A 140,914-nucleotide genomic window follows, 5' to 3' on the forward strand; every position below is an offset into this window, starting at 1 on the left:
TGGGAAATAGATGGAGAAACAGTGGAAACAGTGGCAGACTTTATTTTTGGGGCTCCAAAATAACTGCAGATGGTGATTGCAGCCATGAAATTAAAAGACGCTTACTCCTTGGAAGGAAAGTTATGACCAACCTAGATAGCATATTCAAAAGCAGAGACATTGCTTTGCCAACAAAGGTCCGTCTAGCCAAGGCTATGGTTTTTCCTGTGGTCATGTGTGGATGTGAGAGTTGGACTGTGAAGAAGGCTGAGCGCCAAAGAATTGATGCTTTTGAACTGTGGTGTTGGAGAAGACTCTTGAGAGTCCCTTGGACTGCAAGGAGATCCAACCAGTCCATTCTGAAGGAAATCAGCCCTGGGATTTCTTTGGAAGGAATGATGCTAAAGCTGAAACTCCAGTACTTTGGCCACCTCATGAGAAGAGTTGACTCATTGGAAAAGACTCTGATGCTGGGAGGGATTGGGGTCAGGAGGAGAAGGGGACGACAGAGGATGACATGGCTGGATGGCATCACTGACTCGATGGATATGAGTCTAAGTGAGCTCCGGGAGTTGGTGATGGACAGGGAGGCTTGGCGTGCTGCGATTCATGGGGTCACAAAGAGTCGGACACGACTGAGTGACTGAACTGAACTGAACTGAACTGAACATATAGCAAACTCACATAGTGCTGAGTGAAAGAGGTAACCTGAAAAAGGACAAGTACAATGTGATACCACCTATATAAAGTTTAGAAGCATGCAAAACATTTCATGCTGTATGCTGCTTAAGGATAAGTAACTATGGAAGAATTGTTAAGAGCATGAATGGAAATTATAGCACCAGGTTAGAACAGTAATTAACACCAGTGAATGGAACTGGTGAGAAGTATAAGGGGGCTATATATATGTCCATGATACACTTTTTTTTAAAAGATTTATTTATTTATTCATTTTAATCTGTTGACCATGGGGGGTCTTTGTTGCTGCATGCGGGCTTTCTCTAGTTGCAGCCAGCAGAGGCTACTCTTCATGCCGGAGCCCAGGCTTCCCATTGCAGTGGCTTCTCTTGTTGCGGAGCACAGGCTGTAGGCTCGCGGGTTTCAGTAGCTGCAGCCTGTGGCCTGCAGGCTCTAGGATATGGACTCAGTAGTCGGTTGCTCCACGGCATGTGGGATCTTCCTGAACCAGGAATCAAACTGGTGTCCCTTGCATTACAAGGCGGATTCTTAGCCAGTGGACCACCAGGGAAGCACTATAATGCACTTTTACTTAAAAAACAAAACAAAACAAAACTGAAATAAACATAGCCAAAGTTGACAACGTTGGATGGTGAGTTCTTGGGTATTTATCATATCTTTGTCTATTTCAAACATAGTGTTTGAAATACTTTATTATAATAAAAAAAAGAAGATAACAGTTGCTCACCTAATAATAGACCCTTTGATAACCTCCTGCTTTCAGCAGCCCTGCATCCTCACTTGACCAGTTCTCCTCCATCGTTACTCTTATCCAGCCGTGTTTTTCTTGCTGCTGCTAAGTCGCTTCAGTCGTGTCCGACTCTGTGCGACCCCATAGACGGCAGCCCACCAGGCTCCCCCGTCCCTAGGATTCTCCAGGCAAGAACACTGGAGTGGGTTGCCAGTTCCCTCTCCAATTCATGAAAGTGAAAAGTGAAAGTGAAGTCACTCAGTCATGTCTGACTCTTGGCGACCCCATGGACTGCAGCCCACCAGGCCCCTCCGTCCGTGGGATTTTCCAGGCAAGAGGACTGGAGTGGGGTGCCATCGCCTTCTCTGGTTTTTCTTGTCAAACTAGAACCCAAATGCAGATAACTCCCCAATCCAGCCCAGATACCTTCTCTTACCCAACTTCTTGTCAGAGGTCTCCGCAGCGATGTTTCTCAGACCCTAACCCTCAATATGGCCAGAAGTACCCCCAAAAGGACATGTTGAAAGGAGATACTCAGATCTCTTGTGGAAACTTTTGAATGCTGATGATAAATAAAAAGATCTTGCAAGCTTTTTAACAGCAGAAGGGTTTTCTGCAAATAAAAGCCAACCTGACAGCAGGCTTTTCATCTGCACGTGAGATGTTAGGAAACAGCTGTCAGGAGCAAGGGGACTCCTGTCCACAGGGCACCGAAGAGAACTTTAAAACAGTTTTGAGTAAAAAGGAACAAGGAGAAAAAATTTACCATTTATGTAAATTAAGAACACATATACAAAACAGCCCTGCATATTTTTCATGGATCCATAAATATTCAATAACAGATAACAAATATATGAGGGAAAAGTTTATTAGGGGAGCAGGAGGACTGGCAAGAGGATGAGGACAAAGAGGGAAAGCCAGGCGGATGGCGGTGGCCAAGAAGAGGCAGGAAACATTACCTCAATCCTCTGCTCCTGAGGTCCAAAATGCGAAAACATCATTGAAAAAGAAATTGAAGTTGCTCAGTCGTGTCCAACTCTGTGGGACCCCATGGACTGTAGTCTACCAGGCTCCTCGGTCCATGGACTTTTCCAGGCAAGAGTACTGGAGCGGGTTGCCCTTTCCTTCTCCAGGGGATCTTCCCAACCCAGGGATCGAACCCAGGTCTCCCGCACATCAGGTAGACACATTACCGTCTGAGCCACCAGGAATTCAGGCAATGGATTAAACAATGAGGGGTGTGGGGGTGTGTGTGCGCGCGCTTAGCTGTACCTGACTCTTTGTGACCTCCTGGACTGTAGCCCGCCAGGCTCCTCTGTCCATGAGATTTTCCAGGCAAGAGTACTGGAGTGGGTTGCCATGCCTTCCTCCAACTCCCCTACATTCACAACATGTGTGTGTGCAAGCCTCTGCTCCACCCCAGGAACTGTATCTGTATTACTTGTTTTAGATTTACTAAATCCAAACAAACTGGATGGACTGTATTTGGTGAAGCTAAACCATCAGTTACGCTCATTCATTCATGGATTTACTCATGTAGCAAATATTTGTGGGCTGAACATTCTGTACCAGGCTCAGTTCTAGGCACCAAGGGAAAAATCAGTAAGCAAAGCAAATTTGAAAAATCTCTGCTGTTTAGGGGGCTTACATTATTGTTGAGAGACATAACAAAAATAAATAAATAAGGAAAATATATATTTACTAGAAAGTAATAAGCACTTATGGTTTCCCAGATGGGGCAGTGGTAAAGTGCCAGTGCAGGAGATGCAAGAGAAGGTTTGATCCCTGGACCAGGAAGAGCCCCTGGAGTAGGAAATGGCAACCCACTCCACTATTCTTGCCTGGAAAATTCCATGAACAGAGGAGCCTGGTGGACTTTGTATGGGGTTGCAAAGAGTCAGACACAAATGAGTGTCTGAGCAAACACACACACATAAGCACTACGGAGAAAAATTAAGCCCTACAGGGAAATAAGGACCATAGGACAAGGCCAAGAAAGTCAGGTCAGGGAAGGCCTCATGAAGAAGGTAACTTTGCAGCAAGGACCAAAAGAAGGTGAGGGGCTGAGCCATGTGCACAGCTGCAGGACAAACAGGAGGAGGGAATAGCAAGTGCAAAGGCCCTGAGGTAGGAGTGTATTTGGTCAAGGGAAGGCCAGAAGGCCAGTGTGTCTGGAGCAGAGTGAGACGGGGGACAGTAGTGGATGAGGCTAGAGAAATGAGAGGAGTGGAGGACCTTGTCAGTCCCCACCTGGGGTGACTCGGGGAGTCCATGGAGTTGACAGATTCTTTACTGCTAAGCTACCTGGGCTCTGCAAATTATGCAGCTGTCTGGCTTGCGATCAGATAGTGGCTGGGACTGGACCATTCAGGATAGCTTTATTCACAAATCTAGCATCTTGACTGGGAGGCTGGGACTCTCTCATTCTCTCTGCATGATTAGCTTGGGCTTCCTCACGTAGAAGCTGGATCCCAAGAGCGGGCACCCAAATGGCAAAGGGAAAACTTCAGAGTCCTGCCTCAGAGGTTACACAGTGTCACTTTCTTCATATTCTACTGACGAAAGCAAAGTCACAGGGCTAACCCAGATCCAGGAAGAGGGGATGAGGAAATGGCAAGGCCTCTTTGCAACAGAGCACGTGGGGAAGAAGCCTTCTTTGAACACATACCCTCCCATTCCATGTTTGTGGCCTCTGGGCCCACAGGATGTGCCTGCAGCTTTTGCTGCTGCCTTCTCCCTACCTCTGCCACACCTCCCAGCCGAAGCCAGTTGAATTGGTTTGTCTCAAGTAGGGTAGGGGGTCTATTTCGTCCACTTAAACTTCGAGAATGACTAGAGGCCTGGCCTTGGCCACAGAGGCTGTGAACTATGTTGATCACTTAACCAAGTAAGGTGGTGAGGAAAGGGCAGGCTGAGCAAACAGGTGCAGTAAGCTGGGGCCATGGCTCCACCCCCTTCCCCTGACAATAGGAATGAGGAGTGCAAAGCATGTATAGAGCCTTGTCATTCAAGGAATAGTCCCCAGACTAGCCCCACCATGTAGGAGTGCGTTGGAAGTGAAGAATCTAAGCACCCAGCCCAGACCCACTCTGAGGTGGGTCTGCAGTTTAACTAGACTCCGGGGTGATGTGTAAGCACACTAAGGTTTGAGAAGCTGGTAGACTCTAGAACAGAGTTTCTCACCTTGGCCCACAGTGGACTCACTCGGGAAAGTTTTACAAGTCTCAGTGCCCTGGGCGCACCCCAGGCCAACCAGATCAGCATCTCAGGGTGGGAACCTGGCCTTAGAATACTTCGTTCCTCACTAGGCCCTTCCCCTGCTGAGTGAGGAAGCCAGGCTCCACATCCTTCCTGGCTTAGGACTCCTCACTGGGCAAGCCCCGCATGGCTCCCCTCAGGAGAGCTGGGAGCCGGGGCAGAGTTTCCAGGGGCGTCCAACCCTCCCTCTGCTTATCAGGAGCTTGTAGACACTAGTTTTCCCAGAGCACTCTCTGGACCCTGGGGGAAGTGCTCCCACATCCCACTCCTACCCCTTCGTTTGAAGTCAGGACCCCACGGGGCAGCTCTCCATGCAAGTGTGAACAGCAAACAAGTCAGTCTGAACACAAATAAGGCTACTTCCTAACAGGAATCTCAGTTCAGTGCTGAACAAACAGGCAGCCAGAGCGCCCCCCACCCCGACCCCTAGACCTCCAGCTGGTGGCAGGGCCCAGCCTCTGCTCCTGGCCTGGACGTGAGGTTTCCCAGGACTCCAGCGCTCCTTTCCACCCAGTTCTCTCCCCAGTCCTGGACTCGGCCTCCCCGGCCTTAGTAGGCGATGGCAAAGGCTTGCTGTCAACCCCAGAAGCTCACTTGTGGAAGAGCCTTAAAACAGCTACAAGGGCACAAGGGAAGGTCTGGGCGGGTATGAGGGCCTGAGACAAGTCTGCCCTCTTTTCCGTGCCCAACACCCTTCACGTCTGCCTGTGACTCACACGCCCACCACCACCACCAAAATGATGTCCTCTGTTTCCCTTTCTTCTGAGCACAGAAACTGCTTTCTAAGTCTTTCTTTCATCTTCTCCCCCTCCAACTCCACCTGCTTACAAGACACTTGGAGAGGTCACACACATGATAACCCAACTCCTCTTGGGTTTTTCCATTTCATCAACACCCCTGAGTTTCTGGACCCTCGGACCAGGTTTGAACATGGTGATGCAGAGACGGGCTCAGCCTGACTGGCAGTGACTTTTTTTAAAAGACCCAATCCCTTTGTTCGCCCCTTCTAGTGGTGTTGGAAGTTCAGTCAGTTATGAGCAGTTGAAACAAGCTGGTCTTTTAAAGGCTTTACTCTGTCTCACACACACACTCTTCTACCATAACATCATCCTGCAGTCACCCCCAAAGGGAAAAAAAGAATCCTTCCCTTTTGAAGGGGCTTCCCTGGTGGCTCAGAGGTTAAAGCGTCTGCCTGCAATGTGGGAGACCTGGGTTCGATCCCTGGTTCAGGAAGATCCCCTGGAGAAGGAAAAGGCAACCCACTCCAGTATTCTTGCCTGGAGAATCCCATGGACGGAGCTGTAGTCCATGGGGTCGCAAAGAGTCGGACACGACTGAACGACTTCACTTTCCTTTTCGAAGGACTATGAAGCAGAGAGGAGAAATTAATTAATTCAATTAAATTCAATTTCAGGACTTCCCTCGTGGTCCAGGCGTTAAGAATCCGCCTCCCAGTGCAGGGGACACAGGTTAGATCCCTGGTCTGGGAAGATTCCACATACTGTGGGGCATCTAAGCCCATGCGCCACAATTACTGAGTCCGTGCTCTGCAACTACTGAAGCTCACAAGCCTAGAGCCTGCACTCCACGTCGGGAGAAACCACCGCAGTGAAGACTAGCCTCTGCTCATTGCAACTAGAGAAAGCCTGCACACAGCAACAAAGATCTAGCACAGCCATAAATAAAGTTTAAAAAAAATTAATTACAGCCATTCAAGTTGACACTTCATTGTGGAATTTAGAGTCAGATGGACCTGTGTTTGAATTCTTATAGTTCACTAACTAAAACAAATCTTAGCTCTTCAAGATCCAGTTTCCCCATCTGTAAAATGTAAATGACAGAAAAACCATGGAGATGAATAGGATACACACCTTACACAGGGCCTGTGGTATACATGGGGGTTTGGTAGAGGACCATCCCTCTTCCTTATTCCTTTCTTTAGAAGCTGGAGGGATAAAGGAGAAATAGAATTCAGTTCAGCAAATATGTGGTAGGCGTGGCTGGTGGGTAAAATGACAAAGAAGCTGCTGACCGGGTCTGGGTTGTCATGAGGGCATGGTGTACAGTGAGCTGGAAACTGAATCCTGGACCGAGTTTTGCCTTTTGCACAAATCTCTCCCCAGTTAGCGGGCTGGACTCAGTGTCCTTCTTTTCAGTACAAAAGAGGGCTTTGACTAGCTGGTTGTGAAGATCTCCACAGCTCAGTTGAGGTACTTTAGACCTCAGTTCTAAAGTACTCTCAGTGGGTAGAAAATACACCAGTTCCCTGAATGAGAGCTGTTTGCCCTGGTACTCACACTTCCCCTCTGCTCACTGCTTCTTCCCTCTGCCTTCGCCCATCCCTAAACCGAGGAGTCCACATGGGTCCATACTAGCTAGCCCTTCTCTCTTCTCTCAAAGCACTTTCTTTCTGCATAATCTCCCCATCTTCTTGCCTTGGCAGGCTTTCCTCTCTTTGGAAGCATCCGCAGAAGAAAGCCTCCTCCGAGGAGACTTCCCAGATCTTTGAAGCTGTAACTAATCTCTGTCCTTCGTACTCACATGGAACCTGCACTTTCAGTTTGCCAGTTGCATTGCTTGGCTTGACAGTTGTATCACTTCGTGGTGGCTCTCCCCTACCATGAGACTGTGAGTTCCCAGTGGGAACAAACGGTAGTCCTCATTTCTTTGTAGCCCTCATAAACCCAGCACATAAAATAGGTCTCAAGCAAATAGATGTTTGTTGACTTCAGTCTAATTAAAGAGCGTAGAATTTCAGAGAAAGTCTTCAAAGCAACATGCATAAGAAAAAGCTAGGAGACAGTAGGTAACTGCAAAGTGTGTTAGCAATGTGCGCCTCCTCTGTGTCGCTGTGCGTTCCTGGGAGAGAAGAGCAAACAACTTGTTTGCTCTTGGCCTGTCAGGTGCAAGGGGGTGCAGGGGGGCAGAGGAGCAGGGAAGCAGGTGTCGGGGGGAGCTGAGGCAGCTGGGCAGGAGGTGTGGGGCTTCCCTCGAGGTAGCCCTCAGGCTCTCTCTTCCTGTAGGCTGGGCTGGACTTGAGCCCTGATATGTGTGGGCCCTGCATCTCCGCTGCAATGACATTCATATTCCCCCGTTATCTCCCTTCTTCTGAGTGAAAAAGTCTCCCTTTGAAAAGATGAAAGAGAAAAAGAGATGGAGAAAGAATCTACCATAGAGAAGGTGGGGAAAGAAAAAAGGGACAAAGATTTTCAAGGGTGCTGGAGGAAAGGGCAGCTAAGGGGCCTCCCAACATGCCTGTTCCAACTTCCTCAGTCCCCAGTGGCCCTGGGGTCCTGACTAAGGCTCAGAATATTGGTGTGTACTGCGAGGCTTCTTCCCTCAATCCCGAGAAAGAAACTAGTTCTCTACTGCAGTGGAGTGTTCTGCTGCTGCTGCTGCTAGTCACTTCAGTCGTGTTCAACTCTTTGCAACCCTATGGGCTGTAGCCCACCAGGCTCCTCTGTCCATGGGATTCTCCAGGCAAGAATACTGGAGTGGGTTGCCATGCCCTCCTCCAGGGGGATCTTCCCAATCCAGGTATTCAACCTGCCTCGCTTACATCTCCTACATCAGCAGACAGGTTCTTTGCCAAATAATGGACACTAGCATAACATTTTGTTAAATTTGAACAAACTCTTTACTTTAGTTAATAATATTGTATCACATGTTCATTTGCTGTTTCTTTTACAGCATAGTATTTCTTTATATTCTCAGAATTGGATTAGAAGTTTCAAGCTTCATTCCAAAATTTTTTTAAATCATTAAGATAAAATTTCTAGATTTTAGCAATAACACTAGTTGCCAAAATGCATGCAATTATTATATTAAATTTTTGAGTGAATATAAATTAGAAATCTAGCATTTTATTCATACTAAGTCAAACAAGTGGAATCAAAATGTTATACATTTTTAAGCTGGGCAAAAATTAATGTTTTCTAAAATATATATTATGTTATAATATATAATTATATATTAAACATGTTTTCTAAAATATATATATTCTATTATACAGGAGGCAGTGATCAAGACCGTCCCCAAGAAAAAGAAATGTAAAAAGGCAAAATGGTTATCTAAGGAGGATTTATAAATAGCTGAGAAAATAAGAGAAGCTAAAGGCAAAGGAGAAAAGGAAAGATATACCCATTTGAACGCAGAGTTCCAAAAAATAGCAAGGAGAGATAAGAAAGCCTTCTTCAGTGACCAGAGCAAAAAAATAGAGGAAAACAATAGAATGGGAAAGACTAGAGATCTCTTCAAGAAAGTCAGAGATACCAAGGGAACATTTTATGCAAAGATGGGCACAATAAAGGACAGAAATGGTATGGACCTAACAGAAGCAGAAGATATTAAGAAAAGGCAGCAAGAATACACAGAACTATACAAAAAAGATCTTCATGACCCAGATAATCACAATGGTGTGATCACTCACCTAGAGCCAGACATCCTGGAGTGCAAAGTCAAGTGGGCCTTAGGACAGCATCACTATGAATAAAGTTAGTAGAGGTGATAGAATTCCAGCTGAGCTATTTCAAGTCCTAAAAGATGATGTTGCTAAAGTGCTGCACTCAGTATGCCAGCAAATTTGGAAAACTCAGCAGTGGCCACAGGACTGGAAAAGGTCAGTTTTCATTCCAATCCCAAAGAAAAGCAATGCCAAAGAATGCTCAAACTACCGCACAATTCCAATCATCTTACATGCTAGCAAAGTAATGCCCCAAATTCTCCAAGCGAGTTTTCAATAATACGTGAACCAAGGACTTCCAGATGTTCAAGCTGGATTTAGCAAAGGCAGAGGAACCAGAGATCAAGTTGCCAACGTCCATCAGATCATCAAAAAAGCAAGAGAGTTCCAGAAAAACATCTACTTCTTTATTGACTACACCAAAGCCTTTGACTGTGTGGATCACAACAAATTATGGAAAATTCTTCAAGAGATGGGAATACCAGACTACCTTACCTGCCTCCTGAAAAATCTGTATGCAGGTCAAGAAGCAACAGTTAGAACCAGACATGGAACAACGGACTGGCTCCAAATTAGGAAAGGAGTACATCAAGGTTGTATATTGTCACCCTGTTTATTTAACTTATATGCAGAGTACATCATGAGAAATGCTGGGCTGGATGAAGCACAAGCTAGAATCAAGATTGCCAGGAAAAATATCAATAACCTCAGATATGCAGATGACACCACCCTTATGACAGAAAGTGAAGAAGAACTAAAGAGCCTCTTGATGAAAGTGAAAGAAGAGAGTGAAAAAAATTGGCTTAAAGCTCAACATTCAGAAAACGAAGATCATGGCATCTGGTCCCATCACTTCATGGCAAATAGATGGGGAAACAGTGGAAACAGTGGCTGACTTTATTTTGGGGGGCTCCAAAATCACTGCAGATGGCGATTGCAGCCATGAAGTTAAAAGACACTTACTCCTTGGAAGGAAAGTTATGACCAACCTAGACAGCATATTAAAAAGCAGAGACATTACTTTGCCAACAAAGGTCCACCTAGTCAAGGCTATGGTTTTCCCAGTAATCATGTACAGATGTGAGAATTGGACTATAAAGAAAGCTGAGCACCGAAGAATTGATGCTTTTGAACTGTGGTGTTGGAGAAGACTCTTGAGAGTACCTTGGACTGCAAAGAGGTCCAACCAGTCCATCATAAAGGAGATCAGTCCTGAGTGTTCATTGGAAGGACTGATGTTGAACCTGAAACCCCAATATTTTGGCCACCTAATGAGAAGAGCTAACTCATTTGAAAAGACCCTGATGCTGGGAAAGATTGAAGGCAGGAGGAGAAGGGGACAACAGAGGATGAGATGGTTGGATGGCATCGCCGACTCAATGGACATGAGTTTGAGTAAAGTCCATGAGTTGATGATGGACAGGGAGTCCTGGCGTGCTGCAGTCTATGGGGTCACAAAGAGTCGGACATGACAGAGCGACTGAACTGAACTGAACTGAACTGAACTGAAAACTCAACATTCAAAAAGCTAAGATCATGGCATCCAGTCCCATCACTTCATGCCAAATAGATGGGGAAACATTGGAAACAGTGACAGGCCTTATTTTCTTGGGCTCCAAAATCAACTTCAGATGGTTTCTGCAGCCATGAAATTAAAAGATGCTTGCTCCTTGGAGGAAAAGCTATGACAAACCTAGACAGCATATTAAAAAGCAGAGAAGTTACTTTGCTGACAAAGGTCTGTCTAGTCAAAACCATGGTTTTTCCAATAGTCATGTATGGATATGAGCGCTGGGGCCTTAAAGAAAGCTGAGCACCAGAGAATTGATACTTTTGACCTGTGATGTTGGAGAAGACTCTTGAGAGTCCCTTGGATTGCAAGGAGATCCAACCGGTCAATCCCAAAGGAAATCAGTCCTGACTATTCTTTGGAAGGACTGATGCTGAAGCTGAAGCTCCAATACTTTGGCCACCTGATGCGAAAAACTGACTCCTTGGTAAAGACCTTGATGTTGGGAAAGATTGAAAGCAAGAGGAGAAGGGGATGACAGAGGATGAGATGGTTGGATGGCATTATGGACATGAGTTTGAATAAGCTCCAGGAGTTGGTGCTGGACAGGGAAGCCTGGTGTGCTGCAATCCATGGAGTCACAAAGAGTTGGACATGACTGAGCCATTGAACTGAACTGATATTATACACATTATTTATATATATATGTATACGAAAGTTTTTCTGCTATGCTTGATAAAGGCTTGAGAAAGAACAGCAACAAAAAGGAGATGGAGAAATTGGAAAACAAACTAAGTGAAATAGGAGCATTGAATATAAAATAGGAAAAGTGAAACAAACTAGATAAAAGTAGAAGATCATCTTACAGTCCGGTTATTTTTAAACATGGCTGCTCATTAAAAACACATCTGCAGCTTTGGAGAAAGAAAGCAACATCTGAACGTTTGTATGTTTCAAAAATTCTGAGAAAATTCTGAAATGTATCTGAATTTTTAAAAGTGATTATTGGTTCTTCTCTTAAATGGTAGTTTTAGTGATATAGAATTCTATTATTTTCTATTGACCAATCAAGATAGAGTGATATTAAGTGAATAATAGTTACATAATCAAAATAGTAGAAGACATTTATCAGTTTTCACAATCAATAGCCAGACAAAAGGTAAAAGATAACTACAATTGCAAGCTATAATGGAAACATGATTAGCCTAACAATATCAAATAATAACATACAATCTGGGGGGTTAAGTAGAGTAACCCATCGGTAAGTGGAAGTGCGTACCTGTACATGTTTTCATCCAACTAGCCAGTTTACATCTTTCGGTTGGTGCATTTAATCCATTTACCTTTACAGTAATTATCAATATGTATGATCCTACTATCATTTTAATTGTTTTGGGTTTATTTTGTGTAGGTCTTTTCCTTCTCTTGTGTTTCCTGCCTAGAGAAGTTCCTTTAGCATTTGTTGTAAAGCTGGTTTGGTGGTGCTGAATTCTCTTAACTTTTGCTTGTCTGGAAAGCTTTTGATTTCTCTGTCAAATCTGAATGAGAGTCTTGCTGGGTAGAGTATTCTCAATTAAGTTCTTCCCTTTCATCACTTTAAATATATCATGCCATTCCCTTCTGGCTTGTAGAGTTTCTGTTGAGAAATGAACTGATAACCTTGTAGGAGTTCCCTTGTATATTGTCATTTTTCCCTTGTTGTTTTTAATACTTTATCTTTGTCTTTAATTTTCATCAGTTTGATTACTATGTGTGTTGGTGTGTTCCTCCTTGGGTTTATCCTGCCTGGGACTCTGCACTTCCTGGACATGATTGACTATATCTTTCCCATGTTAGGGAAGTTTTTAGCTATTACCTCTTCAAATATTTTCTCAGGTCCTTTCTCTCTCTCTTCTCCTTCTGGGACCCCTACAATGCAAATGTTGGTGCGTTTAATGTTGTCCTAGAGGTTTCTTAGGCTGTCTTCCTTTCTTTTCATTCTTTTTTTCTATTCTGCTCTGTGACAGTGATTTCCACCATTCTGTCCTCCAGGTCACTTATCTGTTCTTCTGCCTCAGTTATTCTGCTACTGATTCCTTCTAGTGCATTCTTCGTCTCTGCTTGTTTGCTCTTTAGTTCCTGTAGGTCTTTGGTAAACATTTCTTGCATCTTCTCAATCTTTGCCTCCATTCTTTTTCTGAGACCCTGAATTATCTTCACTATCATTATTCTGAATCATTTTCCTGGAAGGTTGCCTATCTCCACCTCATTTAGTTGTTTTTCTGGAGTTTTATCTTTTCCATTCATCTGGGACATAACTTTGTGCTTTTTCATGCTGATTAACTCTCTGTAACGTGGTTTTTGTTTTAGTCGCTACAGGACTATGTTTTTGTTTTTGTTTTTTTTTTTGCTTCTTCTGTCTACCCTGTGATGGAGGAGGCTAAGAGGCTTATATAAGCCTCATAAGCCACTTCTGTTAAAATTAGGAAGTTGATTGTGAGGGAGTAGGACCATGAAATTTAGGATGGAGACATGTACTGACAGATTCCAGTGAACCTGGGGACCTTGAGTGCCTAAGTTCTGTTGAACCTCTTTTTTCAGTGGCAATGACCCTTCCACCCAGTAAGGAATCTTTCTTGTCTGTGGGGCCTGTAATGGCCCTCTCTGAAATAGTGGTCTTGATTTTTCTCAGGATCTACCTCCACTGCTCATAGGCTCAAGTCCAGACAGACTTTAAAGGGTGAAATACAAAGCATGACCCATGAGAAGGTGTGATAAACACCAAAATAATTGCATGACTTTGTCAATTTACATCCACAGAAACCTAGGGAAATGTATAGAGCTTGAGCGTTTCCAACCATTTGTTCAGTTGGTTGATTGAAATCTGGAAGTTAGAAGGTCAAAACTTCTTTGGTATACAGTAGAAGAAAATATTCAAAGGTTAAGGAAGATTGGAATGCTACAGTATATTTATCAAATGAGACTTATTTACCTACCACCTAAAAACGTGCTCCAGAAAGTCCAGAAAACACTCCTTTCATCAAATCTGTGAAAAGCACATTCACAGGAGAGCTCTGATATCTTTGAAGAGGTCTATGGTGGCTATTCTCTGTTGACCAAAAATGATGGAGGAATTTACAACATTCGTCTGGTTCCCCAAATTCAGTGGAGATGATGGAATCTCACATTAGCAGGGACCAAGTGATGGTGCTTAATTTCCAAAGACAAAGTAGGTATAGTCACTATAATGGACTCATGGAAAACTGCGGCCCTGGTGGGAGGGATGGAGGTCGTGCATGGGCTTAGTAATGGATTCCCATTCACCAACACCGGTCTGGCTACAGCCACTGCTGGGTGCCCAACCTGCCGAGAGCAGAAGCCAACACTGAGTTCCCAGTTTGGAGATCAATCGGCCACCTGCTGGCAGGTTGTTTACATAGGAAGGACCAGGGCTTTGTTCTCACTGGAATATTCAGTAACTGACATGGATTTTCCCTTTCCTGCCCACAATGCTTCTGCCAAAACCACCATCTATGAACATAAAGGATGCCTTACCCATATGGCATTCCACATAACATTACTTCTGGCCGAAGAATTTCTTTTATAGCAAATGAAGAGCAGCAATGGGCTCAGGCTCGTGGAATCCACTAGTCTTGCCCTGTTCCCCAGCAGTCTAAAGTAACTTGGCCTGAGTACAGTAGAATAGGTTTTTGAAGACTCAGTTATGGTGCCAGCTGGGTGGCAACACCTTGAGGGCTTGGGCAATGCCCTTCAGGATGCAGGGTATGCTCTAAATGAGCAACTGACATATGGTGTTCTTTCTCCCAAAGCAAGGATTCATGGGTCAGGAAGCTGAACATAGAGATGAGATAACACACAGAACTTCTCTAGCAGAATTATTGCTTTCTGTCTCTGAAACTTTGGTCTCTGCTATTTAGAGTATTAGTTCCCCAAAGAGAAATATTTTCTCAGGAGACACTGAACTGTAAATTGAGACTGGCCCTGGCTACTTCCGGCTTCTCTTGCCAGTGAATCAACAGGCAAAGAAGGTTATTGTATTGCCTGGGGTGGTTGTTCCTGACATTCAAGGGTGGGGGATGGGGAGTATCTTAAAATCCATAAAACTTAAAACCCATAACAAAACTACTACAAACTAATACAAGAAGGAGTGCTATTGGCACATACCAGCAACAAAGGTCACCCCATCAGGCAGGGAATATGAAATGGGGAGAGGAAGAGTATTTATAAATACCAGCTAAAACAGGACAACCTGTTGCAGGAATAAGGACAAAATTTTTCTTATTTTAATGTAAATACTTTTGTCTTTTAACCAAAATTTTCCTTCCCTTCCAATTCCTCTACCGTATAAATGAATTTTTAACATTAATTGTTACAGGATGTAATGGGTAGTGTGACTTAGCTAGAAGAGAAGTGAACATCACCAAACTACGAAAACTATGAACCTGTCACTGCAGATGGTGATTGCAGCCATGAAATTAAAAGACGCTTACTCCTTGGAAGGAAAGTTATGACCAACCTAGATAGCATATTCAAAAGCAGAAACATTACTTTGCCGACTAAGGTCCATCTAGCCAAGGCTATGGTTTTTCCTGTGGTCATGTATGGATGTGAGAGTTGGACTGTGAAGAAGGCTGAGCGCCGAAGAATTGATGCTTTTGAACTGTGGTGTTGGAGAAGACTCTTGAGAGTCCCTTGGACTGCAAGGAAATCCAACCAGTCCATTCTGAAGGAGATCAGCCCTGGGATTTCTTTGGAAGGAATGATGCTAAAGCTGAAACTCCAGTACTTTGGCCACCTCATGCGAAGAGTTGAGTCACTGGAAAAGACTCTGATGCTGGGAGGGATTGGGGGCAGGAGGAGAAGGGGATGACAGAGGATGAGATGGCTGGATGGCATCACAGACTCGATGGACATGAGTTTGAGTGAACTCCGGGAGCTGGTGATGGACAGGGAGGCCTGGTGTGCTGCGATTCATGGGGTCACAAAGAGTCAGACACGACTGAGCGACTGAACTGAACTGTAGACTTTATATCCTCTTTTGGCAGGGGAGAGTTAGAAATGAACCTTTCCCACATGGATACCCAATTGATATGACATATTTTCACTGTATAGAAATAGGTATATCATGTTAAGCAGAAACACAGTTTTGCTGTCATTTGCTTTCAACCTTTGAGTGAAGTGAAGTCACTCAGTCGTGTCCGACTCTTTGCGACCCCATGGACTGTAGCCTATCAGGCTCATCCGTCCATGGGATTTTCCAGGCAAGAGTGCTGGAGTGGATTTCCATTTCCTTCTCCAGGGGATCTTCCCGACCCAGGAATTGAACTCAGGTCTCCTGCATTGCAGGCAGATGCTTTACCATCTGAGCCACCAGGGAAGCTATTTGAAAGTTAAGTCTGGTGAAAACAAGTATTTATGGATGCCCAGTTGACAAAGGGTGGACAATGATGGCTTTGTACTTTGTCACCTTGGCTAAGCTGGAATCATACTTTCAAGAATTCCCTTTCCTCTATGGTTCTGAGGTAGGATTGGCCACAGGAGAAATTTCCATGAAAGGTAGAAGTGAAGTAGCTAAGTTTATACTTGGAAGGTCACTGTATGGTCAGGTGTTATTGCAGCTCAGGCATAGAGCTGTGGACCTGTTGGTTCACTTTACTGGTGTAAGTCAGGAGCTGAGTCTGCAGCTTTTAGGTCTCATTGGATCTCCTTCAGCTTCTTCAACTCCTAGGTACAATTTTAGCTCTGAGATGAAAGACACCAGATTCAGCTATCGATCTCTTACATCACAGAAGCTGGAGGCTTCAAGATAGTGAAAGAAGTGAGTTTCAGTTTCTTCTTGTGAGTTTCAGCTCTTCCTCGAAGGTTCCAGTGATTCCATTCCTCTGCACTTCATGTCCACCTTCATTCCTCACTGCCTACCCTACCTACTTGAAGTCTCAGTACTAGATGCAGGAGCAATATCTGCCCATGAACTGTTTAACTAGTTCCTATAGTTATATAACGGAGAAGGCGATGGCACCCCACTCCAGTACTCTTGCCTGAAAAAATCCCATGGACGGAGGAGCTGGTAGGCTGCAGTCCATGGGGTCTCCACATCACCCCTAGTGGGTTAGATTTTCTAATCAAATCCTGTTAGCTCTGTGGGTTGTAAATATCTTCTCTCATTTTGTGATTTGTCTTTTTATCTTTGTTTATGGTGTCTTTTATTGTACAGAGTTCTACGTTTGAATGTTTTAAACATTTATTGTGTTTCTTGTATTTAAGGAATTACTTCTTACCCTGAGGTCATAAAACTATGCCTTTTTGAAAACAAGAAATCTCCTTTTTTCTTTTCCTATATTTATAACAAAGGTCCATATCATCAAAGCTATTGTTTTTCCAGTAGTCATGTATGGATGTGAGAGTTGGACTATAAAGAAGGCTGAGCACTGAAGAACAGATGCTTTTGAACTGTGGTGTTGGAGAAGACTCTTGAGAGTCCCTTGGACTGCAAGGAGATCAAACCAGTCAATCCTAAAAGAAATTAATCCTGAATATTCATTGGAAGGACTGATGTTGAAACTGAAGCTCTAATACTCTGGCCACCTGATGCAAAAAACTGACTCATTAGAAAAGACCTTGATGCTGGGAAAGATTTAAAGCACAAGGAGAAGGGAACAACAGAGGATGAGATGGTTGGATGGCATCACCAACTCAACAGACATGAGTTTGAGCAAAGCTCCAGGAGATGTTGCAGGACAGAGAAACCTAGTATGCTGCCATCCATGGGGCTGCAAGGAGTAAGACATGACTGAGTGACTGAACAACAACAAAAATGATAAATAGACACTACCACATTGGATATACATGTCTTATTCTTGACTTTAATTAGGGCTGCTTCTGAAGTTTCATTTTTAAATATAATTCTTGCTGTAGGTTTTAAATGACCATCCTTTACCTTTAGTTCAGTAAAGTGTATAATTTTTAAATGAATGAGTGTTGAATTTTATAAATTTTTTTCTGTGTCTATTAAGATCATTATATTTTTCTTCAATCTAGTTTTGTAGACTACTACTTTGATATCTACCTTTTCACTCTGAAGTTTACTAAAAATGTTATTTTTTAAATGATTGTAGAATGTTATTAAATATTCTTCTGCATCTATTTAAAGTATCACATTTTTTTCTTTATTTTGTAAATATGGTGTATACCTTAATAGATTTTATGATGTTTTCTTACACTCCCAGGACAAACCCTACTTAATCATGATTATTATTATATAAACTGCCAAATTTGATTTGCTAACATTTTATTTAACAATTCAGCACCTTAGGATCATAAGAATAATTGGTTTAAAATTTTTTTGTCTCACAGTATATTATTTTCTGGTTTGGACATCAAGGTTATGCTAGCCTCAAAAGTGATTTGGGTAGCTTGCCCTTTTTCAACTGTGAAACAGTATAAAACCAGGATTTCTTAAACTGTTGGGACTGGATTTGGGAGGTTGAAGGAAAAATGATTTGTAAAATTTTGATTACCAATTGAACAGTTAGTGGCATATTGTTTTCTATTTTTTCTAAAGTCAATTTTAAAAATTTACATATTTCTGGAAGATGTTCTGTTTTATATAATGTTTCAAATGTATTGACAATTCATGATAATCTCTAACAAAAAGATGATCTCTATTTCTAGCTTTGTTCTGCCATCATTTCCAATAATTCTTATTTTGTCTTTTCTCTTTTTACTCTTGATCAATTTTGATAGTGTTTTGTTTATTCTATTTTCTTTTTCAAAGAAGCATTTTGGATTTTATTGGTTTTCTCAACTGTACCATTGTTTTATATGCTGCTGCTGCTAAGTCCGACTCTGTGCAACCCCATAGACGGCAGCCCACCAGGCTCCCCAGTCCCTGGGATTCTCTAGGCAAGAACACTGGAGTGGGTTGCCATTTCCTTCTCCAATGCATGAAAGTGAAAAGTGAAAGTGAAGTAACTCAGTCGTGTCCGACTCTTAGCGACCCCATGGACTGCAGCCCACCAGGCTCCTCCGTCCGTGGGATTTTCCAGGCAAGAGTACTGGAGTGGGGTGCCATTGCCTCTATCTGCCCACTATATGTTCTATGAATTGGCATTTAGATCTAAAGACTTAATCAAATTCATTTTTGACGTTTTTTTGACAAGAAAACTTCATACATAAAGTTGCATACCTTCACCAGTAGGCACATAACTTCTAGTTGTTTTTCTGATTGTGATGTTAGAGGCCACTGATGATTCTTGCCATTATGATTAATGCTGATTTCTGTCCCACCACTTTAGTTGTCTAAAAAAAAATTTTTTTCTAGTAAATTCTTCAGACAGATTCGGGGAACAATATTTTCTCTCTTTCTCTTTTTAGCTCTTCACAAAAACATCTTAAGAAGTTAGGAAAGCTATCCTGGCCTTTTCTCCTGTTCTGGAATAAACACTCATCTCACTTAAACATAGGCCAAGAGTTCTGTCTTTTATGTTGCAATGTGACTGCTTCTCTATCTGGACTTTTTTCTGCTATCTTTTTTTGTATTTTCTATTTAGCATTCTTTTTAAAATTTCTGTTTGACACCTTTCCTACCTCCTAGAGAACTGATAAAATTTTCCATATACATCCTGCCCCCCTTTTAAAAACCCTTTACTGGTTTGGAAGATATGCATTGCATTTCTATTCTTTTAGTCTTTGCCCTTAAGTAGTTAATATACATTCTTAACTATTATTTTTGTCTACTAATACGTAAAATTAGCCAATATCTTATATTTTTCTCCTGAACAGGACAATGACATTTAGAGGCCCATTGCATAATGCATTCAATCTTATTTTGCTGTATGAAGCTTTAGCTTTTTTTAATTAAAAAAGATTCTTTTTAACAATAAACAGTTGCTAGTTAATCATCTTCTATATTTTTCTTATAACTGTACCTCTTGGGTTTTTTCCCTTGCTGAACTACTCTTTAAATAGGTTTCTCAAGGAATGGCCTTTGGGTTGCAAACTTTCTTGGCCTTTGTGTGTCTGAAAATGTTTTCATTTTTACCTCTCTCTTGAATGATAGTTTCAATGGACATAAATTTTATGTAGGCAGTTAGTGTCTCTCAGTACTTTAAAGAGACTACCTCATTGGTTTTTTTCCCATTTCTTAAAAAATTGTGATAAAATGTGCAAAGAATTACCATCTTAACCAATTGTAAGTGTGCATTTAGTAGTATTAAGCACCTTTACATTGTTCTATAACCATCACAACCATCCATCCCCATAATTCTTTTCATCTTGCATACTGAAACTCTATACCCACTAAATAATAAATTCCTGTAGTCCCCTCCACCTAGTCCCCAGCAACCACCATTATATTTTCTGCCTTTATGATTTTGACTACTCTACCTTATGTAAGTGGAATCATACAGTATCTGTTTTATTGTGATAGGCTTACTACTTAGCACGAGGTCCTCAAGTTTCATCCATATTGCCGAACTTTCTCTCACTGAAGAGATATGGCCAAAATGGTGGAGTAGGAAGACCTGAGCTCACCTCCTGTCACCAGCACACGAAATTCACAACTACTTACAGAGCAACTATCTATGAGGACAACCTGAAGGCCAGCAGAAAAGATTTTTCTACAATAAAGATATAAAACCTGGAGAAGGAAATGGCAACCCACTCCAGTACTCTTGCCTGGAGAATCCCATGGACAGAGGAGCCTGGCAGGCTACAGTCTGTGGGGTCGCAAGAGTCGGACACAACTTAGCGACTAAACCACCACTACCAAAGATATAAAGAAGGACCCGCAAGACAGGTAGGAGGGGCAGAGACCTGGTATGGTCAAGACCCCCATCCCTGGATAGGAAATGCCAAAACAGGAGGCTAATCACAACAGTAGAGGTTCTTCCCAAGAAGTGAGGGGTCTGAGCCCAACATTGAGGCCCCCAGGCTGGGGGTTCTGTACCAGAAGAGGAGCCCCAGAACATCTGGCTTTGAAGCTTTGCATATGGGAGAGCCAGCAACAGTAGAAAACAGAGACACTGTTCTTAGAGGGCACACCAAAATATTATATAGTCTGAGATCCAACACAATGGCAATAATTTGCATGAGTGTGGGTCAGACCTACTTTCTGATCCTGGGAAAACCTCCCAGAGAAGCAGGAAGCAACTGGTAGTCCCTTCTGCTGCTGCTGCTAAGTCGCTTCAGTCGTGTCCGACTCTGTGCGATCCCGGAGATGGCAACCACCAGGCTCCGCCGTCCCTGTAGTCCCTTAGGGGCAGCCATTTGGGGGAGGTTGTTCTACCAGGACACTGGCGTTGCCAAGTACAATTTTGGAATCCCCCTCTAGTTTATAATGCTAGGAGCAGGTCAGAACCAGTTCCAAGACCCCCCAGGGCTGAGCAGCCATACATGCAAGGACCCAGCCCTGCCTGAAAAAGGGCTCAGCACCAGCCTTCCCAGCCCCCACAGCCAGGCACTCCAGGACCTGGTTCCACCTACCAGTGGCCACCAACCACTGCCCAAGGTAGGACCTAGCAGCCAACTGGTCTGCGGGCCAACCCCGCTTACAAGCATGCCCATGGTAGTCAGCCTCACCACAACAGAAAGGCCCATGAAGCCTGCTTAGGAGGCACCCTTACAGAGGGGAGTGTATCACTGAGCCCCACAGGATGTCGCCTGCATAAGATCACTTCTCCAAGATCAGGAAATGTAACCAACCTACCTAACACATAGAAATAAACATGGAGAAGTAGGAAAATGAGGAGATAGAAGAATATGTTGCAAACAAAGAAGCCACACAAAACTCCAGAAGAAGAACCAAGTGAAGTCTACTTATCTCCAGATAAGCAATCTACCCAATAAAGAGTTCAAGGTACTGATCATAAAAGATGCTCAACAAACTGAGGAAAAGAGTAGATGAACCATGGGAAGTTTAATAAGGCATCAAAAATTTATAAAGAAGGATGAAAGAGATTTGAAGATAATTACTGAAGTGAAATTGTTACAGGTCATCAAGCTAAGAATTTTGAGTTGAGGGGGAATAATTCTGGATTATCTGGATGGACCCAGTGTAATCACAAGGGTCCTTATAAGTAGAAAGCGAGGGCTTCCCTAGTAAAGAATCCACCTGCCAATGCAGGAGTCACAGGTTCCACACTTGGTCCAGGAAGATCCTACATGCTGCCCCAAGTCCACATGCCACAGCTAAAGAGCCTGTGCTCTAGAGCCCACAAGCCGCAGCTACTGACGGCCACGTGCCCTGGAGCCCACGATCTGCAATGAGAGATGCCACCGCAGCTCGAGGGTAGCCCCTGCTCCCCGCAACTAGAGACAAGCCCGCACAGCAACAAAGACCCACACAGCCACAAAAAACAGAACGCAAGCAAGAATGTCAGAAAAAGGGAGGGAGATTTAAAGAGGTTATGCTCCTGCGTTTGAAGGAGAAAGAGGCTAGCTAAGAACAAAGACATACTAGCAGCCTCTAGAAGCTTGAGAAAAGCAAGAGGACAGATTAAATAAGAAATGACTAGCAAGGAAACAGATTCTTCCCTTGGAGATTCCAGAGGCGAGACAACCCTGTCAACATCTTGAATTAGTCCTAAGAGATCCAGTTTTTACTTCTGACAACTAGAACTATAATATAATAAATCTGTGCTGCCTTATACCAAAAAAAAGAAGAAGGAATTGACAGTAGATTAGATGATACAGAGAAACACTGAATTAGAAAACAGAGTAATGGAAATCACCCAAATTGAACAGAAAAAAAATTTTAATGAGGACAGTTTAAGAGACTTCTGGAACAATATCAAACATGCTAATATTCACATTCCAGAGGCCCAGAAGGAAAAGAGAGAGAAGAGGGGAGGCACAAAGAACTTACTCAAAGAATTAATAAGTGAAAACTTCCCTAACCTGGGAAAAGAAGCACATGCAGGTTCAAAAATCACAGAGTCCCAAATAAGATGAACCCAAAGAAGTCCACACCAAGACACGCTGCAATTAAAATGGCAAAAATGAAGGATATTCTATTATATTTAGACATAAATATAATTAGCTATAAATATAAAGGTATTTAAAAGCAGCAAGAGAAAAGCATTAGTTACATACACTTATGACTCACACAAAAAGAAAGAAATTCAAATATAACACTAAAGATAGTCATCAAATCAAAAGGGATGAGAGCAAAAGAAAAAGGAACAAAGAAGAACTACAAAACAACCAGAAAACAATTAAAATGGCAATAAGGGCAAATCTATCAATAATCACAAAAGAATATCTTCATGGCTTCAGATAGGCAAAAAGGTTTCTCTTGAAGGACACAAAAGCAGATTGTTAAGCTTTATTACAATTAGTTATCTTGTTCATTAAAAGAAAATATTAAAAGAACGAGAAGGCAGGCCACAGAGTGGAAGAAGATATTAATGTTTGCATCTATATATACTGTAATAAAAGGCTTAATCCCAAATATCTATCTCTATCCATACCTACTCTTACAAATTAATAAGAAAAAGATAGTAGCCCAGTGGAAAAATAAGGAAACCACTGGAACAGGGGCTTCACACAAAAGGGGATATCCAAATGGCTGATATGCAAAAGCTCAACCTAAAGAGTTTTCAGGGCAATAAACGTAAATTAAAATACATTTTTCTGACCACACCAGAAGCCAACATGAAGACAGGCACTATCTTCATTCTGCTGGCTTTCATCGAGAGCAAAAGACCTGGGCTCGGAAGTCTCCTGTCAAAGAACGACAGAGACCTGATTCTGCCCAGAGGTGCCCAAAGGAACTCCGGGAGCTTGTACTGAAATGTGCTCAGGAGATGATTCCTGTCCCAGGGGGATGAAATGCTGCAGCAATGGGTGTGGTCATTCCTGCCTGTCTTCCAAAAGGGTGGCTCTGGTGGCCACAGGAAAGTGGGACAGAAGGCTTATTGGGCATGCCTGGAGACCAGCCCCAGAAGACTTCTCACAAATCCATGAATTTGATGCTTGTCATAACTACAAGACTTTTACATCCATTCCCGACTTGTTTCTATACCTGGAATTGTAGCCCTGGAAGATGAAGATCTAAAATGATGGGATGACTGCTTTCTAAAGAGCCTGTGTGGAAACTAAACTAAATCTGTAGCATTAAAAAAAAAAAAAAAAAAAAAAAAGGTCACATAGCTAGGGGATTTGAACCTAGGCAGTCTGTTAACCTTTCTTGCTCTATTTACTCATACGTAAACTAGGGATATTAATGTCTATATACTCATGAACTTACAGTTTGAAGAGAAATAAGTCAAACAATAGAAAACAGATAACAATGCAATGTACTGAAATACAGTGAATTATGTTTGGAAAACCCAGACCTAGAGACACAGTGACCATACTTTTTATCTAAAAATCAGCACAGACTTAACAAAGTTTTCATACATCTTCTATTTTACAAGTTTTTTCTTGTTCTTTGTCAACTCCCCCTGATTCCAGGGTGCATGCTGTTATTGTAAATAGCTTCTCTCCTCCCCACAATAGCTACCATATAGCTAAAAACTCAATCTCATTCAGCTCTTGTAAGAATCTCATTAGGTAAGTATTATTTTCTCACTTAACAGATCATTCCCATTTTGTATGAAAATGAGGCTTAGAGTAAATAGACCACTTATCTGAAGTTACAGTTCAGTGACAAAGCTGGGATTTGAGGCCAGGTTTGTCCAACTCCAAAATCCACATTTTCCATCATCTTACTTCATGGTTCCCCAACCACCTAAGTTGCTATCATTGTAGGCCCCCCCAAAACAGTGTCTGTATCCCTCCTCATAAGGCCTGCTTTTGGTACTTTAGCACTGCAGTCTGGGTGGTCCTGGGGGTAGGGTCAACACAGACTCTACCTCTTGGAGGAAAAGCTCCTCAAAAAGAAACACACTGAGGGGGACTTCCCTGATGGTCCAGTGGCTAAGACTGGAGCTTGAATGCCGGAAACAGGAGTTCCATCCCTTGTCGGGGAACTAGACCCAGCGCAGCCAATTTTTTTTTTAAAGAAAGAAACATGTTGAGAAATGAAATAGTATATGTAAGATTTGAAAGTTATGGCGTCCAGAACTTTCCAGCTCCAGTGGATCTGACCTCACCAGAAGAGAGAGTCCTTCCCACCCAGGCCCTTCCCTGGCGCTCTCATTGCTGCACCCTCATTTCTGACCCTGCATTCTCTGCCACAGCACAGGAGACCTAGACCTGGGGTCAGATGGAACACCTGTTCTTCGTTTTTCCCACAATCTCATGTTGCAGACTGCCTGGGGTGGGGGCGGCCTGGGGGTGTTGTTCAGAAGGCAGAGCCAGTATTTGCTCAAGTGGGAAGTGGGAAGGGACAGGAACCCAGCAAGATTTCCTCCAGCCCTTACTTAGCAGAGCAGACAGGGCATATTGGTGTTCCAAAGAGCTAACATCTATGGACAATGCCACTGAACCGCGCCTCGACCTGCTAGAGTGGTTTCGATGTTAGGCATTGATTTGAGGAGGCAGAATACGATGGGAGCCTGGAAGGCAGGAATTCCTCCCAGTGCCACAATCACTGCATAGTGCTCAGTGGCCAATTCTAAATGATTTACGTGCATTAACTCTTGTGTGACTACACAGCAACTCCATGAGGTACCTACTATTAGTATCCATTTTACAGAGGAAGACTTTGAAACAGTCTTACCCGAGGACATTGGTAAACACCGATTATCCAACTGTAAAAGGGAGATGCATATGCCTGCCTTACACCTTACATAAGGCAGGTTTTGTAGGACACCAACTCCCATGCATTTGTAATAAATTCGTATTTATAACCCTTCCTTTTTTTTTGGATACTGGAAAGATTTTTCCAGTGGGGCTTAAGTAATGCGTGAGTGCAGAAAGTCCCTGGAAAGACACCAAAGAAATCGATAACTACAGCGGTGTCTCCAGGCAGGAAAAGGTGGGAATTTTACTTTTCAGTGTTTAAACAAAGTATTTCAATTATTATATATTTTTATTTTTTTATTTAAGGGCTTGCACAGTCATAGGTGAATGTGGCCAGTGAGCCGATGAGCCAAAACCTAAAGTTTCGGCACTACAGGGTGGCTTGCCTGGGGTCACCAGCAAGCTACAGTGAGTTTAGGGTCCTTTTCCCTACTGCACAGGATGGGGATATTTTTTACGAGGAAGGAGGTAGGGCGCTAAGGCGCCCGGGGCTTTGGAACGTCGCGGGGGTCCTGCCCGCGGGAGGTGGCGCCCACCTGGGCGATGGGAAGGAAAGGCCCGGCCAGCCCGGCCCCGCCCTGTCCAATTTAAGAGCCGCGGGAGACAGCTGTGACCGTTCCTGGCCGACAAGGCTCGCTCCCTTATTTAAAGCAGGTGTCCTCCCGCGCCTCCCGCGCTGCCCACAGCCCAGAGGCCCCAGCTCCCCTTCTTGGGCCCTTCCGAGCAAGGGCCGCGCCATGCCCAGCCCCGGGCCGCGGGACTGCCGGCCGCTCCCTCTTTCGGGCGCCGGGGTCCAGCCCCAGCGCTCCAGCCGCTCTCCAGGGCCCGCGTCCCCCGCCCTGCCGCCTGGCTCTGCAAATCCAGGCCCACCCCGCGCGCCCGGACGCCTCGCGTCCTCCTTTTCCGTTGAGGCCATCCTGGCCAGACCTGACCCCCGCGCGCCTACCACCTCCCCGCTGTCAGTCTCCGCTGGCGCCCACGGGGCCCTCTGGAACGTGCCCTCCAGGCCTCCCGCCCAGGCTCTGCCCGGGGCGTGCCCGCCGACGTGGCTGCCCGCCTGCCTGAGCGCGGGGCTGCACCAGCCGCGCCCCCAGCCCCCTGCGCTGCGGCCCCTCGCCCCCCACTTCTGCGGCCTCCAGGGTCTCAGCGTCACAGGTACGAGGGAGCGGACGGCCGCCACGGTGGGCACAGAATAGAGGAGAAGTCCCCAAGTTTGAGAGCCACGCGTGGTTGGAGTGGATGTCAAGTTTATGACTCTTGACCCTGCAGGTGATACCGGGAGGTGAGAGGGCCCCAGACCGGGTGGGAGACTATCCGGCCCGCTGCTGAGGTGGGAAAAGGTGTGTGTCGCGGGGTGGGTGGGTACGTGTGCAGAGAGGAAGGTGAGGCAGGCCGAGAGCGGCTCGGACAACCAGGATCGGCGCAGGGCTGCAGGCACCCTGGCCCCTCCCTGGACTAGGGAGTGGGAGAGGCCCTTGCTCCCTGCCACACCTGCTTTACACAACGCTTGGTGGAGCAGGCTTTTCCCCAGTGCGGCCAGCTCAGCCGGAGAAGCAGCTGCTACTGGTACCCCTCAGCGAGAGGGAGGAGCCGTTGGGTGTTAGCCGACAGGGTTACAGCCTCCACTGCTCACCTCTGTGTGAGCTTGGCTTCTGCACTTTACTGCTCTAAGCCAGGTTCCTTCAGCTCTTAGAATGGTTCCCTGGGGCTCTGGGCCCTGGAGCACAGTCACTTAAATCCCCATGAGAATTTAGCCACTGGGGTAATTTTCTCCTTTAGTATTAACATCCACCTATATGAGCTTTTACCATTTTTGGCTATCTGGTTCATGCATCCCCATGGCTCCCATGAGGGAAACAAGAGCAAATTTAGTGCAAGCCTTATCAACCCAAACCACGATCCTGGTAAGACAGTTTTTCTTGGGTTCCCCCCACCCTGTGTCTCCTCACCTCCCTTCAGCTGGGCATTCCTCCCACCCATGTGGGAGAGAAACCCTGGTCTCCCAAACACTATCCAAATTCTTTCTACATAATGAGAGCCACCTCTGGTGGCTCAGATGGCGAAGAATCTGCCTGCTATTGGGAGATGCCGGTTCGATCCCTGAATTGGGACAAATCCCCTGGAGAAGAGCATGGCAACACACTCCAGTATTCTTGCCTGAAGAATTCCATGGACAGAGGAGCCTGGTGGGTTACAGACCACAGGGTTGCAAAGAGTTGGACGTGACTGAGCGATTAACACTTTCACTTTCATGAGAGCCACAGCCCTCACTCCAAGCCACCTTTTTCTAACGTCCCCACACACCTGAGGTCTGAATTATAACTTTCTACTCTGTATTACTGTTGTCTCGTTTTCAAGTTAGTTTTTTACATATACATATTGATTGATTGATTTGGCTGTGCTAGGTCTTAGTTGAGGCATGTGGGATATTTCAGTTTCAGCATGGAATCTAGTTCCCTGACCAGAGATTGAACCCAGACCCTCTGCACCGGGAGCACCAAGTCTGAGCTACTGGACCAGCAGGGAAACACCTCGCTGGTTTTTGCATGGGCATTGCAGCCACACAATCAAACTTCAAAATGTTAACTATAAAGTTACAGTATGGAGAAGAGTTTACCGTTCCTTTCCCCTAGCCACCTGGTTCTCCCCACCCCACAGGCAGCCAGACACCAGTTTCTTTATTCTTCCAGTGCATTTTATACTATTTAATACTTGGACACACGTGTGTGTTAAACGCTTAGTGGTGTCTGACTCTTTGTGACCCCATGGACTGTAGCCCTCCAGGCTCCTCTGTCCATGGAATTCTCCAGGCAAGAATACTGGAGTGGGTTGCCATGTCCTTCTCCAATGGATCTTCCCTACCCAGGGATGGAACCTGGGCATCTGCATTGCAGGCAGATTCTTTACCGTCCGAGCTCACACACATGTGTACTTGTGAAAATACATGCATATATATATACACACACACATGCATTCTTCTAACCACCCCCCCATACTAGACACACTGCTCTGCACCTTACTCCTTTTATTTGACCATGTATCAGAGATTTTTCTTCCTAAGTCCACACAGAGCTTCTGCATGCCACAGAACGGTCCATTGCAAGAATATACCATATTTTAAATCTAGGTCCATTGATGATTTCTTATATTTTGCTATTAATGCTTATGTAAGCCAGCTGGGCCCAGTGGCTGGGGTCTTAGGCAGCCAGACCTCACTCCCTTCACTGGGGCAGTTTTGTCTGCTAGCCCTGGAGCCCCTCCCCAAGGTTAGTGGGAGCTGAGGAGTCTTAGCACTGCATTGCCAGAATTCTGTCTGGAACACTTCCTCCAAGCTAGCCCAATGGCTTACTTCCTCACTCCTCTGGAGTTCTGAGTCAGATACTGCCCCTGGCAGACCAATCTGCATCTCTGCTGGCCCACAGCTCTATGAATAGCACCCTTATGTGCGTTAGAAAAGGGCACCACCTAACTTCATGCAAACACAACACCTTGTCAGGGAGGAAGAACAGGCTTGCAAAGAGCAGGCAGAATTTCAGACTCCACTTACCCTCTCAGCTGGGTACCACTGTTCAGGATACAAGCTGTACATAGTGGCCTTATTCAAGTGTCACCTTAGTGAGGTGGCTACCCTTTCCAAAGATGTTCATACCCACCCACACACACACACTGTCCTTCCCTGCTTTATTCTTCTTATTAGTGCGAATCACTTTCTGACATACTCAATATTTTACTTATTTGCCTTTTTTTTTTTTTTGCTGTTAGGGATTCTCTGTTTTGTCCTGGAACCATGCCTGAATCATAGTACACATTCAAAAATTTGAATGAACAGAAAAGATGAACCTTCACTCTTTGTTCAAAAGGGGGTCCCTTCTCTGCTCATCTCATAGGGTTTTCCTGAAGTAGCCAAGGAAAGGAGAGATGGAGGTTTGGCAGCTCCTCTTAGGGCCAGAGATTATGCCACTAACCTGACTAATGGAGGCCAAAGCAGTCTCACAACACTGTCCCTTCTTTTAAAAAAAAAATGGTTTTAAATTTTGTATTGGGGTATAGCCATTTAACAATGTTGTGATAGTTTCAGGTGAACAGTGAAAGGATTCAGCCACACATAAACATATATATCCCTTCTCCCCCAAACTCCCCTCCCATCCAGGCTGCCACATAACATTGAGCAGAGTTCCATGTCCTTCTTTTTCATTTGTTTTATTTCTGCGCAGTCTCTTCCCACCCTACCTTCTTGCTGTGTTGTTACCTGGCCAAGGGTAAGACAGAGCAGTGGAGCTGTGAGTTTGTTTCTCTCCTCCAAAACGACAGGGTAGGGGATTACGGCTAACCTTTCCTCCTGCTAATTGCTCTTCAGGCTTGGAGCTGGTTCACTGCCTAGGCCTCTGGGATCCCCAAGACTGGGCCCAAGCTCAGGACCTTCAGGACACTGAGAGATCCCAAAAGAGGATTCGAACCATGTTTAACTTGGAGCAGCTGGAAGAATTGGAGAAAGTGTTTGCAAAGCAGCACAATATAGTGGGGAAGAAGAGAGCCCAGCTAGCAGCCCAGCTCAAGCTTACAGAGAACCAGGTGAGAGCAGGGACTCCTGCGGGGCTCGGGCTACACCTAAGGACAGTTACTACTCTCTCAAAAAGCCCTGAGTCGGGGCTGCGAGGAATTTATGGGCCTCTTTCTCTGTGCCAGGCTGATAGGGGATATAGGCCCTAACCACTGGCACACTCCCTTCTCTATATGATAAGAAAAATAGTCCTATTTGAAATCACATTATGGAAACAACACGTGTTAATCTAGAACTTTATAATATAATGTTTCCATGCTAAATAAGGAGCTGACAGTGAAATTAAGTTGGTATTCAAGAGACTAAATATTAAAAATAATAAACATTCTCTTGACCCCATATTCCCCTCTGGCTACTGAATTATAGCTGCTCTTTTCACAGGCAAATTTCTCAAGAACTGGCTATGTTCTTTCCATGTCCTCACCTGCCATCTACTCTTTAGTTCACTGCAGTGTGATTTCTTTCATTCTGCCATTTCGCTGAACCTTCTCATCAAGGTCTCTGATGACCTCCATGTTGCCAAAGCCACCATATGCTTTCTTCCCTCCTCTTACCCACCGCTCAATACAATCAACCACTCCTGTTTTGAAACCCACAGTTCTCTTGGCTTCCAGACACCACATCTCTTGGTTTTTCTCCAAGCCCTCTAGTCCCTTCTTCTCGGTTCCCTTTGTAGGCAACTCTTCTCTTTGTGGCCTCAAATTTTCTTCCCTAGCTGATTTAATCTATCCCCATGGGTTTTAAATACCATTTGTAAGCCAGTGACTCCCTACTTTGTATCTTCCACCCACCCCTCTTTTCTGACTTGTGCGTCTAACTACCTTCCTGGGGCCTCCACTTGGGTGTCTTGTGGGTAGCCATTTCAAACTTAAGAAGTCAAAACCTCAATTCTTGATTCCCGCCCCCCCGCCCCAAATCTCTCCCTTTCCCCACACATGGCATCATTGTCCACCTAGCTGCTCAAGAATCTAGTTCAGATACTTAGATCTGAGTATCTAAGATACTCAGTCATCTTAGATTCCTTTTTCTCTCCCAATTCCAATTCACCAGCCAGCCTTTTCACCTCTACCTCCAAAATACAACTGGAATCACTTCATTTTTCTCCATTGCCACCCGTTTCAAATGGGACCGTTCTTTTCAAGATACAGGGAAGGGAGTGTGCAACCCCAACTATTGCTGGATCACTGCAACAGTCTCCCCAACTGTCTCCTCAAATCTGCTTTTATCCATTCTTCACCCACTGCCAGATTTGCAATGTACTTGATGTAAATAGGACTATGTCACATCCCACTAAAAAACTCGAAAGTGACATTTCTAATCCATGGCCTTCACAGTTTTGGGAGATCTGGTCCCCACTGACCTCTTCCACTTTCTCTTCCTTTGCTTTCCCCTTTCTCAGATGTGTCTGCCATGCTTTCCTCCTTTCTGATCCTCAGACACTCCAAGCTTGAGTCCCCTGCCCTGGCTTGCTTTTCTCTGTCCCCATCAGGCAGGCCTCTCATCCCCTGAGCCTCAGCTTAAGTGCTGGTTCTTCAGGGAGGCTCAAACTCCTATTTGTACCCTCATTTGTGTTTAGATATTTGTTTCCATGTTTGTTTTCAGTCTCCCTCCACTAGACTGTGAGCTCCGTGAGGGCAGAGCTCATACTTCACTATTATCACCATCACCTGGGAAGGGCCAGCACTGCCTCAGATGTGGATGTTTAAAGTGAAGCCAGTACACAGATGCTCAGTCGTGTCCGACTCTTTGCAATCCCATGGACTGTAGCCCACCAGGCTCCTCCGTTCATGGGATTTTTCCAGGCAAGAATCCTGGAGTGGGTTGCCATTTCCTTCTCCAGACTTCAGATCAGGAGCTCAGTAAATACTTGGGTGAATGAGTGGTACTGGAATTAGAGGGAAGGGTGTGCTTCCCTTAGAATGAAGAGTAAATTTTCAGAGAGGAGTGGGCACTGTGGGAATGGGGGATGCAGTGGAAACTGTTAGTCACATTCTGATCTCTTCTCACTGCCTCAATTATAGGTGAGGGTCTGGTTCCAAAACCGAAGGGTCAAATATCAGAAGCAGCAAAAGCTGAAATTGCCAGCTGCATCTGCCGTAGCTGCCTCCCCAGATGAGCCCTCCAGCAGCTCTGACACCAGCATCCAGAGAGAAGACGCCGAGTTAGGAGTGGACAGCTGAGGACTGCAACAAAGGCTCAGTCCAGGCTGGGCTAGTTCTTCCTGGAAGCACCCATCGGACCTCCTTGTTTCAATTCTTAATGAAGAGCTTGTCAGGTCAAAGGGCACCAGGAGAATCTGAACTGTAAAGCAGGAGCCCTCTTTTTCTGTATCGACCCCTGGGAGCTGTAATAATGCAAATAGTCACAGGTACAGACTTTGGCCTTCAGCTATGTCCTTGGCCAAGTTACTGAATTTCTGAGGGTTTCCCCCCACCACCTGTAGAATGGGTATGTTGATAACTTTGACCTCCCAGGGCTGAGATGATGTCTGTAAAACACTTAAGAGTGTGCCAGGCTCAGCACTAAGTGTGCAGTAAGTACCAAGGCTTATAGGTCTCCTTCACCTGTGGGAGTATTACCTCAGCCCCCGCCTCTCCAGGGAGTAATCTTTGCCTGATCTGGCTGTAGAGGAGAGAGGGCCTTCTTGAATCAGCAGCTGGGCATTGCAGACTCTTCCGCATTGGAAATGGTAGAACTGAGAGCAAAGAAGGAAGGGTAGACCATTTAGCCCACTTCCTCTCACAGAATTTCCTGAAGGTTTTTAGTTTTGTCTGAACTGCTACCACTCATAGAAGGAACTCAGACCCAGCTGCCCCTTGGAGCAGACATGCTATCCTGAACACCATCTTTTTCCCTCTAGCTACTCGACTTGACCCCCTAGCCATCTTTATATCGAGTAGAGATTTAACTGTGGCTTTGCCAAAACTGGCATTTTACCATAAATTCTGCTGTATTATTACCCCAACCCCTTACAACCAGTTCTCATGGCTTCCATTCCTTCCCGGGAACCACTCCATTTCTCTCCAATAAGTGTACATTATAGCCTCCCCTTGTGAAGTCCGCCACCAACATTTCCAGAGCTAATTTCTCTAGCACTTCACATTTCCTGGCGGGCCTCTGTTGAGGGTATTCCCTTAGAATACAGGATGACTTCTGGGTGTTGCGATGAGCTGGTGGAAGGAGGTGTGCCCTGCCACCTGGTGGTGAGAGAGGGCACGGTCCACGCTGCTCTTCAGAGTTCTTGAGGGAGGGAGAAAAGGTAGGGAGCAGCGGTCCTTGGAAAACTATCTGTCCCTGAGGCAGTGGACCATCATCTCGAGGATACCAGGCTGCAGCTGGAGGAAAGGGGGAGGCCACGGTCCAGCTTCAAGAACCTTCTGTTCCTGTCTTCCAGGAAATCCTTCCTAAAGCTGGATCCAGTCAACTCTATTAAAGGAACACAGCGGCAGGTGTCTCTTCCAGGAAATGTTGGCTCCCGGTTTTAAAAAATCACCAGTCAGTTACCTATTCAGCAGTTACCCGGCTCTATCCAATCCCTAAATGTCACCATGAGACCACAGCAGATGTAGACACAGGTCTTATGTCAAGTGGCACAGAATCAATGGGAGGAGGAGGGAACAAAATGAGAGACAGGGGTCAGGCCTGGCTGTGGGGACAGATGCTACAGGTCAGTCCTGAGTGAGAGACCATACCCCTCTCCCATAGTCAGGACAGTCTGCATACGCAGACTCACTTCTGTATACAACATCATGGTCCTTAGACCCTCCAGCACGCCCCCAGGCTACAGGTCCCTCTGCCCCTGAAGCATCTGAGTAAGACACTTTCAGCTTGATCTTTCATAGGACTGTCTGTCCCCTGCCAGAGTGCCTGGGGGAATAGGAAATCTTGCGCTGGACTTCGTAGGCTGGCTAAGAGTAGTAAGCTAGCTCTTCCCTTTAGGCTGAGTCCAAAGAGCGACTGACAAGACAGGCCACTGAGATGCAGAGACAACAGACACAAATACGAATTCAGACACAGACACGCACATCAAAACGACACACACACACTGGTACTGGCCACGAAGATAGAGGCAAAACTGCACAGATGTAAAAGCACAAAGGCAGGCCAGCTACACCCAGTCAACTAACCACTCGACCTACACGCACATCGCTCAAAAACTCGTGCCCAAACCCGCGCGTTAACCCGCACAGCCTCACGGACACGCACGCTGGGGGCGGGGCCTTAGGGGCGGGGCCTCCCGGGTCGAGGGTGGGTCAAGGGTCAGAAGGCGGAGGTACGCCCAAGATGGCGGCCTCCATGTGCGACGTGTTCTCCTTCTGCGTGGGCGTGGCGGGCCCGGCCCGGGTCGCCGTGGAAGTCCGGTTCGTGAGCAGCGCCAAGGTGAGGCCGCGGCGAACCGTGCCGGGGTCCCCCACCCAGCCCGGCCTTGGAGACAGCCCCGCGGGACACCATATCTGCAGCCTAGAGGCTCCTCTGCCGCTCGGACACTGCTGTCTGGCTCCGGCTCGCTGCCAGGGGTCTCCGTGTCGGTCCCCGGGTGCAGGCTCTCAGGGCCATCATGCGGTGGGCTGGGGCCCGCGGAGTCTTCGTGCGCGCCCCTTCCTCCCTTAGAACCGGGCCTTTCGAGCGCCAGGCCGGGGGATATTGCTGCTGGATCCTGGGAGCTGTTGGGCGGGATGTGCCGGGCAGCGGGAGCTGCGGTACTAAAAAGCGTGGGCCATCAAGGAACTTTGAGTGAGATTTGGGTGGGGGGGGGGTTTGTGGAGAGAGGCCAGGACACATCACAAAGGGTCTTGGAGTGCTAAGGAATTTGGACTGAAGCCCGTGGTAACATTGAAGAGTTTAAATCAAGAGGACGACATTTTGTGTTTTACTATCGTGTTTTAAAGTTCAGTGTAGAAAAAAATCGAAAGTGCATGTAAGGAAAGGAAAAGTAAAACACTCAAACTTGTATTTGTGCAAATATGTGCATCTTAAAGTTATATTTTTAGGCTGCTTTCTGATGCAGCAGTATGTATTTCAGTATCAATAATCCTTTTAGGTATTAATTTTTAAGAGTTGAGTAATAGTCTTTCATGGGAGGACCACTCTTCACTCAACAACTGTTCATTTATGGATCCTTATACTGTATCTTGTTTTCCATCCCTGAGGTCAAAGATGGTGAAGCTCATTGTCTGTGCACACATCCTTTTCTTCTCACCAGCACTAAGTGTTTTCTTTCTTGGTTATCTTTATTAGTTGATATGTGCAAAATGATACTGCTTTGTTCTCATTTGTATTTCTTTACTAGTGAGGTTGAATAATTTATCATTTGTAGTGGCAGTGTGTATTCTTGCTCCTTGCCCTGGATGTCAGCCTTCTAGTCATCTGGCTCCTGCTCTCAGCATCATGGTATTCACACAGTTCCCCAAAGCTTCCGTTGTCCTCTTCCCACTCCAGAGGCATCTGGAGCATTCCCCTCTTAACGTGGTAAATCAGCTCCCCGGTGTCCTTGGGCTCCTCACTGCCCACAACTCCATCTCCACCCTAAGGCCTGCAGTGCTCTTTTTGGCTCACAGTTTGATGGTGTTTCAGTTCTGTCTCTCCTAGCAAGCAGAGATAGTCACCTTTACTTTCACTTTGCTCACGTCTCTGAACCTCCTTTTTTTTTTTAAACTTCTTCCCTCTACGTCAGTTCAGCCACTCTCCTTGCCCAGTTGTCCTGTTCTAGCTTTCCATCAAAACCCCAGCTCTGGAAGAAAAAGCTGGCTTCCCTGTCTATCTATGCCCACAGCTGCAGAAGAATCATGTACCCAAACTTGGTGACGAGAAGGCTTATCCTTTTTGCAAATGTATTCATCAAGTGGGATTGGTTTGTGATTTTTCTTTTTCCTTTATGGTATCTTCCTCAGGTTACCACATCAGAGTTATACTTGGCTTTTTGTTTGTTTTGTAAAATAGAGAAACTTTCCATTTTTTTCCCTCTGTATTGAATAGTTTAAATAGCATAAGAATTACTTATTTGGTTCGAGAGAGCTGATTTATGGAAACATATAGACTGGGGGCCTCACGTGGGGGTGGTTTTTGACCACTTTCTGTGTTGCCTCTATGGATATTGGCAAGAATGATTTTCAAAATTTTGCCAATTGCTCTGCCAGGGATATGACTGGTCAGAACAGAAACCTAATCAAATATGATAAATGTCAACCAAGATGCTGTACTAGTGCACATCAGGCAGGTGTTGGTGTTGCTTGTTAGCCTGTCTTGGCTTCCTTCCTGTTGAATTCAGTTGTGGCAATTGATATTTTTCTAGAAAACAATTTAATAAAGAATTTATTTACTAGAGTCTTAAATCTTTATTATACAAGCTTTAAAAAAAAACAAGAAGCTTACTTTTCAAATTGCAAATAACTTTGCATAGTTTGTACCCTTTACATTCAGGTTCAGATTCCTTTCTCTCTGGGCTTCTTGGTAATATGAATTAGAGCTTTTTTTTTCTTGAAACACTTCATATGTTTTGGGGATGTGTAGTTTCATAGAGGAACAGCTCTGATTCTTCCCTTTGCATTGATTACTAAATATTTCCTCCATTTGGTCCTCCAGAAAGAGGGAGAAAGAGATTAGTGCTTATCCAATATCAAGATTGATGACTATCAGAAGTAACGTGGGTCCCTGTTCCTAGTATCTTTGCGTCCCACAGAGGAAGGCCAGGTTTTCATTTTGTTAGGTTGGGGGTCGCAGGGGTTACTCACCGTGGAGGTGGGCTTCTAGAAAGAGCCAAGCTGCATCCATGGCTTTGTCAACAGTTTTGTTCCAGCTGCCCGAGTGTGCTGTTGGAGCTCCCAGAGTTATTCACAGGGCTGAGATTTGTGGTTCATGGGCCTGTCCAGGTCTACACAGCCTGCTGCTCTGATTCGGGGAGGTGCCCCTGACTAGCCGAAGCGCCAGTGTTCAAAGGAATCGGGGAGCTACCCAGGAGGCCACATGAGAGGACATTTCACTGCTGGCTCAGTTATTTTCTTTCTCTCCCTTTTTGTGACAGTTCACTGGCACTACTGGGGCAATTGGCAGGGGCGCCAGTCCTCTAAGTGTAGAGTGGGCAAAAGTGCCCAGCTGGGCCAGTAACTGCCTGGGTTCTAAACTGCCGCCTGAGTCCCTTTTTACATTTGAAGTGAAGTGAAGTCACTCAGTTGTGTCCAACGCTTTGCGACCCCAAGGACTGTGGCCTACCACGCTCCTCTGTCCATGGGATTTTCCAGGCAAGAGTACTGGAGTGGGTTGCTATTTCCTTCTCCAGAAGATCTTCCTGACCCAGGCATCGAACCTGGGTCTCCCACATTGTAAGCAGACGCTTTACCATCTGAGCCACCAGGGAAGCACATTTGAGAGAAGGCAATTCAACAGTTGTTTTCTCATCTTTCATCCCATACATGGTGTCTGCAGTGCTTTAGACCAGGACTTCTCATTAACGTGCGTGTGAATCACAATGCAGGTTCTGATGTGGCGGGTCTGGAGTGGGGCCTGAGGTGGTGCGTTTCTAACGTCTCCCGGGCGATCCCCATGCTGCCAGTCCATCACCTCATTTTGAGTAGTGTGGCGCGCATGGGGCTCCTTCACCTGTGCTGTGTCATTACATCCTGGAAACTATTGGCAGATACTGTTATAGTGCTCGCTTTTCACGTGGTAGACAGATGGAGAAAGGCAGTCTGCTCAACGCTTCACAGCAAGCTAGGCTTAGGACTGGTGCTAGGGTCAGTCATTCCTTTCAGTGCAGCACCTGAGAGCTTGTTGGGCACCAGGTACTGTGCTAGGTACTGTGCGTACCGAGCTGACCCGGGAAGTAGGACACATTCTCCCGCAAACTAGGCCTCCCCCTCCCACAGTGTAGGATTTCTCTGCAACCCCGAGGAGCAGCATCATGACCAGGATCCTGCAGGGGCACGTGGGGACTCAGAAGGCGGCCCTGTACCACGTGCTAGTACTGGAGGCTCCAGCCTGCTATGAACCTCTGGCCATGCTAAAAACACTCTTCTGTGTGGTCCAAAATGGTTGACGTGGTGGCTCTCTTCCTATCCCAGGCCCTGTGCCCTGGACGGGCTGGAAGGTGTGCTGCTGAGTGTAGGACAGACTGCATTTCCGGAGGACGTGGTTATGAAGGGGGCTGACGACGCTCCAGGACTGACCCTCCCTGAGGCAGAGGCCTCTGCCAAGAGGGAAGCACGTGGAGGGAGGAGCCCTTCAAGCTCTGTCCTCTGCCTCTTCTTATGGCCATCCTATTCCTTCTCTGCCCTTTTAGGGAAAGGGGCTGTTTGCCACACAGTTGATCCGGAAAGGGGAGACCATATTCGTAGAACGGCCCCTGGTGGCTGCGCAGTTTCTCTGGAATGCACTTTATCGCTACCGAGGTGAGCTCATCTCGCCCACTCTGAAGGCTGCTGTCCCCAGCAGCCTTGGCGCCTGGAGGAGAGCACGGATGTCCCTGACAGTCTCTGGGACTCCCAGTGCCGGGATGGAAGGCACATCTTCTCTTGGAGAACTGTGCCTGAGAACCATGTCCCTGTCTAATCTCAGGCCGTCTGGGGCTGTGAGCCTGTAGCAAAGAAGCTCTTCCAAAGGGTACCCTGGAGGAGGCCTGTCACTCAGGTGGACGCAGCGCCATCCTGAAGGGCTCTATGCCAAAGTGGAGCCCCCACCAAAAAGAGAGCACATATCCCTGGTCAAAAAAGGCTGCATTAGGGGTCAGAAACAAACAGCATGCTCTTAGCTTTGCCAGCCACTTGCCTTTTTCACCCTTTCCTTGGGCTAGAGAAAAATCTGTGAGAGGAGGGTCAATCAGCTCTAGAATGTGGGGAAAGCCCAGTTTGGGGGAGGGGTGGAGAGCCCCATAGACTAAGTCCCATGGAGAAGCAAGGAGAGTCTGCTAGGCGGGGTGGGGACTCCAGAGAGGGAAGAAGGTATCATCTATCTTTGAGTGCATGTGAAATTGATTCATTCATTCCATTCTTTAACATAGTCATTTGTTTACTCACCCCTTAAAACGTCTGCTATGAGCCAGGTGCTGTCCTAGCTCTGCAGATATTGCTGTGAAAGGGCAAACGCAGCCCTTGCTCTTAGACACACTGTCGTGTCTGGCTCTCTCCCCCAGCCTGTGACCACTGTCTTCGGGCACTGGAGAAGGCAGAGGAAAACGCCCAGAGACTGACCGGGAACCCAGGCCAGGTTCTGCCTCACCCCGAGCTGTGCACTGCGCGCCAAGACCTGCACCAGAGCTGTCCCCATTGCCAGGTGAGCAGCCCTGGGGCCGAGCTGAAGTCCTCTCTGGGGAGGCGGGAGTGAGGACGGACCTGGTCATGGCCCTCAGGGCCCCCGGTGGAGGGGAGACACTGAAAAGGCTTGGTTACTATTCCAGTTTCGTCCACCCGGTTCCAGTCCCACTGTCCAGAAAACAGGCTTGTTGGGAGCTTGCCCTCTTCCTTGGAGCCTGGCAGGGCCCCTCCCTGTCCCTGAGAAGCAGTCTCTTCTTCCCACGGTTTTAAAGCCTGGGGCAGGTGCCCCTCTCACATGCCCCCAGAGCACTGAGTACTTCCTGGTCTCATAATACCATAATGCCACTGACTGCTGCTCTGGGGCTGTTTGTGGGAGGAGTGAAGTTAGAGGAGGTGAGGCCACACAGGAGTCTGTGCCTCACCCCAGGCCAGACCCTCGGGTGCTGACCTCCGCCTCCCCCGACAGGTGACATACTGCAGTGCAGAATGTCGACTGGCCGCAGCTGAGCAATACCATCAGATCCTGTGCCCAGGCCCCTCCCAGGATGACCCCGCGCATCCTCTCAATAAGCTGCAGGAGGCCTGGAGGTAGGTAGCATTTCCTCTCTTCTCTGCTTTATCCTTCCCTCCTTGCCTGTCTTCACGGCGCTCAGCAGATGCAGCCATTTTTCTTAAGTTACCACTCCCTGGATTTTTCCTCCATTCTTCGGGCTAAACAGAGATCATTTCACCTATTCCCCCTGCCTTAAATCTGAGCTGCCAGCCCCACCATCCTCAGCATTTTACACACTCCCAGAAAGAGCCTCATTAAGCCCATAGAGATATAAAATCCTGCCCACGTCCTTGCCAGTAGCTTTCCCTCTTTGGTTATGAATGGGATTGGTAGGAAGGATTCTCTGTAGCAGTCAGACCAGGCTTTCCTGAATTCGGCTACTGGGAAGGGAGTTTCTAGGCCAAAACTTTTTCTTTCTCCCCAGGAGTGTTCACTACCCGCCTGAGACTGCAAGCATCATGTTGATGGCCCGGATGGTGGCCACAGTGAAACAGGTGAGCCCACCTGATTTTCCGGAGGAAGCTGATTCTGGCCTCATTCAACCCTTGGCCTCAGTTTCCTTCTTACTTTAAGACTGGCTTTGATACAGAGTTCTTTCTGGGCCTCTCAAAGAAGAGCTGCTTGCCGTGTAAACCTTAGGAGTGGCTAACCATAAATCTGGCAGGGAGAGGGGGGCTTATCTTGCCTGTGATCTTTGAGATGACTTCCTGTGCAGCAGCAGTTCATGCATGCCATTTATAAGCATCACCTTTTCAGGATCGTAGCTCTTTAGGTACAGCAAGAGAAGCTACTCCGACCCCTTATCTAATAGTGTTGTTCCTCAGCCTCATTCTGTTTTCCCAAGTGTCGTGAATTGGCTAGCTTGGCAGCAGCTGGGGAGATGGCTGGATGTGGGCAGGGCTGGGGGGAAGAGTCTACCTAGAATCTAATGTGTGATGGTGTTTCTCTGAGGGCTGGGGCTTTGGAATGACAGCCAACTTCCCACAAGGGCGGGAGTGACAGTAAAGAAGAGGGTGTCCGTGAGTCCATCTGCGCACATGCATGCGCGGCATGTATCAACCTGACCTTGAAGTGTATTTGTTCACTACAGGCTAAGGATAAGGATCGTTGGATCAGGCTCTTCTCCCAGTTCTGTAATAAAACTGCTAATGAGGAGGAGGAAATTGTCCATAAACTCCTAGGGGACAAATTCAAGGTTGGTCTCCCCCCATGACCCTCCCACCCCTGCTAGTAGCCTGGGCTGTCTATGGCTGCCTGGAGGAAGCTTCACACTTGCTCCCTTCCCAGTCACAGGAAGAAGTTTGTGCCTGGGTCCAAAAATCTATTCAGAGACTTGTATTTCTGCTGCTGTTTAACTTCATAACCTAATGTGGACTTAAAATTGCAAAGTGGGGTGATGACCAAGGATGGAGGGGCTGGGTGCCCTGATATGGGAGGCAGGACCCCATGATCAGATAGCAGTGGGCAAATCAAGTGTAATGAAAAATGGAGGGTTGGCGGGGTCTGCAGGTTAGGAAGTGGGGTGAAACAGACTTCTAGTTGTCCATGTACTGAGCACTTGCTTCAGATCAAAGAGTTACACATTCTCCCTGAGGAGAGCAGACTTCTGTGCAGGAGCTGCCTGAAGGTAGAGGCAGGTGTAAAAGGGCTTTTGGGGCAGGTCTTCCTGCACTGAATCTGGGGAAAGGAGGGGAGCGTCAAGCTGCTCTGGAGGGTGGTGCTGGTATAAGTGCTAGAAAATAGGAATTTGGGGTTTGCTACCCTGGGTTGGAAAAGGCCAGCAGACTGCCAAGGCTCTTTGGAGATCAGGACTCCATGGCTTTCCTTTGCCCCCAGGGAAAGCTCAGTCTTTAGAGCTCCCCCTTTTCCTGCCCTTACATGGTCTTCTGGGCCCTGCCTGGGTGCTAAGGGGAAACCCCAGGGCTGCAGGCCTCTCCCTGCTTTCCCTAACCCAGGGTCAGCTGGAGCTACTGCGGAGACTCTTCACAGAGGCGCTTTATGAAGAAGCACTCAGCCAGGTGAGTGCAGGAACGCGGGACCAGTGGCCTCCCAGTCACTCCAGCCCTCTGGTAGCAGCCAGGGCAGTATCTCTGCCTGGAACAGCTAAGCGAGTCTTACGGAGCTGGGGTGGGACTGACTCACAGCCAGCTTCCTCAACAGAGTTGTATCAGGAAGAAGAGCAAGTGGCTGCCCACTGAGTGCCCTTCTCCTTTCTCCCACAGTGGTTCACTCCGGATGGATTCCGGTCTCTCTTTGCTCTTGTTGGGACCAATGGCCAAGGAATTGGGACCAGGTTAGGAGAGAATGTTCCAGAGCTCTTGGACTTGTCCCTCAGGGCTGGGGTGGGAGATTGAGAAAAGTAGCCCAGCTCCTTTCAAGACTAGGGTGGGGCAGGTTGCGACTCTGGCCAGAATGCTGGACTAAACTCAGGGGCGAGGGTCAGACAGACCGAGTCTTTCTTGGGAACACTTAGTCTGTTGGGAAAGGACACACCTACCCACCCCACCCCCACCCCCTCTCTGGAGAAAGAAATGGACTTAACTTGCTTGGAGGTGGAGAGCCCTGTGAGCTGGGTCTTTCTCCTCTCCAACCACGGCTGCCTGGGACCCCCAGCTCCCTGAGCCAGTGGGTCCATGCCTGTGATGCTCTGGAGCTGAAGCCTCAGGACCGTGAGCAGCTGGATGCCTTCATTGACCAGCTGTACAAGGACATCGAGGCAGGTTGGTGAGATGGAGCCTTGGCCTCACCCGACTTCGGAAGCCCCCATCAGTCAGTTGGTGGACACAGTCTTCCCCCAGGGAGCTCTGAGTTCAAGGTTGGGGAAGGTAATCCCTGTGTGACGTTTCATGCCTGTCTTCAGGGCATACACGAGAAATGGCCCTGCGGTCCATGCAGAGGCCTTGTGCGGGGGGTGGGGAGTGCGGATTATACGTTGGTATCATGTATAGGAAAGCAAGCTTGTGCCTCAGAGAAGCATTGTCAGGTAAATGGTAGTGACTGGGTGGCAAGACAGTGGAGCCATGCCTGTCCTTATAAGCCTAGTTTCCTTTTCCTACCTATGACTTGGACATAATACCATCTGCATTCTACTGTCTTACAGCAACCGGCGAGTTTCTTAACTGTGAAGGATCTGGCCTCTTTGTGCTGCAGAGCTGCTGTGAGTCCCGGCATTGAGAAGGTGCAGCCTCATGCTGCAGTTCACCTCTGTTGGTCCCTTCTGGTAGAGTTGAGTCTGGGAGTGGGATTAGGGCTGAGCTTGAGGATTTCCGCTTAGTCTCCCATATCATTTTTTCATTCATTTATTGGACTGCTCGTGCTTTCCAGTGGGCTAAGCCCGGTGCTAAGGCAGGGCACAGAGCTCTGATTCTTCCAGAGGGAACCCTGGGTCTTGCCCCACCACTGCCCTGAGTCCTGAGTGTCCTAAGAACCCGGGAGGAGCTCAGGCTGGAAGGCAGTCTCATCAGTGCCTGATGGAGGGAAGAGCCAGTTCGGACTGTTTTTCCAGGTCCCAGCCTCCCACCCTCTGCTCTCCTCACCGCAAACCTCTCCTCCCAGGCTCTGGGGACACTACCTTTCCCAAACTAGGCTCCCAGCTGTTACTGCTCAGACAGGCCTGAGTTAAGTTTCAGGCACGGGCATCCCTTTCACAGCCCTGTCCCTCCCTTTGTGAGACACTGGGAACAGCTGAGGCTCGAGGGGACCAGTGAGGAGAAGAGCAGGGCCAGGCACGGCAGGTGGGGCAGGGCAGTGATGGGGGAGCACATCTGGACCTGTGCTCTTCAGGAAAGAGCGCTGGACAGGGAGACGGGACACCGGGACCCCAGGACCTGCACAGCCCTAGCAGGGATCAGAGAACAAGGAAAGCCGGGGCCCAGGGCTCTGCACAGTTAAGGCTGTTATTTTTCTTAGTCAACAATCCTCATTACCCGCCTCTCATGACCCAGGCAACCACAGCTGTGTCCCCAATGCGGAGACCTCCTTCCCAGAAAACAACTTCCTTTTGCATGTCACCGCCCTGGAGGATATTAAGCCAGGAGAGGTGAGGGGGCAAGTAGCTGTGGGGGCGGGTGGGCAGGAGGCCTGGCCAGTTCTCTCCAGGAATCAGGAGCAGCAGTGGCTCCAGCCCCAGGTTCAGGCTGTTGGGTTGAATCCCCTCATGCTGCAGGACCTTAGTCTTGCCTGTGAGTGTGCTCTGACCGCACCTCACTTCAAAAAACAACTCCAGAAAGCCTTAGCATTGTTTGAAAGAGCACCGTGTGGCGGAGTTCTTGTCTCCAGCTACTTTTTGATCAAGGAATCTGCAGCTTCTAAGCAAACAGGAAATGGCCCTTTGTGGCTTGGACTATGGGTTGCTAATGTGGTTTGGGGTCCTGACTGTTAGAGCCTGCTTGAAACTTCTTTCAGGGCAAGTAGCTTCACAGCAAGATAACCTCTGCCCCAGCCACAGACAGACCTTGGCCATGGCCTGAGGCCCAACCATAGCCCCGAGTTCAGACTGTCAAAGCCTCACAGTCCCCTCCCTGCTCTGAGCACAAGGGGATGGATTGGGGTGGCCTGCCCTTTCGCTGAAGGGCAGCTCAGGCTCCTGGGGACGAGGCATTGGTTGGACACGGGGCAGAGGTTGGGGAGGCCCACATCCCACCTGTTAGAAGACCATCAGCCCGCCTCTCTCGTGCCCCTTAGGAAATCTGCATCAGCTACTTAGACTGCTGCCAGCGGGAGCGCAGCCGCCACAGCCGCCACAAGATCCTCAGGTGCCAGCGGGGGCTGCGGTGGGCAGCGGGGCTCTGGGATCCTCCATTCAGTGGCTGCCTGACTGTGCCCTCACCATCATGCCCCCTCGCCCTCTGCAGGGAGAACTATCTGTTCGTCTGTTCCTGCCCTAAATGTCTGGCAGAGGCCGATGAGCCCAACATGACCTCTGAGGAGGAGGAGGAGGAAGAGGAGGAGGAAGGAGAGCCGGAAGATGCCGAGCTGGGGGATGAGATGACTGATGTGTGATGTCACCCTGCTCGGAAGTGCTGGGCCTTTCCCCAGAGCAGAGGCCTAGAAGGAACAGCCCACTCCTGCCGCCCGCTTCCCCCCATTTCAGCACTCCTTCTGCCGGAGAGTGAGACAGGCTGGACCCTAGGCCCTTCTCCCCGCGCCGGACCTCACGCCTCGATACTGCTGCTGCGCAGCTCAGGCTCTGCGCTGTCGCTGAGCCGCTCAGAACTGGCTTCCCCCTGAGGTTTGGATGCAAGTGGCTGGAACCAAGGCCAGGGCCTAACTGTTCTTCCCCGTGGCCCCACTTACTCATCCGCTTGAGGCTTCAGCCCTCTCAACTCAGTATGTGGGGAGGGGGGGCAGTAACAAAGCGGCAACCCGAGAACAGCCTGACTCCACTGAAGGAGAGAGGGGCCAAGATGCCCTTACCGGCTTCCCTACCTCCCACTGTTGCAGCCTGGCCACTGGCACGGCCTGGAGAGGCAGGAGTGGGGAACTGGGCCCCACTGCACCTTCTCTGAGGTGCTCTGTGGGGAACCCTGAACCATGGGGATTCCCCCCTCTCCCCACCTCACCCACCCTTAGACATCAGGGGAGTAGAGATTAGCCCCTCCCCCAGAATCTCTGTGCTTGTGCCTTGCCTCTAGGCCCTGGTACAGTGGCCAGCCTCACAGGGTCTGGAAGAGGTCTCTGCCTCCCTTAGGAGGGGCAGGGGGGGGCCACCACCCCTCCTCTTACCTCCTCCATTTAGGACTCTAGCAGCATGGCTGAGACCTGGGGGGTGAAAGGTCTCAGCTCCCTAACTGAGGATGTTCTAGAGTCTTCTAGAACTTTCATCACTGAGGGGCTCTCCTAGTCTGAATCTCCATCTTTAGGATCCCCACAGAGGAACACAAGTGTTCCAGAAACCTAGAAGAGCTGGGCTGGATACTCAAGATTAGCTCTGACTGTCCTCCTCCCCAGATTAGCACCACCCCTTGCTCTTGGGTTGGAAGCTGTGGAAATTGTAACCTGTCACCCGCAATTCTTTTCTGCTCACCTTCCCTGAGGGGCCTGCCGGATGCCCCTGCTGAGGGATCCCAGGGAGGCCAGGTGCCGCCCCACGGGCCCTTTCGTGGATTGTGATCAGGTGGAATCTGCCCGACTAGCCTATTGGGTTCGTAATTCTTCAGAGCAGCCAGCACCCCCTCCTCCCCACCTGCCCACTGTTCTCAATAAAACATGAATGGTGACAGGCCTTTACAGGAATGCTTTGTGGAGGATGGCTTGACAAGCAGGCAACAGTCACGTGGATGGTGCCAAAATGCACAGGACAGAGCAGGTGACGGCAGGCGATGGGAGCTCCAGCTCCCCAGTTTGGATCCTTCCCTCGTCTCGTCTATATCTGCTGTGCAAATGTTTCTCAGGTCTAAGAGCAGGGCTCCTCTGAGGTCCCGTGTGGATCCCCAGGACCAGGCTACAGAACGAGGAGGCTTTTCCTCAGGGGCTGAACCACCGCTTCCTGAGTTCTTGAGCAGGAGGCTGTCGGGATCCAGGATTAGCAGTCTGAGCACTGGTCCTAAAGGACCGTGGTCAAGCCTTGTACCTTCTCTGGGCCTCAGTTTCCTCCCTTCAGAACAAGAGCGTGGGACCAAGTGAGTGTTTGAAGCCCCCCACCCCACCCCTGTGTGCTTTACTCTAGGACACAGTTGCAACCCTGATGAGAGGCTTTATTGCTAAAAAGTCACTGAGGGTTTATTAAGTCCTCAAACACCAGCTCCTTACACCATTCCAGCAATTGCTGTGAAAGACTCTGGGTGGGGAGGCTGGAGCCAGGTGGGATGTGACAGGTCTCAGATGGCTCTCAAACCACCTGCTGTTGGCCCCTTTGGTTTCAGACCCAAGCCCACCAGCCCCAGCGCCTGGCTCTTGGCTCTTCCCATAGCATGAGACACCTTAGGGGCCCAGGGGAGGAAAGGCCAGTGGTGTGGCTTCCTTTAGCTGAGCCAAAGCCCAAGCCCTTTTCCTCTACCTGGCTCCACCAGTTCCCAAATGCTATCCCCAAATCCTGAACAGCAGAATTCCTGGATTTTCCCTTCTCAGCCCAGAGTTGCTTATGGCTGGAATGTGGGACCAACTCTTCTACCAGAAGGTCCAGGGCGGTTGCAGCAGCTCAAAGGTGGGGATGCTGGTGACATTGACTGGGATGGAAATGATGGCCCAAGGCAGCCCATGCTGTTCCAGGGAGCGGCGGATCATGTAGCTGGGAGGGCATGGAGAGAGGTGGTGATGGTCACTTTCCCGGCACCCCATCATGCCCCACTGTCCCCATTACTCTGGGAGTTCCAGAGCCTGAGGACTTTTTTGGCCCTCCAACCAGGGCACCCCAAGATGAGGCTTGTGGGTAGGGACTAGTAATTGCCCTTGACCTCCCCGAGTTGTGGCACCCAGTTTGGTGCTAATACAGCCAGAGACAAGGACCCCTCACCCATCTCGGCCAAGCAGGAAGAGGGCGGGGATGTCAGCTGTGCGCTGGGTACTGTCCTGAATCATCTCCACGTAGAAGCTGTCATTGTCAACCGCGTTGTCAGAGATGATCACTGCCCGCCCGCCGTGCTCCTGCACCACCCGGGTCTTGGAGAGGAAGGAGCAGCCCCTGGAAGAGGTGATGATGAGACCAAAGAAAAGGCAGGGTCCTAGCTATTCCCTCCCCAGACCACCACCCTGGGAGGGTGCAAGAAGGATCAACCATGAGGATTATTTTTTTATAGAGGCTCACAAGTAAATAGCCAAAGGCTTGGATAATTTTAAGACATTTCTTAAAGACTCTTAAAAAGACGAATTATTTAAAAACAGTTATTTCAAAGTATCACCACCAACACTGATCTCAGACTCCCCTGGTGCCTGTGGCTGTCCGCGCCTTACCCCCTCTCCACCAGCGCGATCTGGTCCTGGATGAAGAAACCGTTGCTGAGTTCCCCGCAGGCCTCTGAAGGTTCCGCAGGGACAAGGTGAATCTGCTCATACCTTGTGTGCTGAAAGATAATTAAACAGGTGAAAGTGTGGGGAGGGGTTAGGACCGAGCTGATCATCCCATTGTATCAGCTCCCCACAAAATGTGAAGGAAATATGTGATTTCTGTGTGCTGGACACTTGAGCACTTTTACTCAATTCTCACAATTGTCTGGTTGTCCTATCCCACCCTCCCTTTCTTTTTCTTTTTCTTTTTTTTGTCAAATCCTTATTTTTTTTTTTTCCCACCCTCCCTTTCACAGACACAGGGAAGTTGCTATGGACCCAGACTCACGTATTAATAGTTCAGCTGTGGAGCTAGCAGAGCCTTTGGCTTTTTTATTTTTTAAACTTTCATGTCCCTAAGAAGACAGTTTTTCCCTCTGTGATGCCCAGGTCTGTATTATACCGAGAAGAACCGCTGGAAGCCCTTCCTTCCTGGCTCTATAGCCCTGGAAGACAGAGTAGGATTCTGCCCCCTTCTCTGTCCCAGCACTCAGGTATTGACTGAATTGATGAAGGTCACCTCAACTTAGTAGGGGGAAATGTGGAGATAGCATCAGATATGAGGGGGCCTCCCTCAACTTACAAAGATACCGCCAAAGTCCTTGGCAGGTGTGGCTGTGAAGATGTAGCGAATGTCCCCAGGACTCAGCACTTGAAAGTACAAATAATCATGGATGCGTAAGCCTGAAAGGTAAAATGTACAGGTGAGAAGCCTCCGGGGGAAATGCTGGTTCAGGTTCAGATCATGGACTCTATGCCTTCAATAGGCTGGCTATGGTCTGGGCCCAGAGACCCAGCTTCAACAAATTGTGTCCTCGAAGTAGTTAGGATAGATGGTCTCTGCCCTGGGGAGGATAGAGCTGATGCAGACAGAGTTAGTGACCCCAGAAGTTTACAGCTGCTGCTGCTTACAGAGGTGAGCCAGGGAGACAGAGTTCCAGTGTGACCTCTCTGAGGGTTAATTCATCTTTGCTCTGAAGCAGACTTGAGAGTTTCAAGGTGGTAGATGTCATAGCTGTTGTTAAAAAAAAAAAAAATCTGGTTCCACTGCCATTCCCCCCTCGTCCAGTCACTACCATTTCTCATCCTAGCTGATGCAGCTTTCTAACTGGTCTATCTTAGCCTCCATTCTTGCTCTCTAAGGTCCATTCCCCTAACAACTGCCAGGAATTTCCTTAAAATGTCTTAAAGCATATATGATCATGTCACCAATGCCAGAGCTTCAATACCCTTCAGGGACTTCCTTTGGCACTTAAAACCTAAACTCTAGTCTGCAAGGCCCTGCTTGATCTGGCCATTGGCAGCTACTCCAACCTCATCTCTTTCCTTCCTGTGTTCTAACTACACCGGCTTCCAGTTTCTTCACATCTCCAAGTCTTCTCGCAAGTTCCCTCACCATACCGCACCTCTACCTCTTTACAGGGCTCACTCCTATTCATCCATTAGATCAGTTTCTCAGAGAAACCTGCCCTGTGACTGCCCTCCTTTTATGCCCATTTAAAAATGTACTTTGTCTCCAATGACACTTTTAACATAATTTGGAATTATCTTTGTTGTCTCTCTCCTGCACTAGAACAAGGACTTATGTAATTTCATTCCATACTGTATCCACCTTAACCAACATAGTGGCTAGACTGTAAGCGGTGCTCTAAAAGGTTGCGTGGATGAACAACTATTTCTGGCAAAGAATTGCCAGAACAACTAGATTTTTCTGGGATGTGGATCTCTTTAGTACCAAAGTGTAATGTTTTACCTGAACTTAAGTGGCTGGTTTCCTTAGTCCAGAGAGATTGAGTAATGTGAAAGGGTGGAAACTTCTGCCACAAGTTGCTACTGTGTGTCAGGGCTGGGATCAACTGTGGCTTTAGCTGTCCTTTTCTACATCCTAATCAGCCACCAGGTAGAGGTCCACTGGTTTGGTACTGGGCTATACATACAGCCTTTTGTCCTGGGAGTGGAGGCTTCCTGTCAAACAGAGATACACTCCCAGGAGGCCCTCCTGGATTAGCACTAAAATTCCCCTCCTGCCTACACATCTTTGCCTAGCCTTTGCATCCGCTGATCCGTGTAAATTAAGTGTAGCTATACACATGTGCTCACGTATGTATATGGGTGTATGTTTACGTTCTCATGTAGGTGCAAACAGGTTTGGTGTGTGCGTATGTGCTAAGTGCGTGCAAGCCCATGAATAGCAACGTGTGGTCCCATTTATGTATGTGAGTGCTCACATATTTCCAGCTTGTATTCCTGTGAGTGAGTGTGAAAGTCACTCAGTCGTGTCCGACTCTTTGCGACCCCATGGATTATATAGTCCATGGAATTCTCCAGGCCAGAATACTGGAGTGGGTAGCCTTTCCATTCTCCAGGGTCCCCTTTACGTATGTGAGTGCTCACATATTTCCAGCTTGTAGTACCCCTAGGTGTTTCTTGTTCTTCGCCCCCCTCAGCCACCTAAGTCGGCGCTAGTGGGGGTAGGGGGAGCCTTCTTTCGACGTGGGTAGCTGGGGACTCACAGCCCAGCCTCAGGCCGCTCCCGGTTAATGTCCCTGGGGACCACTATCCACCCACTCCAGGTGCCTGTGTCTGGACCTGCCTTGCTCCGAATTCGCGGGTCCCCAAGGTGACCCGTGGCCCCCGGCCCAGGACGCGCTCAAGCTGGTCCGCCAGCCCCGCCCTGAAGCGTAGCCCCGCCCGTTGCTGCTCACCGTGGGCCGCGACGCACGCGGGGAGCCAGAGCACGAGACACCACCAGCCCGCGGCGCCGGGGACCATCTCCAGGGCCCGGCCGGGCGCCGCGCTTCTTCCAGCCACCCCGCCGCGCGTAGCTAGCCGGACTTCGGCCTGACAGCTGCTCTGGCCTCCCGCCCCCGGACCCGCTCACGCCGTCGGTTGGCTGACCGGAATGAGGCCTAGGACTGATTGGCTCTGAGGCCTGCTTATGTAGCCACATTTTCCGCCCCTACGCCCTAGCCCACTTCCTATTGGCCGAGAGAAGTGAGGCCGAGAGCTGATTGGTCTAAACTGTTAACTGCAACTGTCGGCCCCCGCCCCAGCATGTCTCTTTTTGGGTTAGACTCTGCAGGACCTTTCAGGCAAAAGGGCGGGCCCCGGAGGCCGCAGGAACTGAGAATGGGAGACCCGCAGGACTCGCCTCAGCGCCGAGAGTCTTGGCTAGTCAGCTCGTGCGTTCTCGGCCGAATCCTCACCGCGGCAGCTTCGCAAGACGATTTATCTTCTACCTGTGATTTCCTTTTTCCCATCCTCTTGGGAAGGCATTCGTCTAGTGCCCAGGTCTCCGGCGACCCCTGCTCTGCTCATCCTCTGCCTAGTTCCACTGGCGTTTGTGCGCTCGTAGTCAGTAGGCTCTGGGGATGTGGCCTGATGTACCCGACACTCGAGGAAGCTCTGATAGTGCCAAACCAGAAAACGAGCATTCGGGCCAGGTGCCCACGAGTGATTTTGGACACCTAACCTCTCAGCCTCAGTTCCCTCATCTGTAAAGTGGGCGTGATCGTGGTACTACCAAACAACGAGCTCCGTCACGTCAAATGCTTAGTAAAAGCCTGTCTCTCAGCAGTCAATAAATATATGCGTTTATTGCATCCCTTGGTCTTGGGAGATAGGGGGAATGGAATTAGTTAGTGGCTGACGCGGCCGAGCAAGGATTCTACATGCTCAAAAATAATGGCACCAAGGAAAACCGGCGAACCTTCCCTTACCAACGATTTTCTCAGCTCTCACCGAGCCCCAGCCTCTGACCCTTCTAGCCACGCCGACTCTGTGGTAGCGAACCATAGAGTGGCGGAAGTGGCCCACCCCTTCCTCTCCCGGTCCAACGGCTTTGTGAAGCTTCTGGGGATTTCTCTGGCGCGGAGCATTGTGGGGTTGCTGGGCGTCCCGGGCGCGGAGAAGAGGAGTAGCCGGCCCCTGGATAAGCTTACAAGATGATGGTGAGTCGCAGCTCAGTCATCCGGCCCCATCCGCTGCCATCTGGTCGGTAGCTGGCGCCGCCTGGCCTAGGCCAGTCTCATAGAACCTTCTCCTGCTTGTTGACTCTGTTCTCGCCCCGACCCTCTGTCTGTGAGGGACCCCGGCCCGCTACCGCCTGGTGGGCCCGGGCCCGGAGCAGCTGCCCTCAGCGAGGGTTTTGTGGGCCTCAGGAGGCTCCGGTCGGGCCGGCTGGGGACTACAAATCCCAGGGTACTTCGGGCCCTTGAACCTGCGTCGGTCACCCGGTTTTCGGAGCCCCCCATAATCATGACCTGGGTCAAATGACTGCAGGTTGAGCGTGCATACGCGGTCCAGGGCCAGACTTGGAAGCTCTGGCTGTCTTGAAAAATGTGGATGTGAAGGAGGGTGCTTCCTAGAACCGGCAGAGGCAGCATGGGGACGGAGCCCAAGGTCTCAGCTTTGGTCTCTCATTGCCCCGCTCCCTGCCCCCTTGCTCTGCTGCATGATTGAAAACAGATCCCTCCGCTCGTACTCCTCTCTTCATCCCTTCATTCATTAAGTAAACGCATTTCGTTGTTGGGTCGCTCAGTCTTGTGTGACTCTTTGCTACCCCATGGACTGCAGCACACCAGGCTTCCCTGTCCATCACCAACTCCCGGACTTAGTCAAACTCATGTCCGCCGAGTCGGTGATGCCATCCAACCATCTCATCCTCTGTCGTCCCCTTCTCCTGCCCTTAATCTTTCCCAGCATCACGGTCTTATCCACTGAGTCCATCTCATCAGGTGGCCAACATATTGGAGCTTCCGCTCCAGCATCAGTCCATCAGTGAATATTTAGGACTGATTTCCTTTAGGATTGACTAGTTTGATTTCCTTGCAGTCCAAGGGACTCTCAAGAGTCTTCTCCAGCACCACAGTTCGAAAACATCAATTCTCCAGCACTCAGCCGTCTTTATGGTCCAGCTCTCAGATCTGTACATGATATACTGGAAAAACCATAGCTTTGACTATACAGACTTTGGCGGCAGAGTGATGTCTGTGCTTTTTAATATGCTGTCTATATCCTTCCAGGAAACAAGGGTCCTTTAATTTCATGGTTGCAGCCACTATCCGCAGTGATTTGGGAACCCAAGAGAATAAAGTCTGTCACTGTTTCCATTTTTTCCCCATCTGTTTGCCATAAAGTGATGGGACTGGATGCCATGATCTTTGTTGTTTGAATGTTAAGTTTTAAGCCAGCTTTTTCACTTTCCTCTTTCACCTTCATCAAGAGGCTTTCTAGTTGCTTTCTGCCATTAGGGTGGTGTCATCACATATCTGAGGTTATTGCTATTTCTCCCAGCAATCTTGCTTCCAGCTTGAGCTTCAGCCAGGCATTGTGCACAATGTACTCTGCGTATAAGTTAAATAAGCAGGGTGACAGTATACAGCCGTGACACACTCCTTTCCCAGTTTGAATTAGTCCACTGTTTCGTGTCTGATTGTAACTGTTGCTTCTTGATCTCATACAGGTTTCTCAGGAGGCAGTTAAGGATGGTCTAGTATACTCATCTCTTTAACATTTTTCCACCATTTGTTGTGATCCACACAGTCAGAGGCTTTAGCATAGTCAGTGAATCAGAAGCAGATGTTTTTCTGGAATTCCCTTGCTTGTTCTGTGATCCAACAGATGTTGGCAATTTGATCGCTGGTTCCTCTGCCTTTTCAAAATCCAACTTGTACATTTGGAAGTTCTTGGTTCACGTACTGTTGAAGCCTAGCTTGAAGGATTTGGAGCATTATTACTTTGCTAGCATGTGAAATGAGCACTGCTGGATGGTAGTTTGAACTTTTAGTACCTACTGAATGTACTAGGCCCCTAGTACAGCTTCTGAGGTGCAATTTCTCAACCAGGAGAATGGGCAGGGCAGTGGGGATGATGTATTAGAGGTGACAAGACCCAGCCTCTGACCCTATCTGCCCTTCCAGATGTGGCATGAGATGGCTTTTCTAGTTGGCCACCTAATTCTGGGTCTCATTTTCTTTAGGGAAGCAGGTGAATCGTGGGGGCTGTCTGTAGCTCTCCCCTCCCCCCTTCTGTGGCATCCCTTTCTCCAACTTGGAGCTACAGGTACCTTCCATGGGCCCCAAACAACCTCAGTGGTGTCCCCTGAGTTGCTCTTGAACAGGGCCAGCTCTCAAGTGTTTGAGGTAAAACCCTGACCTGTGGTCCCTGTGCACTTGGCAGGTCGCTTGTCTGTTTTTATCCATCCAGCTCAGTTCTCTGTTCTTTTCCTGCTTCCTCAACTGCTGCCTGACCTAGTCATAGTCAGACTGACAGCTGTCAGGTGTGCAGCCTACCAAATGCCCTGAGAATGCTGCTTGTGCCTGAGAGAGTAGGAACCTGGCATTACTCTGTGTACCCTCTCTCCCTTTCATACATCCAGTACTGCCTTTTTCAGCCGGTCTTCACTGTTACCTATTCCCTGAGGTCACCTTCATCTCGTGCAGTGGCAGCATAGTAGAACACTTGAGAGTAAGGGCTCTGGAGCCGCACCGAATGCCTATGTTTGTGATTAACTGTGCCACTTAATGGACATGTGACTTTGAGTGTGGTTTTATATTTCCCGCCCCCAAAGTTCTTCTGACTTGTGATAAAACCCTTCACCAAGAAGCCCCAGCCCACCACCTTGGCTTTTTCCTGAACTGACCCCTGCTCTGTTTCCTTGCTTATTGCCTTTTTATAGCTCTCCTTTTTGTGTGTGAAACTTAAGTCACCAAGAACTCTTCTTGCTGTTATTGTTTGGTACCTGGTGTTGAATTGGTACCTGGTATTGAATTGGTACCTGATACTGTGGAAGCCTTTTGTGATTGAAAAAGAGGTAAGAGGGTTCCTCAGAAAGCTCAGTCCTGTGACTTGGGTACAACCACACAGAAGGTATTGATAGGTCCTTGCCTTTGTGTTCAGCACTGCATGCCTTAGCGTATGAACACGTGTGGTTTTATAGAGCATCAAGCTAAATAATGCTTATTAAAAGTCTTTAAGGAGAACAAAGACCATTAAGCTGAAATTAGCAAGCCTCTCATGGTAGGTACCCTTGGCAGATTATTGGATTCTGCTGTTGTTTCTTCACTTGAGTAAAAATGCAGCTGGAAAGTAACTTAGGACATGAGCTGGGCTTGCCCTTGAAGGCCTGACAGAAGAGGCACCATCCTGGTTGACCTAGCTTGGCTCAGTCCAGCCCTGCTGCCTTTTCCTCCCCAAAGGATCTCTGTACCCAGCCTGCCTTTCTGTAGGGCCTGTACAGCATAGGAACTTGGGACAATGTGGCCAGCTGCTTCCAAGCCCTTCCTGCTTGTAGTGTCACCATACTGCTGATGCTTTTCCAAAGATAAGAACCAATTGCCGCCATGATGTGTATAAAGCACTTTCAAGTGTATTTGGCCCTTGAATAACTCCGGGAGTTAGGGGACCAGACTCTGCTAAGCCAAAGTTTGCATATGATTTAGTAGGCCCCCCATATCTTGATTTCTCTGTATCTGAGGATTCAACCAATCTCAGGTGGTGGTGTACTGTAGTATTTACTGCTGAAAAAAAAATTCAGGCATAAGTGGACCCACACAGTTCAAACCATGCTGTTCAAGGTTCAGCTGATAATGTAATTGGAATTTTCAGCACCAAAAGCTTCTGTATACTGCTTTATATGTGGCCAAATCTAGGCACTCTATACATTGAAATTAGTGCCTTTACACATTACCTTTATGAAGCTTGTATTTTAAGATGGATGGCAATATAAACATTATGCTTGAGAAAGAGCAGAGAGAGTTCTGGGATCCCCTGTTCCCAGCGCCCATGTTAACTACTGTCGAGAAGAATGGCAGCTGCTAACTGAGAAGAATGGCAGCTCTGAGGGACTGCTGGCCTAGTGGGAAGGAAGTGGCTTTGGTAGAACGTGGCAGTGTGGCTCTTGTAGGTGGGGCATAATTTGGAGTTAGAGATGAGAAAAATAAACATTGGATAAGTTAGACTTGGTGGGGTGAATGACTCTGTTGAAGGGACTAGGAAGAGATTAAGACTCAAGTTGGTTTTTGATTGATAATGTAAATCTCTGTTGGGGCAGGGTTGGACCAGAGATGACTTGAGGCTGCCCTGAAGAATGATTTAGCAGAACTGGGAGAAGGGGTCTTTGGGGAACCCATTTTTCTTGCAAGGGACCTAAAGGAATTTGAGAGTACAGAGAAGCCATTAAGTAATGTATGATACGTTTGTTAGGAAAAGTTGAAACAAAATAAAATGCCCAAGTTTCAAAATTTCCTTTACTACCACTCTCTTACTTATTTGAGTTTGTTGTGCATCTTTCTAGCCTGTTTTTATGTAGTTGCTCATTATATCTTGCCTCTTACAGTTATTTTCTTGTTTTTTTACCCCAGTGTAAATTAGACTATGCCATTACTCTGCTAAAAGCTTTTCCAGGGCATCCCTTCTTTGTAGGAATAAAATCTATAAACTCCTTACCATAGTCTGCAGATGAGTAGTGATTTAATTCCTGTCTGCTTCTTCAACCTCATTCCAGTCTTTTGCTTACTCACTACCCTCCAGCTACACTGGCCAAAGAAGTCAGATTTTTAAAGACATTGTTCGGTTAATGTGGAGTCAGCCTCATGGGTTGTTTGACTTTCTAGTTTGTGAATTCCTGGCTCTTTTTGTTGGACTGAGACAGCCTGATGCTTTTCTGTGTCTTCTCCACTCGAACACTTGAAATATCCCCTGGGGTAGACATGGGCAGTGACTGTCAAACTTTATATTTGCAATCCACAGTAAGAAATAAATTTCAAAGCATAGGGTTGCAGAGGGTCAGATACAACTTTGGGACTAAATAACAACATAGCCTAATTGCACACACATAACTAACATAACAAAAGTTTTGAAACAGTGTTTACACTTATCTGTTTTACATACGTAAAATCAGTCATAAGAGAATAGTGACTGTTCTGGGACCAATGCAAAGAGAGAAACACTTGTTTAGGGTATCTGGTTGGAGATTAGTCACACGAAAGCTTCATGGAACCAGCATGAGAGATGGAAACACTGCTGTACAAATTAGGGTTGTCATTTTGTGAGACAGGACAAACAAATCTGCCATTTGTTTATCTGCCTGGCCATTTCCCTACGCTCCAGCTACCATCATTGGTAAAACCGCCTGCTTGGGCATCTCTGGGTCAACATCTGAAGCTCTTGGCATCTCATTCTGCATCAGTGCCCCATCTCCTTCCCTGCGATTAAGCTCTCATGGGGTTGAACGGGTGTTTGCTGGAGTGAGCACTGAGTATGGCCCGCTTCCTCCTTATGCGGTGGCCTAACTCCTCAACCCGAGAAACAGGGTCAGAAGCTGAAAGGGCTATGCTTTTTCAACTGGGCACTGAGGAATACATTATTTGTTCTTTTTGACTAAATCAGTGCTTCTCAAACCATTTTCTGGTATATCTGCAGAACATGCTATCTCGGGGGGTAGAGGCTGTCTAAGGAATAGATGTAGTGGATGGACATTGGGGAAATGTGGTTTAAAGGGGCCTCCAGATTTTTTTTTTTTTTTTAGTGAATTGCTCTTTCTTCTCTAGCCCACACCAGTTATCCTGTTGAAAGAGGGGACTGATAGCTCCCAAGGCATCCCCCAGCTTGTAAGTAACATCAGTGCCTGCCAGGTGATTGCTGAGGCTGTCAGAACTACCCTGGGTCCCCGTGGCATGGACAAGCTCATTGTGGATGGCCGAGGTAAGTGCAGAGTTTCTCAGACCAGTGTGCAGAAGAGGAGGCTCCTCTAAAGTGTTTGGGGCCAGCAGAGGTTGGCAACAGAAATTCCTCTGCTTTTAAGATCGCTGAAGGATTGCTCACTGTGAAGCTACTTCTTTTCATATGTTGTCCTGAATGCTGAACCTCTTGGGAATATATGGGAAAAGCCAGGTTCAGGAATCTTGCCTTGCAGAGAGAGTTGGCCTAAAACATGAAATAGAACCTTCCGAAGTTGCCTGTGGTCACTCCTGTTGTATCGTGTTGCTGAGACAAATTCTGCATTATGTTTTAGTGTATTAATTTACAAGTGAAATACCAGGGTATCAACTGTTAAGAATATCTAAATGATTATCCATTCTTATTTTTTAAAATGTTTTCTACATCCAGTAGAGGTTTGCTGTTCAGGGAAAATGAAGAGCTCATGGTTTTTGGAAATGTTTGATTTTAGGTGGCCCTTTGTGCCCAGAGCTAAATCTGTAAAAAGATCAGTTCATTCCCACCACAAGACCCTCTGTCCTGTCCCAGTAAAGTGTATATGGGCTCCAAGTCCAGCTAGAAGTCAGAATTTAAGAAAAGATCTTTACATTTTTACTTTGTGTTTGTCCCTTTAAAGGCAAAGCAACAATTTCTAATGATGGGGCCACAATTCTGAAACTCCTTGATGTTGTCCATCCTGCAGCGAAGACTTTAGTGGACATTGCAAAATCCCAAGATGCTGAGGTAGGAATATCAAGTTTATGCTTTTCAGTGGAGATTGAAATACATGCCTGTTTGTTCCTTTGCTCTTCTTTCTTGAAGCATTTTGATTTTATATCTAAAACCATAATTTCACAAATACAGGTTTGTAAAACTATGTAGATGGAATTAATAGCTCTTTAAAATTCCTTCTGTTTCACTGAGTGTGGCTCAGATCTCAGGACTAGGCCTGTGTGCTGTCATTCATATGAATTGCTCAGTAAATAATTTAACCTCTCATCCGTTGGTTGCCTTATAAAATGGAGCTGGAGATTGTTTCCTGTTCACTTTTTTCTTTCTTAAAAAAAAAAAAAAAATTTATAGTGGTAAAACACACATAACATAAAATTTGTCGTTTTATGTTCCTGTCAGTGACATTAACTTGTCTTTGCCTTTTTAAAAATCATTTCTAACACTGGAGTCTTATTGAGAGAGACAAGTTTGCATTTCAGAGTGTTACAGATAACGTCCCAAAGTTATATTAAAAGGTCTATTAGGACCCTGTAGCCTGGAAAACAGTATGGCAGTTTTCAACAAAGGAATACCTTTCTGTATTGGAATAGGAATTCTGTATTCTGAATAGGAATTTGGCAGCTTAAACCCTTTGCCACAGTAACTTTTTTTCTCCCTAAAATCTCTTACATTCCACAGAAACATAAGTGAGTTAAAAGTAAATTTCCTCTATATCAGAGGTTAACCAGTTTTCTAAAAAACTCTTTTTTCTCAAAGAAAAGGGGAAGCAAAGGGAAAAAAAGCTCTTATTCTTTTTCTCCTTTATTTAAAGTTTAGATCCCATTATAGAAAATTGCCGTTAAGAAAAACAAGTTCATAATCTGCTTATTCCAGATAGTGTTTAAAATACAAAAGACTTTGATCCTTAGAGGTTTGTTTTGTGAACTACTGTAGAATTTGTTCCCATTTATCTCATACCTTTTGCTACCATTATTTGTTATTTGTGACATATTCAGTTCAGTCGCTCATGTCCATCGAGTCGGTGATGCCATCCAGCCATCTCATCCTCTGTCATCCCCTTCTCCTCCTGCCCCGAATCCCTTCCAGCATCATGTATATTAGCATTATAATATTATAAGCATGTATATTGTGTTACTGATCATAGTACCTTTGTCCATAGTAAGTAAGTTCTTGGTTAATTTGTGTGTATGATTTCATATTCTGGGAAAATTTGTCCAGATCAGCTCTCTTTGGAGAATGGGCCTGGCTGTGGAATTAATTTTGTGGCCCAGGACCATTTGATGGGATGAATATCTACCCAGCAACACCCCAGTTTAAATGGATAGATTGCCTAGAAAACGGAGTTTGGGAGTTTTGTTCCTGAACGTGAGTGACGTGAGCTCCCTGTCATCCTGTTCCAGGTCGGTGACGGCACCACCTCAGTGACCCTGCTGGCTGCAGAATTTCTGAAACAGGTGAAACCCTACGTGGAGGAAGGCCTGCACCCGCAGATCATCATCCGCGCTTTCCGCACTGCCACACAGTTGGTATGGGAGCGCTAGCGAAGCGGGGCCGTCTGGGCACCTTCTTGTTTCTCTTAGGATATGGTCTGTATTGGGTTGTGGAGGGTCTGGGGACAATATTCCTTGAATTCCTTCTGAATTCTACTCCATAGAAATCTCAGTTCTACCATTCAATAGCTATTGACTAGGTATATTACTTAGTCTATTTAAGCTTCCAGTTTCCTGACAGACCATGATGTAGATGTACCACAGGCTGTCAGTAAGTGAGAGCTGTTTTGTTTTTATCGAGTACTTCGTAGCACATCTTGAGGCCTTGCTTTTATTGACCTTTGACTCTCATTCTTTAGCTTGGGGCAAGTCAGTTCCTCTTCACCTTACTTTCTTTACTGTCTCTGTTTTGGGATGGTGACATTAAAATGAAATCATGTGAGAAGTATGTACGAAAGGATATCTTTTGAAGAAGATGGCTTTGGAATGATACAATGTTTAACATACGAATATGTGTATCATATATTACATAACGTAGTTACTATATAAAGTACTGGAAGTTGTCACCAGTGCTGTTCTGGCCTGCACTTTGTCACTGGTGCTGTTCTGTGCCTGCTCTACAGTTCTAACTTTGGGCATTTTTCTAAACTAGAGCTTCATATTTTTCTGGGCAGCAAAAGACTTAGAAATGGTATTTTGACTATCGAGTAGAAATACTTAAGATTTGGGAGTAAAGATTAGGGACTAGCAAGAGAGATTGGGATCCACTTTTCCAGTTTGTTTTTAATGTGAGAGACTCACCCAGTTTCTGTTCTTGGCAGGCAGTTAACAAGATCAAAGAGATTGCAGTGACTGTGAAGAAGGAAGATAAAGTGTAAGTTTGCAGTGAACTTTGTCAGAACCTTGACTTCCCATGGCCAGATTGGATGCAGAAGCGTGCTGGAATACCCTGCATGGACTGGGGCTGATTGGCTCTTGCTAAACCCCTTGCTGTACCCCAGTCCGTGTAGTACAAGAGTGGCTGTAGACTGCAGTTGAAAAGCTGTCACTCATGAAGTCTTTGACTGCAATTACCATCTGTCACTGGTAATCTGCCCTAAAGATTCAGAAGACAAAGGTTGAGGGCTGAATTTAGAGGCTAGAATAGAAACCATCTCCACATTGCAATAGAGTCCGATAAGAGGGGCTTTCAAGGCCTGATGCAGGTCCCACCCTTGTGTCCCAGGGAGCAGAGGAAGCTGCTTGAGAAATGTGCCATGACTGCTCTGAGCTCCAAGCTGATCTCCCAGCAGAAAGCCTTCTTCGCTAAGATGGTGGTGGACGCGGTGATGATGCTTGATGATTTGCTGCAGCTTAAAATGATTGGAATCAAGAAGGTGCAAGGTGGAGCCCTAGAGGTGAGCCTGCCGAGGCCTCCCTAGGAGGCTCTTGCTTTCACATCAACCCTGTAGGCAGCTTGGCTTAGGAGGACAGCACACGTTAGAGGAATAGAGAGAGCGCACTCGGGCTGAAAGCCAGACTGAAGCTGTGTTCCTCATACTGTGGCTATAAGCTGTCTCCTATAGGTGCATTTTGTAACCTCCACAGACTTGTATTACTTGTCAGCAGAATCGAAGGGTGAACTGGCTGATTTTCAGAATCTCAGTGTTAATGTCTGAGGGGACAGGGCTAGCTCTGATAAATTATCTGAAACCTTCTCAATAAATATAAGTACTTTTCAGTATATTCTTCTCCAAGTGGTACAAGCAGGCTCTCCCTTCTTTTATTCATTTATCTTGAACAGATAGTACAGAAGTCAAGCTGTATAGAAAGTCCTAAAGGAAAACAGAAATGTCTCCTACACCTCCCCTGCCCCAGAAACCACTCTTAACTGTGTGTATTCTTCCAGACTGTGCATCTATAAGTATAAATGTAAATATTGTTTTCTGAAACGAATGCTCACCTGTAATGCATAGTGTCCTGCAACTGGCTTTTGTTTATTTAACAACATATTTTTTCACTTATTTAAATTAAAATAGTGGCTAGTGTCTACTGTATATGCACAACACAATTGCATTTCCATTCTGTTCGTCTCCTCCTCTTCTTCCTGTCATGGCACACGAGAGTGGGATGAGATTCCCTTTATGTAATAAAGCTGTAAAGAATCTGAAAGTCATCTGAGCCGTTCCCATGCCTTTGGCCCCCAGATGGGCGTGTTTCAGCCCATTCTCTATGTCATGGCTTGCTGACATTGTCTTTACATACTGCTTTGATCTCAGTGTGCCATCTTCTGTTCCAGAAACCCTTGAGATTAAATTGGCATTCACTAAACTAGGGCTCAGAACTGTAATTTTAACTGGTGAGAAAGCCAGGGGCTGCGAGCCACACATACGTTCAGTCTGTCTCTTTTACTAGTCCTTTGTCCTGGTAATGCAATTGTTATTTTGTTGACATATAGTTGATTTACAATGTTGTATTAATTCTCCTGTTCAGCAAAGTGATTGTTAACACATACCTAATTCTTTTTCATATTCCTTTCAATTATGATTTATCACTGAATATTGAAGAGTAGGACTTTGTTTACCCATTCTGTCTAGTAGTTTGCATGGTAACCCCAAACTCAACCCATTTCTCCTCCAACCCCCGACCTCCATGGCAACCACAAGTCTGTTCACTTTGTGAGTGTTTCTGTTTCATAGAGAGGTTCATTTGTGTGGTATTTTAGATTCTACATGTAAATGATATCATAGGCTATTTGTCTTTTTCTTTCTGACTTCACTTCCTGAATATACCATTCTTTATGGAGTGGGAAATGACTAGGTCATTTAATAAGATCTGAGATTGAGCCTGCCTTCTCATAGTATTAAAGTCACTCCCAAGTGCTGTGTGTTTTCTCTCATGCCCTTATGTTAAATCTGCCACGCAGCAAGCTCTGTTTTGGAATGAGTGGTGTAGTAGTTCATATTTTGAGGGATTAAGATGAGAGAAGCCACAATGATAACTTGAGAACTGCGGGAAATTTCTGACTGTTATGACCTTTTATTTTCATTTCCTAAAGAGAGGAAGCATCTAGGCTACAGCACACAGGTGTTTGTACGCTCACGTGCAGTACAGGTAGGGAGGGATATGTGTACTTATGTGCAGTGAAGACTGGGAGGTGTCGAGTTGGAAGGACAGTGCATCCCTTGGCACGTGTGCTTTGGAGGGTCAGTCCTAAAGGACAGCCCAGACAGGCCTTTCCCATGTTTAGTATCTGCAAGCTAAGTGGTTTTCCTTATCCTGAAGGGACAACCAAAATATGTTTTCATATTTTTCCTAGCATTTAGGATGATGGAAAAACTTCATTACAGTAGTGGAATAAAAACATAATTAACCCTTTCAGGTTCACAGAAATGGATATGCGTTAGTCCAGCACACCACTAACTTGATTTTATTTCATGCCAGTGCTGAACTGTTGAACCATCTGATTTTTTTAAACAGGAGTCCCAGCTTGTCGCTGGCGTCGCATTCAAGAAGACTTTCTCTTATGCTGGCTTTGAAATGCAACCCAAAAAGTACCATAATCCAATGATTGCCCTTTTAAATGTTGAGCTTGAGCTGAAAGCTGAGAAAGATAATGCGGAAATCAGAGTCCACACAGTTGAGGTAGGTCCTCCCGCTGGCAGCGGCATGAAAATGGGCAGCATTCTGGGCCAAAGCCTTGGGCCTTGGTGGTCATTTCGGGCTTAGCGTTGTTTCTCAGGTACCTTGTGGGCTCCTTTCCCCTCCGATGCCCCTAAGTATTGATGTCTAAATACTAGGCCCACTCTTCTCACTCTACTCTCTCTGACCTGGACCTAAGGAGGTTTGGATAGGGCAAACCTGCTGAAACATTATCTTTTGGCCCTGGGGAAGGGGCTTGCAGGAGGCTTTCAGCTATAAAATGAGCCCTGTATTTTGATTCCTCTTATTTGGGTAGATGTGAGCTCTGCCATTCTAGACTGTGTCCCATGCTGCTGGGACTGGTGTGCTCCCAACATTGGTATCAGCAAGGCTATCTCTTTGGATGTAGCATGGTCACCCAGCCATAAGCAGCTGTTCTTGGAAAATCCATCCCCAGCACAGAATGGCCTTTGAAGGAAAGGTCTTGTCACTGGGGACTCCATGGGTGCAGTGCCTCAGAGGAGCTAGAACTTAGCTGGCCAGACTGCCTCACACCTTAGCAAATACCAGCTCTGGAGTGGCTCCCAGTGCTCAGATTCCTTGCTGCTTTTGTGTTTGAAAGTTGTAGATGGTTCCTAAGTTACCTTATAGGGTCCTTGTTTATTTGAACTGAGGGGAGTCTGTTCTGTTTATCCTCTGTTAATTCACAAATAAATCAATATTTTCTGGGTCTCTTCAGGATTATCAGGCAATTGTTGATGCTGAGTGGAACATTCTTTATGACAAGTTAGAGAAGATCCATCATTCCGGAGCCAAAGTCGTCTTGTCCAAACTCCCCATCGGGGATGTAGCCACCCAGTACTTCGCTGACAGGGACATGTTCTGTGCTGGCCGAGTGCCAGAGGAGGATCTGAAGAGGACAATGATGGTAACCAAACTTTCTCAGGCTGCTTTTAGGTCTTTCTGGACCCAGGGGTTTTCACTTACCCCTAGTGTATTGGAGTGGTATATGAATCTGGGCTTGTCTTCTTAACTCTTTTTGTCATAAAACACTTCAGTTCTAGTGTGTGCATACTTACTATATAAGAGTTAATCTAACCAAACAAGTCAGGAAAGCTGATTTGTGAGGGAACCTAGCAGCAGTGCTGCGATTAGCTGGCTGACTCCAGTCTTGATGCTGCAGGCCGGGTTTCCTCTCTTTTTTTTTTTCGCATCTTGCGCCTGTGGAATCTTAGTTCCCTGACCAGGGATGGAACCTGCACCCTCGCACTGGAAGCATGGAGTCTCAACCACTGAACTGCTAAGGAAGGCCCTCCTCCCTTTCTTCTTAAGCATCTTGCCAAGGTGCTTTAAGTTTTAAAGCACTGATCATGACTTCAGTCACTGCACTCAGCACTCTAGTTTAGGGAAGAGAGTATTGGGTAAAGCTTTCTAACTGGGCTTGTTTGCCCTTCATGTGTCTTCATTCTGTTTTGTTTTCTCCTCTTCCAGAGGGAGCCTTGAGGTCAAGGGTGAGAGTGGCTCATCCAGTGTATCTGGGGCACCGTGGCAGTCTAACATGGCAGTTGGCTTTAAAATTAGGTAGCAGGATGCTTGCGTCCCACCTCATGTGATCTGTCACTGCCAGATGATTTTGTCCTGTGTTCCTCAGGCTTGTGGAGGCTCCATCCAGACCAGTGTGAATGCGCTGTCATCAGATGTTCTGGGCCGCTGCCAGGTCTTTGAAGAGACGCAGATTGGAGGCGAGAGGTAAGTGGTAGGCCTGGGCTCCCTGTTTGCTTAGCTCATGAGACTTGCCTGATGGCCTTCTGCTGTCTTTGGTTTGTGGCGTATATATAACAGGCCTCCCAGGTGGCACTGGAGGTACAGAGCCTGCCTGCCAGTGCAGGAAATGAAAAGCGAGTTCGGTCCTTGGGTGGGGAGGATGCCCTGGAGGAAGAAATGGCAACCCACTCCAGTATTCTTGCGTGGAGAATCCCATGGACAGAGGAGCTGGCAGGTTACAGTAGCGTGTGCTATTGTCTTCTGAGACTTTAATCTCTTGGGGTGTATAGTGCTCAGTTATATAAAGTGTTTCAGGAAGAAAGAAGGTCAAATCAGGGCTACAGTCTGACTCCACAGTCTTTTATGCCCCTGTGGTACAGCCCTAGACCTTCCCAAGAACACGCCTTTAAGGGCAGGCTTGGAGAACTTTAGTGAGGGACAGAAGAGCAGCTGCTGAGTGTTGGGAGGACTTGGTGAGGTCAGAACACTGTGGGTTGGCAGCAGAAAAGAGTTCACAGATACAATTTGATCCTGGGTGTAGGTACAATTTCTTCACTGGCTGCCCTAAGGCCAAGACATGCACTATCATCCTCCGTGGTGGTGCAGAGCAATTTATGGAGGAGACGGAGCGGTCCCTGCACGACGCCATCATGATTGTCAGGAGGGCCATCAAGGTACTAGACCGGGGGCTTCCAGCCTGCACAGCCTACTCTGCCTCTTGAGCTGATGCAACCCTGGATTTGTGTGGTGATCCCTTTCCTGTATAACCTGTCCTTCCATGTGGGGCATGTGGGCTCTGATTGTCTCATGGATCATAAAGAAACATCCTCAGTCTCTCAAAATAAGTCATGTTACCTTAAAAGCTAAGACTTGTTCTTGTGAGCACCTGTGGAGCTGATGGAGTCAGCCATCCCAGGGATTGTGCCAGTGCCCTCAAGGTGTAGATGACCTAGAAGAGGGTCAGAAACCGTATGGTTCACCAGATTGCAGTTGGGATGTGCTAGGCGTGGTCCATGTCCTGGCTTCCTGTGGCTTGGGCTGGGGGAGGGAGTGAGGAGCCAGCCCTCCTTCTAGGCTAGGGGTCCTGTTGACTGAGTGGTCCAATTTGGCCATGGCTGGAGCTTAGAGAGGGAGCTCCTTGAATTTAGAGGTGAGTCTGGTCTTTGCAGAATGATTCGGTGGTGGCTGGTGGTGGCGCCATCGAGATGGAGCTCTCCAAGTACCTGCGAGATTACTCAAGAACCATTCCAGGAAAACAGCAGCTACTGATTGGGGCCTATGCCAAGGCCTTGGAAATTATCCCACGCCAGCTCTGTGACAATGCTGGCTTTGATGCCACAAACATCCTCAACAAGCTACGGGCTCGGCATGCCCAGGTGGGTTACTCCTTTCCTTTGAGTCCAGGGACTGGGTGGACGGGGCTAGATTCTTTGAGTGTGCTGTGCTTACTCAGGCTCTGTGTGGTCAGCCATGGTGTCGGGACTGGTTGTTCCAGGGTTTCTTCAGTGCTGCTTGCAAGAGTCTGGTCACTCCTTTTGGTGCACTGAGGGAATGAAGAAACACGGTAGCCTCCTGCCTGGAAGCGTGTACTACCCCTGTGTGTACGCGGTTCCTCGTGGGTTCCTCCAGCACTTCAGGGCCCTGCTGATAGTCCAGCCATGGCTGTGCTACCTCCATGTAGAGCACATCTCTTGAGAATTTCCTTTGTTCGTCTGCTGTTCAGCCAGCACTCGTTTAGAGATGTTTGCTAAATGCCGTGTGTTGGATGCTCGGCGTGATGACGGCAGCGCTCAGTGAGCGGCCTGCTTCTGACTTGTGGCAGAACTTGAAGCAAGTCAGTTTCCTTATCTGTAAAATGGGGGCTCCTGGAAGTGGTGTGATGATAAAAGGAGATCAAGGATCGGAAAGTCATCCTCTTGAGAAGCGTGGTTTGGCATACAGTCCTCGGATGACCTGAGGGTGAGAATGGGGCCTTCCTAAGACCCAGCAGCATGCCTGGGAGAGGCCCTGGTCCGTACTTCTCAGGTTTGGAGGGGTGGTGGAGGGCAGGGAAGGGAGGAGGCTTCCAGGCTCCCGTTGGAATGCCGTCTTCCTTAGGGAGATGCCAGCGGGTTCAGAGAGCCTGAGGATGCCTCATAATCTCAGTCATTCAGAGGATGTGCAGGAAGAAATTTGAGAGCAGTTCCATACCATTTTCCCTCTTGTTCTGCTTTTTCAGGGGGGCATGTGGTATGGGGTGGACATCAACACTGAGGACATTGCTGACAACTTTGAGGCCTTTGTGTGGGAGCCAGCAATGGTACGGATCAATGCCCTGACTGCGGCCTCCGAGGCTGCGTGCCTTATCGTGTCTGTTGATGAAACCATCAAGAACCCTCGCTCAACAGTGGATGCATCCCCAGCTGCTGGCCGGGGCCGGGGTCGTGGCCGCCTTCATTGAGGGGTTCCCCAGCCCTCACATGAGTGGCCGGCAGGCTGTGCTTACTGTGTCTCGGTCAGATATTACATACAAGGAACGGGTAGTATTTGGCCCACTCTGTTCTCACTGGAGGTTATTTAAATAAAACTTGAAAAACTTAGAATCCATTTTGCACATTATTTGGGTGCAGGAATTTTACTCATAAATGACTGTGCCTCAGAATTGTAGCTTTATGTGTACTCACGCAGCAGGTAGAAGAGAGAACTCGGCCAGAGGAGGCACTCCACTTGAGCGGCTCCTGTCTGGAAGTTTTGCTTTAGCTGCTTTCTCAGTCTTAGAAGCAGCTGGAAGATATGGAGTTGCTTCCTTTTTTTCCCCTTTTTTTCTGACGTCATCTTATTTAGCCCTGACCTTGCCCGGCACTGCTCCTAGAGTTTCTCTGGGTTTCTGTTAAGCGCATTACATTATATCTTGTCTAACCGTTTTACTTCCATATTCTTTTGACTTGGTCCCTTAATCTTTTCTTATTTAAGATCTTGAGGTTGAAGACTCTTGAAGCAATGTTTCTAAAGTCGTGTTAGACTTCTTAGAAGGGCGTCCATTGAGGAGGTGGCTGAAGGAGCCACCTGGTCTTAATTCAGGCACTAATGGTCCTGCGGGGGGGTCCCTTCTGCTTTCTTGTAACCAGTGAAAGTTGAAAATGGCCAGCACAGGTAAAATCAGCGTTCTAACTGCCTCCTCCTCTATGCTAGTCCTTCTGCTCCCTGAATCTGGGGAGTGATTTTTTTTTTTTTTTTAATCTGAATTTCAACCACTTGGAGTTTGATGAACTCAAAAGTAGAATGAGGTGGTGGTAGGTCCACATATTGGAGTTTGGCATCCCTCCTAACTTGATGATCTTTTAAGTAAATTTTTTCCAGTTGTTCTACCTGTATGATGATAATAGCTGGCTCAGAGTTGTGGGGATGTTTGCAGCTACTTGTTTGATGTTAGAGCCACACAGTTTTAAGCCTAAACCACCTGTTTTCTGATTTTCATTTAAAGACCTGAGAAATCAAATCAGTGGGGGCAACCCCATTTTGTAAAATGGAATGTTGAGCCAGACCATGATGGGAAACTTGGCCTCCATCAGGCCAAAGTTGGATTGGCTGGCCGGAGCCCTCTCTGGTGCCCAAGCCAGTGAGGCGATGGGCAGGTGCGTGCTGTTCCACTGGGCTTGCCCTTAAAGATGGCTTCTGGCTGAGAGTCAGAAATGACCCCTCAAGGCTCTTTACCTGCAGACACTGAAAGCTCTGGCGGGCGCAGTAACCTGCATGGTCTTCCTCCAGCGATGTCTACAGTCCTGAGACAGGTCTTCATAATACTTCAGTTTGCCTCATTGATGCCATTCAGATCATCCACCTCCTTGCTAACTCAGTGCATTTCAGCTACAGGAAGTTTTGGTGGCAAATGTGGCCACCTACCATTTACTTTCCTGAGGCAGATATTCCAGTTTCACCATCTTTTATTGGATACAAAGCCACAAATTCAGATGCCCATTGGAGTCCTTTTAAATACATACGCTCGGGTACATTCAGCAAAGGGCATCTACGGGCGATGTGGAGCAAAGTGCTGGGATGGTGGTGCCTGGGTGGGGCAGAAAAGTGGGGCCAGGGGAGGCCCCCTGGGGGCTGGAGGTACAGGCACCACTTCAGAAACAAAACCAAAACTTGCTGTCCACCCCCTGCCTGATGTGTTTAGGGTGAGGAAAGCTCCCCTCTCAGCTCAGGCCCACTGCACCTGGCTGTTCAGGGAAGGCATGGCGTGGGGGCCAGCTGTGGAGGTCCCCGCCAGCAGGGTTATGCGAGCCAGGCCTACTGGCACCAGCCACAAGGCGAGCCTGACCCTGAGCGCTAGGCCCTTGCCAGGGCAGAGCTGAGGCCTGGGCCCCTGCCAGCAGTGGCAGGCAAGGGTTGGACTTGCAGCGGGGAAGCCTGCCTGATTGTCGGGGCAGTCTTGGGACTGGCCAGGGTCCCAAGGGGTTGGGGTCAGACTAGGAGCTGGTTGCCTTAGTTGGCCCTGGTATTCTGATCTTCATCCAAACCTAACTAAACCTTATCCTCAGGCAAGGCTGCAGATGAACACGCTTGTCCAGGAATAAATATATACACACACACACGCTACACAGCAGTATATACAGAAACGGGACCTGGGAAAAGGCTGGGTGAGAGAGCACAGCCACCAGTAGGGAGAAGTGCCAGGCCCCTGGGGAAGGGAAGTTCCATCCTCAGGGACTGATGGGTTGGGACAGATCCTAAAGCATGAGTTAACTCCTCCAGGTGCTGGGCCCTGTACCCAGTCCCCAGCTTGTTTTCACCCCAAGCCCACCAGGAATTGGGTCTTTGGCACCAGTAGTCACTCTGGAAAGATCTTCGGCTTAGCACCCAAGAGGGACCAGGCGTGGGCGGCTCCCCACCCACAGCCCAGAGGACCAGAGCCCAGGGCAGGGGCCATGCAGAACCCAGAGACAAACCATGGAGTCAAGCCTTGCAGCAGCAGGACTTGGGAAGGAGGCTGCCTTCCCTCCCCCAGCCCCACCCCAGCAATTTTTGAAGGACTGGCTCAGACTCCACTCTGCCCTGGTCCCGAGGTGGTCTCCTGGCCTGTAAAAGCCATGGCTCTGGGCGGCCCACTTTGTCTCCCTCAGGGACCCAGATACATCATCTCCTTTGTTCTCCGCCAGTGCTGTGGGGAGGCAGCCTGAATAAAGCACGATGTCCTCCGGACAAACACCCAAGTCTCCCAGGCGCTGGGCTGGCAGGAGGTGGTAAGGACACCGAGTGGCCATCACCCAAGGGGCCTCCACACCAGCTGGGTCCCCGGGAGCAGGGCCTGCCTCGGTTTGCTCGCCCAGATAGCCCTCTGTTGTGCATCTCATCAGATGTGAGATATGGAAGAGGGCTCCGCGTTGGGTGAGTGAGAGATGAGGTGCCCCCACTCAGGGCTCACCCCTCCGAGGAGGGGCACAACTACCATCAAGCTGGTAAGGACCTGTGGAAGCCTGCACACCCAGCAGTTCTCTGGGCAGACACCCAGGCTGGGGCACACAAGCCTGTCAGTCCCAGGTGTGCAGTGGGACACACTGTGACCCACCTAGGCAGGGGCTTGGACCCATGCACTATGCATCCCCCACACTCGGCTGGAAAACAAAGGATGGGGGACTTGGTGGGTTTCTGGAAACAGCCCAACTCACGGAGAGGAAAACTTCCCACCAACAGGTGAGGGGCGTCCTGTTCACCCAGCTGCCCCCTGTGCTGGTGATACTCAGCGCTGCTGGTCAGACGGGACTTCACCACCACCAGGCCTTTCAGCACCACCTTTCTCTCACTCGAGCTCGCTGCCCGTGCACCCTCACCTTTCCCAGAACTGATGGCAGGCATTCCACCGGGCATCTTCCCAAGGAGATTGCCCAAAGCCTTGTATTCAGGGATGGAGGCTTCCTGGGACAGAAAAAGCCCCTCAGTAGGACAGACTCAGGCCAAGCAAGGCATCCCTTTGTGCTTTGTCCAGGAGACACAGGGAGGGCAACACCTCCGGTCCTAGGGTCGCAGGGAGCAGGGGCTATGGTGGGTGCAGCTGGTAAAGCAGAACAGACACACCCAGGGCAGCCAGGCCAAGTGGACCTCCACCTCCCTTCCGGTCCCAGAACAGAGGAAAGTTGTGCTTCTCCTTCATGACTCCTGGGGACAGAACTGGGAGGTCAGAGCCAACAGAACCAGTTGCTCTGGGGTGGGGATGCCACACAGCCAAGGCTTCGTGCAGAACTAGATGGAGATACCGACATGCCACCCTTGGTATTTGGAGTCTTCAAAGGGTAGGGCCAGAACAAGTCACAGGAAGAAAACAACAAAAAGAGCAAGACACAGCTGTGTGGGGAGCCAGGAGAGCTGGATACACTTCTGAGCCTGTGAGGGTCCCAGCTCTGGAGGCCTTTTGCAAGGAAACCCAGGGTGGGTCTTGATGTCCTGATGCCAGGTTGCGGCAGAAAAGTTGGATTCCCGGAAAGGACTGGGAAACTAGAGGAGCCTGGCCCCAGCCAGAACCTAATGTTTAGGGCTGAGAGCCCATCTTATAGCAAGAGAGAAGGAAATCCTAAGATGGATCCAGACTAATGTTTGAAAGAACTTTCCAAATGGAGGTTGGCAGGACCCACAGCCTTTGTGCCACTGTGGGAGGGCTAAGAGGAAGAACTTGGAGACCTGAGTCTTAACAGCCATAGTGCCAGGACCTGACCCTTTGGGAACCATGCAAGGGTCAGTGAGAGCCTCCATTTGCACTCTAAGCCAGTGATCCTGGTTCAGGCCCCAGCACTGCCCCAGGCAGAACACCCCCCAACATAGCCCCCAGCCCATGGACCAGTGGAGACTGAAGCGGGGGACAAGTCTGATGTTGGGGCTCCTTCTGGGCCCCAAAGGTGTGGCTCCCCACCAAGGCCACATCTTCCAGCAAGGTAGCCGGACAAGGAAGCAAACTAAACCACCCCCCTTCCGGCCTCCTCCAGGCCCCAGCAGAGGGCAGCCAAGTGATTCCCTCTCACATGACCTTGGGGACCCAAAGGCCATCAGATTCCTGTCCAAGCACCCAGATTAGAAGTATACTCCTTGAGGACAGGAACCGCTTCTCACTGCTGACAGCATTTCCCAGAGCTGGGACCTGGCCCCTCCAGAGGCTCGGGATTGGTGAAGGTATAGAAACATGCGCCTCATAGCTCTGAATTTAGTTCTGGTGTGTCATGGGATATGTGGTGGCTGGGAGGAGTCTTGTCTTTTCTACAGCAGTAAAAACTCGAAGTTTTCTCACCCTGGCAATATCCACCCTTGGGAGGCGTGGCCTGGATGTCTCAGGGAGAAGTTCTGAATAGATGTCTTGCCCTTCCAAGCCGACCCCACTACCTCACTGAACCCCCTACTTCCCACTCTCAGCTGACCACATCCCCAAGATCCCTAGGCTTATCCCTGGAGAATATGGACCCAGAGCCCTGGCAGGCTGCCTGAAGGGGATGCCCCGCAGAAGGCTGGGACTGAGCAGGGGGAAGAGAAGAGCCTCTGGGCCAAGTCTGAGCTGTCTGTTGGAGCAACCCCTCTGGTCTGGGGCCTGACAGAGGCTCCCGACCAGGAGGCTGGGCCTCACAAAGGGGAGGCCGGCCCCAACAGCCTGAGCAGCCAAGGAGCCACTGGTGGTTACTGCAGATCCTCAGGGCGATGACACCAAGTGCTGGTGGAGACTCAGCTCTTCGCTGGCTGTGCCTAGAGGGCTGCTCCAGATGGGGGTGGGGTGGAGGTGGGGAACAGCTGTCCAAGCCCCTGCCCTGGAGAGGAAGCGCTTAGGGTCAGGCCTGCGTCCCACTGTCCCAGCAGGAGGACAGGAGACTGACAACCCCTCTCCCAGAAACCAGGGATAACACCAAGCCTCCAAAAGTCTAGTCCAGATCAGGATTCCTCTGGAGGTCCAAAGAGCGTGGCTGGTGTGGGGCTGGCAGGGGCCCTGCCGCCCCCAACCCGGGTTAGCAGCCTTCCACCTTGATGTGCAGGATCTTAGAGAAGCCGGGCCTCCGCCGTAGGGCCTGTGGACCAAACCTGAGTTAGTTCCCGTTGGGGCAGACAGGCGGAGCCCTCCCTTCAAACACCCAGGTCACCAGTCCCAGCCGCGGGGTGCCCTGGGGGTCTTGATCAGAGCCAGCTGCTCACCTGGAGCTTTGTTATCATGTCCTCAAACAGCTTCTGGGCCTCAGGACTGCTAGGCTCTTTGAAATAATCGGCAATCCCAATCTGAACCACAATGGACTTGAGGTTCCGGCAGATGCCTAGGAAAAGGTAAGTGAGGTGGGGCCCATGCCTGACCTGGGCAAGAGACCTGTCTTCTCTTATCAATTAATGAAATCAGAACACGCTGAGAGGCAGCTGTGTGCTAGGCACTGGGAGCAGACCCATGCTGCCCCCGGCTCCCCTGGGCAAGGAGAGAAAGAGCGTGAGGTCCCAGAGCACAGGCCGTGGTGGACTCTGGGAGGATGAGTGGATGATAGCCAGCTGTGCAGGGGTTCCAGCAACTTCGCTGGCAGAGGGGACCGTTGTGGTATGGTCTGGGTATGTGGAGATGAATTACAGGAACAGAGAAGCTGAGGTGCAGCTGCTGAGTCTCGGCCAGCCAGAGCACTGGAGGAGTGGAGGCAGGGGGCAGGTTAGTTGGGAGCAGAGGGCTTAAGGGACTGGATGTTGCCATGAAGTCAGGGCGGGAGAAGCAAGAAGGTCAGGAGGCTGAGAAGATCTAGAAGTTAAGATTTTGGAGGCCAAGCAGTTAGTTCTGATGGTCAGCCCAGGGCAGGGCCATGAGATTGAAGGGGAGGGAAGAAGAAGATTCTGGCGATGATAAGAAAGTCAAGGAACCTGCAGTGCTCAGGATATGGGGTCCTGCCAGGGGCCAAATGGTCCCCGATGAGGGACTCACTTGGGTGTGTGCAGCTCAAGCTGGGCACCTGCATCCTTAATGAAGGTGGAGGAATCATAGGGAGGGAGTGGGGGCTGGAGGGAGGTAGGGGCCAGCAGAGGCATGCTGAAGGCTTCACCCTGAGAACTGTCCTGGGGGGCTAATACACATTATCTCATTAACCTTCCTGCCCATTCAGCTTAGAATTCCACTTAAAAGATGGGGATACAGACTCAAGAGAAGTATAGTGACCTGCCCAAAGTCACACAGCTAATAAGCAGTAAAGACAGAATGCACACATAGGTCAGTAAGCTCCAGAACCCATGTGTTCAGCCCTTGCCCTTGGCTGGAGGCTCACATGGGGGTAGATGGTAGATGATACTGAACAGCCCATGTCTCCAGCATGGAAAGAGAACAAGCAACACATGTCCATTTGGCTGAACTAAACCATTCAGGTCAGATGCTGGCAGGCCTTCAATGCCACCCTGGCCTCAGAAGGCACCGGTGGCAAAGCCAGGGCTAGAACCCTGGTCAACCTGACCCCAGTGTTGGCGTTTGCTGACCAGGAGCAAGAGGGAGTTGGCTATGCTACCTGCTGACAAGACGTGGTAAGAGTTGACAGTGGCACCCCACCCCTGTTCCCCATCACTCACTGTTGAAATGCAGCAGGGCCTTGGGGGTTACAGGGGTGGCTGTGAGCACCAGCATCTCCAGGCCCTTCAGGCCTTCCCGGCAGACCTCAGCCGCCACCTCCTGGGTGATCTCCGACACGTGGTCCAACTCCAGCACCTGCAGCCGCATGCAGTTTCTCGCTAGGAAGAAGGAAGGAGAGGGGAGGGCCTGCTGACAAACACCCAGGTCACTTCCTGCCGCCACCCACGCCACTGCCTGAGCCCCGCTAGGATTTCAGTGATGCACCCACGCCTGCTTCCCATCACCCCCACGCCAGTCCCACGGAGAGACTCACCGAGTGATGCCAGGCCCTGCACCCCACAGCCGGCACCCCCGACCCCCAGAGCCCGGAGGTGGGGCCAACAGCGACCGATCATCTGTAGGCAGCGGTTACTGAATCGCATGGGCTGCTGGCTGGAGAATGGGGTGGAGGGAGGGTCGTCAGGGAGCCCCTGGCTGCATGCTATCCTAAGCCCGCTCCTCGGTCAGGACCCGCCCCACAAGGCGAGGGCCCCACCAACCACCCAACTGTTCAAGTCAGAAACCTGGGATCTTCCCTGACTCTTCCTCCTTCACTTCCCGCCAAGACCTGCAGATTCTGATTCCTCAACAACTCTTCAATCCACAGCTCAGACCACAATCAACATTCACCTGATTATGCAACTAGTCTCCCTGCCAGTTCATCCAGCGGCTGCCCAGAGTCACTCACTCCCACGTTTTCTCAGTCATTCAACAAAATGCTTCTCAAGTCCTGCCATGACTAAGAACAACAGAGCTGGGCCAGAATTCACCTGCAGTGTGGGAGACCTGGGTTCGATCTGTGGGTTGGGAAGACCCCCTGGAGAAGGGAACGGCTACCCACTCCAGTATTCTGGCCTGGAGAATTCCATGGACTGTATAGTCAGTCCATGGGGTCGCAAAGAGTCGGACATGACTGAGCGACTTTCACTCGCTCACTAGGGATATAGTGGTGACATATAGACATGGACCCTGCCTCCAAGAGGCACACAGTGTAGGGGAAGACAGAGAACATTACCGGTCTGATGTAATCCCATTTGTTAAGATCTATAGTCCCCCAGTGGCTTCCCAGTGCTTTCCTGATAAAATGCAAAAACCTAAATCTCTTAGGCAAGACCTGACCTTGGCCCAGCCTTCCTTTCCACACTTACTGCTTGTTGGGCCCTGCCCACCACTCACAGCAAACCTGCTACTTCTCTGAACACTTCATCACTTAACAACCCCCAGCTGCTGCCACACACTCAGTACCAGGGGCACGGAAATGGACATTCACAGCCTCTGCCCCAAGAAACATGAGTCTGGTGTAAACTGAAACATTGAGAAATTATTGTAAAATTGACTAGATAGGGGCTAGGACCAGGCGCAAGAGGAATGGAGACAGGGGAGCATTGACAAATCCTGAGTGTTAGTGATGGGATACTGGGGACCCGTGAGGCGGTGTCATGAAGAGAGAGTCTTGCAGGGCACGAGCAGGGAGTGAAAAAGCCTGGTAGTTTGAGAATTCCAAGTAGAGCGATGAATGATCTCATACTCTGGATTCTCTGAAAACCAGCTCTTTTGTGTATTATACACTGACCTCCCTAACTGCCTTTCACGTGTCAAAGCTGGCTATCTCAGGCCAGCGTTTCTGAACACTCTGTGGGCTCTGCAGCCTTTAGGCACACATCTCAGCTGAGCCAGCTACAGGCTTAATAAGATCCACAGATCCTTGATACCACTTTTACTGTGCAGTTGAGAAACTAAGGCATGACCGGGTAGCCCAAAGTTACACTGCCCGCAAGCCAGGCCATGATCCCGCGTCTGATTCTGAAGCCTAAAGACAGACTGATGAATGTGAATCTCTCACCCCAAACAGCACATGGAAGGGACCCACATCTGCTGGGTCCTCACCCCCACACCGGGCCCAGCCCTGCCCATCCCCACCGCAGCCTCGCTCACCAGGGGTGAAGTGGCGCCACCTGGAGGGAGACGATCTCTCTGCAGCCTGCGCCCAGGGCCCAGATGACCTCATGGCCCACTGGGTCTGTGGCACTTCTGTTGAAAAGACAAAAGCTGGGGCCACCCACTCTGGAGGCCTCTGCTCCTTTCCTTTGGGTCGCAGAGCTCTTGGGTCCTTCTGCCCCAGAGCCCTGGGGGGAGGGGGAAGGTATGCGTATGCAGAGCTCAGGGATCCCTCTGGCCGATCCCTCACCCCCAGCAGTGGGGACCCACCTGTAGGTGACGGCCTGCAGGGCGCGGCAGTAGCAGCTAGCCAGCCACAGCGAACGGTCAGTGAGGATGTTGGGGCAGTGGGAGATGCGCAGGATCAACAGGTTTCCCCCCGCTGCCTTCAGCAGAGACTCCAGGCCTGCCTCCAAGCAGCCCCTGGGGACAGCCAAGAAGTCAGGGCACTGTCTGCAGCCAGATCCTCCTCTGGGAAGCACCCTGACATCACTCTGGGTCCGCAGCCCAGGAGCGGTCCCCCCACCCCCACCGCATGGCCTCACCGGGTACTCCGGGCATACTCCTCTTTGCTCTCCTTCTTGCCCCGCTGCCGAGGCTTCAGGTTCTGCAGTGTCAGCGAGTGGGCCTGGGTGCACCACTGAGCCAGCATTGCCAGGAACTGCAGGGAGAGAGGAGTTACCTGGGCATAATGGGATGTGAGTCCAGTTGGCAGGAGATGGACCAGCCCCAGGATGGGAGGCCTCAGGAGAACATGTCGGGGAGCCAGGTTAAAGCTGGGGTGTGGTAAGGGTTGCAAGGACCAGCCAGACCTTGCAGGGCTAGACTCTGCCAGGGAAAAGATAGGGTCACAGCAAAGGTGACTGGGAGAGCAGGACGGCAGAGACAGACAGGCACCTTGGAACAGACGCGGGCGTTCTCAAGCAGCACCCGGGTCCAGACGGCAGGGTGGCGGGCCACGAAGCGCCAGTCCCGGCAGACCTCGGCGGCGTGTAGCAGAGTGCGCGTGTCCAGGTAGGTGAAGATGCAGAACAGGGCAGCTCGCATCTTGAGGATCTCGGGGCTGATGACCTCATTGGAGCGGGAGGGGCTTCCCCTCTCAGCTCGCCGACCCCGCCCACTGCCTCCCTCCGGGCGGGCTGCCAAATACCACAGGGTCAGAGGTCAGTGGGGGGGTATACAGGTGGGGAGCTGGGGTAGGGCAGGAACTGCAGGAGGAATGGGCATGACAGAACCATGCTGGGGGACCAGAAACTGGGGAGGAGGGACAAAGGGCCTCTGCTTCCCCCTCTTTTGCATTATCCCCCTCTCTAATTTTGCAAATTAGGAAAAGGTGGCCCTTCCTCAAGTGAACTTTCTTTTTAAGGTCTTATATCATGACACTGTCCAAAGTCATCCCCTAGAGGAGGCAACTGAGTCAAGATTGGAGGAGGGAAAGGGTTTGGATAGAAGCAGTGCATCTGTGAACAGAAGGCAGGTGAGGTTGCCCAGAGCAGTCACCAGGCACAGCCGTGCACCCTGACCTGAGCTTTCTGCCCCTGGACCCACCCACAGACGCATGTGGCCTTGTATGGATATGGGAGAGGGCTTGCCCCACTGGCCCCCGGCTTCACTTTGAACTCCCAACTCCTCTCCTGTGAATGTCACGTGAATGGATCCCCGTGTCCCAGCAGCTCCTGCCCTAAGCCTGCAGGGCCCTGCACATGTGGGAAGTCTGGGGCAAGGGGAGAGGCAGTGCAGGAGCCCAGGAGATTTACTGCCTCAGCCTTGTGTCCCCTGAGAGCGGTCAGCACCACGGAAAACCCGGTCTCTCAGTACCCACCCCCTCGGGACTCACCAGAGAGCCGGCAGCTGCTCACTGGCCCAGCCATAGCAGGCCCAGGGCGGGGGACATCCGAGGGGCCCTCAGCCTCTGACTCGGTGGTTCTGGAGCCCACGTCGGAGACGTCACCTTCCTCCCCTTCCGTGCTGTGTCGACGGGGTCTGCGCTGCCAGTTCTGGATGGCCTGGCGCCGCAGTCCAGAGCTGCGAGGGGGCTGGCCCCGCTCCGAGCCGCCGTTGGCAGCCTGCACCCTCGTGCCTAAGCCCCCGGGGCCGCTGTCCTCGGGGGCCCCCTCTTCTGGCCGGGGCAGCTCCAGACTGTCACTGTCATAACAACCTGAGCTCTGAGATGCAGCTGGGATGCGACTGGAGGCCCTGGGGTGGGGGGTGGACCAGACGGTGAGGAGCAAGGGGTCCTAGGCCTGCCCAAACTCTCCATACCACCTACCACTGGCCAAGGGCAATCCACCCACCCTACTGTCCAAGAGTCCTCTCTGAGTGTGGAAAGGCAGACAGAGGTGACCCAAGGAGGATGGGGGAGGAGGAGAAGCCAAGCCCCAGAAGGGCCAGCAGAGCAGTGGATCTTTCTAGGGGACGGTGGGCTGTGCGGGACGGGCCAGGCCCGTGGCTTACCCTGTGCTGGGAGAGGAGCCATGCCGGGACACTGCATACGTGCTAGGCATGGCTGGGCCCGCGTGGTGTTCTCGCTGTGGGCCCCCAGAGAGGGAAGGAAAGGCAGGAGGCAGAGGGGGCCAGAGGATGAGAAGGAGTGGGAGAAACAGGGTATAAGATGGAGATAAGAGATGGGGGAGAAGAGAGAGAAAAAGAAAAACAGTTGGGAGAGATGGACAAGTAGACAGACAGACAGCCCAGAGAAGCAGGCTCACCAGCCCCCTCCCTGTACCCACCACACACCCCAGACCCCGGCTTGTGGCTCCTGGGCTCTCATTTGCAGAGATGGGCAGAGGGGAGCCCCTGCCTGAGGGCTGGGGTTGCTGGATGGTATCTCACTACAGCCTCAGGGAGGGGCTCCCCTATTCCTGGACCCCTGCTTCAGGACTGCAGTCTGCTCATGGGGAAGAGCCAAAGAAGGAAGCACGGAGTATCAGAGGGAGATTCAGGCATGTGTGAGGCGAGGTGGTAGGGGTCAGCTGGGCAGGCAAAGGAGGGAAGGCAGGTGGGCACTCACCGTCCTGCCTGGGGCCCGGGTACTGGGCCCAGCACCAGCTCCCCCACCTCCGCGGCCCAGGCTGGCACTGGGCGTGCTGCCACAGCTGCTGCTGATGACCTGCAGCTGCCGCTCGGCCCGGTCGGCCCGCTCGAGGAGCTCCTCGATGAACTGCTGCAGCCTCAGCTTGGCGCTGGCCTCCCGCGCCGCCGTCTCCTTCAGGAACTGGTCGATCTGCACCACCTCCCTGGGCCCAGAGCAGTCTCTTACCCGAGTGCCCTGGCCTGGCTGCCCACCCACCCGCTGGAGGAAACCCTGAGCAGTAGGGAAAGACAAGGGCACAGCTGGCCACAGTGTCTGCTCGTGGTCACGTGGGTACACGCAGAGCACACCCAGGAACACTGCCCACACAACAGCGCATACAGAAATGCAGGCATACACCCCTAGTCATACGTTCACACCCCACCAACCCAGACCCAAGCACACAAGCAGACACCCCTGCTCCCCACAGAAGTACTCACAGGCATGTTCAGTCACACACAGCCACCTCCTCCCTCCAGAAGCCCACACATAGCCCAGTAGCCAGCTCCACACACTCATGTACACATATTCATATAACGTTCATCCACAGGCACGCACAGGCTGAGGCACAGTCCTACCAACACATTCAAACACACACACACACACATTTTCAGAAACGCTCTCAGATGCAGAAAAGCACACTTATGGTTGCACCAACCTCCAGGAGTTGCACACACAGCATACTTAAAAGAGTCATGTGAGTATTTACTCTCACAAGCATTCATAGTCACTCATGCATCCATTCAACATGTATGGGCACCTTCTAGGTGCCAGGCACCGTTCTAGGTGTTGGGGCTACAGCAGTGAACAAAGCAGAAAAAAAATCCCTGCCCCCATGGGGCTTATCACGATAGGGACAAATAACATCTACGTTTGAAGACCAGAGGAATGAGGAGAAGCCCAGCAAAGGCTGAGAGGAAGCCAATAGAGAGAGATGGAAATTCCAGGAGAGTATCTTTAGAAGCCAAGTTAAAAGATTTGTTTCAAGGATCAGCTGTGTCAAATGGCTGCCAAGGGGCCAAATAAGAGGATGAGTTGGCCTTCGTAACATGAAGGTCATTGATGACATGGAGGATAAAGATGTTGGTGGATGCCTGATCAGAGTGGGCTCAAGAGAGAAAGTGGGGAAAGAAATCGAAGACAAGTAGAAACAATATTTTCAAGTTTTTCTCTGAGGAGGAGAGAAAAGAATGATACAATAGATAGGAAAAAACCTGAGGAGGGAAAGGAGAGAATTGAGCCTTGTCTTTGGGTTGGCAGAAGAGAAGAGTCTGATGTCACAATCAGGAAACAGCCTTGTCAAGGAGCAAAGAGATGGCCGAGAAAGACATTCACACACATGAACGCGGTCACACTGCAATGGTCTCAGAGTCCTAAACTCACACCTTCATGCCACTCATGGCCCCACGCGCACCACCATTACAGGCCAGCGGCCACAGTGCCCGCGTAATTCGGCCGCACACACAGCCACACTCACGATGGTGGCGGGAACACAGTGATGCCATCACCGACTCTGGCACATTCGCGGTCACACCCACCCACTGGGCCCTGTGGGCCACTCACTGCTGCTTGCGGCTCAGCTCCTGTTCTTTGTGCACCAGGTCCTGCTTGAGCGAGGCCAGCAGCTCCACACTCACGTCCACCTGGCGCGAGAGCTCGGAGGCGCGCTCCTCCAGCTCCTCCTTCTCACGCCCCAGCCGCGCGCTCTCCTGCCGCGCAGTCTCCAGCTCCGCCGCCTTTCGCTCCAGCTCGGCCTGCAGCCGGCCCACCTGGCCTGCGATCTTCTGCTCCACCTCCTCGCTCAGCCGCTCCAGCCGTCGGTCCACCTCCAGCTTCTCCAGCGCCCGGATCTTGAGGCGGGCCAGGCCCTCTTCGTAAGCCACGTCGGCGGGCGAGGGAGACGCGGGCGAGGCGGACGCGGGCCCGGGGCAGGGGCCGGGGCCAGGCCCGGGCGGCGGCGTCGAGCACGCCGAGGAGGCCACGGACTTGCGGGCGAACAGCTCCCCCAGCGGGATCTCGATCTCGCGGAGCGCGTAGCGCGCGGCGGGCACGAGGCCCGGCTCCGCCAGCTCCTCGCAAGGCAGGCCGGCCGGCACCAGGTCGCCGGGAAAGTGGGCGAGGGGCGCGTGGTGGTGATGGTGGTGCAGCAGGTGTGGCGCGGCGGACGACTGCCCGACTGCCTGCTCCTTGCCCTGAAAGGACGTGCTCTCGAAGACCTCGCGCCGGGCGCCCGGCACGGCCAGCAGGGCGGCGGGCTCGGGCGCCAGCGGGAAGGCCGCCGCGGCGCCGTCGCAGATGCTGTTGGTCTTGGAGAGAATGTAGAGCGTCTCGTACGTGTGGCTGTACTCCAGGTGCGCGCGCAGCGACGACAGGCTCCGGAAGCGCTTGTGCTCCCCGCAGCGCGGGCAGCGGTAGGGCAAGTCCAGCGAGGCCATGGCCCCGCTGCCCCCGTGGCGCCCGGGCTCCACCGCGGCCGCCCTGGAGGTCAGCCGGGCGCGCTCATGGGGGGACGCGGGCGAGCCCCCCTGAGGGGTCAGGCAGGCTCAGGGCGCTGGCAGCCAGGGGCAAGGAGGCTAGAAGAGAGGGGAGCAAGCCTTAGGAAGGGGGTATCCCTCCCCATCTCCAACCTGTATCCGCCACCCTTGACGAAACTGACTTCCCCGGAAAACACGTGCTCACAAGAGAGGGGCAAGGAGACCAATGGCCAGACCTCCCAGAGGAGACTGGCCTGCTCCAGGACCTGCGTGAGGGCTGTGCATGTATGAGAGTGAGAAAGAATGAGAATTCTCTAAGGGGGAGGGGGGAAGGCATTAGTTTTATTTATGATAGTAACAACCTGGACATAACCGAAGTGCCCATCACTAGTAGAATGGATAAATCGTGTTATATTCATAATGGGATGTTACCCGGGAATAAGAAGGAACGGTGGGTACATGGAACATGGATGAAGCCATTTAATATCATGCTGCATGACAGAAGCCAGATTAGAGTGCATACTGTTGGATTCCATACACATGGAGAACAGACTAAACTGATGAGGACAGAAGTCAGAACAGAGGTTACCTCTGGGACTCATATGGACTAGAAAGGGGCAGGAGGTAACTATGTGATGCTGAAAATGTTCTTTATCTTGATATGAGTGGTGGCTATACAGGTATAAAGTTATACAGTGTATGCACACGTACATTTAAGTTTAGTGTACTGTATGTACCAGCTGTATGTATATCTCAAAAAAAAAAAAAAAAAAGCTCATTTCCATGTCTTGCAACCACACTCATCAAACCAGCGGGACTACTGGTACCATGCTGCAGTGACCGAGATGCCACCTCGCTTAATGATACCGATGTGTGCATGTCACTCTTTCTGTGCCTGCTTCTGTCCCACTGTCTCTCATCCCTGCTCTGCCCTTTGCTCCAAGGGCCATGATGTTTGTCTTCTCCAGGTCCCTTCCTGGCAGCCCACTCCTGGCCACCCTCAGCTCCTGCTGTCCGTCCTGCCTCGTCCCTCGCTTCTGGTCACCCTTCCCCTTCCTCGTGGGCTCTCTACCCTGTAACTGGCCTTCAATCTCCTCGGCTGTCACTGTGCCCTTCCAAGTCACAGGCCATCTGCTAATCAGACAATGTAGTTGTCGTCAAGCGTCTTCACCTACTTGGTTTCTTGGATGATACCACTGACTGCTCCATGTTGGCAGGCTGCCGTGCAGCTGCCCTGTTTGGGCTCTCTAACATTTTCTTCTTGCTGTGTTCCTAACCGTCCTGTCTTCTGATGGGAGGCGTGCCTTCACGCCCCTTTTGCCTCTGTCTGGTTCAGTACCACAGTCTGGCTCACTTATATCTTTAAGCCTTTACTTTCAGCTCCAACTCTCCATCCTGACCTACTCTTAAGTTCCATTTGCCTTCTGGCTTTAGACCTGGGTGTATGAATGGATGCCTGTTCTCTATGCCAGCCCAGCTCCCAGTCCTCCTGACAACAGCACCCTGCCTTGACATTGGGGAACCATCCTTTCTTCCCCACTTTCTCAGTCCATGTGGTCTGAGTGGGAGCTGATGGTTCCCCTAGGGGTCAGAATGTGATTTAGGCCTGGCCAATCAGAGTCCTGAGATGGGCACAGATCACCTAACTTGAGTCAATGAGTCATTTCTCCAGGACTTCTCTGGCATTACTGGGGAAAGCATCCTCTTTGGGCTCAGGTTTCTAAGCGCAGGGGCGGGCCAGGCTGTGAGGGCCATCTTTGTCTCCTTTGGGAGGAACCACCTGGGAATTAAGCCAATACAGAGAGGTAGAACTGAGACGGAGAAAGAGCGATTCCTCACAGTTTGAGGTCCTGGTCTGTTCAGTTAGGTCAGCCAGTCAATTCCCTTTTCTGCTTTAGCCAGTCTGTACTAGGAAAAAGTCCAAACTCAGAAATTAGCTTCAGAAGTCAAATTTTTTTGAAAGAAGGAATTGGCTGAACTAAACAGGATAGTGCCACTTCCCCTGCCTGCTACACAGCAGCAAAGCAGCTGACTAAACTCTCCCACTGCCTCTAGAGGCGAGCTAGAACTTTAGGGGACCTGTAGAAAAATGTCCAACAAGAGATACTTTGGCTGAAAGGGGCTCATCTGAAAGCAGAAAGGAAGAAAATGCTGCTTTGCCCAGAGAGGCCCTTTCTGCCTGAGGCCAGTAATTCAATAGGGCTGAGAGTCAGATAATTAAGAGCCAGTTCTGTGCTGCTAGCTAAAGTCAGTTCAAGCAAAGACAGACAGGCTGGAAACACAGAGGGAGACACACCTGGAGCCTGACAGGCTCTTGACTCCTCAGGCCCTCTTGAACTCCTCCCAGCTCAACAGAGGCCACCGCGGCTTCCATTACAAGCAGCTTCCAGTGGGTTGCAGCTTGAGGGAGAAGGGGCAGAGAGCTCTGCCTCTCACCACAAACCAGGAGTTGCACTGCCCTGCGGCAGAGCCCTACGAGAGCCACAGAACCATGGGCTCCTGGGACAAGCAGAGCACCAAGATCTGTTGCTAAGAGACAACTCCTCCTCCTCCCCCAACACCATCACCAGGGACTTGATTCAAGAATTATAACTTTCAATGAGGTCTCTGGTTTGGTTAATAGCTCTGGGGATGGCTGAATGCAGACTGACTGAGAGCTTTCTAATGATTAAAGGGATTGTATTGCCAGGAAACCCCCACAAACCTGGAAAACAAAGGCCAGGGATTACTCAACCCCTGAAGTGTTCCCGCCCCCAAATTTGTACCAATGGGAGGTGACCCCTCAAAGCCCCTTGTGCACGTGGCCACAAAGCATGAAGGATAACGGAGGCTCTCAAGACAGCAGAAGCAGAGCAGCTGCTAGGTGGGCCAGGGCACCTTGTCCACACTGACTGGTCAAGCTTGTGGTCCGGGCTATGGACCTGTGATCCTGGAGTGTTCTCCCTCCCCTCCCCTCTTCAACTGGAAAGGTTTTGCTATTTCAGCTATCCGACTTTTCCTCCATTGTTGTAGTTTGGCCATAAATTGAAAGACCAGGAAGGGCTAGCTCAACACCATAAGAGACAAGACTTGCGTTGGGGCTGGACGTAGTAAGTGGGGGAGAACTGGGAGCCTTTCCTTTCGGAGATGGGACAAGCGTGTTTTAAGTTTTGTGAGGGCTAACTGCATTATGATAAAACAGAAAATTTTTATATGAGAAGGGGGATCTGTTTAGATCTTGGACAGAGGTAGAAGGGAATGGACATTTGTTGGTTTTGCTGCTCAACTCCAGTCCCCCTTGGTAGGTGCACACCCCAGTTTTCCCTTGGAGAACCATTCCCTCCTCTCTGAGTCAATGTTGTTTGGCTGACCTCCGTGAGCTTTGCCAGGGGAGCTCATATGACCTTGGCCTTTTCATCAGTCACAGCTGTCACTTAGTCTTGGGGAAGTTTCCTAGGCCAGGCCAATACAGCCCTCCAGGATCTGTGCAAAACCGGCAGGATGTGAGGCTGGAGCTGCTGGTGGCCCTTTCTGCCCTCTCTTTGGGAAAGGTGAAGAAAAAGACTCTTTATGACTCCCCTGAGCCACAGAGCCAGATGTGCCGAAAACTTTAACCCAGGACTTGTCAATTGTGTGAGGCAGCAAATTTTTTTTTGTAGATTTAACAGTTTGAATTGGTTGCTAGGAATGAGGCTTTAGAATAACACAGTGACCCACAGTGTCAAAAGACTAACCTTGGACTTCCCCTGACACACTCCCCAGTATCCTTGTTTCCCTCAGCAGTGCCACCCACAGCCCTGGCCATCTCAATTTTGCTCCCTGCTAATCATCAAGACTGGCTGATTTTTCCTTTGAATGCTCTTAACACAACTGTTCTCTTCTGCTTCATGCTCCCCCCACCCCTCAAAGTCCCCGAGGTCCAGTCTTGGGTCTCACAGCTCTCTAGCATCCTGTATAAGGTACCACCAGATGCCTCTGATATGGGATAACTCCTGTTGACGATCCTTCAGTGGTGCCCATCATCTGTCAGCTGCAGCCAAATTCCACAGCTTCATGCTTTGGCTTCGATGTAGTCTTGCCAGTTTGAAAAATGGCCTGGCTATTTCGCTTGCATTTTTTTGGATTACTAATGGCTGGACATTTTTTTCACAATTTATCAGTCATTTATATCTCTTTGGTAACTTGACTATGTACTGCTTTGCTCATTTTTGTACTGAAGGTTTATCTTTGCTTATTGATTTGCAAAGGCTTTTTATAATATTGATCTTTTGTCATTTATATACTGCAAATATTTTTCTCATGTGTTGATTGGCTTTTACTTTTGTTTATAATCTTTACTGACATGCTAAAGCTTTAAAGTTTACATGAGTAAAATCTTTAGGATTTCTCATTTGGTTGTCATTCTTAGGAAGTCCATCCCTACCCAAGGATTATATAAACAGTTATATTATGTTTTCTTTTAGTAATTTATGGTCTCCCTTTTTTTTTCAGTTGCTCAGTCATGTCCAACTCTTTGCAACCCCATGGACTGTAGCCTGCCACGCTCCTCTGTCCATGGAATTCTCCAGGCAAGAATCTTTTGTGGATAGCCATTCCCTTCTGCAGGGGATCTTCCTGACCCAGGAATCAAAGCCTGGTCTCCTGCATTGCAGGCAGATTCTTTACCATCTGAGCCACTAGGGAAGCCCCTGGTCATTTTTTGAAGTCCAGAATGTTTTTAAAATTAAGGGCTTTAAACAACCAACCATAATACTATAAATACAATGACTGGTAGCATTCAAATACTTCAGGATCTGTGGTTTCCTTTCATACAAAGGAGTTTTCATCCATCTAGAAAATTTTGATATGCATAGTGAGACAGGGATTAAAAAACTTTTTGTTATGGACATTTTCACACATATCCCAAAATAAAGAGAATATGATGATAACTCTTATGTACTCATCATCTAGCTTCAGAAATTATCAGCTGATAGCCAGTTTTGTTCATCTGTACACTGTTGTCTGACTTCACACCTCTTCCATCTCCACTGGATAATTTTGAGCAAATCCAAGTTATTGTATTATTTCATTTAAAGTACCTTAGTATGTATAAGACAACTTAAAACTTCTTTTAAAAACTAAATATTAGTCACTTATTATCACAATATTATTGTCTTTTTATGTCTATTAAAACTCAAAAAAGTAGCCTTGAGAGGTAATCCACAAGATGGTTCTCTGAAAAGACCAACAAAGTAAATATTCCTCTGGCAAATCTATTCACAGAGAAAAGGAAGGGAAACAAGTGCTATAGCAAAAAGAAGGATATAAACACTGACACAGAGAAGATTTTTTTTAATTACTGAAGTGCTACCAGGTACAACTCCTGGCCCAAATTTATGAAAATCTGGATTAACTGAATACTTTTCTAGGAAAATATAAATGATCAAAATTGACTCAGGAAGAAATTTTAAAAACCTGACTAGACTAATGGTTATAGATAAAACTGCAGAAGTTGGCAAAGTGATCAGGGATATATTATAAGGAGAATGTGGTTCACACACACAACTGTTCAGGAACAGGGTTATTCTTCATGCCCGTTCAGTCCAGTGTCTGAGCACCTGTGTTTGCCTGTCTGTCCCAGCTAAGTGCGGGTCCTTCCTGTGGGGGAATCTGGCCTACACAGCACCTGCTAGCCAGGCTTCTTGAAGATCAGGGGTAATCCTGGGGGCACAGGCCTGAGTGTGGAGGTGCAAGCTAGAGGAAGAACGGGGTCTCTGGAATCCATGGTCTTCACCTGAGGCCCGCCCAACCCCACAGTTTCCCTCCATCTCCTGGAGCTGAGAAATGACTAAAAATCATTCTTAGGAATATTTCTGCCTAGATTTTACCTACCTCCTCTGCATAAACATGAAGCTTTGCCTGAACACAAGCAAGATGTTGGAGGGAGGAGAGGAGAGAAGAGCAAAACAGAAATGTGGTCCATTCAAATTCCATCACAGTTCTATACTGTGGTCACCTGGACAGAACTGTCAGAGATTTTCCTTTGTATTCTAGTCTCCCCAAACCAGCAACCTCTGCAGATCTAAGACCTGCCTCCTTTTTCAGCCTGGCCCCGTCTCTTCACCATCCTCAGGACCTGTTATCTCCTTCCCCCATCTCAAATGTCTATCTCAAGTCTACTTTTAAGTCCAGCCCAAGGTTCTCTTTGAGTAGAAGACTCAATCTAATCTAATCTGGTATTAGCTGGTTTTTTTTTTTTTTTTTTTATGGCTTTCCAGTGTGTGCATTTCATCTCCTCAAATAAGACCAACCATCTCAAAATGTGTCTTCTTTGGCTCTTGCCCACTGTCACACTTTCACACATTGACTCTGCCAGAAACACTGATAATCTTGCCTTTCCGTGGCTTCCACTCCCGCGTGGTCACTGAGAGTTCCTGCAGTGAACACTATTATTTTTATCTGCTTAGCAAGTCTTCTTCATCTTCTATTAATAGCAACATCTCATCTTCTTTTGGGTGAGCTTCCCCTTCCTCCTCCAAGGTGGAGTTCTGACGGGGCTGCCAATCCCAGTAGGCTGGTCCCAGACCTGACCAATCATAGTACCTGATCTTGGACATGGTGGTCCCTCAGGCTGAGCCAGCCGAACTCTTCTCTGGGAATTTATATGAAAGACTAAAGAGATCTCCTTTAGTCTTATATGAAAGACTAAAGTCTCTCTGGGATCACATGCTAAGGATGATGAAGCTGTCTATGGCCCTGTGCAACTTCTACCCATCACAAGGAGAAAACTCATGTATGGCGGGGAAAAGAATGTGGCAACACTCAGAGGGAAGTCGAGTCCAGAGTTAGAGTCCTCACCCATTTTTGAGAATCTGTGTACAGTTGTGCCCAAGACCCACTCATCCCTCTTTTTTCCAGTTATATGCATTAGTACATATCCTTTTTTGCTTAAAATACTTTGGGTTGGGTTAGATTTCTGTCACTTGCAATCAAAAGTCTTAACTAATACTCGTATAAATCTTTATTTCTAACCTAGAATTCTCTCCTAAACACCATTCCAACATGAATTCATTCAACATTCATTTACTGAGTACCTACCATGAACCACACCAGGTGCTATGCTGGGGATGTTTAGGACCCACAAACCTTGCCTTCAAGCAGCCTGTAATCTGGGACAGACTAAGGCACTGGATGGTGCAGTCATGAGATAAAGGCTATGTAGGAGATGGGCACAGAAGTAGAAGTTCCTCTACACTAAGCTTGAGGAGTTTGGGGGTTGGGGAACCCCTGGGAGGAAAATGTAAGCTCCGCAAGAGTAGAGACATTATCTTTCTCAATCACTGCTATTTTCCCAGCAGTGAACAACAGTGCCCACTAAGTGCTCAGGAAATGTTCATGGAATAAAGAGAAGGCGTGCATGCATGCTCTGTAGCCTCCTGGTCTCTCTTCTGTCTGTGGGATTTTCCAGGCAAGAATACTGGAGTGGGTTGCCATTTCCTCCTCCAGGGGATCCTCCTGACCAGGGACTGAACCTGTGTCTCCAGCATCTCCTCCATTGGCAGGCAGGTTCTTTACCACTGAGCCAGCTGGGAAGCCCAAGGGGAAGGCAAAGGCTTAACTAGATGTAGTTGAGAGAATGGCCTACAGAGGGCCAGGGTCAGGAAGAAGGTTCTAGGGACACAACACAGAAACTGTTAGCCAAGGCAGGAGGAGTGTAGATTGTGAGAAGGCTGGATCTGTGAGCAATTTAGAAAGCTTGGCGACAGAGTGACTGTAGTGAGTATGAAAGGCGGGAGTCAAGGGTCAGGCTCAGGTTTGGGGTTTGAGGATCTGTGTCGATGGGGATGAGGTTCAGTAAAGAGGGCAAATGAGTGCAGGCCAGTTTGCGGGGAGAGAGTGAGTTTGGTTATAGATTCCATGCCTTTGAGGTTCCAGTGGGCCTTAGAAACATTTGATACATAGTTTTCAATATGGAGCTGAAAATATAGTTTTGGCAATTTAAGCTTAAAAACAAAAGTGGATGAACAGGACCAGGGAGAGGGTCAGAGAGAGGAGAACAAAGAGGAAAAGGTGGATCCTCAGAGAGGCAGAGGAGGCGGAAGAGCCGAGAAGTTCCTAAGAACCCACAGCAACAATGGGAATTCTGGCAGGAAACCTTAGCGGGGAGAGGATGTCATGGCTGGAAGGATTATAGAAGACTGTAAACAACAGGAGTTGACAACTCAGGTCAGAGCAGAGGTGGGAAAGGTCCACCGGTGACTTCAGAGAGGGCCACTCTGATGAGCCTGGCTGTTGTGGGTTAAGGAGGGGATGAGGTGAGGATGTGAGTAGACAGTGAGTGGATGCAGAAAGCCCAGCTGTGAAGGGGAGAAGGCTGCATGGGAAAATGACAGACTGTACTGAAGACGAAAAACACCTGAACATATTTAAATGCTTCTTAGAGATAACCTAATTTTAATCTATACCATCACTTCCGCTGGCCTGGAGTTATACATGCCTCAGACCTGTAATTTATAGCTATTCTTTTTTTTTTTTTTAACTGCTTCTAGAAGCAGCAGAAAGCAGAGAAGATGAAATGGATGATATTTTAGTGTAGGCAGCTGAGTGCTTAATATGGCTAATAGTGAACTCATATCACAGTACTCACACTGAAACCTGCGTCTTCCTCCTGCTTCCCATCTTGACCAACATGCTCACTGTCTACTCAGCACCTGTGTGCAACCCCAATGCATCCCTGAATTCTCAAGAGTCCACCTCAGATCTCGTCAGTTACTGATTTTTGTCAATACTATCTTCTAAATATTTGCCTCTATTTGTTGCTCTTCCTTTAGCCAAGGCCCCAGATCTCCTATCCCCCTCTATCTGGACGCTGATACCATTTCTAACTGGAGTCTCTAACTCCTCCAGCTTTGAATTCTCATGGTTTCTCAAGAAGAGAGGCAGTCATGTCATTCTTCTTCTAGTAAAGACATGTCTAAAGGCAGGCCATCTTCTGAGAGGTAAAGGCTACCCTGCCTTGCCTGCCCTCAAAGCTGGCTGGAATCTCTCCACCACTCAGCTTGTCAGCCCCAGCTTATGCTTAGTGAGCCCTGTGGGGCTTAGCTTCACTGAGAAGTGCCATGTGATGTTATATGCTTGCGTCTTGGTTCATGCTGGTCCCTCTTTCCGGGACTCCCTCCACTAACTGGTGAATTCTGCAGGCCCAGCTCAGATGCTACTCTTTCCATGAAGCCTTCTACCCCCTCCTCCAGCTCAAGTCACATCATAACATGAATCACTCCTCACCATAGCTCTTCGCACAGGTATGAACACATGGTAACATCGCATACTGGATGGTCATGGACTTGTTCGCACAGCTGATCCTATTTTTCACATAGATTTGGAGGGCAGGGGCAATACAACTGACTCATCCTCACACCTTCCACAAACAGAACAGACATCAGTATATTCTTAGAGGAATCACAATGAATAATGGAGGATGAACAGATTGATTTACATAACCAAAGTGATTTCCACCACTCATCATCATGGAATGGGTGAATTTGGTTACAATTTAAATCAACCCAAGAATCCCCTTGAGTAACATATTCTTCCCTGGCTCTGCAAGTCACCGCTGGGAGGTCAGACCTTGATGTGTCTTCTCGACACCATTGCTCTAGCAGAGTTCCAAGGTTTAGGACTTGTCTGCTTCATTCTATTTTATCCACCCAACAAAAATATGTCAAATACAAGGCCCATGTCAGGCACTGAGGATACAAACATGACTAAGACAGCAATGCTGTCAAAGTGCTTGCAGTCTAACAATCAAAACAGTGAACATTCACCTACTAATTATTCTGGTGAGATAACATGGTTTTCATTTAGTGCTCAAGACAGCGCTGCCAAGTACATAGTATCATCATTTTAGGATGAGGAAATTGAGGCTCAGAGCATCCAGATCATGTGTCCAAGACTAGTAAGTGACTGTTACAAACCGCTGCTTTGGTGGCACCCAGTGAGCCATGCCTCCCAGTATCCTTGCCCTTACGTGGTCCTCTCCCACACTGACTCAGAGCTTGGCTATGTGACTTTGGCTGATGGGACATTAATCAAGCCTGATGCAAGCAAGGTTTGATAAGCAGTTGCTCAGAGTTTATCCTCTTGGAATAACTTCCCCTGGGGACCCAGCTGTCATGTAGAAAACTTGGGCTTGACCTGGGTGATTAGATGCCGTGTGTAGAGAGGCACTGTAGGATGAAAGGCCACCTTTCCAGCCAGTCTCTGAACTGTATGCACCTGAGAAGAGCTAAGTGAACCCACAGTCACAGCCAGCCCACAGACCATCATAAATAATAAATCAGTATTATTTTTAAGCCGCTGTATGCTGGGGAGGTTTGTTATACACCAGAGAATAACTGAATCAGTGACAAGCTAGGATTTGAACCCTGCACTATCTGACTGACTTCAAAACCACACTCTTAAATTTCAACACTGTGTTCCTTCTGGTTGGGAGTGGCATGTCATACCAATACTATAATATTTATAGGTTGGCCCATGGTAGCACTTAATATGTTTATGTCGAATGAATGAATGAAGGGTGTGGTGGGCCAGCAGAGAGATAGGAAAGTCCACGGACTTCAAAGGCAAGATGGCAGTGACCTTTCCACAGCCATGTTCCTCTTTCCCACTACAATTATTCCAAGAACAAATATCCCCTAAATCTAGAAATAAGTATGTGGACGTCACCAAACTCCCTCTCTCTGTCTCTTTCTCTGTTAAATTCAAATCAGGTAAAATTGAGAATTTCAAAGAGTTTGGTTTTGATGGTCATTCCCTTTTGCCCCCAACTCTCCACCAAGCCCCTGGCATCTTTTCCCTCCTATGTTGCCTTCTAGGCCCAAAAGCTCTTTCTCCCACTTTCCATATAAAATCCACAGGCAGGAAAGCAGAGTGGTGGAAATGACAGAAATGAGGAAGGAAGACTTGAATATTAGTAGACGGCATTATAGGCCAAAGACATGATGCTCCAAGCTCGGTGCTTCCAGGAGCCGTCTGCCAGCAGGTGGAGGAGGGGGAGAATGGGGAGGCAACTGGAGGTGTCCTTGTGGCTGGAGAATAAAGGACTGCCCCCTGAGTCCCCCAAGAAGGCAGAGGCTCTGGCTGTCTCCACCTGGGGCTGTGGCTCAACATCTGCCCCTCCCAGAGTAGTTCCTGTCACCTGGAAAAGACCCACAGGGTCACTGCATCCAGTCCTCTGCTTCTTGGTAGCTCTGACACTGCCTTTTCCATTCTAGCTCCCCCTCACTCTCAGGCTCCTGCAAGCATGCACACACCTCCCAAGGTCACACACACATGGCTCCAGCACTGGGATCCCACACCCAGAAAACCACCTGGGCCCCTCACTGCAGACTCAACTAAGGAGAGAGCAGGCCCCACTCCTATGCACAGGCAGAGGGTGGCAAGCCCTTACAGGCACCGTGGCACACACTGACATTCAAAGCAATGCAGTGGGGCACACGTATCCAGATCACTGTGGGCACAGTCACCGGCAGAAGCACTAGGATGTGAGGAAACATGCGTGCACACGCATGCACACCTCTAAACCATCACACGTGCACACAAACCCTCCCACCCTCAGACACCCGCACAGGTGCCCAGCCAGGCCTCAACACCAAGCCCCTCCCCCACCCCTTTGCAGAAGTAGGTGGAAAGGGCTGGGGTTTGAGGGCGCTCTTTCTCCTCCCTCCCTCGGGTCCCTGCTCTCCAAGGTCCAGAGTCCCAGTGGGGTTTGAAGCCCGCCCCGCCCCCCAACCTGGCTTGAGGAACGAATGGCGAGAGGGGGGATGGGAAGCCTGGTCTCGAATCGTTCTGATTTTAAGTCCTTATATTAACCCCTTCTTTGCCTCTGGCCTGCTCCAATCCCCCGCGGTCGGGGAGCCTCCCGGGCCTCCAGAGGGCTGTGGGGGAGAAGCAAGGGGAGGAGGCAGCGGCTGGGGTCCTCCCTGCCTTCTCTCCAGGAGCGGTCCCGCAGCGCGCCCGCGACTCGCCCTTACCTCCTCCACCCCGCGACGAGGCCAGGCCCCGCGGCCCTCGGCTGGGGGTGCAGAGGCAGCCCCCGCGTGCCCGGGCCAGATGCAGGGCCGCCTCGGGGCCTCGGATCTCGCTCCCCTCCGCAGCCTCGGGTGGCCGCCGCGGCTGGCGCCCCCGCCTCCCTATCGGGGCGGGGGCGGCCAAGCCTCCCAGCCAGTCGCAGCGGGAGGGGCACACAAACAGGGTGGGGGAAGGATGGAGGAGGGAGGAGGGGGCGCGCGGCCGGAGGAAAGGAAAGGAAGGGGTAGGGAGGCGGCGAGGAGGTGGGGCAGAGCCGGCCCCTCCTCCGGGGCGGGCTCTCCTGCGAGCTGGGGAGCGGCAGATGCCGCCAGAAGCGGCTGCGCCGGGACCCCACGTTTTCCGCTGAAGGTGGCTTCGGTGGGGGCGGGGTCCGCGGCGCCGCCCTGGGGGTGCCCGGGCCTCTCCGGCCGAGCCCCCCTTGGCTCCCTGTCCTCCTCGCTCGCGGCACCGCCCAGTGCACTCCCCCTGCCCCAGGCACCTCCGGTTGTGACTTCTGCTGCCCACCTTTAATCCGAACCTCTCCGCCCTAACCCTACCAGTCCGGTTTGGGCCTGCTCCCCCCCGGGGCAAATCCTGGGGTGCGGCATTCTGTGGGTCGGGAAGAGGGCCGGCATGCTGCGCTACTGAGATCTGCGCCGCCGGCCCTACGCAGCCGCCTGGGATGCGAGCCTGGGGTGTGCACTCAGCGACCTCGGGTCACAGCCTTCGAGGAGACTGCCTGAGCCCATCCCCTCTGGGCATCCCCAGCGACCCAGAGGAACTAGGAGAGTCTTTGGCCAGACTCCACCAGTTCCCGGGATCCAATCTTGCCCTTGAGGGTGCCGTCTAGGAGCACATGTCCCCGTCACAAATCCTATTCGGGACCTGGAGGGGGAAGAAAGGGACAGGAGACCCCTGGTTCCTTCCCACCCACTCCCATCTCAAACTTGGTTAGGGGAGAAGCCTGGCTCTATGGAACTTGAGCACCTAGAGGGCCCACCCTTGACTTGAGGCCCATCCAGCGATACAGCAGGAACAATCTGACTGTCCAAGCTTGGAGGAAGTTTATAGGACTGCAGTGGGTAAAATCAGATAGGGTGTTTGGGCTACTAATCCCAAGGATGAGATGAACTGAGCTTTGGATGGATGAGAAAAGAAGGCGGCATTTCAGACTAGGGGTAGTGCTTGCACAAAGGCAAAGAAACTGTCTTGGGCAAAGTTGAGGGCCAAGACCATGAGGGGTCTTCTCGCAGCAGCAGAACAGAAATCCAGCATAATCCCAGGATTCTCCAGTAAATGAGGCTGATGGGGACTCTCCTTGACCCCATCCTTTTCCTGCTAAGGCAGGGTCACTGGGCATTTAGTATCTGGAAGGATAGTTTGTGGGCTTCCGTGATGGCTCAGCGGCAAAGAATCTGTCGGCAATGCAGTAGATACAGGTTCAATCCCTGGGTGAGGAAGGTCCCCTAGAGAAGGAAATGACAACCCATTCCAGTATTCTTATATACCCATTCTTGCTGCTGCTGCTGCTAAGTCGCTTCAGTCGTGTCCAATCTGTGCGATCCCATAGACGGCAGCCCACCAGGCTCCGCCGTCCCCGGGATTCTCCAGGCAAGAACACTGGAGTGGGTTGCCATTTCCTTCTCCAATGCAGGAAAGTGAAAAGTGAAAGGGAGGTCGCTCAGTCGTGCCCGACTCTTAGCGACCCCATGGACTGCAGCCTACCAAGCTCCTCCATCCATGGCATTTTCCAGGCAAGAGTACTGGAGTGGGTTGCCATTGCCTTCTCCGAACCCATTCTTATATAATCTGAATACTGGAAACCCATTCAAATTTCCAATATTCTGGGAAATCCCATGGACAGAGGAGCCTGGCAGGCTATAGTCCATGGGGTCACAAAGAGTTGGACACCACTGAAGCAACTAAACAGCAACAGGATAATTTGTGGAGCTGTCAGGTAGCTTCTGAAGAAAGGCAAATTTAGTAAGGACCCAGGCCAGTCAGTTCAAACTCCCCTCCTTCCCCACATCTTCTTTTCCTTCCCTTAGCTCCTGAATTTCTTTCCTCCTTGAGAAAATCTTCTTAGATTGAGCAAATAAGAAATCACTTAAGACTTGTTATAACAGCTATTAACCAAATGCTGCATACTCAGTCACTTGTCGTGTCTGACTCTTTGTGACCCTAAGGACTGTGGCCTGCCAGGCACCTATGTCCATGGGATTCTGCAAGCAAGAATACTGGAGTGGGTTGCCATGTCCTCCTCCAGGGGATCTTCCCAACCCAAGGACTGAATGTGAGTCTCCTGCATTTCCTGCTTTGCAGGTGGGTTCCTTACCACTGAGCTACCAGGGAAGCCCACCCAAATGCTGGGCATTTCACATCATTTTTGTATATATTACTCAAATGTCAGGCCTACTGAGTAGGCATTATTATACCCACTTTACAGATTGGGAAGCTAGAGTTCAGAGCTCAAAAAAGGGAACAGTCAGGATCTGGACTCAAGTCATTAAATTCTAAGGTCTGTGCTTGAATATAGTGCCCCCCTGACACCCCTTGGCTGTATTAAGCCCATTGAACCTTCTGCTGCCAAAATGAAGATTCTCTAAATTCACCTGCTTTTGTAGACTGCCAAAAATATTCATATGTTTTTTGTTCTAGTGATGTTTGTTCTCACTCTGTGCTTCCTCTGAATCTGTAAAACCAATTTAGGGCATGCCTGTGTACATACATGTGTTTTTGTGAATGCATGTATATATGCATATGCACACGGGTGTATATCTGTGCAGATGCACACGTATGCATGTGTGAGAGGGAGCGCACGAATGTGAGAATGTATGCATGTGTACATGGGGGGTGTTTGTACATATGAATGTGTATGTGAGTAAATGCACATGTGTATGTAAGCAGGCATACATGTACTAAGTGTGTATTCAGGTGTGCATGTACACACACGTGCATGAGTATATGTGCATGTGTGCCCAGGCTACATTCTATGGACAACAGTTCCTGCTTGGTTGTTATGGGAACCACAGTGCTAAAAATGTTAAACTGAATCCCACTCCATGTGGGCCAGAAAAACCAAAAGGGAGAGAGCGAGCTGAATAACAGACACACCTGGGGACCCAAAGCTGAGGCAGAGCATCATGGGCTCGGGAAGAACTGGACGGGCACAAACCAGCCAGAAGTATGCCCTACTTATGGAGCCCCTGGGCTTGGCTCAGGGCCTCAGTCTCGCTTCTTCCCATCTCCCTCCTGACCCTTTCCCAGTTTCATGCTCTCCAACCACCTTCCTTCCTTCCTCGGCCCCTTCTCTTTTCCTCTTCTCCTTTTAGGCCTTTAGGCCTTTTTGTTTTGGGCCAATCAATCAGCACAATAATTAGGCACTTAAGGTGTACCAGGCAGAAGGCCTAGTGATACAGTAGCCGCACATGTGGATCAGACAAGGTCTCTGGCCTTGAAGAAGCTTAGTGGTTGGAGGATTTGGTGGGAGGATTCATGTGGGTGGAGGAGAGAGGACAGAGCGAAGGGAGAGATGACAGAAGAGGATGGACAATAAGTTTGGATCAGATACGGAGGGCTTTAACTGCAGTGTATTTTTTGTAGGAAGCTGGAAGCTGTGGTCAGTTTGGAATAAAACACTATTACATCAGTAGTGGTGTGCAGTGTGAAATGGAAGGAGAGAGAATGGAGGCAGAGGGACCACAGGAAGCGGTCTGGTCTAGTACAAGCTTGTTTCAAACAAGGCCAGAGGTCGGGGTGAAGAGGGAGGAAGTAGCACTCTCAGTTGCTTTGTCAGACTCTCCCCCATGTCCCATGAATAAGAATCATCAAGATTCTTATTACTCTTCCCTGTCTTTCCAAGATGAGAGCCAGGATTTAAGTGAGGCTTTGTTACTGATGTGTACATGTGTCAAATTCTTCAGGTGCACTGGAAAGGAAAAAAATTGGTAACCACAGGCCCAACATATGGTAGGCACTCAGTGATATTTGTGAAACAAATGGATATATGGAAATGGGCTGGTCTTGGCCCTGGAAAGCCCAGATTCAAGGTCCACTTCAGTCTCTCATCATCTGTGTGCTCTTAAGAAAATCCCCAAACTTCTGGGACCTCAATTTCCTACTCTGTACAATGAGGGGTCAGTCAGGATGTTCTTGTAAGATCCTTCCAATTATTATGTGATTGTCGTAGCCAAGGTGTCTGTATATGTGGAGGGGGTGGCATGGACTCAGGTGTTGGCAATAGGCACGGAGAGGATAAATGGGGAGAGGATATTTTAATAGAGGAATCTGTATTTTCTGGCTTCAGTTTTCAGCAATATTGTGGAATAAACCCAAGTCCCTCCTGCTAAAGAATGCAGGGACTGATTCACAAGACATAACAGACATCTGAAATGCTCAACTGACCTTGCAAGAAAGGGAAGAAAATCTACTTGGACCAGAACAAGGGAGCTGAGACCAACAGATGAGAGAACAAAATGTGCTGTGGAGGTATGGAGAAGGAAGACCTTCCCATATTGCTTGTCTGTCCTGACCTGGGCCCTGGGTGGAGAAGGGGAGTTGCCTCTGAGAAGCTGTAACTACCTGAGTTAGAGTTTGAACTCACAACACCTGCATAATATAAGAACCCCAAGCCAAGAAATTAACATAAAGATTGGCCTTCATCAGTTGATATTCCTGGAATGCCCGGCAGAAGCAAGCACAAAACTGCTCAGGAGAAACATACCCTCAACCCAAGCTACAGAATATTACTGACCAGGTAAATCCCCACTTAAGATGATCTCACAAGCTAAAAATGACAGTACATAAAAGGAAGCAATGTACCATGAATTAGAGTGTGTAAGACCCTTTTGAACTTCAGTAAGATCCAGGAAGTCTGAGTTGACAGCCTGGATGTGGGGGAGAGAGGGGTAAAAAATGAATCCCACAGAATTGTAGTTATTTAGGTGATTTTGAGAACCAAACAAATGGTGGTCTCTATTAGCATACACTGGGTATACAAAAGGATGATTTGGTTTTAGACAGATTGTATTTGAAACGGTGGTAAGCATCCCCATATAACATCCCCATATGGAGATGTTCATTATTCAGAGTCATGGGCTTCAGCTGGAGTAGAGATGAGGGCTGGCTGGCTTAGATGTCATCTGTGTAGCAGATAGCTGAAAGCCTAGGAATTAACATGCTCTCCAAGGAGAGTGTTGAAATGGGGAATGAGGGTCTCAGAACTAAGTCTGGGAAAACACCCACATTTTTGAGGACTAAATTAAAAATAGGAGCAAGTAAGGAAAATGAGTTATTTGTCCCTGATTGTGTTTGGGTCCTGGTTTGGGACAATTTTCTGAGTGTTTCACTTAATTCTTTCCATCTCTGGCCTATTATTCGTTTCCCTCAAAATCCCTAGGGGAAATTCCAGTAAATGGAGCAGCTTCTCTTGGGAATAAATAGGAGGGCCTTCTTAGCTGGGAGTTCTAGAACCCAGGCTGGGCCCTGGTACGAGCACCACTACTAAGTCACTTCTTTGGGGTGCAATTTCCTTATCAGTGACTTTGAGCCTAGGTGGGTGTGAGGACAAGGAGGGACACAATGGAGCTGACAGTACGTGATGGAGTGCTACTGAAGGGGACAGGGGAGGGGTGGTCAGATACCACTCGCCTTCTGCCCTTCTTACTTGTTCAGGTTGTGTAGTTTGAAACCAGTTGCTTGAAATCGGGGTCTTTATGCTCTTTCTTACCCTACTCTGCATGGGAAGTATAGTCAGGTGGTCTATGCCTATAAAGTGAAAGGTGTGGTCCCTTAAATAGTAAGATAATGAGAGTCATCATCATGTTATGTCTCCAGGGATCTACCACTTCCCTGTTACAGTGCCTGATGCTCCACCATTTGAGACTCACTACAGGGCTAAACATTGCTCTCTATAGGCTACTCTATTAAAGTGCTGACTCTCCTAGAACTGTTAGTCGCTCAGTTATGTCCAACTCTGTCGAACCCGCCAGGCTCCCCTGTCCATGGGATTCTCCAGGCAAGAATACTGGAGTGGGTAGCCATTTCCTCCTCCAGGGGATCTTCCTAACCCAGGGTTTGAACCTGGGTCTCCTGTATTGCAGGCAGATTCTTGACTGTCTAAGCCAGGGAAACCCCTCCTAGAGGAGGGAGCAGTGAATCCTTTACCACAGACTGGTTTATTCGATACAAGGTACCCAACCACATGAAAGCACTTAGCACTTTGGGAGAAAAATGGGTAGAATTCAGTGACTTGATAATTTTGTCTCTTGTCAGCCGGAGTGTGGGGGTGGAGGGTGAGCACATCTGAGTTAGTGAAGGAATGAAGTGGCCAAAGGATCAAAAGCTGGGTTGATCTGGCATCTTAGGGCTGTAGGACTCTCTTAATTCAGGAATAGCTCAGCTCAGAAAAGAATGAAGTCCTCAGACAGGCTCTATCCTTTCCGTAGCAGAGAGGAGCTATCAGGGAGGAGAGATGGGGTGCACAGCAGGCTTTTAATACTCCAGCAGCTACTCAAGATGGCCAGGAAAAGTAAAAGCTTTTGGGTTGGGAATTTAGGGAGAAAGGGAGGGCCGAGATTCACCCACTACCCACCTTCCCCATCACAGGATCATACTTTCCTCACCCTCCTCCTAGCTCCACTCCCTGCTTCTGCCCTCCCCTCTCCCCCACCAAAGCCACAGATGTTCACCTGGAAGGAGAGTTAGGGAAAAGGAGCTGTGGTCATTGCATGACTAGGTGGTAAATGGACTGCTATGGGAAAAGCAACCAATGTGACTGTGAGCCTCTGACAAACATCCTCTCCTTACTGGGCTTGGCTCTTCTCATCAGTGGTCTAGCTGAATGCTGAGTCCCTTCTGGCCCTGACAGCATGTCATTCTTATACAGATGCAAACGCACTGGCTGTTATAACCAACACTCTGGGCGTTCACAAGCAGCACTGAAATACTGCAGTCTTTTGCTGCTGTTGCTACTGCCTGGAGCTCCCTCTAGCTGCCAAATCTATTTCACCTCTTGCTAAGATGCCTTTCCAAACAGTGATTTTAAGCTGAGGTGCCGCCATACTGGAGCTGGGAAAAAAGCATTGGCTTTGGAACCAGACAGATCTGAGTTTGACCCTGTCTGAGTTACCCAGAAAGTTACATACTTTGCTTCCTTATGCTGCACTCAAGATTGCAAAGATTAAGGAGGATAATATACGCACAATGTTTAATGCCTAAGCCTCTCAACGACTCTCAAGTTCCAGAAACACCTTGAACCCTTAGGTCAGCTGTGATTAAATCCATTCGTTAATGCAGTACACATTTATTGAATGCCTATCACATGCCATTGTGCCTGATCGTAGGTGTGTAATGACTCCATGAGCATGACATCTCCTTTCTTTCCTGGCACACATCTTCATGGGGTGGGGGATGGTCAGGAGCTTGGATGGCAGATTCAGTAAGCTTTTAGCACAATAATTTTAATTGCAAAAATAAACAGTTCTGTCAACTGCTTGAGAGTAGCGTCTGCTTTACAAAAATTAACAACAAAAAGGAAATAACCCCAAAGCAAAATGTTACAACCAATGGCCGCTGAAAACGACATTGCTGTACAAAATCCCGCACGAGACCAGCTCGGCGCTACCCCAGCCTGGCTCTGGGGGTCTTCGAGGGGGCGTGGGGCGTGCGCCAGTTACAAAGAGTGTTTTAAGTTCCAAGTAAGTGCCTACTCAGTGGGGTGGCCCAAGAGAACTTCCCTCCAAAGCGCAGCTGACTCAAAATCAGCGCCTAGACCACGGGAGCTGTCCGTGGAGCTGGTGCTGAACAGGGTGTGTGCGGCGGGCGCTTCAAGGGAACTAGAAGCCGGACCAGAGTCCCGCCCTAGGGCGTGCCGGAAAAAGTGGGCAGAGGAGTGGGGAAGAGCGCGGAGGGTGGGGGCAGGTTTTCTCTTGCGCGCCAGATTGCGGCGCCCCAATCTACAAACCCATTTCACCCTCACAGGGCTGCGAAGGAGAGGCCCAACGAATAAAAGCCAAGGCCCTTGAGCCGCTCCTCGGCGCGCGCCTTCTGCTTGAGGTGCACCTTGCTGTGCCGTTTCTTCTCATCGCTGCGCGCGAAGCGGCGGCCGCACACGTCGCAGGCAAAGGGCTTCTCGCCTGTGTGCGTGCGCACGTGTGTAGTAAGGTGGTCGCTGCGGCTGAAGTTGCGAAGGCAGATGCGGCACTGGAAGGGCTTGTGGCCCGTGTGGATGCGCAGGTGGCGGTTGAGCTCGTCGGAGCGCGCGAAACTGCGCACACAGCTCTCCACCGGGCAAGCAAACGCTTTTGCATGCGGCCGAGGGCAGAAGCAGCGGGCGCTGCACTTGCCGCCCCGGCGCCCCTTGCGCCGCGCCTTGGCTGGGGGGAATGGGGCCGGCGGCGGTACAGGAGGTTCGGGCACGGCGCTGCTCCCGGGGATGTCAGCCACTAGAGGTTTCGGGAAGTCCGCTGCGGCGCTGCGAAGGCCCAGCGGGGAAAGCTCAGGCTGCGTACCATCTAGAAACTCTCCGCCTTCGCCGCTACTCCCTCCCTCCCCGCTAGGAGGGGTCAGGAGCCCCGGGAGGCTCTCGGCTCCTTCTCCTAAGTCACCCGGGGCCAGCGGGAAAGCATCGTAGGTCCCCATGGTGTAAAGTCTGCTGGCAGGGCCACCCGGCAGCTCCGCGGGACAGCTGATGGACAGCAGGTCTTCAATCTTGGCCCCCATCGGGGGGAAACGGGCCTCCGGGGCGGCCTGGTAGCCTCCTTGTGACCCACAGCTCCCTGGAGCCCCGGCTGAGAGCAGCTCCCATGGAGAGTACGGACCTTTGAAGGCCGAGGCAGTGTCCAGCGCAGGGGACGCCGGAGGAGCCCGGAGACCTGGCTTGACGTCGGGTGGGGAGAGATGAGGCTCATACAGACACTGCGAGGGGGCGCCTGCCGAGGGCGAGGCCTCCCAGAACGCCTCTGGGAAAGCAGCAGCGCCCGGATCCGGGGAGAAAAGGTCTGGCGGACCTGGCAGCAAGGCGTCGGAGCCTGCGGGAAAAGAGGCGTCCAGAGGAGACCGGGATGCTGCCGCCTCAGCGCCGGGGAAAGGTGTCAGGCCTAGGATGCCCGACATGAGGTTGAAGAGTGCTTCTGGATCGTGCGGGTGTTCGGGTACTGCCTGGATGAAGAAGCTACCACTGTAGCCGAGGCCAGGGGGAGACGTGGGCGCAGGCCCCTCCAGGAGGCAGGAGTCGGTTAAGTACTCCCCGGCGCCACAGCTGCTCAAGGCCCAGCTCAAGAAATCACCTGCTGAGGAGGGAGCAGGAATCAGCTCCGCGCACATCAAAGCGGGAGCCTCGGAGCCCGCAGCCCCTACCCAAGAAGCCCTCGGTGCTCGCTGACACACGCAAAGTGCCTTTTGCACATTCCGATCCAGCAGGAGCCGGCATACGCCCCAAGACACACATACAAACATGCACACACAAAACACACGTGCAAAAGCAAAAGGACGCCTCCATACACGCACAGGTTCCTGCGGAGGCGCTGGAGGCCTGGTGTGGGTGGGACTGGGGGTGCGCACCACAAGACCCCGAATCTCCTTCCGCCCCTATCCCTACCGCTCGAGCGTCCCCATCCCTGCCTGTTCTCAGGCACCTTGCGTCCCCGCGGTGCGCCGCCGTCTGAGCACCCCTGGCCTCGCTCCTTACCTGCCGGATAGCCGGTGGCTGCGGGTGGGTCCCTGGAGGGCAGCCGGGTCAGGTCGGTACTGGGTTCAGAGCAACAGCCCTCGGTAGACTTTACTAGGAGCGCGTCGGGGCCGGAAAACTCGCTAAGGTGGAGCATGGCTCGGCGGCGGCGGCGGCGGCGGGGCTCCCGTGGCCTCGCCCGCTGGGCTTGGGGGCGCGCGAATGGCGAGGAGCCGACAGTCGGGGCGCCCGCACCTCACAGACCTAGATGCTCGGACTCCTGGCTCTCACCTCTGGGAAGGGGTTGGGAAGGGGTGGCTGAAGCGCCCTAGCGCTGGGAGGTGGCAGTTCCTCGTCTCTCCAAAGCGCAACCGGGCTCCCCCAACCCGCGGCCCCCCCACTTATATAGCAGCGGCGGCGCTGGCTCAGGGCTTCCGACTCCCCGGGCCACTGCCATTTCGGGAGGCCCCGGCCCTGCCGCCGTGACGTAAATGCCCAAACATGGACACAGGATGTGTGCCGGGGACTCCCGAAAAGGAAAACTCGGGCTGTGACGTCGCTGCCTCAGCCGTCGCCGGGCCCGCGCCGCTGCGTGCGCGCGCACTCCCCGAGCGTGGAGCCCCGTGCGCGCCGGGACCGCGGGCGCGTCGGGCTGGGGCGCTGCGCCGCGTGGGTCTGGACGTCTAGAAAGTGCTCTTCTCTCCTGGAGGTAGACGGCGAAGGACGGCTAAAAAACACCGCGTGACCTTAGGGATTCCATAATTTGGGTTCGAATCCTCTCTCTGTCAACTACTAGCTGTGTCGTTTCATCTCCCCAAACGTCAGTTTCCTCACCTGTGAAATGGAGATACACATATCTACTTTATAAATTTGCTATGTGAAAGTGAAATTGCTCAGTCGTGTCCGACTCTTTGCGACCCCATGGACTGTAGCCTATCAGGCTTCTCAGTCCATGGAATTTTCCAGGCAAGAGTCCTGGAGTGGGTTGCCATTCCCTTCTCCAGTCATTGGATTAGAGCATATGAAATTCTAGGCACAGGGGCACTCAATAAACCGTAGAGATTATTGCCGTAATTCAGTATTTGCTCACGTCCGTGTGTTTTTCACTTACTTAATAGTTTTGTTGGTTTGGGTTAGTTTGTGCTAGGAAAAATAACATTTAAATAAAAAAGAGTCATGTCTTGAGAGAAAATGTCAATTAGCAGAAAATTGTATATTCAAGATTGAAAAGTAAAGGTCTCTCTTTACCCATTTTTTTTAAGAAAAAAACATGCATATGCAAGCACACACACTGTCTTGCAGTAGAATTTTCCCCAACTTGTAACAGCTGAGAGATTGACTCATGTCCAAACATAAAGAGCTTGATCCTTCTTTTGTAAGGCTGTATAGTACTCCACTGCAAGGGCCATCAATTTGTCCCTTATCCATTAGCATATAGAAAGTTTCCAGTCCTTTGCTTGCCATCGTTGTTGTAGTCCTTGAGTGCATAAATGTGAATATATCTGTGGGATAAATTGCAATGAGTATAATTCTAGATCTAAGAGTATGTAAAATTTTTATACAACTGGCAGTTGTCCTCCAGAGAAGTAGGGCCAATTCCTGCTCCCCATTCCCTCACCCACAAGGTTTGAGATGCCTTTATAGTAGTCTTTGTTTTTTTGTTGTTGTTTTTTTTTTTGCCCAGGAGCACACAGAGAATTTATAGGCTATACATGCCTGGAATCAGTTCCTGGAATAATTGGGCTTCTTCTGCAAAACTTAAATATATTTCCTAGTGTTAAGGAGGCTGTGGCTCTTGGCTACCCAAGGCTAGTCAGCTCTAGCAAAGAAGCCTGCCTGCCCTCCTGATCCCCTTTCTCTTCTTCTGTAGTTTTTACTTTGTTTTACTTTCTCATCTTTAAAATTTTTTCATTTTATTTTGTATTATAGTTCACTTAACTCCTTTCTGGACCAAATTAGGAAATTAAGAAAATTAAGTATGTTTTTCTTTACAAAGAGCATCAATTCTTGAGATTCTGGGTGCCAGCTGGTACGGAGGGCAGGTCGGGATCCCCTCTTCCTTAGGAATGGAAACAAAGTCATTTAGGGATGATGGGCCCTAGCATGACTGGCAGTATATCTCCAAGCCCTGCTTGCCCAGCCTCCTTTTTCAAGGGAGAGTGCCAGGAATGCCCAAAACCCACCAAATGCTCAAGTGTTTACCCTGTGTTCATTATGCAAACATTCATTCATTTAACTTCTCAATGTTTGTTCATCCAGTATTTATTCCTCAAGTGCCTACTACGGATCAGAAGGTAGATTTTGGTTTTTATTCTACAAAGACTGTGAGATATATCTCTATCCCCATTCCACAACAGTGCTAAAGTGTGTTCACAGAATACGGCATCATATAATCACCCCCAAAACACATGCTGACACACTTGCATTCATTTTCTCGAGCCTGGAATTCATGTATGTCCAGAATGACCTAACGAATGCCGTAGACATAGTTCCATGTTAGCAGCGCATGTGTTTCCATGTAGGAAATGCAGAAACTCAGCACTTGTCTGTAAGGATTAGGCACACAGGCCACCATTTCTTTTATACTCTATTTCAGACCCTGATTTGAATCCTTATCCAAATGCATTGCCAAAGCCAGGTGAGCCCGTACCAGACACACGGGGCACACATGTCTCCAGTCCTTGCTGGCATCTTGCTGCCTGGGAGGGAGGAGGAGTGGGGAAGTTTGACTAGGCCGGTGTCCAAGGCTCCCCAGGTTGCCCCGTCGGGCCAGATTGGCCAGCCGCAGGTTCTCCATCCCTCTGCTGTTCTTCCCTCTGCCACAGCATTCCTCCTCCTTCTTAGTCATGGATAATTCCCCTACTCCTTTGGCAAGTTCCCAGGCCATTGCTGCTCTTTGCCAAGGGCTGTCGGGCTAAGTCTGTGTTAAGACAAAGGTCCAACTTCCTTTTGTTAGAGGCCAGGCCTGGAGGCAGAGCTGGGAAGGGGAGAGAGTAGGAGAGGAGACAGGGGACACAACCTGTGTTCTGGGTGGGGCTGGCTCGCATCCCCGCCCCTGTGTCCTCACCTTCAGTGCATGCGCACACCCATACTCTCGCACATGGGACCTCTGGAGGGCAGCTGCACCTACCTTTGGCACTTTGAGGAGGAGGAGGGAATATAAAGGGGGAACGAGCATCTTGTAGCCCTTCGCAGCTCAGCCCATCTTACTCCCAAATTTTAACAGCTTAAAAATAGATCATAGGGAATTTCCTGGTGGTCTAGTGGTTAGGATGTGGCACTGAACAAAAGCTCCATGGAATAATGAATTGAAGACCCACTTCAGATGAGGAAACACACTTAAAAACGTTTAACATCTCACTCAAGGCCACACTTCTATTCCGTGGTGGGACTGACAGTCAAGCCCAGGCTAGCCTACTCTGTCAGATAATTTAGGAAAAGATCATTCATTTTACAAAAAGATTAAAATGGCTGTATGTGGAGAATCTTCCTCCAGCTTTTCAAATGTACACACTCCATCTGGCTGGGATCCATCCGTGCAAGAATTCTCTGGAGTGACTGCCATTAGGAACACGGTGGGTCATCTCAGACACGTGCTGAGGAGGATGGCATGCAAGCCTCTAGGGAGCCAGTGTGAAAGGTGGTGGTGGTGATGATGTGTCTGTGACTGTGGGGAAAGCGAGAGGAAACTTCTGGCTTCCATGGGAAAAGGTGATGGAAGGAGCGTTTGCTTTCTAGACAAGCATTGAATAGACACTCACTGAATGAATGAATGAGTGAACAAATTCATTCATCAAATGTTCATTGAATACAGCCCTGTGCCCGGCGCTGCACGGGCCCTTCAGATGCAGATGCTGATGTCTCGGGGGTGAAATTGGAAGCTCTAGATCCAGGGAGGGTGGAGGGAGAAGGATCAGAGAAGTAAGCCTCCCTTTTCTCTCTTCTGGGAAGGGCCCAGACCCTGCCATCATTCTGGTAATGCTACTGTCTCCTCCCCCACTCCCCACCTTGATCTTTCTGCTCTAAATATCATTGTGTTCAAATAATAGTGTATATTTTAAAAGACTCCAAGAAGACAGCTGCCTCAGAGTATTATTCATGAAGAGGCCAGCGCTCAGTCTCCATGGCGACTCCTGGCGCAGAATGCCGAGGAGCAGCTCCACGTCCCACTTCCTGGGGCCGTGGAGATGCAGGCACACAGCGTTTCTCTCTCCTCTCTTCTCTCCTCTAGCCCCTCTCCCTTTCCTTTCTCCTTCTCTCCCATCTCCCCTTCCACTGCCTCTCATTATTCTCCCGAGAGGGTTTATTTAAAAGCAGGGGCAGAGGCAAGATCCAGACACCCGACTGACACAGGGTAAGGCCATTGAGGCTGCAGTGGAGATGAAGTTTGTTTCCAGCTGCAATTTCTGCAGTACCTAGCACCCCTCCCCAAGACCCTGCAGTGCCTCTATGCTTCACTGACCACTTGGCCAGAAGGAGTGCAGTATCTGTCCCTGAGGCAAGTGACCCATCATCAAGGTCCTTCTTTGTACCCCTCCTCTTCCCTGACCATGTTCAGTTGTTGGTTTATGGTTTGGATTCTCAATATCTGGTTTTTTTTTTTTTTTATGACCACAAAAGTAACACAGGCTCATTGGAAAAAGACAAACATTAAAATTTATAATGTGAAAAATGATACATACAATTCTATACCCAGATATATAAAATTAAAAAGTTTCAGGTTGATTCCTTTAGGTTTTCTTCATGCATATTCACTTATCTTCTATCAATTCAGTTGTAGCATTGTTATACTTGTCATTATTTATACCAGTGGTATCATACTATACATACTCTTGTATGACATTGTACGTTGAACAGTTTTTCTTTTTCCCTAATCGTGGTACTGCTGCTGCTGCTAAGTCATGTCAGTCGTGTCCGACTCTTTGTGACCCCATAGACGGCAGCCCACCAGGCTCCCCTGTCCCTGGGATTCTCCAGGCAAGAACACTGGAGTGGGTTGCCATTTCCTTCTCCAGTGCAGGAAAGTGAAAAGTGAAAGTGAAGTTGCTCAGTCGTGTCCGACTCTTCGCAACCCCATGGACTGCAGCCCACCAGGCTCCTCCATCCATGGGATTTCCCAGGCAAGAGTGCTGGAGTGGGTTGCCGTTGCCTTCTCCGAATCATGGTACAAACTAACTTAAAGTCTTATAGGTTATAACCATATATATGTATATGTATATATATATCTCCTTATATTTATATAACCTTATAACCTATAGCAATTAATTGCTCCAGCATATTCCATCATGTCAATATATCTAATTTTTTAACTTGACAGTTTTTTTTCCACTATTATAAAGAATCTGGCTATGCACAGCCCTTTATGTGTACTTGGTGTACTGATAGGGGTAATAACACTACAATATGCTAGTTAACATTTGTATACCACTCACTATGGGCACTATTAATTGGGTATTGAGAGCTTTACATGTACTCACAAGTCCGTGTAAATCCTCACGATGACTTGTTAAGTACTATTAACTATCTCTGCTTCATAAATGGGGAAATCGCAGCATGAGGAGGTTAAGAAATGTACTCAAGTTTACAGGGTTAAGACTAACCTACACTGTAATCATAGAATAGATTCCAAAAAGTAGAATTCCTCAGTGAAAGGTAGAATATTTAAAATTACAGTGTATGTTGTCAAACCTTCCTCTAAAAAGACTGTTCCAATTTGGGGCCAATGAGCAGCATGTGAGAGCCACTGTAAGCATTTTTGGGAAATGTATTCCTGTGATATTTTCATTTACATTGTAAAAATTATTAGTAAGGACAAGAAACTTTCCATAGGACCTTATTATTTCCTCTTCTGTGATCTAGGGGCCTAATGCCTCATCCAAAGACATCTGAGTGGGAGCCTTTCTTGTGCTCCTTACATTCCTACAGCGCGCACTGGAGATGAGGCTGTTCTTGCATGAACTGGTGTGGGGATGTGGGGTCTAGGGGATTTTGCACTGTCCTTATTTTTCTTTTTTTTTTTTTCTAGTTTGAGTCATGGTGGAGGTAGAGAAGAGAATAAGGCAGCTGGAAACCATTCAGGAAAAGCTTCTTAGATTCTCCCAAAGCAGCTTCTAAACTTCTCTCACAGGAGAGAGGGAGGTTATTCTTTCTCTTCTCTTCCATTCTACACTCCTCCTTGGGCAAAATCAGCATTGTACAGAGCCGATCACAGAGGAGGTATGACTAGGGTGGGTTCTAGGAGGGTCAGAGGCAGGGGCATGGACAGAATGACATCTCAATGCTGCTACCCACCCTGCAGTTTGGAATCAACCTCTTTTGTCTCTAAGCCTGTTTCTCCATTCGTGAGCAATAATGGACTTGGATCTTGATATGTGCTTTTATTTGATTAGGTAATGGTGTTCAGAGCATTGGTTTTCAATTCATGAACTGAGAAGGTGAAAAAGAGGCTGAGAGTAGAGTGGGAGGCCTAGAACTCGAGAACAGAAATGGAATCAGAAAGAAAGCTGGTAAACCTCCCCAGCATACCTCTCTTCTCCCTGGCCTCCTCCTGCTTCCTCGCACCTGTGCTTATCTCATTTTTTTCTTTTTTTTTTTTTGAATCACCTCTCCTCCTTCATCCTGTAATAGCGTTCCTTAAACTGACTTGAGTGGATTGGTCAATGCACTGAGATCCAAAATACTCACGCAGTTTATCTACAACTAAGTCCTCTGTGTGTTCCTGAACCCTGTCCACCACTAAGCTAGGTTTCTGCTTGAAAGTGATAGAAATGCAACCTGAATTAGTTTAGACCCCAAAAGGAATTTATCAGTTCACAGAATCCAAAGGAGTGTCAAACAATGACCCTGTAAGGGAACAGAGACACAGCTGATGTCAGGAGCTGGTAGAACCAGGGGCAAAGAGTTTTTCAGATAGTTTCAACTCTTTCTCTTTTCTCTCACTTATGACTGAAAACTTGGCAACTAGCAGATTCTGAATTCTCCATGCCTATCTTCTGTGATTAATGGGTTCTCATTCTCAATTCCAGGTAGGAAACCCTCGGAAAGACCTCTGCTGTCCTACTTAAGATAATGATCTGGCTAAGGGTCAGGGTAGTACAGCTGATGAGACCACTTGAGGCTTGCACTCGGGTCTTGAGAGCCATTACTGGAGAAGGGAAGCCAGTGGGAGCCAGGAACCTCCCAAGAAGCCTCCACCTCAGGCATTGAGGGCAGAAGCTGGGAAGCATTGGGCTCTGCAAATTCTCCAATGCCCCTGGAGCAAGTCACCTAGTCCATCTGTCTGCCAGCTCCAAGGAGCACTGCCCAAAATAAAAATCCGTAATTAGTAATTCCTGCAATTCAGAAAACCAGTGTATTTGTTTCCTAGAATAATCTGGAGCCATACTTGGCTTGGCAACCAGTGGGCCCCGCAGATGCATGCAGTGTGCCACGTGAAGACTCCAGCAAGGACCCTTCCTCAGCCAGGGCATGACGGGGAGGCCCTGGGGCACCGCTGCCCAGGCAGCAGCAAGCAGGGGCCGAGAACAGAACCGGCTTTATCAATTGTATACCGTGGGCTTCTGAAACAGGGAGTTAGGGAACAGAAGGAACGTCAACAGGACTTCTAAATACCAGGCCCCATAAAGGCCAGACTAGGCGCACACAGCCTGCAGGATCATGGGTGATCCCATAATGGAGGAGTGACCTTCAGCCTGCAGGGGGACTGTTTCCAACCCACCTCTGCTGTTAGCTTGCCCTGTGACCCTGAACAAATTCTCAATCTTTCTGTGCTTGCAATTCCTCACCTGTGAAGCGGTAGTATGTTATTTGCTCTACCTACAGTCTGAGGACTGAGAGCTAGAAAAACAAATTAAGCAGCTGAAGCACAAGTACTTACTGTAGCAATGAGAGGTGATGTGAGAAGCAGTATATCTGCTTAAGAAATAGTGCATAACCCCTGCCACCCCCAAATGTGCTCCCTGTTTTCTGGGCACCTCTTTATATGGGGCTGAGACTGGTCACCATGACCTAAATTTTATTTTCAGTATAAAACATCATCTATTTTATTATATCTCATCATTTTTGTGGGTAAGGAATTTGAACAGGGCTTGCATAGCTAATCTATTTTTCTGCTCCACATGGCTTTTTATTTAAAAAAATTTTTTTAAGTTGAAATACAGTTAACTTACAATATTGTGTTATTAATAGTTTCAGGCATACAGCAAAGTGATTCACATACACACACATATATTCTTTTTCAGATTCTTTTACACTAGAGGTTATTATAAGATATTGAATATAATTCTCTTTGCTGAAAGTAGGCCCTTGTTTTTTATCCGTTTTATATATTGTAGTGTATACATGTTAATCCCAAACTCCTAATTTATCTCCCCTCCAATCCCCTTTGGTTACTATTAGTTTGTTTTTTTATGTCTGTGAGTCTGTTTCTGTTTTTTAAATGAGTTCATTTGTATCTCTTTTAGATTCCCCATGTAAGTGATATCATATGACATTTATCTTTTTCTGTCTGAATTACTTCACTAGAGTATGAAAATCTGTAGATTCATCCATGTTACTACAAATAGCATTATTTCATTCATTTTTATGGCTGAATAATATTCCACAGTATATGTGTACCATGGACTCTACACGTGGACATCACCAGATGGCCAACACCGAAATCAGACTGATTATATTCTCTGCAGCCAAAGATGGAGAAGCTCTATACAGTCAGCAAAAACAAGACCAGGAGCTGACTGTGGCTCGGATCATAAACTCCTTATTGCCAAATTCAGTCTTAAACTAAAAAAAGTAGGGAAAACCACTAGACCATTCAGGTATGACCTAAATCAAATCCCTTATGATTATACAATGGAAGTGAAAAATAGATTTAAGGGACTAGATCTGATAGACAGTGTGCCTGATGAACTATGGATGGAAGTTCATGACATTGTGCAGGAGACAGGGATCAAGACCATCCCCATGGAAAAGAAATGCAAAAAAGCAAAATGGCTGTCTGAAGAGGCCTTACAAATAGCTGTGAGGAGAAGCAAAAAGCAAAGGAGAAAAGGAAAGATATTTCCATTTGAATGCAGAGTTCCAAAGAATAGCAAGGACACATAAGAAAGCCTTCCTCAGTGATCAATGCAAAGAAATAGAGGAAAACAACAGAATGGGAAAGACTAGAGATCTCTTCAAGAAAATTAGAGATACCAAGGGAACATTTCATGCACAGATGGGCTCAACAAAGGACAGAAATGGTATGGACCTAACAGAAGCAGAAGATATTAAGAAGAGGTGGCAAGAATATACAGAAGAACTCTACAAAAAAGAGCTTCATGACCAAGATAATCACGATGGTATGATCACTCACCTAGAGCCAGACATCTTGGAATGTGAAGTCAAGTGGGCCTTAGAAAGCATCACTACAAACAGTTAGTGGAGGTGATGGAATTCCAGTTGAGCTCTTTCAAATCCTAAAAGATGATGCTGTGAAAGTGCTGCACTCAATATGCCAGCAAATTTGGAAAATTCAGCAGTGGCCACAGGACTGGAAAAGGTCAGTTTTCACTCCAATCCCAAAGAAAGGCAATGCCAGAGAATGGTCAAACTACCACACAATTGGATTTATCTCACACACTAGTAAAGTAATGCTCAAAATTCTCCAAGCCAGGCTTCAGCAACACATGAACCGTGAACTTCCTGATGTTCAAGCTGGTTTTAGAAAAGGCAGAGGAACCAGAGATCAAATTGCCAACATCCGCTGGATCATGGAAAAGCAAGAGAGTTCCAGAAAAACATCTATTTCTGCTTTATTGACTATGCCAAAGCCTTTGACTGTGTGGATCACAGTAAACCGTGGAAAATTCTGAAGGAGATGGGAATACCAGACCACCTGACCTGCCTCTTGAGAAACCTATATGCAGGTCAGGAAGCAACAGTTAGAATTGGACATGGAACAACAGACTTGTTCCAAAGGAAAAGGAGTATGTCAAGGCTGTATATTGTCACCCTGCTTATTTAACTTATATGCAGAGTACATCATGAGAAACGCTGGACTGGAAGAAACACAAGCTGGAATCAAGATTGCCGGGAGAAATATCAATAACCTCAGCTATGCAGATGACACCACCCTTATGGCAGAAAGTGAAGAGGAACTAAAAGCCTCTTGATGAAAGTGAAAGAGGAGAGTGAAAAAGTTGGCTTAAAGCTCAACATTCAGAAAACGAAGATCATGGCAGCTGGTCCCATCACCTCATGGAAAATAGATGGGGAAACAGCGGAAACAGCGTCAGACTTTATCTTTTTGGGCTCCAAAATCACTGCAGATGGTGATTGCAGCCATGAAATTAAAAGATGCTTACTCCTTGGAAGGAAAGTTATGGCCAACCTAGATGGTATATTCAAAAGCAGGGACGTTGCTTTGCCAATAAAGGTCCGTCTAGTCAAGGCTATGGTTTTTCCAGTGGTCATGTATGGATGTGAAAGTTGGACTGTGAAGAAAGCTGAGCATGGGAGAACTGGAAAAGACCCTGATGCTGGGAGGGATTGGGGGCTGGAGGAGAAGGGGATGACAGAGGATGAGATGGCAGGATGGCATCACCGATTTGGTGAACATGAGTTTGAGTAGACTCCGGGAGTTGGTGATGGACAGGAAGGCCTGGCGTGCTGCGATTCATGGGGTCGCAAAGAGTCGGACACGACTGAGCGGCTGAACTGAACTGAACTGATGTGTGTACCACGTATTCTTTATCGATTCATCTGTCAGTGGACATGTAGGTTGCTTCCAGTCTTGGCTGTTGTAAGTAGTGCTGCTATAACCATTGGGGTGCATGCATCTTTTCAAATTAGATTTTTCTCCATATATGCCCAGGAGTGGGATTGGTGGATCAGATGGTAAGTCTGTTTTTAGTGTTTAAAGAACCTCCATGCTGTTCTCCATAGTAGCTGCATCAATTTACATTCCCATCAACAGTGTAGGAGGGCTCCCTTTCCTCCACACTCTTTCCAGCATTTATTATTTGTGGACTTTTTAATGATGGCTATTCTGATTGATGTGAGGTGATGCTTCATTGTAGTTTTAATTTGCATTTCTCTATTAATTGGTGATATTGAGAATCTTTTCATATAGATGGCTGTTGGCCATCTGTATGTCTTCTTTGGAGAAATGTCTATTTAGGTCTTCTGTCCATTTCTTTTTGTTTTTTGGCCATGCTGTGTGATTCATGGGAATGAACCTGCGCCCCCTACAGTGAAAGCACAGAGTCTTAACCACTGGACAGCCACAGAAGTCCCTTTTCTGTGCACTTTTTGATTGTTTTGTTTGTTGTTTTGGTATTAAGCTGTATGAGCTGTTTGTGTATTTTGGAACTTTATCCCTCGCCCATCACATTGTTTGCAAATATCTTAATATTTTCTCCCAATCCACAAGTTATCTTTTTGTTTTGTTTATGATTTCCTTTGCTGTGTAAAAGCTTTTAAATTTAATTAGGTCCTATTTGTTTATTTATTTTTATTTCCATTACTGTAGGAGACAGATCCCCTCCCCCCAAGAAAACATTGCTGTGAATTACATCAAAAAGTGTTCTGCCTATGGATTCCTATAGGAGTTTTATAGTATCTGATTTTATATTTAGGTCTGTGATCCATCTTGAGTTTACTTTTGTATATGTTGTTAGGGATTGTTCTAACTTTATTATTTTACATGTAGCTGTCCAGTTTTCCTGGCACACCACTTATCGAAGAGCCTGTCTTTTCTCTGTTGTATAGTCTTTCCTCTTTTGTCATAGATTAATTGACTATAAGTGCATGAGTTTATTTCTGGACTTTCTATCCTATTTTGTTGATCAATATGTCTGTTTTTGTGCCATTATCATAACTGTTTTGATGACTGTAGCTTTGTAGTACCCTCTGAAGACCATAACCTGAACTTTATGACTAGCTATTTTCTTCCAATCCTTGCTCTCCTTCACTCATTTATTCATTCATCTAAATATGTATTGCGGACTTAGCTTATCAACACTTCACAAAATCATTACAGAAATGTGTGAAGCATGTGAAACTGGGGGAAGAACAGGGTGGTTTGGTATCACAGAATGAGGCAGGAGACAGTTATCTAGCCAAGAAATTTGGGGGAGGCCTCCTCAGGGAAGTTTCAATTCTAATTGAAACTGGAAATTTGAGTAAAAAGTTAGCAAAGAAAAAAGGAAAGCTTGAGTGGGGAGAATGTTCTAGGCAAAAGGATAGTATGTGAAAAGGCCCGAGTTGAGAAGGAGGAGTAGAGGAGAGAAAAGGAGTCAGGGAATTGAAGGAAAGCCATGATGGCAGGATGGTAGGGTGTAACAGAGGCTGGGAAATGGGGAAGAGAGGTTAGTCTGGAGGGGTGGGCAGCCTCAGGATCATAGAGGACCTTTTAAAGCATGTTTAGCATCTGGACTCTATTCTTCGGGCCATAAGATGCTTTTGAAGAGGGTTAATCTGTGTAGAAGATGCAGGTTTTATTTTCGAAAAATCAGTCTGCCTCCTGTATGGAAGGTGATCTGGAGGGGAGGTCAGTTAGGAAGGCGATTGCTGCAGAAATTCAGGTGAGAGAAGTACATGAGACCTGAACTCTGGTGGCAACAGGAAAGGAGAAACTTCCAGAGTCAACAGTCACTTAGGAGCTAGTCTATTATGGACATATGTGAGTGCTTAGTTACACATGGGGCAGAAGGGAAAGGAAGGAATTAGAGTTGACTCTTGGGTTCTGGATCTGATAGTGAGGTAGTCATTAATTTCAGTGGAGAATCAGCAAGAAAATCAGGGTCCTCCAACCAAACAAACCATGTTTTATTTGTGAAGCTATAATTTACAAGTCCCAATTTATGTACAGTAAAAGGAGCAATTCTTAAGTGTATAGTTTGATGACTTTATGCCCAAATCAAGATATAGAACATTTATATCCCCCAGAAAATTCCCTTGTGCCCCTTTCCAGTCAGGGTAACCACTTTCTTCCAACTCTGTCCCTATAGATCAATTTTCGCCTGTTCTTGAACTTCATATACATGGGCTAATTCAGTACATACTGTTTTGTGTCTGACTTCTTTTGCTCAACACAATGTCAGAGTTATCTACGACATGTTTTGGATGTATCAATAGTTTATTCATTTTTTGTTAATTACTGATTAGTGTGCCTTTGAACATACCACAGTTTGTTTATCCATTCTCCTACTGATAGAAGAAGGTATTTTTTTTGTTGTTTTCTTTTATGTTTATTTGTTTTGAGGAATCCAAAAGTTAAATGATTTAGAAATGAATTAAATATGAAAAGATAGAACAGTTATAAACTCTTATACTCTCCTATATAGCATTAAAATATACAAATAAATGCTATGAATAAAAGATCTCATTTACTTCAGCAAAAAAGAAATTTTGTAAAAATCTAGTAATAAACTCAAGAATGTATAAGATCAAAACTATAAAATTTTCCTGAAGGACATTAAAAAATAGAATAAGTGGGGGCATATGTTTTCTCAGATGGAAAGACTCAATATTATCCATAGGTCAAAGTGTCGGTGTTAGTGGGTTCTCTATGAAGCAGACATGGAAATAGAGTCAGGAGTACATGGGGTTTACTTAGGAGCACCCCACTCCAGTATTCTTGCCTGGAATATCCCATGGATGGAGGAGCCTGGTAGGCTGCAGTTCATGAGGTCGCTAAGAGTCAGACACGACTGAGCGACTTCACTTTCACTTTTCACTTTCACGCGTTGGAGAAGGAAACGGCAACCCACTCCAGTGTTCTTGCCTGGAGAATCCCAGGGACGGGGGAGCCTGGTGGGCTGCCGTCTATGGGGTCACACAGAGAGTCGGACACGACTGAAGCGACTTAGCAGCAGCAACCTAAGTGAGAGAGAAAAGAGAAGCTGGAGAGCCTCAGTTTGCAATGCATATCTGACAGGGTTTCAGTCAACTTGGTGATGAGTTCCAGAGCAAAAAACACCCATTATGAGCATCTTGCTCGGGAAGATGTGGCCAGTTCCCTGATACCCACTCTGTGCTCAGTCACTGGTGGGAGCCTTCCTTGAAAAAGCATGGCCTTGGCTTGAAAGCTGAGGTGAATCTTAAAGGTGCTAACGTCTGGGGGCTCCATTAGATCTGTACTGAACAGCAAGTTCGTTCTTTTATTTTATCTTTTAACCAATTAATTATTTCCTTTTATTTTTAGTGAACTCAATAAGCAGAATCTTACATTTTATACCATGCAAGCATCCCTATAATTTTTAAAATAAGATCTTTTGAGACTTAAAATGAGTTCTTTCAGTAAGACTATTCTGATCTCATAAATGTGGTGCTAAAAGATGAAAATTATAATCAAGAATTTAGAATTATCTATTATACTTTATTCAGAATATGAAAATTTGACTTTCCTTATTTGAGCATAGGCAAATACATTTACGGAGAAGGCAATGGCACCCCACTCCAGTACTCTTGCCTGGAAAATCCCATGTATGGAGGAGCCTAGTGGGCTGCAGTCTATGGGGTCACTAAGAGACACGACTGAGCAACTTCACTTTCACTTTTCACTTTCCTGCATTGGAGAAGGAAATGGCAACCCACTCCAGTGTTCTTGCCTAGAGAATCACAGGGACAGGGGAGCCTGGTGGGCTGCCATCTGTGGGGTCTCACAGAGTCAGACATGACTGAAGTGACTTTAAAAAAATACATTTAAGTATGTGATTGTGTCGTACCCCTGTAAATAATGAGTGGGGAAATTCACTTAATCTGGAAATATGTCAAAACATTAGTCAGCAAGTCCCATCTTGAAGCAAAACCTGAGGGGGCAACTTTATAGCTGCCGCAGTCACTTCTCTCCAAATTAATCTGTAAATTTAATGCAATTCCAATAAAAAATACAAAGAGGACATGATTACATACAGAAAAATCCAAGGCAATGAACAGATGAACTATGAGAAATGAGACTTTACAAAAGTTTCTTGATACAAAGTCAACATATAAAAATCTATTTTTCTATACATTAAGAATGAATTAAGAAATGAAATATAACAGAATAAGAAAACAAAACAGAAGTTTAAAAATTCTATCATTTTCCAAAGACAAACATATGAAGTACCAAAGTATAAATATGACCAAAAAGTAAAATATGAAGAAATTAATAACTTTTTACTGAAAGATATTACAAAGTTTAAATTAAGTGGGGTAACCTATCATTTATTGAAAATGAAGCAATTTTAAGGTAACAGACTTCCCCAAATTCACTGATAGTGAAAGCAAACTAAATATTAATATTATTAAAATATTATTGGCAAGTGATTATGATTATGAGGCATTTATGAAAATGCAAAGAACTAAGAGAACTTAAGATGCATTTTGAAAAGAATAGGATGGGTAGATAATTCTGCTAAATATCAGAACAAATTATAAATCTAGAGTAAATAGTATAGAATTATTGAATTATTGTAAGTAGTAGAGAAATGTATCCCTGAATTTAAAAAATAATGTCAATAAGATGTGGATTATTTTAGGAATTGGGGTGCAATTTAACAAATTAATACTAAAGTATGTTTGGAAGAATATGAGAGAATGATCAAGAAATTTTTTTATTAAATTATGACTAATGCTCTATTAAGTATCAAAACCTATTAAGATAATGTCGTGTTTGAGCAAGGGATACCCAGATAAATCAGTGGAATAATCAAGAAACCAGACTTCCCTTGTGGTGCAGTGGACAAGAATCTGCCTGCCAATGCAGGGGACACAGGTTGGATCCCTGGTCCTGGAAGATCCCACATGCAGGGGGTGGGGGCAACTACTGAGCCTGAGCGCTGCTGCTCCTGAAGCCTGTGTGCCCAGAGTCCGTGCTCCCTAAGAGGAGCCACGTCAGCGAGAAGCCAGAGCACCGCAAGAGTAGCCCCTGCTTAAGGCAACTGGAGAAAGCCCACACGCAGCGACGAAGATGCAGCGCAAGCAAATGCGAATAAGTAAGGAACGCGACAGAGACGTCAGTGCAGTGGCAAAAATTAGATGATTGAATACAGGGCATTGAGAGAACAGGGTAGGCCCATAGAGGAGACGATAGAACACATACTTCATAAGACTTTCAAAAGTAAATTACAGCCGTATTAAACAGTATAACAAACCTGAAGCTATGCAGCAACAAAAGAAAACTGTGTGAGAGGATATTTTTATAATCTTGGCACGAGGAAGGTCTTTGCAAGCATGGAGTAAAACTCAGAAGCCATATTAGAAAAAATTGGCAAGTTTGTCTATGTGAAAATTTTAAATGTTGCTTGACAATGGTCTTATACAATTTAAAACAAAGGACAGTCTTGGAGAAAACAAATCTATCTATTTAATAGCCATGGCTTAATACTTACAAATAAATTTAAAAAGACAATCCAGTAGAAAACTAGCCAGAGGGTATGCCAGGCAACTTGAAGAAGGAGCAGTATAAATGATAAAGAGAAAAAAGATGTTCAACCTCATCGTTAATAAGATAACTGCAAATTAAACAACAAGATGTAAGAGATGAAGGCTTTTACCCTTCAGATAGGCAAAAGATTAAAAAGGTAATAATATTCAGCATTGGCATTAAAAAAAGAATGAGGTGTATCTAAAGAAAGTTATTCATGATAATGCTAATTATTATACAGTCTTTTACCCCTGAGCCACCAGGGAAGCCCCATTATTATACATTTAAGTTTTTACAATATTGTTACATTTAAAAGCAACATAGAACAATACATACATAAAATGGTCTCATTTTTGAAAAACAGTTTATGTGTATGTGTTTCTGGTGTGTGTCTTTGCATAGTCCCACAGGAAGACATTAAAGGATACAGGTCAACCTGTTAAGAGTGTTTAACTCTGGGGAAGAGTTGTGGAGGGATTTCAGCAGTTTACTTTATATAACTCCTTGTTTGAATTTTTAAACATATAAAATAGCTTTAAAAATAAAAACAATAAGAATTCCCTTTGACGCAACAGCTACAAGACCTTCTAGAACTAACACCCCCAAAAGATGTCCTTTTCATTATAGGGGACTGGAATGCAAAAGTAGGAAGTTGAGAAACACCTGGAGTAACAGGCAAATTTGGCCTTGGAGTACAGAATGAAGCAGGGCGAAGGCTAATAGAGTTCTGCCAAGAGAATGCACTGGTCATAGCAAACACCCTCTTCCAACAACACAAGAGAAGACTCTACACATGGACATCACCAGATAGTCAACACTGAAGTCAGATTGATTATATTCTTTGCAGCCAAAGATCGAGAAGCTCTATACAGTCAGCAAAAACAAGACCGGGAGCTGACTGTGGCTCAGGTCATAAACTCCTTATTGCCAAATTCAGACTGAAATTGAAGAAAGTGGAGAAAACCATTACCATTCAGGTATGACCTAAATCAAATCCCTTATGACTATACAGTGGAAGTGAGAAATAGATTTAAGGGACTAGATCTGATAGACAGAGTGCCTGATGAACTATGGATAGAGGTTCGTGACATTGTACAGGAGACAGGAATCAAGACCATCCCCAAGAAAAAGAAATGCAAAAAAGCAAAATGGCTGTCTGAAGAGGCCTTACAAATAGCTGTGAAAAGAAGGGAAGTGAAAAGCAAAGGAGAAAAGGAAAGATGTACCCATTTGAATGCAGAGTTCCAAAGAATAGCAAGGAGAGATAAGAAAGCCTTCCTCAGCGATCAATGCAAAGAAATAGAGGAAAACAACAGAATGGGAAAGACTAGAGATTTCTTCAAGAAAATTAGAGATACCAAGGGAACATTTCATGTGAAGGTGGGCTCAATAAAGGACAGAAATGGTATGGACCTAAGAGAAGCAGAAGATAGTAAGAAGAGGTGGCAAGAATACACAGAACTGTACAAAAAAGAGCTTCACGACCAAGATAATCACGATGATCTGATCACTCACCTAGAGTCAGATATCCTGGAATGTGAAGTCAAGTGGGCCTTAGAAAGCCTCACTACGAACAAAGTTAGTGGAGGTGATGGAATTTCAGTTGAGCTATTTCAAATCCTGAAAGGTGATGCTGTGAAAGTGCTGCACTCAATATGCCAGCAAATTTGGAAGACTCAGCAGTGGCCACAGGACTGGAAAAGGTCAGTTTTCACTCCAATCCCAAAGAAAGGCAATGCCAAAGAATGCTCAAACTACCGCACAATTGCACTCATCTCACATGCTAGTAAAGTAATGCTTAAAATTCTCCAAGCCAGTCTTTAGCAATACGTGAACCGTGAACTTCCAGATGTTCAAGCTGGTTTTAGAAAAGGCAGAGGAAGCAAGGATCAAATTGCCAACATCCGCTGGATCATGGAAAAAGCAAGAGAGTTCCAGAAAAACATCTATTTCTGCTTTATTGACTATGCCAAAGCCTATGACTATGTGGATCACAAGAAACTGTGGAAAATTCTGAGAGAGATGGGAATACCAGACCACCTGACCTGCCTCTTGAGAAACCTGTATGCAGGTCAGGAAGCACCAGTTAGAACTGAACATGGAACAACAGACTGGTTCCAAATAGGAAAAGGAGTATGTCAAGGCTGTATACTGTCACCCTGCTTATTTAACTTATATGCAGAGTACATCATGAGAAACGCTGGGCTGGATGAAACACAAGCTAGAATCAAGATAGCTGGGAGAAATATCAATAACCTCAGACATGCTGATGAAACCACCCTTATGGCAGAAAGTGAAGAAGAACTAAAGAGCCTCTTGATGAAAGTGAAAGAGGAGAGTGAAAAAGTTGGCTTAAAGTTCAGCATTCAGAAAATGAAGATCATGGCATCTGGTCCCATCACTTCATGGGAAATAGATGGGGAAACAGGGGAAACAGTGTCAGACTTTATTTTTCTGGGCTCCAAAATCACTGCAGATGGTGATTGCAGCCATGAAATTAAAAGACGCTTACTCCTTGGAAGGAAAGTTATGACCAACCTAGACAGCATATTCAAAAGCAGGGACATTGCTTTGCCAACAAAGGTCCATCTAGTCAAGGCTATGGTTCTTCCAGTAGTCATGTATGGATGTGAGAGTTGGACTGTGAAGAAAGCTGAGCACCGAAGAATTGATGCATTTGAATTGTGGTGTTGGAGAAGATTCTTGAGAGTCCCTTGGACTGCAAGGAGATCCAACCAGTCCATTCTAAAGGAAATCTGTCCTGGGTGTTCATTGGAAGGACTGATGCAGAAGCTGAAACTCCAATACTTTGGCCACCTGATGTGAAGAACTGACTCATTTGAAAGGATCCTGATGCTGGGAAAGATTGAGGGCAGGAGGAGAAGGGGATGATGGATGATGAGATGACTGGATGGCACCACCGACTCGATGGACATGGGTTTAGGTGTACTCCAGGAGTTGGTGATGGACCGGGAGGCCTGGCATGCTGCGGTTCCTGGGGTCACAAAGAGTCGGACACAACTGAGCAACTGAACTGAACTGAACAACAGCTACACTTTAGAAATCTATTCCAAACAAAACTTCCCATAATATATAAGTACAGAAAGATTACTTACAGCATTGACTGTGATAGAAAAACATTGGAAACAAGCTACATATCCATTCAGAGACGATTGACTAAATGATGACTGTAGTTCATGCCATTAAAAAACATGTAAACTATTAAAAATGAGATAGTGTACTGTTAGAAAGGTGTTTTGGTACATTGTGACAATTTGGTGCATTGTAACTAAGAAGGGAAGTGAACAGTATATATTTTGAGTTCACTACATTTTTGTGAGTTTTAAAAATGGGTGAATATACTTCAGACTGTTAACAGCACTAACCTTTGGAGAGTGGAGCTGAAGGGAGGACATAAGAGAGGCACAGCCGGACGTCTATTAGGAGAGGCCAGGTGCTGTGGGTGCAGCTGGGTGCAGAGGGTTTTGATCTCCCCTGCTTGTAATGTGCTGTCTCCTCAGTGCGTTATTACATCCATTAATTGCATAGACAGTATAAATACAGATCATGAAAAACAAGGCAGTATAGATGGGGAAGAGAAGGAAAAGAAAATGAAATGAAAACAGCTTGAAAAGATAAAAGTTGATGTCATCAACTGGGCAGAAGGCAGATGTGACTGTTTCTGGTTGAACTGCTGCATCCCTATGTCACCTAGCTTCTAAGGACCTCCTTGTATTCTGGAGGCAGGGAAGTTGAACATCACAGTCCTCAGACTCCTTTTCAGCTAGAATTTTGAATGCAAACTGAGTAATACCAAGTAGCTGCGTTGTGTGAGATCTAGAAGACAGGTGTGGGACAGAAGTCATCTTTCTGCCTCTTCCGATTTTTTTTTTCTGCTGCCAAACCAGAGTGCTCCACTCCCTGGCTTCTTCGATGTGGAAAGGTGACTGTGTTGGCCAGTAGGGACTTCTATTCTTTGGATTACATCTACTGTAGTGTGTTTCTGAGCTCAATAATGTTACATTCTGACAGTCGTTTCAGTCCTTTCAAAGATTTTTAAGTCCCCAATATCCTCTAATAAACCTCTTCCTCTTTAAAATACCTGAAGTAATTTCTATTTCCTTGTTTCAGTTATCTTAGTACTACCTGACAAACCACTCAAAACTCAGTGGGCTTTAAAACAGCAACAATTGTTTATTTTGCTCAGAATGTGATTTGGGCAGGATTTGGCAAGGAAAGCTCATTAGAATGGCTCTACTGAAGGCTGACTATCCGTTTTTTAAGCACTAAGTCACTTCAGTTGTGTCTGACTCTGTGGGACCCTATGGACTGTAGCCCACCAAGCTCCTCTGTCTGTAGATGGGATTCTCCAGGCAAGAATACTGGATTGGATTGCCAAGCCCTTCTCCAGGGGAGGTCTCACTTATACAGAGAGCAAATTGGGGCTGGCTGGCAGCTAAGTTGCTTCTTCTGATCCCCATGGGCCTCTCCTCACAGCATAGTGGTTGGGCTTCAAGAATGAGTGTGCGTGTGTGCGTGCAATCATCTTTATCACATACCACACTTAATCACAAGTCCTGGAGCATCACTTCTGCCGTACTCTAGTAGTTGAGACAGTCACAAAGATCGACTTGGGTTCGACCTACTCAGGGTCAAGGAGAGGGAACGTAAGACATCACCTCTTGATGGAAGAGTGACGAAGTTCTAGAAAAGCGTGTGGGATGGAAATATTGTGGCCATTTTTAGGAAGTACAATCTGCCACATTCCTGTTCTGAAACACAATTGATGCAGTTAATAACAAGGTTGCTTTTCTATTTAAACCTGAAGAATAAAAAGTTGGGCTAAAATTAAATTCTATAGAAACTATTGTCTGTAAATAACTAAACAAGTAACATTTAAAGAAATATACAAGAAAAGAAAAGGGGAGATTTTTACAAGATTAGTTTTTAAATAGAAAGGCTAAATATAGAAGCAAATATTTTTCTAGAAAATAAAGTTTCATACATAAGGTGTGAAGGTAGAGGAAAATAACAGAGAGAAGGTAGAAGTAGAAAAGTGAAAAAAAGAAGCAATAAAATAAGAACAAGGATAGAAAAAGAACAATGAAAATGGTCCACATTAAGACAACAAAACATGTTCAAAAGCCCTGCGACTGAAAGCATTAAACCAAATATATCTCTGTTAAAATAAGAAAAAAAGTAGCTAAAGGCCAGTTTAGGGTGGGTTCTGGCCCTAGATGGAAGGAATCCCTCTTCAAAGGCCCTGTGACCTTCATGGCTGCCGCTGGTAACACTGCCATGTGGCTTTGGAGGTCTCATCATTTGGGCTAATCTCTCGCTGAGTCTCTCATTTCTTCTGCATGCTAATTTCAGACTTCTGCCAAGGCAAATTTCCTTGGAGTTTGCTGCCTCGTCCAGGTCTTTCCTTGTCTTTGTGGCCATCACAACTGGGCCATCCTCCTGGTAAGGAGACAGCAGGGTCCCCCAGAGCCACTTCTTGTGGAGGCCAATTCCCCCTGTGCAGGTGAAGGTAGAGAGACCCTGGACTTGGGCTGAACTTGTCATCAGGACCCAGGAGACCAGTATGTCCTCATAGAAGCATGCTGCCAGTACTTGGATTCCCTACTTTCTTGTATTTAATCTGCTATTGCCCTTATGGTTGTTGGGTTTTAATGGTGGTGATTAAAAGAAGATTCAGTCATTGTCAGAAGCACACACCGTCAGTTCCGAATGGGAGAGTCTGAGTTGATTCAATTCCTGGGCAGCGCTTCTATGCCATTTCCTTCGGTTCTTTCATCCTTCTCTCCACTGGGTTGCCATCATTTCCACCACAGCAGATTCCTGTTGTTGAACCCCGAGCCCCCATCACTGTGTAAGACCCATGTTTCCTCCAGGGCTGTTTGGGAAACTCATGTGAGCAGCATTCGCCCAGCTGTTGGGTGCCAGCAGCAAATCCTCCAAAACAGTCCCAAGCAGAGCTGGAGCTGGGTGAGAGTAGAGGTGTGAGAGGAAGCCCAGCAGGCTTCAGTTACGTTGCTGAGTTTTGAGTTGCTCCTTTCCTGAAAGGCTGTGTCAGCCTACCCTGGAAACACTTCCCTGGCAGCTCCCTGTATGAGCTGCGGGCTGCCTGCTGCCAGCACCTCTGCCTCCAACCTCGCCAGCTGCCTGTGGTTCAGCTGCCTTCAAAAGCCTCATGTCTCCTGGGTTATTAGAAGCTAACCTTTCTCCCAAGCAGCAGCAGCATCATCTTTCTTCATTTGGGTGCTGGTTTTGTAGAAGGGGCTGGAGGAGGTAGGAAGGCGGGTGGGAAGAAGAAGGAAATATTGACAATGTGATTGAAAATACTTTGTCTCCTTATTTTAGAAAATTAAAGAATGGTGAGTGTGGTGGTGGGGTTAAACGGGGAGACGAGGCCCCTGCCTGCATCAGCTTTCCTACAGGGCCCCCCATGACCAAGGGCACCGGCTTTTCAATGGCTTCCCGCCCCCGCCAGGGTGGGGTCTGTGCTGGAGGTGGGCTTCTGTGCTTCATCTCTGACATAGAACCAAGAAGCAGTAGTGGACTGGTAGAGAGACAGAGCCCCAACCTGTGGGACTCAGTACGGGTTTTGACCACTTGAATGAATTGGCCCTGGATTAAATGGAATGGATTTTTTAAAAAAATCAGTGAAGATAGAGAGATGGCGAGCAGGTAGGGGGCACTGAGGCTGAATGCCTAGAAACTAATCCTGGCAAACACAGGTGAGGGCTAACTATATGTTGTGCGTGGTGTGTGCTAAGTTGCTTCAGTCATGCCCAGTTCTGTTCAACCTCCTCTGTCTACGCTTTTCTCCAAGAATATTGTAGTGGGTTGCCATGCCCTTCTCTCGGGGCTCTTCTCAACCCAGGGACTGAACCCTCATCTCTTTAAGTCCCCTGCATTGGCAGGCGGGTTCTTCACCACTAGCACCACCTGGGAAGCCCAACTATATGCTGCTGCTGCTGCTGCTGCTGCTGCTGCTGCTGCTGCGTCACTTCAGTCGTGTCCGACTCTGTGCGACCCCATAGATGGCAGCCCACCAGGCTCCCCCGACCCTGGGATTCTCCAGGCAAGAACGCTGGAGTGGGTTGCCATTTCCTCCTCCAATGCATAAAAGTGAAAAATGAAAGGGAAGTCGCTCAGTCGTGTCCAACTCTTCGCGACCCCATGGACCGCAGCCTACCAGGCTCCTCCATCCATGGGATTCTCCAGGCAAGAGTACTGGAGTGGGGTGCCATTGCCTTCTCCGAACTATATGCTGCTGCTGCTGCGTCACTTCAGTCGTGTCTGACTCTGTGCGACCCCATAGACGGCAGCCCACCAGGCTCCGCTATCAATGGGACTCTCCAGGCAAGAACGCTGGAGTGGGTTGCCATTTCCTTCTCCGACGCATGAAAGTGAAAAGTGAAAGTGAAGTTGTTCAGTCGTGTCCGACTCTTCCCAAACCCATGGACTGCAGCCTACCAGGCTCCTCCGCCCATGGTATTTTCCAGGCAAGAGTACTGGAGTGGGGTGCCATTGCCTTCTCCGGAACTATGTGCTAGTACTTGTCAACTCATTTCTTAGAGTCGACACAGCTGCCCCCTCCCAGGTGGTGGGCCCTAGGGCAGATGCAGCCCTTCACCTTTCCCAGTATCTATGTCCAGCCCGTCTATCAGTTTAGCCTTGTTAGTCTCACTCTAGTCCAGAAAAATATCTACTTCTGCTTTATTAACTATGCCAAAGCTTTTGATTGTGTGGACCACAACAAACTCTGGAAAATTCTTCAAGAGAGGAGAATACCAGACCACCTGACCTGCCTCTTGAGAAATCTGTATGCAGGTCAGGAAGCAACAGTTAGAACTGCACATGGAACAACAGACTGGTTCCAAATAGGGAAAGGAGTAGGTCAAGGTTGTATATTGTCACCGTGCTTATTTAACTGATATGCAGAGTACATCATGCGAAATGCCGGGCTGGAGGAAGCACAAGCTGGAATCAAGATTGCCGGGAGAAATATCAATAACCTCAGATATGCAGATGACACCACCCTTATACCAGAAAGCAAAGAAGAATTAAAGAGCCTCTTGATGAAAGTGAAAGAGGAGAGTGAAAAGTTGGCTTAAAACTCAACATTCAGAAAACTGAGATCATGGCATCTGGTCCCATCACTACATAGCAAATAGATGGGGAAACAGTGAAAGGCTTTATTTTCTTGAGCTCCAAAATCACTGCAGATGGTGATTGCAGCCATGAAATTAAAAGACGCTTGCTCCTTGGAAGAAAAATTATGACCAACCTAGACAGCATGTTAAAAAGCAGAGACATTACTTTGCCAAAAAAGGTCCGTCTAGTCAAAGCTATGATTTTTCCAGTGGTCATGTATGGATGTGAGAGTTGGACTATAAAGAAAGCTGAGTGCTGAAGAATTGATGCTTTTGAACTATAGTGTTGGAGAAGACTCTTGAGAGTCCCTTGGACTGCAAGGAGATCAAACCAGTCAATCCTAAGGGAAATCAGTCCTGACTATTCATTGGAAGGACAGATGCTGAAGCTGAAACTCCAATAATTGGGCCACCTGAAGTGAAGAACTGACTCATTTGAAAAGACCCTGATGTTGGGAAAGATCGAAGGCAGGAGGAGAAGGGGATGACAGAGGATGAGATGGTTGGATGCCACCACTGACTCAATGGACATGAGTTTGCATAAACCCCGGGAATTGGCAATGGACAGGGAGGCCTGGCATGCTGCAGTCCATGGGTTCACAAAGAGTCTGACACAACTGAGTGATTGAATCGAACTGAATTGAGTCTCACTCTTAGGGCTTCCCTCATAACTTAGTGGTAAAGAATCTGCCTGCAATTCAGGAGACCTGGGTTTGATTCCTGGGTCAGGAAGATCACCTGGAGAAGGAAATGGCAACCCACTTCAGTATTCTTGCCTGGAGAATCCCATGGACAGAGGAGCCTGGTGGGCTACAGCCCATGGGGTCGCAAGAGTCAGACATGACTTAGCAACTAAAGAGAGAGAGAGTCTCATTCTTAGGGACCCTTGGGCCTTCTAGAAAGCCCAGGAGTGTGATTCAGATTCAGAGACTGCCTTTCCTCATGCTTCTTGTCCTGGCTGCTTCTCACCCACCCTTCCTAAGCCCTCATGTATATGGCATCCCTGTCTCCTTTCTCCAAGCCCTTCACTCATGGACTTCTTCCTGAGGCTCTCCTGCCTTTCCTCTAAGCTTCAGCACAAGGTGACTCGCATTTCCAAACTAGACATTCCCCTGCTCACTGTGCCTTTATCATCCTCCCCCCATCCCTCTCTGCTGCTTTTTTTAAATTGCTGGTCAAATTCTGTGGTTTTGTATAAAATAGTTTTCTGTGTAGACGCCTATCTCCCAGATGAAACTCCAAACCCCTTGAGGGCAGGCGCTGCCCCTTATTCATGTTTGCAGCCCTTGCAGCACCCAGCCTGGGCCTGGCACACCTGAGATGCAATGCATGTTTGACCAGGTGACTTGCCAGAGGGCTGCAGGTGATGCTTGGCCCCACAGTTTCCCATCAAATGCCCTTCACTTTTTGCTTGAATGGAGTGAAAGCACCCTGCTGTATATTCATGCATTCATTTAATAACTGGTGTTCCAGTCTTCCCTAATCACTCCTAAATAGCAAGGTGGTGAGAGTTCCAGGATCTGAGTCCATTCACCTCCCTTTGCTCATCACTGAGACTCACATCATGGCAGTTATTTGTGAGGAAACACTTTTGAAGATATTTAAAGGGATATTTTTACCAAGTGGATTGAGGGAGGTGATAAAGTAGAAGATCTGTCTATTATATTGCCATTTCCTTAGTTAGAAAATCTATGCCCCAACCTCTCTGAGGTCCCCTTCAGAATTTGGAGGTGTGGTGGGAGAGAAATGTTTATAATTCTCACATCAACCACACAATAGGATTATAGAGATGTTTATCCCTTTGTGAATCTAATATTTTCTAAACTTAAAAAAAAAAAACATTTAAAAGATAGGAACATGGAGTTGCTAAAGGCTTAGCGACCCTTCCACCCCACCCCTCATCCTCCTTTAAAAGGTCTTTTTATTTAGATGAGTTTAATAATGTAACAAGCACCATAAATTCACCACTGAAAACTTGGCCCATGACAGTACCCCGCATCTGACTGTGTGGTCCCCCAGCCCATGGCTTCACTTTCCCTCACTCAAGGTGACATTCCATGCTACACTCAAATCAGGTTGGAGTCAGGGACCTGCCTTGTTTTATCACTTTCTCCTCTGTTCTCATTGCCACCAATAGGGCAAGTCTACTTTGGCAATCTTAACATTTCACAATATCCTTAAATGGCCTCACTTGGCAGAGAAAAAAGCTCAGAATAAATGCTACTTCTTGTAGCATAATTTTCTATGTTTAACAGGAGTTCAAATATAGCTGAGATATTATTCATCTTGAAGCTATCACCCACTAATTCGGATATAACTTCTTTTGTCATATTCTAGAAATTCTTCCTTCTAGGATAGGACCAGGGTCGCTGACTAAGAGATCCCCACCCCACACTCCCTGCCCGCCTCCTCTCCAGTACTGATTAGTGTTTTTCCCTCAGCCTCCGCCAGGGCGCATAATGGCTCCTGAGTGACAGTCTCCATCTAGGCTCATACTTAGAATTCAGAGGCTGCGGCATAGAGTGACAGAGATGGCCATTAGTCACTCTCCCCAGCACTGAGCCTGTATCATGTTTCACAGCCGGGTTTGGAGAGGGGATAAAAAGTACGATACATGTTGCAGATCCTTTCTTGGGGAGAGGGGCTCTTAGAATAAAAGTGAATTCTTGGATACAGAATACAAACTGATGGTTAGCAATGGGGAGAGGAAAGGGAAGAAGGGCAAGATGGATGCAGAGGATTCAGAGGTACAAACTACTATATTTAAAATGAACAAGCTGCAAGAATATGTTGTATAACACAGGCAATACAGCCAATATTTTGTAGCTGTAAATGGAGTATAACTTCTGAAAATTGTGAATCACTGCTGTCACCTGAAACTAATATATTATTGTCAACTATATCTCAATAAAAAGTGCATTCTGGGAGTTGATTTGAATTAGCAGGATAAAGCCATTTGTCTCGTAGACATTTTACTCTGGAGAGTCTACAAGACCTAAAGGTAGCTAGACTTGAAGTGTTGTAAGGAGGTTCCATCTGCCACCAAGAGAATGCAGTTTCTAAGACATTGACCACCAGGGACTCAGTCAAAGTAGAATCTAAGCCTGAAGACCATGAGTGAGGATGGGAGTGGGGTGGGGTAGGTGGGAGCAGAGAAGTAGAAAAAGAAGAGGGAGGGGGCTGGGGAAAGGAAGGATTTGGGACTTCAACCTAAGGCTTATTCAGTCTGCACTGAAGGGCTGTATTTTTTGTTTGTTTGTTTTCCTTTCTGGCTTATGGGATCTTAGTTCCCCAACCAGGGATCAAATCTGGGCCCTGGGCAGTGAGAGTGCAGAGTCTTAGCCACTGGGTCTCCAGGGAATTCCCAAGGGCTGTATTAAGTAAAAAGTAAGGACTTGTTTCTCATCCTTCTCTGGGCTTTTGATGTCATCATGTCTGGCTACAGAAAAGACTGTTTTCTTTCTGGTCAAGACATCGCAGGACATGAGAACAGGGTGACATGAGGAAGATCGTAAGCACGGGCAAGTGTTTGGGCTGGCTGTCTGCAAGCCGGAGCTCCGCTGAGATGGTGCGCTAGTGCCTATGGCTTACGATGGGTGCTATGGTGAAGAGCCCTGTAGGTGGTACCCTGCCCACAGCTGCTCCTTGCCTGAGAGCTACCCCCTAATCATAGCTCTATGGCCCAGCAACCAGATCTGCGTTCTCTAAATCTTCCCCAAGGTAGGTGATTAGCCCAGAGGAGGAGACCTGATCCAGGTTGGGCCAGTTGTATTCTACCTTCTGGTAGAATCTGGAATGTGAAACAGACACGCATGGACTGGGAGTCCCTAAAGCCAAGTCACCTCAGTGGTGATAATCTAGAGGGAAATGGATCCTCCAGCCTCAGTCAGGCTCTCAGGCCAGCATCTTGACCTTAACCCCCTGAGACTTTCACCTGAGCCAGAACCACCCACATAAAATGCCACTGAATTCCTGACCCATGGAAACTGTGTGAGATAATAAATTTTTGTTGTTGTTGTTTCAAGCTGCTAAGTTTGGGGGTGATTTGTTATACAACTAAGTACATATTTGTATGTATATATTGGTATATACATCTCTGTGTGTGTTTTCGCTCAGTCCCTTGCAAAGTATCCTATGCTTTGCAACCTCATGGCCTGTAGCCTGCCAGGTTCTTCTGTCCATGGAATTTTCCAGACAAGAATACTGGAGTGGGTTATCATTTTTTACTTCAGAAAATCTTCCCAACCCTGAGATCAAACCCACGTCTCCTGTGTCTTCTAAATTGCTGCCCTGAGCTTGTCCCTCTCAATAAAGCACTACCACATAAGTTTTGCCTTTGTGTTGTTTGCTAGGCAGTGGGGCTCAGAAGGGGCTGAAAGGAAAATGGAAATTAAGGGATTATATGCAGGTGGATTCTCCCAACAGAAATGACTTACTCAAAAGTCATGGCTTTTAGCAAAAGAGTCCCTGTAAAGTCTGAACACCCTGTAGGCAGGGACTCTACCGGGATGTGGGGACTAGAATTTCAATTTCCCATTCGTATCCCAGTGGGAATCAAGAGCACTGCCTCTGCACCAAGCAGTGTGCAATCAGGCTTCTCCTTCTAGTCTACAGCTACCAACATCTGTAACCCTGGGAAATTCACTTAGTTTCTTCGAGCCACAGTTTCATTAGATCACAGATGCTGAGAACTGAAGGCTCATTTTATAAAAAGGTGTATGTAGTGTGAAGAACACTGGACTGAGAACCAGGAGAGGTTGCCAGACCTTCAGGGGCTTAATTTCCACCTCTATAAAATGAGGTGGTACAACAACGTGACCAGCAACAAGGAAGAAATAAAATACTAACCCACACATAACAAAAGGAACACTGAGGTGGCAGGTGTAAATAAACTTCAAGACTTCTCCTCACTCTAAATTGTGTAATTAAAGATTTGAGACTTACTTAGGGTCACAGCATGAAGAAACTGGGGGCTAAAGCTGTTTTTCCAACCCCTAGTCTGAGAGTCCAGTCTTGCTGCTTGAGATCTCACTGTCTTTGACTCTTTAGCTCTGCCTTCCTCTCGACTCTTTGGGTTATGTAGGTTTTGGACCATGTGGGATTTGGCGTTGGACTAAGTATTTCAAGACCTTCTCAAACATATGAGGACATTGTTTATAGCACTGTGTACTTTGGAGAGAGCTTTTAAATATATTATCTGGCCAAGACCTTACAGTCTCCTAAGAACTATATGTTTATATTTACTTTCCAGATAAGAAATTGACTTTTGAAAGAGTTAAAGACTCAAGGTCCCAAGGATTGTGAGTTAGGGGTAGAGCTGGGCAAGAATGCAGGTCACCTGACTTCCAACCAAAGGATGTTTACTCACAAATGTAGAGGATTCTAGAGAGAAGATACAGTGGCTCAATGAGGGGAAGCAGATTATAGAGGGAAGGAGACTTGAGGTGTGGCTCAAAGAAGGAAAGAGGAGGTAGGTTCCCTGCCTGGCTCCTCTTCACTGCTGCCAAGCCAGGCTAATACCTCTGTTTTCTTTCAGTCACTTCTTTATTACTGTAGAAGCCATATGGGCTGATGGTAAGTAATTCAATCAGAAAAGAAGGGTAGCTAGTAACATATCAAACTCCTCTGCTCCAACCCATCAAGAATCCTCTCAGAATGTCTCAGGAGTGTCTGGTTTAGTGTTGCCATCCTTTCCATGGCCCCTGACATAGGTCATGTTCTCTTGAAATGTTGTGAAGATATTGGGGTCCATCCCACATATCCTATACTTCAATTTGGGGTGGGATTTTAGGTCATAGCATGTGCCTCTTATCCATCCTGAGCTTCATTCAGCTATAAATGGAGGTGGGAAACACTTCCACGTACACTTAGCATCACATGTGTGATAGTGCACAAGTAGATGTCACCTGGAATAAACAGGACTTAGTTCTGAAAACCGGGGAAGAGCTTCCTGTTCCCTCTTTTCTAAACTGAAGATAACTGAGAATGCAGAGCCTACACACTTCCCTTCCTCCTACAGGTCCAGGCAGACAAAACAGGATGGTTGACCAGAAGGACAGTCAAGCCTGAGGTAGGGAGTAGAAGAAAGAGGTGAGCCCAGATACTCAACCTGTTACAAAATACAGTCACTCGACGCACCAGTGGACACAAGGCTCAAGAATGCCCTAGGCTTTGGACAACTCCTCCTCCCTCGGGAAGGACTCATAATGTGCTGTTTCCTCCCTTACGGGCAAAAATGGACATATGAGTAAAGTAATAGAAATATCCTTGTTTTACATATAACTGAAATTTCTCCTTTTTGGGAAAAATATGACACTTTTTATTTCAGGCACAATTTAGGGCACAATCAGTTCAGTTCAGTTCAGTCCCTCAGTCATGTCCGACTCTTTGCGACCCCATGAATCGCAGCACACCAGGCCTCTCTGTCCATCACCAACTACCGGAGTTCACTCAAACTCATGTCCATCGAGTCGGTGATGCCATCCAGCCACTGCTTAAATGTACAAATACCCTTTGAACAGAATATATTAATACCTACTGTGTTAGAGATTGGGAATCAGAGATGACACCGGCTCTCAAGGAGCTTACAATTCAGAATGGGAAACAGACACCCACCCAATTTTTGAAATAAGTATAATGATAGCAAGGACAATAGCTAAATGTCCATGGAATAATTACTCTGGATAAGTCATGTTCTATCTTGTTTAGTCTTCATGGCAATCTTAACTAAGGTAATTTTAGTAGTGCCAGATTTCAGATGAGGGAGCTGAGGTTTAAAGAGGTTAAGAGCTTGCCCAAGGCCACACAGATAACAAGAGGCAGAGCCTGGAGTCGCACTGAGTTCTGGCTGACATCTCCATATACGAGCACTTCATCATGTTCTTACAAGAGAGGACAACATGGGCGCTACTGGAACCCAGTGAAAGGCGGTCACCCTGACTGCTGAGGTCAGGAGAGGATCCCAGAGGGCTCACACGCCATTCCGTGAGTGCTTGAGCACCTATCAGGGACTAGCCAGGTAAATGAGGGCAGAAAGAGGGAGCATTAGTAGGTCAAGTCTACACAGGACACCTCAGTGGGAGAGGGAGGGGAGGAGGACGCTGAAAGGGGCAAGAGCAGTGTGGAAAGGGGTGCTATGAAGGCTGAACTTCACAAGTATGTGTCATTAAGCTCATTCACCTCAAGGTTAATCCAGAAATGTTCAGTAATGACCGCTATTGAGGCGGGTTGACAGAAAAATATTTATCCCTGAGGAGAACACAAATGAAAATATCTAAGAGAGCGGGGAGGGGGAGCCATCAGGGCATCAGGAGCCGGATTCTCAACCATCTGGAATCCTACTGAGATTTGGCGGCCCTCTCCGGAGTCTCAGGTATCTTGCCAAAATATTTTTTAAAGGAGGAAAAAACAATAATGTTGCCTGTATAATAATGCACCGGAAACTCCTCACGTTGACATTTACAGATTTCCTGCCAGTGGCCTGGAGAGCGCATAATGGACTGATAGCAAAGGCAGCAAGAGAGAAAGAAGCAGCTGAGTGACGGAGCTGTGCCTCCTTGGGTTTTTTATTATCATTGCTGCCTTTAGCCATATGCTTTTCAAAGGCACTGACAAGCCTGGACCGATTTCAAAGGAATTCCTAAATCCCGATTTCAAAATCATCATCGCATCTCCGAATTGTCAGTGCACTGTACAGGAAACACAAATTTATTTAAGTTCTGAAATGTTTCTCTATAAATGTTGATCAGCCTCTTCTGTCGTTATATGAGATGCCTTGGATGTTGAAATAGATGCTAATAAATTGCCAATCCAGCTTATTGATTGCCAAGTAATGAAAAGCATTTCTCTTCCTTGGAATAGGATGTCTTACCATCTGAGTGGCTTCCAGAAGCTGCATAAAAAAAGGGAATAAGATGGTTTCTTTTTTAGTCTGTCTGGTTGCTCCTTACCACTCCCACCCCCACTGCCACTTTTTAAAACAGAATGAAAACAGATTCAATCTGCTGGGGACGCTGGTATTTAAGTACAGGATGGACGCTATTTGTGCTATAGCTGTCATCCAAGGCTTTTGTCATTCTTTGCCACCACTGGATGTCCTGTGTGCAGAAGTCTCCACTCACTTCAGGTCTTTCTCTATCCATTTTCTTGGTCCCCTTCTCCATGCCAATCTTGCTCCATCTTACAAATAGACCCATTAAACCAGAGGCTGATAAGGTAGGTGGCTGATGAGTCAGGAACAGAGTCTGGGAGAACCCACAACCAAGTGGGACTCTGGAACTCTGCAGTGTTCCTGGCTCCATCTCCAGCCCAAAGAACAGCATGCTGCTTTGCAAGAATGGTGTCATACTAAAGGCTCCGGAGAGCTAGAAGCCACAAGTACACTGGATATTTCAGTAAGATTTGTGTGAACACAGCAAAGAAAAGAGATAAATCCTGTGAAAATACAGAAGTCTTTTACTTTAGAGAAATTCTTGGATGGAGTATGCAGAAATCTGGGATATTTTGGTATATTCCATCCAAAATGAAAGACAAGTTTCTCCACCTTGTGCTTCATCACTAAGAAGAAGACCAATGTTTCAAAGACACCCTTGAATTTTGGGGGCAGCATAATAATATATTTAGCTCTCCATTCCATACCACTAATAGGATAACACAGAATACTCCCTGGGAACCAATACAAAATCATGTTCAGCACCTTGAGATGAAAGCATGGGACTATTAAATTCTTTTCTTGAGCCCGTACTGTGAGCCAGGTATTTTTTTTTTTCCCAAGTACTTTATTCATATAGTCCTCACAGGGCACACAGGTTTCATGGCAGAGTGAGTATTTAGACCCAAGCGTGTGGTTCCCAAGCCCATTGTTCTTAACCATGTTTAAGTCCGTGTTCTCCTGTTTTCATTTTCAGAGCTGCTGGTTAATCTTGGAGACTGCAGTTTCCAAGTGATGCCCATTCCTCATCTGCTGCTGCTGCTGCTGCGTCGCTTCAGTCGTGTCCGACTCTGTGCGACCCCATAGATAGCAGCCCACCAGGCTCCCCCATCCCTGGGATTCTCCAGGCAAGAACACTGGAGTGGGTTGCCATTTCCTTCTCTAATGCATGAAAGTGAAAAGTGAAAGTGAAGTCGCTCAGTCGTGCCGGACTCTTAGCGACCCCATGGACTGCAGCCTTCTAGGCTCCTCCGTCCATGGGATTTTCCAGGCAACAGTACTGGAGTGGGGTGCCATTAGTCTACCATAATTCCAGGATCCTCTGACCTAGGAAATGAATGATAAATTTAACTACTGCCTACACACTCACTTAGAATAGTGAGAGGTAGAAATGAGTAACAGGAAGAAATTGCCATAACTAGTATTTTAAAGAAAGGGAAAAGGAGAAAGTAATTATTCAATCTTCAAGTACTCAAGAAGTAATACAGAAGTATGCAGTTAATTAAAAATATGGTAATCTACACTTATTTGTTCCCCTTTTCTTCACTACCACAACTGGGGAAGTATATAATCTCCAGAATTTGGGTATGAATCCCAAAACTGATACCTTCTAAAACACGATGTTTTTCAGCATTTTTCCTTCAGCATTCTAACTTCAGATAGATCAGTGCTTCTTGTGCGTGTCTCACATGGCCTTGAGCACTTTAAAGCTCTGGTGAGATTCTCTCTTTGGCTGTACTTCCATCCTACCCATGTGAGAACACACTTTGCTCTCAGCCCACAGCTACCTCCTAACTTCTTAAATGGAGGCTCCCCAAAGTCAAAATTTCAAGGCTTATTCTGTAGAACTCTCAAATGTGGTAGAACAAAAATTTCCTATTGTTTTTAAATCTCCCACTGCCTCTAAATATGATGGGGTCTTTTGTTTGCTAAGTCCTAATGACGTCATCATCCTTAGTATAACAAGGATACACATATATACTTATACAGTCTTGAGGATAGAATGTAAATGATGGGAGGGGTATATGTACTTTTTCATTGCAATTTCATTGCAACTGAGATAACTATAGATTCACATGCACTTGAAATAATCCAGAGAAATCCCGTGTACCCCTGACCCCATCTTCCTCAGTGGTAATGTTTTCAAGCTCTAGTAAAATATCACAGCCAGGACATTGCCACTAGTACAATCACCAGTCTTAATCAGCTTTTCTCAGTGGTTTGAATGTGTGTTCCTTCTAATAATTTGGAAGTCAGACATTTTAATTCTAGTTTTTAGTTTTAATTTTAAATAACTATCTTTTAAAAATTGATACATAATTAACATGTAATGTTGTTTTAGTTGTACCACATAATGGTTTGATATATGTATGTATTGCAAAATGATTATATAAATCAGTTTAGTTAACATCCATCACCCACATAGTTACAAAATTGTTTTCCTGTGATGAGAACTTTTTAAGACCTATTCTCTTAGCAGCTTTTAAATATACAGTACAGTGTTGCTAACTGTGGTCACCATGCTCTACATAACATCTGCATGACTTATAACTGAAGTTTATACTTTTTAACTACCTTCACCCATTTTGCTCACCCCACACTGCTAAACCCACCTCTGGCAACCATCAATCTGTTCTCTGTAAATGTGAATTCAGTTTTTAAAATTGCTTTCTATTTTAAATTAATTTTTTTGGCTGCACCACACAGTTTTGGATCTCAGTTCTTCAGCCAGGGATTGAACATGGGCCACAGGAGTGAAAGTCTGGAATCCTAACCACTAGGCCAATTAGGGAACTCCTAATTCAGTCTTTTAAGATTTCACATATGTGTGATCATACAGTATTTGTCCTCTGTCTGACTTTCTGACTCATTTTGCCTTCAAGGTCCATTCATGTTGTAGCATGTGGCAGGATTTATTTTTTGTGGCTGAATAATTTTCCATTTTGTATACCTTTATCCATTTATCCACTAATGGACACTTAGTTTGCTTCCATGTCTCCGTTATTGTAATTAATGTTGCAATGAACATGGAGGAGCAGATAGCTTTTCAACATAATGATGTGACTCCAAATCAGATCAAATTTAGTAAAGGAAAATCCACATTGTTGAGTCATCCCCACCACTAGGACGAATTTGTTCTGGTGCCCATGCTCTGGACTGCATTCTAGGCACCTGCTACCATAGAAACTTTCTGCTTCCCCACTAGTTCCATGAGCTACTACTTTCCTCTCCCAAAGTATTAATTGGAATCTCACTGCCTTTTGCCTTATATTGGTCTGATGACCAACTCCAAATACCCCATATGTCATCAAAGGCCTTTTGCTTGGAACATGCTGTCAGGTAACAAATTCTGTTCCAGTTGGTGTTCTTTGATTATAAGCAATGAAATGACTGGCCAACTTAATTAAAAGAGAAATTTATTGAAAAAGTATAGTTTAGCTCACATAATACATGAACCAGAACTACCCAATCAACACACAGAACTGTGAAAGGCAATAAACTGTTTTTTTTAAGCCATTGACATTTTAAATTTTGTTATTTTTTATCTTTTGGCCATGCCACATGGCATGTGGGATCTTAGTTTTTCTGATCAGGGGACCATGCGCCATGCTGCATTGGAAGCATTGAGTCTTAACCACTGGACCTCCAGGGAAGTCCCTAAACTATTAAATTTTGAGGTGGTTTTTACCCTGCATCAGATAACAAGCATTCACCTTATACAAAATAGTAGAAGAAAAATACATGGAAAATTAAGATGCATAACTCTAAATAGATATTCACATATACATAATTACATATGCATATACATAGTGTGCTGGATAGCGGCATGGCATGCCACTCCAGTGTTCTTGCCCAGAGAATCCCATGGACAGAAGAGCCTGGCAGGCTACAGTCCAGGAGGTCAGAAAGAGTCAGAAACGAATGAGGTAACTGAGCATGCATGCATAACGTGAGCGAAATAAGGTGACTCTTCAGTTCAGTTCGGTTCAGTTCAGTCGCTCAGTCGTGTCCGACTCTTTGTGACCCCATGAATCGCAGCACGCCAGGCCTCCTTGTCCATCACCAACTCCCGGAGTTCACTCAGACTCACATCCAGCAAGCCAGTGATGCCATCCAGCCATCTCATCCTCTGTCGTCCCCTTCTCCTCCTGCCCCTAATCCCTCCCAGCATCAGAGTCTTTCCCAATGAGTCAACTCTTCACATGAGGTGGCCAAAGTACTGGAGTTTCAGCTTTAGCATCATTCCTTCCAAAGAAATCCCAGGGTTGATCTCCTTCAGAATGGATTGGTTGGATCTCCTTGCAGTCCAAAGGAGTCTTCTCCAAGAGTCTTCTCCAACACCACAGTTCAAAAGCATCAATTCTTCGGCGCTCAGCCTTCTTCACAGTCCAACGATTGCAGCCATGAAATTAAAAGACGCTTACTCCTTGGAAGAAAAGTTATGACCAACCTAGATACCATATTCAAAAGCAGAGACATTACTTTGCCGACTAAGGTCCGTCTAGTCATGTTACTCTTAGTATCCTCATTTCTGTAGCTGGGCACGAGTTACCCAGCACTATAATGATTTGATAATGTCTATTTCATGTTACCTTTCAGTGGGCATCTCAGCCAGCTGGATTTTTTACTATTGGGGTGACCCAAATCACCATTTCTGAGGAGTCCTTCCCATAGTTTGCTATAATCTTCCACTGAATTTTATTGCAGCATA

General features: G+C 47.5%; 6 protein-coding genes across 8 annotated transcripts; 3 read left to right on the forward strand and 3 right to left on the reverse strand.

Annotated features, from left to right (window-relative positions):
* The first annotated feature begins 25,938 nt into the window (after positions 1-25,938).
* Positions 25,939-32,271, forward strand: NOTO (notochord homeobox). The gene is made up of 3 exons (XM_027965906.3): positions 25,939-26,478; positions 29,681-29,895; positions 31,906-32,271. The coding sequence occupies exons 1-3, from the start codon at positions 26,061-26,063 to the stop codon at positions 32,062-32,064; spliced, it is 792 nt and encodes a 263-aa protein (XP_027821707.2). The 5' UTR covers positions 25,939-26,060; the 3' UTR covers positions 32,065-32,271.
* Positions 32,272-34,146: 1,875 nt separating this feature from the next.
* SMYD5 (SMYD family member 5) lies at positions 34,147-45,905 on the forward strand. The gene is made up of 13 exons (XM_027967003.2): positions 34,147-34,264; positions 38,160-38,268; positions 39,009-39,148; positions 39,596-39,717; positions 40,107-40,176; positions 40,773-40,877; positions 41,638-41,700; positions 41,905-41,975; positions 42,296-42,402; positions 42,783-42,839; positions 43,627-43,721; positions 44,366-44,436; positions 44,536-45,905. Exons 1-13 carry the CDS (start codon positions 34,169-34,171, stop codon positions 44,681-44,683), a joined length of 1,254 nt encoding a protein of 417 aa, XP_027822804.1. The 5' UTR covers positions 34,147-34,168; the 3' UTR covers positions 44,684-45,905.
* Positions 45,906-46,356: 451 nt separating this feature from the next.
* PRADC1 (protease associated domain containing 1) lies at positions 46,357-51,823 on the reverse strand. 2 transcript variants are annotated; one of them, XM_060413913.1, is made up of 5 exons: positions 51,385-51,823; positions 48,249-48,349; positions 47,573-47,682; positions 47,136-47,303; positions 46,357-46,910 (listed from the first exon to the last, which is right to left on the reverse strand). In XM_060413913.1, the coding sequence occupies exons 1-5, from the start codon at positions 51,458-51,460 to the stop codon at positions 46,790-46,792; spliced, it is 576 nt and encodes a 191-aa protein (XP_060269896.1). In that variant the 5' UTR covers positions 51,461-51,823; the 3' UTR covers positions 46,357-46,789. The 2 variants fall into 2 exon arrangements, with proteins under 2 accessions (XP_060269896.1, XP_027822805.1); XM_027967004.3 differs by lacking the exon at positions 51,385-51,823 and adding an exon at positions 50,371-50,503.
* CCT7 (chaperonin containing TCP1 subunit 7) lies at positions 51,488-67,553 on the forward strand. Its single transcript, XM_004006072.5, has 12 exons — positions 51,488-51,615; positions 57,217-57,370; positions 58,002-58,108; positions 59,497-59,622; positions 60,408-60,460; positions 60,812-60,983; positions 63,046-63,210; positions 63,947-64,135; positions 64,859-64,956; positions 65,513-65,645; positions 66,141-66,347; positions 67,190-67,553. Exons 1-12 carry the CDS (start codon positions 51,610-51,612, stop codon positions 67,409-67,411), a joined length of 1,632 nt encoding a protein of 543 aa, XP_004006121.1. The 5' UTR covers positions 51,488-51,609; the 3' UTR covers positions 67,412-67,553.
* Positions 67,554-68,876: 1,323 nt separating this feature from the next.
* FBXO41 (F-box protein 41) lies at positions 68,877-94,235 on the reverse strand. The gene is made up of 13 exons (XM_027967002.3): positions 94,018-94,235; positions 81,117-82,126; positions 79,494-79,719; positions 78,938-79,011; positions 78,321-78,679; positions 77,381-77,622; positions 77,029-77,144; positions 76,754-76,906; positions 76,481-76,576; positions 74,820-74,938; positions 74,506-74,664; positions 73,117-73,232; positions 68,877-72,992 (listed from the first exon to the last, which is right to left on the reverse strand). Exons 2-13 carry the CDS (start codon positions 81,986-81,988, stop codon positions 72,933-72,935), a joined length of 2,592 nt encoding a protein of 863 aa, XP_027822803.1. The 5' UTR covers positions 81,989-82,126; positions 94,018-94,235; the 3' UTR covers positions 68,877-72,932.
* Positions 94,236-101,341: 7,106 nt separating this feature from the next.
* Positions 101,342-104,101, reverse strand: EGR4 (early growth response 4). 2 transcript variants are annotated; one of them, XM_042246347.2, is made up of 2 exons: positions 103,743-104,101; positions 101,342-103,341 (listed from the first exon to the last, which is right to left on the reverse strand). In XM_042246347.2, exons 1-2 carry the CDS (start codon positions 103,876-103,878, stop codon positions 102,029-102,031), a joined length of 1,449 nt encoding a protein of 482 aa, XP_042102281.1. In that variant the 5' UTR covers positions 103,879-104,101; the 3' UTR covers positions 101,342-102,028. The 2 variants fall into 2 exon arrangements, with proteins under 2 accessions (XP_042102281.1, XP_004006125.2); XM_004006076.6 differs by having other exon boundaries at positions 101,342-103,344.
* Positions 104,102-140,914: the final 36,813 nt, after the last annotated feature.

This window comes from Ovis aries, chromosome 3 (assembly GCF_016772045.2).
Source record: "Ovis aries strain OAR_USU_Benz2616 breed Rambouillet chromosome 3, ARS-UI_Ramb_v3.0, whole genome shotgun sequence".
NCBI classification, from domain to species: Eukaryota; Metazoa; Chordata; class Mammalia; order Artiodactyla; family Bovidae; genus Ovis; species Ovis aries.

Bases quoted from the DNA above. Each gene is read 5' to 3' on its own strand.
- FBXO41 (XM_027967002.3), bottom strand. From the start codon at position 81,988: ATGGCCTCGCTGGACTTGCCCTACCGCTGCCCGCGCTGCGGGGAGCAC. The intron at 74,939-76,480 runs GTGAGCGAGGCT...CCCATTCTCCAG, and splicing joins GTGGCGCCACTTCACCCCTG to CCAGCAGCCCATGCGATTCA. The intron at 73,233-74,505 runs GTGAGTGATGGG...ACCTTTTCCTAG, and splicing joins GGCCCTGCTGCATTTCAACA to GCATCTGCCGGAACCTCAAG.
- EGR4 (XM_004006076.6), bottom strand. From the start codon at position 103,878: ATGCTCCACCTTAGCGAGTTTTCCGGCCCCGACGCGCTCCTAGTAAAG. The intron at 103,345-103,742 runs GTAAGGAGCGAG...CTCCCTCCTCAG, and splicing joins AGCCACCGGCTATCCGGCAG to CAGGTGATTTCTTGAGCTGG.
- SMYD5 (XM_027967003.2), top strand. From the start codon at position 34,169: ATGGCGGCCTCCATGTGCGACGTGTTCTCCTTCTGCGTGGGCGTGGCG. The intron at 34,265-38,159 runs GTGAGGCCGCGG...CTGCCCTTTTAG, and splicing joins GGTTCGTGAGCAGCGCCAAG to GGAAAGGGGCTGTTTGCCAC. The intron at 42,403-42,782 runs GTTGGTGAGATG...ACTGTCTTACAG, and splicing joins GTACAAGGACATCGAGGCAG to CAACCGGCGAGTTTCTTAAC.
- NOTO (XM_027965906.3), top strand. From the start codon at position 26,061: ATGCCCAGCCCCGGGCCGCGGGACTGCCGGCCGCTCCCTCTTTCGGGC. The intron at 26,479-29,680 runs GTACGAGGGAGC...ATTGCTCTTCAG, and splicing joins CCAGGGTCTCAGCGTCACAG to GCTTGGAGCTGGTTCACTGC. The intron at 29,896-31,905 runs GTGAGAGCAGGG...CCTCAATTATAG, and splicing joins TCAAGCTTACAGAGAACCAG to GTGAGGGTCTGGTTCCAAAA.
- CCT7 (XM_004006072.5), top strand. The intron at 60,984-63,045 runs GTGAGCCTGCCG...TTTTTTAAACAG, and splicing joins TGCAAGGTGGAGCCCTAGAG to GAGTCCCAGCTTGTCGCTGG. The intron at 65,646-66,140 runs GTACTAGACCGG...TGGTCTTTGCAG, and splicing joins TTGTCAGGAGGGCCATCAAG to AATGATTCGGTGGTGGCTGG.
- PRADC1 (XM_060413913.1), bottom strand. From the start codon at position 51,460: ATGGTTCGCTACCACAGAGTCGGCGTGGCTAGAAGGGTCAGAGGCTGG. The intron at 47,683-48,248 runs GTAAGTTGAGGG...ATTATCTTTCAG, and splicing joins AGGACTTTGGCGGTATCTTT to CACACAAGGTATGAGCAGAT. The intron at 46,911-47,135 runs GTGAGGGGTCCT...ATGCCCTCCCAG, and splicing joins TTCCTGCTTGGCCGAGATGG to CTACATGATCCGCCGCTCCC.